The sequence below is a fragment of the Coregonus clupeaformis genome, chromosome 5 (genome assembly GCF_020615455.1).
Source record: "Coregonus clupeaformis isolate EN_2021a chromosome 5, ASM2061545v1, whole genome shotgun sequence".
Classification (NCBI taxonomy): domain Eukaryota; kingdom Metazoa; phylum Chordata; class Actinopteri; order Salmoniformes; family Salmonidae; genus Coregonus; species Coregonus clupeaformis.
Window position 1 is genome coordinate 34,756,887 of NC_059196.1, and position 144,179 is coordinate 34,901,065.

The 144,179-nt window shown below is 44.9% G+C and overlaps 1 protein-coding gene across 1 annotated transcript; it reads left to right on the forward strand.

Annotated features, from left to right (window-relative positions):
- The first annotated feature begins 35,065 nt into the window (after positions 1–35,065).
- Positions 35,066–86,969, forward strand: LOC121566913 (melatonin receptor type 1B-B-like). Its single transcript, XM_041876829.1, has 3 exons — positions 35,066–35,934; positions 85,204–85,322; positions 86,155–86,969. Exons 1-3 carry the CDS (start codon positions 35,706–35,708, stop codon positions 86,908–86,910), a joined length of 1,104 nt encoding a protein of 367 aa, XP_041732763.1. The 5' UTR covers positions 35,066–35,705; the 3' UTR covers positions 86,911–86,969.
- The last annotated feature ends 57,210 nt before the right edge of the window (positions 86,970–144,179 follow it).

Consider the following 144,179-nt stretch of genomic DNA (forward strand, 5'->3'; position numbering starts at 1 on the left):
TCTCTCTCTCTCTCTCTCTCTCTCTCCTCTCTCTCTCTCTCTCTCTCTCTCTCCACAGCCCTGCATTCTCTAACACTTCAACAGACTTCCCTGTGTCTTATTGTGATAAAAACAGTTTAATGACAGCTCGGTCCTGTAGCTCCATCCACTTTTTAATGTCAGCCGGTTAGGTCCTGGGGGCCCATTACACCTGTCTGAAAAGCCCAGAAGCATTATCAGGGTCGTCTCATTTAGTCTGACCTCCCGGGGTCAAGTAACACACAAATACACACGCACACACACCAGGCCTTTATGTAACACCCTTCATCTGTTCTTCATTCTATAGCTAGAGGACTCAGGAGTGATAAGTATAATTTTTGTCTTAATCTGTTGTTGCCTAGTACTGTCTTTTTGCTAGCTAGGGCCATCTACTTTAAGTGCCGTCTGTCTTCCCAGTAGCCTACTTGGTGTGTGAACTGCTGACTGCTCATAACTTGCAGATGATTGTTAACACATCAACCATGATTAAAGGTCAGGGCAATTACGCTTGACCTCATCTTTACTAGAGGCTGTTCGCCTACTAATCTCACTGCAACCCCCCTCCAGGTCTCTAATCTGTTTCCTTTTCTGTCTCTCCTCCAACCCTAGCCACTCAGCCCCTACCCAGATGGTCATGCACCGTCGCAATCTTCGCTCTCTCTCTCCCACTACTCTCTCCTCTTCTATCCTATCATCTCCTTTCTGCTAAATCCTTCTCCCTCCTATCTCCTGTTTCTGCCTCTTCGACCCTACTCTCCTCCCTTTCCGCATCCTATGACTCGCACTGCCCCCTTTCCTCCCGGCCGGCTCAGCCCCCCCCTCCTGCTCCGTCGCTGAGTGACTCATTGCGAGCTTACGGAACATAGAAAATAGGGGAAAGCTAAACTTCTTTCACTTCCCCCTCTCCACGTTCTCTTCCTCTGTTTCCGCTGCTAAAGCCACTTTCCTTCACTCTAAATTTCAAGCTTCTGCCTTTACCCTAGGAAACTATTTTCCACCTTCTCCTCCCTCCTTAATCCTCCAACATTGACAACCACTTTGAAAAGAAGGTTGACGACATTCGCTCCTATTGAGTCTGCTAGTCCCACTCACACAGAACTACCCTATGCCTTGGCCTCTTTCTCCCCTCTGTCTCCAGATGAAATCCTGCGACTAGTGAGGTCCGGCCACCCGACAACTTGCCCGCTTGCCCCCATCCCGTCCTTCCTTCTCCAGACCATTTCTTGAGACCTTCTCCCATGCCTCACTTCTCTCATCAACTCATCCTTGACCACTGGCTGCTTCCCCTCGGACTTCAAAATGGCCTGAGTCGCTCCCCTCCTCAAGAAACCAACACTCGACTCCTATGACGTCAAAAACTATAGATCAGTATCCCTTCTTTCTTTTCTTTCCAAAACACTTGAGTGTGCCGTCTCTGACCAACTCTCACGGTTTCTCTCTCAGAACGATCTTCTTGACCCTAACCAGTCGGCCTTCAAGATGGGTCACTCAACCGCTCTTCTCTGTGTCGCGGTGGCTCTCCACACTGCCAAAGCTGACTCTCTCTTCTGTTCTAATCCTCCTAGATCTATCCGCTGCCTTCAACATTGTGAACCATCAGATCCTCCTCTCCACCCTTTCAGGGCTGGGCATCTCAGGCTCTGCTCACTCTTGGATTGCATCCTACCTGGCAGGCCGCTCCTACAAGGTGATGTGGAGAGGATCTGTGTCTGCACCACGTACTCTCACTACTGGTGTCCCCCAGGGCTCGGTTCTAGGCCCTCTCCTCTTGTCTCTATACACCAAGTCACTCGGCTCCATCATTCCTCACATGGTCTCTGCTATCGTTGTAATGAGGATGACACTCAACTACTTTTGTTCTTCTCCTCTTTTGACACCCAGGTGCTGACACGCAACTCTGCATGCCTGGCAGATATCTCAGCTTGGATGTCGGCCCACCACCTCAAGCTCAACCTTGACAAGACGGAGCTGCTCTTCCTGCCGGGAAATGCCTGCCCACTTCAAGACCTCTCCATCACAGTTGACAACTCCACGGTGTTCCCCTCCCAAAGTGCAAAGAACCTTGGCGTGACCCTAGACACCACCCTGTCGTTCTCCGCAAACATCAAAGCAGTGAATAGCTTCTGCAGGTTCATGCTCTAAAATATCCATAGAGTACGACCCTACCTCACACAGGAAGCGACGCAGGTCCTTATCCAGGCACTTGTCATCTCCCATCTGGACTACTGCAATTTGTTTTTGGCTGGGCTCCCCGCTTGTGCCATCAAACCCCTGCAACTTATCCAGAATGCTGCAACCCGCCTGGTATTCAACCTTCCCAAATTCTCCCATGTCACCCCGCACTTCCGCACACTCCACTGGCTTCCAGTCGAAGCTCGCATCCACTACAAGTCTATGGTACTTGCCTACGGAGCAGCAAGAGGAACTGCCTCCCTACCTTCAGGCTATGCTCAAACCCTACACCCCAATCCGAGCACTCCGTTCTGCCACCTCTGGTCTCTTGGCCCTCCCACCCATACGGGAGGGCAGCTCCCGCTCAGCCCAAGCTCTTCTCTATCCTGGCAACCCAATGGTGGAACCAGCTTCTCCCTGAATCAAGGAGAGTAGAGTCCCTGCACCTCTTCCGAAAATATCTTAAACCCTACCTCTTCAAAGAGTATCTTAAATAATCCCACAGCACACCCCCAACCCCATCCCCCACCGCACCCCGACCCCGGTGACCTCACACTCTCACGACTCCCCCCCCCCTTAGTAGCTCTGACTTTGCTGATTGCTACTTTATTGAGGAAAAATGTACTTACTATGACTGATATGTGGTTGTCTCACCTAGCTATCTTCAGATGAATGCACCAACTCTAAGTCGCTCTGAATAAGAGTGTCTACTAAATTACTCAAATGTAAATGTGAGGAAAGTGAGCCACAGTGATTTCACACCTCTGGGGTCAACCCAGGGCAGAGCAGCTGCTCTCAACACAGGAGTCGATGGGAGGCCAAGGACTTTGGCCCTGAACGCTTTGGCCTTGGCCTACTGTAATTATCACTGAGCTGGGAGGGGGGGAAGGAGGGATGGAGGGAGGAGCTGGAGGTTAAAAGTAATGTAAGAGGAGATAGAAGTACTCTGTTGAGATGCTACTGCAGTTAATTTTTTTAACCTTTTAATCTTTATTTTATCAGGGAGTCATACTGAGACCAAGGTCGCTCTTTACAGACGAACTGTGAATTACAGAAATTACAGAAAATAAAAACATTAAAATATATAAACAAAAAGCAGAAAGAAAAAAACAGTCATTCATCAGTAATAGCTGTAGATAGCACGCCTAACAAGGGCTTGACATTGGCCAAACCGTTGCTACATGGAAACTTTGGCCATGTCTTAACAGTGCACGGGTATTCTCCTGTCTACTATTTGGTATACCCTGCATCTGTTATATCTGTTGTCTGTACTACAGCAACCGCAACTGTGAAACAGAATCAGTCAAGAGTGAAGGTCAGAGTGATCTAAAGGGGTTTCAGACTCCTAGGAGTGAGGGAGTGGAGGAGAGTGATAGTGTCCTTTTGTCCCAGACAAAGTTAGAGATAAAAAGAGTGAGTGATGAGGCACAAGTGAAGGAGCGGTAGAAAGAGATGGATAAAGACAGATCGAGAGATAGTGAGTGACTTACAATGTGCTTTCACAGCATATATGTTTGTGCCTGTGTGTGTGTGTGTGTGTGTGTGTGTGTGTCTTATTGCAAGTCCAAAAGTGTGTGTATGTAAGGTAAACATGACCCAAATGTATTGGTACTGGAGTGGGATCTATCCTTACAGTGACAAAAGGAGTATTATAATCCATCGTATTTCCAGTTAATCTAGACACACAGACTCATAACTGTATCTATGAAGTGTCCCTCTCACCCTACCACCCCTCCCTGCTCCTCCTTTCCTCCTCATCCCTCACTCCTCCTCTTCCCCATCCTTCCCTCACATTAGAACGAGCTCTGCGTTATCCTCTGCTCTCCATGAGTCATGACATTAATTGAAATATATTTACATTGCAGGCATGCACATATTATAATGGTATTTTTCATTGCCAGGTTCCACAGAGAATAGAAAGCATAACAACTTGTCTCGCTTACAGTGAAATTGGTGTATGCTGATAATACTACCACACGTCTGTGCTTTGTAGCACCTGCACAAAAGAGAATACATTCTGAAATAAACCGCTCATGGTCATGAAAGCATATCAGTTCTGCTCTTGAAAACAAGACGTTTATACATACAGTATTCATAGATTATCACTTTGAGAAGTGGCTCTGGATAAGAGCGTCTGCTAAATGACTAAAATGTAAATGTGTAATGCTTCTACTCTTCTTCCACAAAGGCTAGTTTGAAGTTAGTTGCAGAAAATCAGACATTGGGAAAGATCACAGTTAGTCCAGCCAAAGGCCTTACAGGGACTCGCCTTCCAATAACCACAGAGCCAATCAATATTTCAATTACTCTTCTGTTAATGGTAGTTTGTGGGAGAAAACTGCCATCTTAAACAGTATTGAGTGGTTCCCTAACGGTGGATATGCGAACAGTGGAATGACGGCTCTAATTGAATTCTTCCACAGAAAGAGGAACAGTTAAATAGACACATAGTTAGACAGGCAGAGTTGTTAAAAGCAGGGTGAGCAAGGTAAAGGAAACCAATCAAACCACAACAAAAGAAATCAACTGACCGAAGCAAGTGACAAAATAGGATAATTGGATATTATATAAGAAAATCAAGGCTTGCACCTAAAATAGGATAATTATGTATAGAAAAGCAAGGCTTGTACCCAAATTAGTGGAGGATCAAAGAAACTCTGATTGAGAAACTGCCAGGTGGTGAAAAACAGAGCATCCCTTGCTGGCATACTAAATCATAACGATTCAGAAGTTTGAGAGGAATGTATGACTCAATGTACTGTAATGCTGCATTCAGCCTTTCTGGCTGTGCTTGTGATGTACTACCAGCCCTAGGTGACTCTGTGTCCCTATAAGCCACCCCAAAGTTTGGGTTAGCCAGACTACATTTGACTTGCCTTAATTCCTGCATGCTCTAGAGTATGTAATTGAATAGTTCTCTCCTAAAATCAGAAACCCTAACAACTATGCTATCTCTCTTTTTGAAGGCAGGTGGTAGAGATGATATCATATCCCCAGACTTATTCGGACTGACAGGGCAGATAAAACTTTGAGTCTGAGGCGATATGTGTAGTTCAGCCCTTTCACATTGTTGGTTAGTCATTGTCCTGCTGGTGAAGTGGGTTGTGTTGTCTTGGTGATATTCTACTGTGGTGGGCTGTGTGTGTGTTGTCTTGGTGATATTCTACTGTGGTGGGCTGTGTTTGTGTTGTCTTGGTGATATTATACTGTGGTGGGCTGTGTGTGTGTTGTCTTGGTGATATTCTACTGTGGTGGGCTGTGTGTGTGTTGTCTTGGTGATATTCTACTGTGGTGGGCTGTGTGTGTGTTGTCTTGGTGATATGCTACTGTGGTGGGCTGTGTATGTGTTGTCTTGGTGATATTCTACTGTGGTGGGCTGTGTGTGTGTTGTCTTGGTGATATTTTACTGTGGTGGGCTGTGTGTGTGTTGTCTTGGTGATATTCTACTGTTGTGGGCTGTGTGTGTGTTGTCTTGGTGATATTCTACTGTTGTGGGCTGTGTGTGTGTTAAATTGGTGATATTATACTGTGGTGGGCTGTGTGTGTTGTCTTGGTGATATTCCACTGTTGTGGGCTGTGTGTGTGTTAAATTGGTGATATTATACTGTGGTGGGCTGTGTGTGTTGTCTTGGTGATATTCTACTGTTGTGGGCTGTGTGTGTGTTAAATTGGTGATATTATACTGTGGTGGGCTGTGTGTGTTGTCTTGGTGATATTCCACTGTTGTGGGCTGTGTGTGTGTTAAATTGGTGATATTCTACTGTGGTGGGCTGTGTGTGTTGTCTTGGTGATATTATACTGTGGTGGGATGTGTGTGTGTTGTCTTGGTGATATTATACTGTGGTGGGCTGTGTGTGTGTTGTCTTTGTGATATTATACTGTGGTGGTATAACGACCCAGATGCAGAGGGAAAAAAACTCTAGACCACCTTTACTCCACACACAGAGACACGTACAAAGCTCTCCCTCGCCCTCCATAACTCTATCCTCCTGATTACTGCTTACAAGCAAAAACTAAAGCAGGAAGTACCAGTGAATCGCTCAATACGGAAGTGGTCAGATGACGCAGATGCTAAGCTACAGGACTGTTTTGCTAGCACAGACTGGAATATGTTCCGGGACTCATTCGATGGCATTGAGGAGTACACCACATCAGCCACTGGCTTCATCAATAAGTGCATTGATGACGTCGCCCCCACAGTGACCGTACGTACATACCCCAACCAGAAGCCATGGATTACAGGCAACTGAGCTAAAGGGTATAAATGCCGCTTTCTAGGAGCGGGACTCTAACCCGGATGCTTATAAGAAATCCTGCTATGCCCTCAATCGAACCATCAAACAGGCAAAGCGTCAATACAGGACTAAGATTGAATCCTACTACACCGGCTCTGACGCTCGTCGGATGTGGCAGGGCTTGCAAACTATTACGGACTACAAAAGGGAAGCACAGCCGCGAGCTGCCCAGTGACACGAGCCTACCAGACGAACTAAATGACTTAATGCGTGCTTCGAGGCAAGCAACACTGAAGCATGCATGAGAGCACCAATTGTTCCGGACGACTGTGTGATCACGCTCTCCGTAGCCGATGTGAGTAAGACCTTTAAACAGGTCAACATTCACAAGGCCACAGGGCCAGTCGGTTTACCAGGACGTGTACTCGGAGCATGCGCTGACCAACTGGCAAGTGTCCACCATAGTCCCTGTGCCCAAGAACACCAAGGTAACCTGCCTAAATGACTACCGACCCGTAGCGCTCACATCTGTAACACAAAGGAGATGATCGTGGACTTCAGGAAACAGCAGATGGTGCACCCCCTATCCACATCGAAGGGACCGCAGTGGAGAAGGTGGAAAGCTTCAAGTTCCTTGCCGTACACATCACGACAAACGGAAATGGTCCACCCACGCAGACAGTGTGGTGAAGAAGGTGCAACAGAGCCTCTTCAACCTCAGGAGGCTGAAGAAATTCAGCTTGGCACCGAAAACCCTCACAAACTTTTACAGATGCACAATTGAGAGCATCCTGTCGGGCTGTATCACCACCTGGTACGGCAACTGCACCGACCGCAACTGCAGGGCTCTCCAGAGGGTGGTGCGGTCTGCCGAACGCATTATCGGGGGCAAACTACCCGCCCTCCAAGACACATACAGCACCCGATGTCACAAGAAGGACAAAAAAATCATCAAGGACATCAACCACTGCCTGTTCACCCCGCTATCATCCAGAAGGCGAGATCAGTACAGGTGCATCAAAGCTGGGACCGAGTGAAAAACAGCTTCTATCTCAAGGCCATCAGACTGTTAAATAGCCATCACTAGCACATTAGAGGCTGCTGCTGCCTATTGAAATCACTATTCACTTTAATAATGTTTACATATCTTGCACTACTCATCTCATATGTATATACTGCATTCTATTCTATAATATTCTACTTTATCTTAGTCCATGCCACTCTGTCATTGCTTGTCCATATATGTATATTGTCTTAAATTCCATTCCTTACTAGTTTTGTGTGTATTGGGTATATGTTCTGAATTGTTTTTTGTTTATATTTTTTAGTCATTTAGCAGACACTCTTATCCAGAGCGACTTACAGGAGCAATTAGGTTTAAGTGCCTTGCTCAAGGGCACATCGACAGATTTTTCACCTAGTCGGCTCGGGGATTAGAACCAGCGACCTTTCGGTTACTGGCACAACGCTCTTAACCACTAAGCTACCTGCCGCCCTGATATTACTTGTTAGATATTACTGCACTGTTTGAGCTAGAAGCACAAGCATTTCGCTACACCCACTATAACATCTGCTAAACACGTGTATGTGACAAATAACATTTTGTTTTCTTTTATTTGTAGCCATGAAGTGCGTTGAAAGGCTGGTCATGGCTCACTTCAACACCATTATCCCAGAAACCCTAGACCCACTCCAATTTGCATACCGCCCCAACAGATCCACAGATGACGCCATCTCTATTGCATTCCACACTGCCCTTTCCCACCTGGACAAAAGGAACACCTACGTGAGAACGCTATTCATTGACTACAGCTAAGCGTTCAACACCATAGTGCCCTCAAAGCTCATCACTAAGCTAAGGACCCTGGGACTAAACACCTCCCTCTGCAACCTGATCCTGGACTTCCTGACGGGCCGTCCCCAGGTGGTAAGGGTAAGCAACAACACATCCGCCACGCTGATCCTCAACATTTACATTTACATTTTAGTCATTTAGCAGACGCTCTTATCCAGAGCGACTTACAGGAGCAATTAGGGTTAAGTGCCTTGCTCAAGGGCACATTTACGTCATTTAGCAGACGCTCTTATCCAGAGCGACTCACCAATTGGTGCGTTCACCCTATAGCCAGTGGGATCACCACTTTACAATTTTTTTTTTTTGGGGGGTAGAAGGATTACTTTATCCTATCCCAGGTATTCCTTAAAGAGGTGGGGTTTCAAATGTCTCCGGAAGGTGGTGAGTGACTCTGCTGTCCTGGCGTCGTGAGGGAGCTTGTTCCACCATTGGGGTGCCAGAGCAGCGAACAGTTTTGACTGGGCTGAGCGGGAACTATGCTTCCGCAGAGGAAGGGGAGCCAGCAGGCCAGAGGTGGATGAACGCAATGCCCTCGTTTGGGTGTAGGGACTGATCAGAGCCCGAAGGTACAGAGGTGCCGTTCCCCTCACTGCTCCATAGGCAAGCACCATGGTCTTGTAGCGGATGCGAGCTTCAACTGGAAGCCAGTGGAGTGTGCGGAGGAGGGGGGTGACGTGAGAGAACTTGGGAAGGTTGAACACCAGACGGGCTGCGGCATTCTGGATGAGTTGTAGGGGTTTAATGGCACAGGCAGGGAGGCCAGCCAACAGCGAGTTGCAGTAGTCCAGACGGGAGATGACAAGTGCCTGGATTAGGACCTGTGCCGCTTCCTGTGTAAGGCAGGGTCCTACTCTCCGAATGTTGTAGAGCATGAACCTGCAGGAGCGGGTCACCGCCTTGATGTTGGCGGAGAACGACAGGGTGTTGTCCAGGGTCACGCCTAGGCTCTTCGCACTCTGGGAGGAGGACACAGCGGAGTTGTCAACCGTGATGGCGAGATCATGGAACGGGCAGTCCTTCCCCGGGAGGAAGAGCAGCTCCGTCTTGCCAGGGTTCAGCTTGAGGTGGTGATCCGTCATCCATACTGATATGTCTGCCAGACATGCAGAGATGCGATTCGCCACCTGGTTATCAGAAGGGGGAAAGGAGAAGATTAGTTGTGTATCGTCAGCGTAGCAGTGATAGGAGAGGCCATGTGAGGATATGACAGAGCCAAGTGACTTGGTGTATAGGGAGAAAAGGAGAGGGCCTAGAACTGAGCCCTGGGGGACACCAGTGGTGAGAGCACGTGGTGCGGAGACAGCTTCTCGCCACGCCACTTGGTAGGAGCGACCGGTCAGGTAGGACGCAATCCAGGAGTGAGCAGCGCCGGAGATGCCCAGCTCGGAGAGGGTGGAGAGGAGGATCTGATGGTTCACAGTATCAACACAGGGGCCCCTCGGGGGTATGTGCTCAGTCCCCTCCTGTACTCCCTGTTCACCCATGACTGCTTGGCCAAGCACGACTCCAACACCATCATTAAGTTTGCCGACGACACAACAGTGGTAGGCCTGATCACCGACAACGATGAGACAGCCTACAAGGAGGAAGTCAGAGACCTGGCAGTGTGGTGCCAGGATAACAACCTCTCCCTCGTTGTGATCAAGACAAAGGAGATGATCGTGGACTACAGGAAAAAGAAGGCCGAGCACGCCCCCATTTTTATCGATGGGGCTGTAGTGGAGCAGGTTGAGAGCTTCAAATTCCTTGGTGTCCACATCACCAACGAACTGTCATGGTCCAAACACACCAAGACAGTCGTGAAGAGAGCACGACAACGTCCATTCCCCCTCTGAAAAGATTTGGCATGGGTCCTGAGATCCTCAAAAGGTTCTACAGCTGGACCATCGAGAGCATCCTGACTGGTTGCATAACTGCCTGGTATGGCAACTGCTCAGCCTCCGACCGCAAGGCACTACGGAGGGTAGTGCGTACGGCCCAGTACATCACTGGGGCCAAGCTTCCTGCCTTCCAGGACCTCTATAACAGGCGGTGTCAAAGGAAGACCATAAAAATTTACAAAGACTCCAGCCACCATAGTCATAGACTGTTCTCTCTGCTACCGCACGGCAAGTGGTACTGGAGCGCCAAGTCTAGGTCCAAAAGGCTTCTTAACAGCTTCTACCCCCAAGCCATAAGACTCCTGAACAGCTAACCAAATGGCTACCTGGATTATTTGCATTGACCTCCCCCCATTTTTACACTGCTGCTACTCTCTGTTTATTATCTATGCATAGTCACTTTACCTCTACCTACATGTACATATTACCTCAATTACCTCGACTAACCTGTGCCCTCGCACACTGACTCTGTACTGGTACCCCCAGTATATAGCCTCGTTACTGTTATTTTATTGTTGCTCTTTGATTATTTAATTGTTTTAATGTTTACTTCAGTTTATTTAGTAAATACTTTCTTAACACTTATTTTTTCTGAAAACTGCATGTTGGTTTTTTTAGGGGGTGGATCAGCTTTAATATTGCAAATAGATTGTAGCTTCCATCAATGTAATTGTCTGCATCACTTCCAATCCCCCATATATTTTCTTGCAAATACACATATACATATATACATATATACATACATACTGTGAGGGAAAAAAGTATTTGATCCCCTGCTACTTTTGTACGTTTGCCCACTGACAAAGACATGATCAGTCTATAATTTTAATGGTAGGTTTATTTGAACAGTGAGAGACAGAATAACAACAAAAAAATCCAGAAAAACGCATGTCAAAAATGTTAGAAATTGATTTGCATTTTAATGAGGGAATTAAGCATTTGATCCCTCTGCAAAACATGACTTAGTGCTTGGTGGCAAAACCCTTGTTGGCAATCACAGAGGTCAGACATTTCTTGTAGTTGGCCACCAGGTTTGCACACATCTCAGGAGGGATTTTGTCCCACTCCTCTTTGCAGATCTTCTCCAAGTCATTAAGGTTTCGAGGCTGACGTTTGGCAACTCGAACCTTCAGCTCCCTCCACAGATTTTCTATGGGATTAAGGTCTGGAGACTGGCTAGGCCACTCCAGGACCTTAATGTGCTTCTTCTTGAGCCACTCCTTTGTTGCCTTGGCCGTGTGTTTTGGGTCATTGTCATGCCGGAATACCCATCCACGACCCATTTTCAATGCCCTGGCTGAGGGAAGGAGGTTCTCACCCAAAATTTGACGGTACATGGCCCCGTCCATCGTCCCTTTGATGCGGTGAAGTTGTCCTGTCCCCTTAAAAGAAAAACATAATGCAAAATTTTTCCACCTCCATGTTTGCCAGTGGGGATGGTGTTCTTGGGGTCATAGGTAGCATTCCTCCTCCTCCAAACACGGCGAGTTGAGGTGATGGCAAAGAGCTCGATTTTGGTCTCATCTGACCACAACACTTTCACCCAGTTCTCCTCTGAATCATTCAGATGTTCATTGGCAAACTTCAGACAGGCCTGTATATGTGCTTTCTTGAGCAGGGGGACCTTGCGGGCGCTGCAGGATTTCAGTCCTTCACGGCGTAGTGTGTTACCAATTGTTTTCTTGGTGACTATGGTCCCATCTGCCTTGAGATGATTGACAAGATCCTCCTGTGTAGTTCTGGGCTGATTCCTCACCGTTCTCATGATCATTGTAACTCCACGAGGTGAGATCTTGCATGGAGCCCCAGGCCGAGGGACATTGACAGTTATTTTGTGTTTCTTCATTTTACATTTTACATTTTAGTCATTTAGCAGACGCTCTTATCCAGAGCGACTTACAGGAGCAATTAGGGTTAAGTGCCTTGCTCAAGGGCACATTTACGTCATTTAGCAGACGCTCTTTTCCAGAGCGACTACAAATTGGTGCATTCACCCTATAGCCAGTGGCATAACCACTTTACAATTATACTTTTTTTTTTTTTTCTTTTTTTTTTTTGGGGGGGTAGAAGGATTACTTTATCCTATCCCAGGTGTTCCTTAAAGAGGTGGGGTTTCAAATGTCTCCGGAAGGTGGTGAGTGACTCCGCTGTCCTGGCGTCGTGAGGGAGCTTGTTCCACCATTGGGGTGCCAGAGCAGCGAACAGTTTTGACTGGGCTGAGCGGGAACTATGCTTCCGCAAAGGAAGGGGAGCCAGCAGGCCAGAGGTGGATGAACGCAATGCCCTCGTTTGGGTGTAGGGACTGATCAGAGCCTGAAGGTACGGAGGTGCCGTTCCCCTCACTGCTCCATAGGCAAGCACCATGGTCTTGTAACGGATGCGAGCTTCAACTGGAAACCAGTGGAGTGTGCGGAGGAGGGGGGTGACGTGAGAGAACTTGGGAAGGTTGAACACCAGACGGGCTGCGGCATTCTGGATGAGTTGTAGGGGTTTAATGGCACAGGCAGGGAGCCCTGTCGTTCTCCGCTAACATCAAGGCGGTGACCCGATCCTGCAGGTTCATGCTCTACAACATTCGGAGAGTACGACCCTGCCTTACACAGGAAGCGGCCCAGTCAACAGCGAGTTGCAGTAATCCAGACGGGAGATGACAAGTGCCTGGATTAGGACCTGTGCCGCTTCCTGTGTAAGGCAGGGTCGTACTCTCCGAATGTTGTAGAGCATGAACCTGCAGGATCGGGTCACCGCCTTGATGTTAGCGGAGAACGACAGGGTGTTGTCCAGGGTCACGCCAAGGCTCTTCGCACTCTGGGAAGAGCCTTGCGAATAATCGCACCAACTGTTGCCACCTTCTCACCAAGCTGCTTGGCGATGGTCTTGTAGCCCATTCCAGCCTTGTGTAGGTCTACAATCTTGTTCCTGACATCCTTGGAGAGCTCTTTGGTCTTGGTCATGGTGGAGAGTTTGGAATCTGATTGATTGATTGCTTCTGTGGAGCTCGTTACCTGTATAAAAGACACCTGGGAGCCAGAAATCTTTCTGATTGAGAGGGGGTCAAATACTTATTTCCCTCATTAAAATGCAAATCAATTTATAAAAAATTTTACATGCGTTTTTCTGGATTTTTTTGTTGTTATTCTGTCTCTCACTGTTCAAATAAACCTACCATTAGAATTATAGACTGATCATGTCTTTGTCAGTGGGCAAACATACAAAATCAGCAGGGGATCAAATGCTTTTTTCCCCTCACTGTACATACATACATACATACATTTGAAGTCGGAAGTTTACATACTCTTAGGTTGGAGTCCTTAAAACTAGTTTTTCAACCACTCCATACATTTCTTGTTAACAAACTATAGTTTTGGCAAGTCCGTTAGGACATCTACTTTGTGCATGACACAAGTAATTTTTCCAACAATTGTTTACACGGACACAAATTATCTGTTTAGTGTGTTAACACACTATTGGTAGTTTGTTGTAACCAAGTATTGGTGCTAAACCGTGTGTTATTGGATGCTAGCATGCTAGTTAGCTATGGCGTCATAGGATACGGTGCCCTGGGCGGTTTTCATGGAAGAATACTGTACCAAGTTAGCTAGCTGAATAAAGTAAGTTAGAGTCTATTCCTAGAAACATTGAACCGCTGTAGTTTACAACAATTATAATTTCTAAAGTGGAAGTTGGGAGAGTTATATTCGGGTGTTTCAGTGAAACAATTATTTTTTCTGAGGTGGAAGTTGGGAGAGTTATATTTGGGAGTTGTGGTGAGGGAGGCCCCGCTCTCTCCTTTCCCAGATGTTTAGTTCATTTCATTCCGATCTCCTCTGCATTATTGTAGCCATTTGCTGCAGCCTGTCAACTATGCCTCTGCCTATCCCTGTTCTCTCCTCTCCGCACAGGCTACACAAACGCCTCACACCGCGTGGCTGCTGCCTCTCTAACCTGGTGGTCCCTGCACGCACCACCCACCTGGAGTTCCAGGTCTCAGGCAGCCTCTGGAACTGCCGTTCTGCTGCCAACAAGGCAGAGTTCATCCCAGCCTATGCTACCCTCCAGTCCCTCGACTTCTTGGCGCTGACGGAAACATGGATTACCACTGAAAACACTGCTACTCCTACTGCTCTCTCCTCGTCTGACCATGTGTTCTCGCATACCCCGAGAGCATCTGGTCAGCGGGGTGGTGGCACAGGAATCCTCATCTCTCCCAAGTGGACATTCTCAATTTTTCCCCTAACCCATCTGTCTATCTCCTCATTTGAATTTCATGCTGTCACAGTCACTAGCCCATTTAAGCTTAATATCCTTGTCATCTATCGCCCTCCAGGTTCCCTTGGAGAGTTCATCAATGAGCTTGACGCCTTGATAAGTTCCTTTCCTGAGGATGGCTCACCCCTCACAGTTCTGGGGGATTTCAACCTCCCTACGTCTACATTTGACTCATTTCTCTCTGCCTCCTTCTTTCCACTCCTCTCCTCTTTTGACCTCACCCTCTCACCGTCCCCCCCTACTCACAAGGCAGGCAATACGCTTGACCTCATCTTTACTAGATGCTGTTCTTCTACTAATCTCACTGCAACTCCCCTCCATGTCTCCGACCACTACTTTGTATCCTTTTCTCTCTCGCTCTCTCTCTCCCGCTACTCTCTCCTCTTCCATCCTATCATCTCTTCCCTCTGCTCAATCCTTCTCCCTCCAATCTCCTGATTCTGCCTCCTCAACCCTCCTCTCCTCCCTTTCTGCATCCTTTGACTCTCTATGTCCCCTATCCTCCCGGCCGGCTCGGTCCTCCCCTCCAGCTCCGTGGCTTGATGACTCATTGCGAGCTCACAGAACAGAGCTCCGGGCAGCTGAGCGGAAATGGAAGAAAACTAGACTCCCTGCGGACCTGGCATCTTTTCACTCCCTCCTCTCTACATTTTCTTCATCTGTTTCTGCTGCTAAGGCCACTTTCTACCACTCTAAATTCCAAGCATCTGCCTCTAACCCTAGGAAGCTCTTTGCCACATTCTCCTCCCTGCTGAATCCCCCCTCCTCCCTCTCTGTGGATGACTTCGTCAACCACTTTGAAAAGAAGGTTGACGACATCCGCTCCTCGTTTGTTAAGTCAAATGACACTGCTGGTCCTGCTCACACTGCCCTACCCTATGCTTTGACTTCTTTCTCCCCTCTCTCTCCAGATAAAATCTTGCGACTTGTGACTGCAGGCCGCCCAACAACCTGCCCGCTTGACCCTATTTTCTCCTCTCTTCTCCAGACCATCTCCGGTGACCTTCTCCCCTACCTCACCTCACTGATCAACTCATCCTTGACCGCTGGCTATGTCCCTTCCGTCTTCAAGAGAGCGAGAGTTGCACCCCTTCTCAAAAAACCAACACTCGATCCCTCTGATGTCAACAACTACAGACCAGTATCCCTTCTTTCTTTTCTTTCCAAAACGATTGAGCGTGCCGTCTTTAGCCAACTCTCTTGCTATCTCTCTCAGAATGACCTTCTTGATCCAAACCAGTCAGGTTTCAAGACTGGTCATTCAACTGAGACTGCTCTTCTCTGTGTCACGGAGGCTCTCCGCACTGCTAAAGCTAACTCTCTCTCCTCTGCTCTTGTCCTTCTAGACCTGTCTGCTGCCTTTGATACTGTGAACCATCAGATCCTCCTCTCCACCCTCTCCGAGCTGGACATCTCCGGCGCGGCTCACTCTTGGATTGCGTCCTACCTGACCGGTCGCTCCTACCAAGTGGCGTGGCGAGAAGCTGTCGCCGCACCACGTGCTCTCACCACTGGTGTCCCCCAGAGCTCAGTTCTAGGCCCTCTCCTATTCTCGCTATACACCAAGTCACTTGGCTCTGTCATATCCTCACATGGCCTCTCCTATCATTGCTACGCTGACGATACACAACTAATCTTCTCCTTTCCCCCTTCTGATAACCAGGTGGCGAATCGCATCTCTGCATGTCTGGCAGACATATCAGTATGGATGACGGATCACCACCTCAAGCTGAACCTTGGCAAGACGGAGCTGCTCTTCCTCCCGGGGAAGGACTGCCCGTTCCATGATCTCGCCATCACGGTTGACAACTCCGTTGTGTCCTCCTCCCAGAGTGCGAAGAGCCTTGGCGTGACCCTGGACAACACCCTGTCGTTCTCCGCTAACATCAAGGCGGTGACCAGATCCTGTAGGTTCATGCTCTACAACATTCGGAGAGTACGACCCTGCCTTACACAGGAAGCGGCACAGGTCCTAATCCAGGCACTTGTCATCTCCCGTCTGGATTACTGCAACTCGCTGTTGGCTGGGCTCCCTGCCTGTGCCATTAAACCCCTACAACTCATCCAGAATGCCGCAGCCCGTCTGGTGTTCAACCTTCCCAAGTTCTCTCACGTCACCCCGCTCCTCCGCACACTCCACTGGCTTCCAGTTGAAGCTTGCATCTGTTACAAGACCATGGTGCTTGCCTATGGAGCTGTGAGGGGAACGGCACCTCCGTACCTTCAGGCTCTGATCAGTCCCTACACCCAAACGAGGGCATTGCGTTCATCCACCTCTGGCCTGCTGGCTCCCTTCCTCTGCGGAAGCATAGTTCCCGCTCAGCCCAGTCAAAACTGTTCGCTGCTCTGGCACCCCAATGGTGGAACAAGCTCCCTCACGACGCCAGGACAGCGGAGTCACTCACCACCTTCCGGAGACATTTGAAACCCCACCTCTTTAAGGGATACCTGGGATAGGATAAAGTAATCCTTCTACCCCCCAATTTTTTTTTTTATAAATAAATAAATAAATAAGCAAAAATAAATAAAAAATATATATTGTAAAGTGGTGATCCCACTGCCTATAAGGTGAATGCACCAATTTGTAAGTGGCTCTGGATAAGAGAGTCTGCTAAATGACATAAATGTAAAATGTAAATGTTTACAGACAGATTATTTAACTTATAATTCACTGTATCACAATTCCAGTGGGTAAGAAGTTTACATACACTAAGTTGACTGTGCCTTTAAACAGCTTGGAAAATTCCAGAAAATGAAGTCATGGCTTTAGAAGATTCTGATAGGCTAATTTACATAATTTGAGTCAATTGGAGGTGTACCTGTAGATGTATTTCAAGGCCTACCTTCAAACTCAGTGCCTATTTGTTTGACATCATGTGAAAATCAAAATAAATCAGCCAAAACCTGGTTCATCCTTGGGAGCAATTTCCAAATGCCTGAAGGTACCATGTTCATCTGTACAAACAATAGTATGGAAGTATAAACACCATGGGACCACGCAACCATCATACCGCTCAGGAAGGAGACGCGTTCTGTCTCCTAGAGATTAACGTATTTTGGTGCGAAAAGTGCAAATCAATCCCAGAACAACAGCAAAGTACCTTGTGAAGATGCTGGAGGAAACAGGTACAAAAGTATCTATATCCACAGTAAAACGAGTCCTATATCGACATTACCTGAAAGGCCGCTCAGCAAGGAAGAAGGCACTGCTCCAAAACCGCCATAAAAAAGCCAGACTATTGCTTGAAACTGCACACGCGGACAAAGATCGTACTTTTTGGAGAAATGTCCTCTGGTCTGATGAAACAAAACCAGAACTGTTTGGCCATAATGACCACCGTTATGTTTGGAGGAAAAAGGGGGGGGTCTTGCAAGCCGAAAAACACCATCCCAACCGTGAAGCACGGGGGTGGCAGCATCATGCTGTGGGGGTGCTTTGCTGCAGGAGGGACTGGTGCACTTCACAAAATAGATTGCATCATGAGGAAGGAAAATGATGTGGATATATTGAAGTAACATCTCAAGACATCAGTCAGGAAGTTAAAGCTTGGTCGCAAATGGGTCTTCCAAATGGACAATGACCCTAAGCATCCTTCCAAAGTTGTGGCAAAATGGCTTAAGGACAACAAAGTCAAGGTATTGGAGTGGCCATCATTTCTAATCCCTTTATATTATTGTTGGATCTGATTTTAATAGCTAACATTTCGATGGCCATAATAAATAGATATGCCGATATTGGACAACCTTGTTTTATTCCTCGACAGTTTAAAACTTTCTGAGAAGTAGACATTATTTACTATTTTACACCTAAGGTTACTATACATGATTTTAACCCATCTTATAAGAGATTCTCCAAAATTGAAATGTTCTAGGCATTTATATGTAAACTCCAGTCGTACTTTATCAAAAGCCTTTTCAAAGTCAACTATGAATAGCAGGCCTGGTTTCCAGTACTTGCCTTATATTATCTCCAATGTATCGTCCATGTAAAAAACCTGTCTATTTAGAATTAATAATGTCCGACAATACGTTTTTATTTCTATGCGCTGTACATTTTGCTTGTTGCATCACAACACTGAGGTGCAAGGGGCCTCCAATTTTTTTAATGGACTGGATCTTTATATTTTCCACTTTTCCACTACTGTTTCAGTAATAATTAAAATCAGACCTTCTTGTTGCGTGTTTGATAATCTACCATTTACATTGGAGTGGTTAAAACATGCTAATAACGGTCCTCTGAGTATATAAGTATAAGTTTGGTATACCTCAACTGGTATGCCATCCAGCCCTGGAGTTTTCCCGGACTTAAAGGCTTTAATTGCATCAAGAAGTTCCTCCTCTGTAATTTCGCCTTCACATGTGTCTTTCTGTACGGCTTAAAATACTTTGCTTCCTCTTTCAAAATATAATTTGGTGAATCATGGGTGACTCCGTCATTTGTAACCAGTTTCAATAAATTATTTTTTGTAGCCTTTCTATGTTGAAGATTAAAAAATACACTGCTCAAAAAATAAAGGGAACACTTAAACAACACAATGTAACTCCAAGTCAATCACACTTCTGTGAAATCAAACTGTCCACTTAGGAAGCAACACTGATTGACAATAAATGTCACATGCTGTTGTGCAAATGGAATAGACAACAGGTGGAAATTATAGGCAATTAGCAAGACACCCCCAATAAAGGACTGGTTTTGCAGGTGGTGACCACAGACCACTTCTCAGTTCCTATGCTTCCTGGCTGATGTTTTGGTCACTTTTGAATGCTGGCGGTGCTTTCACTCTAGTGGTAGCATGAGACGGAGTCTACAACCCACACAAGTGGCTCAGGTAGTGCAGCTCATCCAGGATGGCACATCAATGCGAGCTGTGGCAAGAAGGTTTGCTGTGTCTGTCAGCGTAGTGTCCAGAGCATGGAGGCGCTACCAGGAGACAGGCCAGTACATCAGGAGACGTGGAGAAGGCCGTAAGAGGGCAACAACCCAGCAGCAGGACTGCTACCTCCGCCTTTGTGCAAGGAGGAGCAGGAGGAGCACTGCCAGAGCCCTGCAAAATGACCTCCAGCAGGCCACAAATGTGCATGTGTCTGCTCAAACGGTCAGAAACAGACTCCATGAGGGTGGTATGAGGGCCCGACGTCCACAGGTGCGGGTTGTGCTTACAGCCCAACACCGTGCAGGACGTTTGGCATTTGCCAGAGAACACCAAGATTGGCAAATTCGCCACTGGCGCCCTGTGCTCTTCACAGATGAAAGCAGGTTCACACTGAGCACATGTGACAGACGTGACAGAGTCTGGAGACGCCGTGGAGAACGTTCTGCTGCCTGCAACATCCTCCAGCATGACCGGTATGGCGGTGGGTCAGTCATGGTGTGGGGTGGCATTTCTTTGGGGGGCCGCACAGCCCTCCATGTGCTCGCCAGAGGTAGCCTGACTGCCATTAGGTACCGAGATGAGATCCTCAGACCCCTTGTGAGACCATATGCTGGTGCGGTTGGCCCTGGGTTCCTCCTAATGCAAGACAATGCTAGACCTCATGTGGCTGGAGTGTCAGCAGTTCCTGCAAGAGGAAGGCATTGATGCTATGGACTGGCCCGCCCGTTCCCCAGACCTGAATCCAATTGAGCACATCTGGGACATCATGTCTCGCTCCATCCACCAACGCTACGTTGCACCACAGACTGTCCAGGAGTTGGCGGATGCTTTAGTCCAGGTCTGGGAGGAGATCCCTCAGGAGACCATCCGCCACCTCATCAGGAGCATGCCCAGGCATTGTAGGGAGGTCATACAGGCACGTGGAGGCCACACACACTACTGAGCCTAATTTTGACTTGTTTTAAGGACATTACATCAAAGTTGGATCAGCCTGTAGTGTGGTTTTCCACTTTAATTTTGAGGGTGACTCCAATTCCAGACCTCCATGGGTTGACAAATTTGATTTCCATTGATACTTTTTGTGTGATTTTGTTGTCAGCACATTCAACTATGTAAAGAAAAAAGTATTTAATAAGATTATTTCATTCATTCAGATCTAGGATGTGTTATTTTAGTGTTCCCTTAATTTTTTTGAGCAGTGTAATTTGGTTCATTTTTCCCCATATTGCATCCAGTTTGCATTATTTTTTATAATATATTACACTTGATCTTTCTTGAATAAGTTCGTCCATTTCTTTTGGTTTTTCCTTTGTCATGTTAGACCTTCTATTTCCTTTGTTAGTTTGGACTCTTTTGACCTAAATTGCTTTTGTTTTAGAGATGAGTACTGAATTGCATGGCCTCTAAAGGCACATTTAAGTGTCCCATACAATAACTGGATTTACTGTACCTATGTTATGTTGGAAAAATTCAATTATAAATTCCCCTGTCCTAGCTAAAAACAAGTTATCATCCAATAGGCTTTGATAAAATTTCCAAAATCCTCGCCCACGTGGAAATCCAGTAAGAGTAATGTATATGCCAATTATCTGATGGTCCGACCGCATTCTGTCCCCATCAACACTTTAACCTTTGGTGCCAACGAGAATGACATAAGAAAGAAGTAAAGACGACTAGCTTGATTGAGTCTCCGCCATGTATATCTCACTAGGTCAGGATATTTAAGCCTCCACATACAGTGGGGAGAACAAGTATTTGATACACTGCCGATTTTGCAGGTTTTCCTACTTACAAAGCATGTAGAGGTCTGTAATTTTTATCATAGGTACACTTCAACTGTGAGAGACGGAATCTATAACAAAAATCCAGAAAATCACATTGTATGATTTTAAAGTAATTAATTTGCATTTTATTGCATGACATAAGTATTTGATACATCAGAAAAGCAGAACTTAATATTTGGTACAGAAACCTTTGTTTGCAATTACAGAGATCATACGTTTCCTGTAGGTCTTGACCAGGTTTGCACACACTGCAGCAGGGATTTTGGCCCACTCCTCCATATAGACCTTCTCCAGATCCTTCAGGTTTCGGGGCTGTCGCTGGGCAATACGGACTTTCAGCTCGCTCCAAAGATTTTCTATTGGGTTCAGGTCTGGAGACTGGCAAGGCCAGTCCAGGACCTTGAGATGCTTCTTACGGAGCCACTCCTTAGTTGCCTTGGCTGTGTGTTTCGGGTCATTGTCATGCTGGAAGACCCAGCCACGACTTTCTGTCACTGGTGGGTGCCAGAAAGTATGCGTGCCAAGATAGCTGGGGGGGCCACTTGTGTTAATCTTAGAATGAGTCCATGATGGAATATCCTTATTAGGGTGCAAGCTGACTGGGTTGCAAGATGATACTATTGTTGTTGGGAGTGACACTCAATAATGGTTGGCAACTGTTGGATGGAATTAGCTTGCAAAGCCGTATATAAACAGAGATTTTGTATGCCTATCATTCAGATGACAATAGGCTACCCCCGTACTGCTTGTCATGTGAATCCGGTACTGTAAATATTAAATACTTTGAACCAACTCTCCATCTAAGTGTGTTTTTGTCAAGCAATTATTATTTTAGCAAACAATTATTGTGATTCCTCCTATATTGTCCCTAACATCCTTACCCCCTTGCAACAGATGTGGGATACATACACACACACTCTTACACACTCAACCCCTTTCCCCCACAATCAACCATAAGCTCAGATGCTCAACGGTTTTTACAGAGCCCAACTCAAGAAAGGACCTGATTTACGAATGCATATCCAGTTACAGCTGTTTGAGAAAGCATGCAAGACTGAGCAAAAATTGACAAAAATGTGAGATTTGATTAACCAATGTCACGTCCTAGGTGATGGAGATCAGATCCACCCCTTTCCACTGAAACACACACACGCTGGTCCCCCGTTGTGACCATTTTCCCCAGCATCTCTGTGCAGTCAGACCTTTGATTATTTTGTACCACAAGGGCCACAATAATATGCCCCATCTCTGATTGTCCGAGTGTGACCCCCTCCCCATGGGTTACTCCAGCCAGTGTTGCCAGCACTGCCACTACCTGGGTGGGGGCACCCCTCCGGAATCCCCACCGGCTAGGTACAAGGTCGTCAAGGTTCTCATTAGCAGCTTTGAGAATTTCCTTGTATATTATGCTCTCCCATCAGGGGGCTCTGGCTTTGTAGGACCAACCCTCATGTAACACAGGAGACATACACACAGGGATGTCCAGGTTTGTATAAAACATGTATGTTCTACACACACACACACACACACACACACACACACACGTTCTACAAACACCCAACAGGGCCATCAAGACACTTGAAGTGCTTTCCCAATACTCCTTGTGTTGCTAATTGGACAGAGGGGGTTGTTTGTTTCTCATCCATCGACAGTGTGTGCATGTGTGTAGTAAAATGGAGGTACTCCTCAATGTGTTATAATGGCTTACAGTACTGGGTGGAAGAGGTAAGGGAAAGAAAAGGTTTGTAGACTAGGGCTTGTACAGTTAACAGTTGGCTGGGGAAAGACCTCTCCCAAGGAGGGAGGACCATAAGCTGTATAGAACACAACAGAGGATGATATTAATGCCATAGACTATTATATTAGCATTACAGTATATTACCCAATTTGTTTTTAACTGGTAACACTCCTCGCCCACTGCTTCTTCCTCATCATGTTCCTCTCCCTCCTCTTCCTTCTCCTCTCCCTCCACGCTCCTCTCCTTCACTCTCCTTTTCCTCTCTCCCTCTACTCTCCCTCCTCCACTCTCCTCTTCCTCTACTCTCCCTCCTCTTCCTCTCTCCCTCCACTCTCCTCTCACTCCACATCTCTATCCCTCCAATCATCTCTAACTCCTTTTCCTCCCTTCCTTCTGCTGCTCAGCCCTGACTCTCCACATCACTTCCCTCACTTTCACTGACCTAGAGGAACAGAGTAACAGAGGGAGAGGAAAGGAGCAACAAATAGGATACAATTGTGGTCAGGAACATAATCTCTCTCTCTCACTGTCTCTCTCTTCCTTTTTCTCAGCCATACACACTCTCTTCCTAATAAGGGGTTTCCATAATAAAGTGTGTGATACAGTTACACGCCTCCCATTCCACACACACACACACTCTCTCTCTCTCTCCTCCAATCAACTCTTACTTTCTTGCCTGACAGACTAACTACAGAGTTTGCCAATGTTAGCTGATTAGTTACGAAGCTGGGACAGTTTCCAAATGAATTGCATCGGTAGAAACAGGACAAAACAAGTAAATTGTTAGCTGGTGTGAGAGATTTATTATTTTTTATAATTGATGGGATGACTAACTTAGAAAGAATGCATTCTTGACTGGGCTAATGTAGGTTGTGACACCTGGCAAGCTGTGATTGATGTGAAGAGCTGTTTTAGGGGGTAAAATGAGATAAGGATTTGTGTCTCCAAATACTAGACTATACTGGTTCTTTGTGATCTGTGAACCATCCTTGGACGTAGGAATGGTGTCTAAGGGAGCTGGCTCTTCTCACTATGACAGGTTGTTATGATAAACGTATGCCTGGAAACAGGGATGCGCTAAGAGGCGGGGGACTAGCCTGTGCGCCAACGGATAGGCTGAGTAAGTCTAAACCACGCTCAAGTCTCTACTCTGATTGGCCAGCAGAGAGGTGGGAAACTCTCTCTGTCAGAGTATTTGAGCAAGAACCTGGAACAATGGATTAGTTCTCTGAAGTGCCCTGCGAGGTATTTCAAAGAGCCCGTATATACGAAACATCATATTTACCATTGAAGGTTTTATATTAATTAAAATACTAGTATATCTTAGAAGTCGTGTTGACCTCTTTTGTTCCTAATGCCAGATTTGAATTGACGCAACTTTGACACTGGCTATGTAAACAAATATCCAACTCATCATATGAGCTCCACTGCGTGGGCATCTACCCTAACATGACAGCTGAGTTGTTAAATAATAGGGAAACGAGGCAATGCATAGCCTATGAATATCTGCACCTAGCAAACATGACAAACAAATTACTGTAGCCTTCATTTCGGTGGCTAGTTAGCTGGTTTTCTGTATGGCTGGCTAGTGAAAGTGACTGCTGAGGTTGACGCTTTGTGAGCGCAGCTCAAATGTACAGCTACACACAACTTTTCTTGCCTGACAGACTAACTAACTTGCTAGCCAGCTATCGCAAGCAGCTTGGGCCGTTTCCATATGAATTACATAGAAACAATACAAAACAACCAACTAGTTAGCTGACTATATACAGCTAAACACTGCAACTATTTCCATGAGACAGAGAGCAATCATTCGAGCTCCACCGCTGATGTGCTCGCCTGTACCAACCAAGTTATCATGACAGGACATGCTAATCTGAGAGCTATTCCCCAAATTTAACAGCATCAAACATAGTCAACACCAAACATAAATCTGCTGTTTACTTATTTCACTCACCTCGACATCATCGCTTTTCAAAGTGCAAGGACGTGTCCGAATTCGTATCACCAACCAACATAGAGATACAGCCTCTTTCACAGTGAAAAGTCGTGTCCCCTTCAGCGCTGTCATTTTGAGAAATGATGTGCAAAAAACGTTGAAAAGTCTGGTTGATGACAACAGCCACGCGAATAAGACAACAGTTTGTTAGCAAGTTCACTTTGCGATATTGACACAGATATTATTGTTAGAAAAACAAGGCTATTCGTGGCCGCTATAGTAATTTAAAGAAAGGCCTTCGACGGCCGCTATGGGTTCTAAAGAGTTAATCAGCATGGACCCAGATTTCTCCATCAGATGCTGCTGAAGTTGTTTAACGCAGCAAAAGAGACAAACACTGACACTTCACTGACAGTCTGACAACCTTGGTCTTGTCAGCTTTCCACCTCCTCCTTATTAGAGCCCCTTTTAACCACCTCCAGTGTAGTTACATTTCCCTCAGGCTCATCTTTTCCCGAACAATTTATAGTCATTTAGAGACTATTTTGTTTATATATGGTTGTTACTGTTTGAAAACTCTGAATCACTTGGCCAATAGACGTAGCTGCCCCTTTGTACTGTTAGCTGAGTCTGACTTTGAGTTGGTAAGGCAGAGGGTCCTGAGCTAGGACAGGCTTGTCTGCTATGCTCCGATTTGGTCTGCTAAACATGGTCTATTTTTTACAGACGATTGTGTCTGGGGCTTTTGCAGTGCTGAAAAGGGGATAGGGAGAGAGCAGAGCCTATGCCAGAAGAGGAGAGAGTAGTCAGGGAAAACGATACCTCTCCATCTGACATTTACACAAGTGACAGCTGCACTGAGCACATATGCATTGGGAAGATGACCATTTGGAGGTCAAGGAGAGAGCATGTGCATACATACAACAAACACACTGTGTGACACACACAAACACACAGATAAACACACACACATAATGTATACAACAAACATACTACAGTTGAAGTCGGAAGTTTACATACACTTAGGTTGGAGTCATTAAAACTCGTTTTTCAACCACTCCACAAATGTCTTGTTAACAAACTATAGTTTTGGCAAGTCGGATAGGACATCTACTTTGCGCATGACACAAGTAATTTTTCCAACAATTGTTTACAGACAGATTATTTCACTTATAATTCACTGGATCATAATTCCAGTGGGTCAGAAGTTTACATACACTAAATTGACTGTGCCTTTAAATAGCTTGGACATTTCGAGAAAATGATGTCATGGCTTTAGAAGCTTCTGATGGGCTAATTGACATCATTTGAGTCAATTGGAGGTGTACCTGTGGATGTATTTCAAGGCCTACCTTCAAACTCAGTGCCTCTTTGCTTGACATCATGGGAAAATCAAAAGAAATCAGCCAAGACCTCAGAAAAAAAATTGTAGACTTCCACAAGTCTGGTTCATCCTTGGGAGCAATATACAAATGCCTGAAGGTACCACGTCATTTGTACAAAAAATAGTACACAAGTCTAAACACCATGGGACCACGCAGCCGTCATACCACTCAGGAAGGAGACGCATTCTGTCTCCTAGAGATGAACATACTTTGGTGCGAAAAGTGCAAATCAATCCCAGAACAACAGCAAATGAGTCCTATATCGACATAACCTGAAAGGCTTCTCAGCAAGGAAGATGCCACTGCTCCAAAACCGCCATAAAAAAGCCAGACTACGGTTTGCAACTGCTCATGGGGACAAAGATCATACTTTGTGGAGAAATGTCCTGTGGTCTGATGAAACAAAAATAGAACTGTTTGGCCATAATGACCATCGTTATGTTTGGAGGAAAAAGGGGGTTGCTTGCAAGCCGAAGAACACCATCCCAACCGTGAAGCACGGGGGTGGCAGCAAAGTGCTGTGGGGGTGCTTTGTTGCAGGAGGGACTGGTGCACTTCACAAAATAGATTGCATCATGAGGAAGGAAAATTATGTGGATATATTGAAGCAACATCTCAAGACATCAGTCAGGAAGTTAAAGCTTGGTCGCAAATGGGTCTTCCAAATGGACAATGACCCCAAGCGTACTTCCAAAGTTATGGCAAAATGTCTTAAGGACAACAAAGTCAAGGTGGAGTGGCCATCACAAAGCCCTGACCTCAATCCCATAGAAAATGTGTGGGCAGAACTGAAAAAGCGTGTGTGAGCAAGGAGGCCTACAAACCTGACTCAGTTACACAAGCTCTGTCAGGAGGAATGGGCCAAAATTCACCAAACTTATTGTGGGAAGCTTGTGGAAGGCTACCCAAAACGTTTGACCCAAGTTAAACAATTTAAAGGCAATGCTACCAAATACTAATTGAGTGTATGTAAACTTCTGAGCCACTGCGAATGTGATGAAAGAAATAAAAGCTGAGATAAATAATTCTCTCTACTATTATTCTGACATTTCACATTCTTAAAATAAAGTGGTGATCCTAACTGACCTAAGACAGGGACTTTTTACTAGGATTAAATGTCAGGAATTGTGAAAAACTGAGTTTAAATGTATTTGGCGAAGGTGTATATAAACTTCCGACTTCATCTGTATATGCACAAACACAGACACTCTCACAGACGGGGGTATGGAGGCCCCCAGGTATATTTGGGGGTGGGCCTAATCCCTCTGCCTGTTTCTCTCTCTCTCTCTCACACACACATACACACATGCATACGCAGTCCCTCTACTTTGTAGAGCCCGTGAGGCCGACATCAAAGCACATATGCCTTGGTGTTCACTCAGAGACAGACAGGCAGTTATTAGTATTCAAGCTTCGTCCGGGTTAGGGGAGGGTTTGGCCGGGGGGGCTTTACTTGGCTCATCGCGCTCTAGCGACTCCTTGTGGCGGGCCGGGTGCCTGCAGGCTGACCTCGGTCATCAGTTGAACGGTGTTTCCTCCGACACATTGGTGCGGCTGGCTTCCGGGTTAAGCGGGTGGGTGTTAAGAAGCGCAGTTTGGCGGGTCACATTTCGGAGGACGCATGACTTGACCTTCACCTCCTGAGCCCGTTGGGGAGTTGCAGCGATGAGACAAGATCGAAAATGGGGAGAAAAAGGGGGTAACATTTTTTATAATCATATTTTTTAAATGATCTAGCCTAAAGAATTATAATAGTTTCATTTCTAGAGGTGGAGGTGTTTCCCGCACCACGAGGCTGCTCAAGTCTGGACAGCTGGTTTTGTCACCTCCTTATCAGCTGTCCAACTGTGTGCTGTAGCAAAGCATACATTTTGAAATGTATAATTTACCATAGCTGACTAATGTAACTCTCCAACATCAAGAAGGCATGCTGCATCCACAAAATAATAGTTTTTTTGCTCCTTAAAATGTACAACATTTACATATGATCCATCAAACAGCTCTGTTGATTTAGGCTTACTTAACATTCATGAGAAAAGATAGGCCTACAGAGAATGTAAACATACAGCGCGAGGCTTCGTGCTGCCTCCAGGCTGAAGTAAGGCAGGAAAGTGGGTGGAAGGATGCGCCGGTAAATAACCAAAGAAATGTATACCCTATGTATGACCCGTCTTCCAGCACAGTCAAACTTGTGTCTGTCACACTAGCTCACCTCTTTGTGTCCCTAGACAGCAAACTCACCGATATACCATGTGGTCCTGCTGATAAGTCAGAAGCTCACAGCAGGGCTGCCAGGGCTGCCAGTGCCGAGAGGAGAAACCCTTTGTAGCCTACATATAGGAGAAATGGAAAAGAACCCTCTTGAATTCCACACAGTCCAAGTTTCATATGGAGAGGATAAGCTAGGCTATAACTTGTGGGCAGGCCTTATTTGAAGTTGAAAGGATGTCAAGTAGCCTGGTTCTAAAATCAAGTGTCCTCACGTTGTGAAGGCTGTAGCTTGTAAACAATGGTGTTGGGACTCTCAAACTTTTCTCCAACTTAATTTGTTCCTTTAAAATCATTATAGAACAATAGATAGTCTCGGATATCTTAGACCTTGAAGCAGCGTAAGCTAGGCAACTGCACGAAGTCTGGGGAGGATGTCGTGTCGGACATTTCGAGAAGGGGCAAAAAATTGTTCGGGGAGGGTCTTCTTCAGACAGACACCTCTCCCAACAAATCACAAGTTTGGGTAGGCGGGGCTTAAAATTCCAGCTTGAAATGTCTTCATGTTTAGCTAGCCAATAAGCGGATATGGAAGTGAAGTTACATGTGACATGCTTCCCATTTCTGACTTGTCCTCTCTGTCCCAACCAAGGACCCAGGGTTCCGGTCTGGAAGCAGGCTTTTGACTGTGCCCAGAGGAAGGTATTGCAGTGATTATTTCCGCCTCTACTCCGAGCGTGCACTATGTTGGCTGTGATAGGCCTATACAGGATAGTCGAGGCGCTCCAGCTCCGTTTTCACACCCTGATAACGTTAAATTGATGTTGTGAGAGAAGCTTTAGCTTGGCCCTCATTTGCCTCCTATGGTGTTCAAAACAAGATAACGGAGACTTTAACCTGTGCGTGTGTGACAAATGCTGCTGGCCTGTGAGTCTCTTGGGTGAAAAAGGAAGTTTCATTTTGTGCAGTCTGCAGTTATCCTCGTGCCAATACACTCTCGCTCTCTCTCTCTCTCTCAATTCAATTAAATTCAATTCAATGGCTTTATTGGCATGGGAAACATATGTTTACATTGCCAAATCAAGTGAAATAGATAAAACAAAAGTGGAAATAAACAATAAAATGAACAGTAAACATTACACTCACAAAAGTTTCAAAGGAATAGAGACATTTCAAATGTCATATTATGTATATATACAGTGTTGTAACGATGTGCAAATAGTTAAAGTACAAAAGGGAAATAAATAAACATAAATATGGATTGTATTTACAATGGTGTTTGTTCTTCACTGGTTGCCCTTTTCTTGTGGCAACAGGTCACAAATCTTGCTGCTGTGATTGAACACTGTGGTATTTCACCCAATAGATATGGGAGTTTATCAAAATTGGATTTATTATTTTAAATGTAAAATGTAAATGTTTTCGAATTCTTTGTGGGTCTGTGTAATCTGAGGGAAATATGTGTCCCTAATATGGTCCTCTGTAGCTCAGCTGGTAGAGCACGGTTCTTGTAACGCCAAGGTAGTGGGTTCGATCCAGGGGACCACCCATACACAAAAATGTATGCACGCATGACTGTAAGTCGCTTTGGATAAAAGCGTCTGCTAAATGGTATATTATTATTATACATTTGGCACAAGGTTAGGAAGTGCAGCTCAGTTTCCACCTCATTGTGTGGGCAGTGTGCACATAGTCTGTCTTCTCTTGAGAGCCAGGTCTGCCTACGGCAGCCTTTCTCAATAGCAAGGCTATGCTCACTGAGTCTGTACATAGTCAAAGCTTTCCTAAATTTTGTGTCGTCACAGTGGTCAGGTATTCTGCCACTGTGTACTCTCTGTTTACAGCCAAATAGCATTCTAGTTTGCTCAGTTTTTTTGTTAATTCTTTCCAATGTGTCAAGTGATTATCTTTTTGTTTTCTCATTATTTGGTTGGGTCTAATTGTGTTGCTGTCTTGGAGCTCTGTTTGTGTTTGTGAACAGAGCCCCAGGATCAGCTTGCTTAGGGGACTCTTCTCCAGGTTCATCTCTCTGTAGGTGAGAAAACTGTTCGCTGCTCTGGCACCCCAATGGTGGAACAAGCTCCCTCACGACGCCAGGACAGCGGAGTCACTCACCACCTTCCAGAGACACTTGAAACCCCACCTCTTTAAGGAATACCTGGGATAGGATAAAGTAATCCTTCTACCCCCCCCTTACCCCACCCCAAAGAAAAAAAAATATATATATATTGTAAAGTGGTTGTCCCACTGGCTATCATAAGGTGAATGCACCAATTTGTAAGTCGCTCTGGATAAGAGTGTCTGCTAAATGACGAAAATGTAAATGTGATGGCTTTGTTATGGAAGGTTTGGAAAAGAATTTAACGGCTCTTTTCTGGATTTTGATAATTAACGGGTATCGGCCTAATTCTGCTCTGCATGCATTATTTGATGTTTTCCGTTGTACACAAAGGATATTTTTGCAGAATTCTGCATGCAGTCTCAATTTGGTGTTTGTCCCATTTTGTGAATTGTTGGATCGTGAGCGGACCCCAGACCTCACAACCATAAAAGTACTTTTAGCCAGATCCTAATTGGTATGTCAGAATTGTATGTTCCTTTTGATGGCATAGAAGGACCTTCTTGCCTTGTCTCTCAGATAGTTCACAGCTTTGTGGAAGTCACCTGTGGCGCTGATGTTTAGGCCAAGGTATGTATAGTTTTTTGTGTGCTGTAGGGCAACGGTGTCTAGATGGAATTTGTATTTGTAGACCTGGCAACTGGACCTTTTTTGGAACACCATTATTTTTGTCTTACTGAGATTTACTGTCAGGGCCCAGGTCTGACAGAATCTGTGCAGAAGATCTAGGTGCTGCTGTAGGCCCTCCTTGGTTGGGGACAGATGCACCAGATCATTAGCAAACAGTAGACATTTGACTTCAGATTCTAGTAGGGTGAGGCTGGGTGCCGGGTCTCTCTCTCTCTCCCTTTATGATGATATGGAATCATATAGTAACCCAAAAAGTGTTAAACGAATCAAAATATATTTTATATTTGAGATTCTTCAAATAGCCACCCTATGCCTTGATGACAGCTTTGCACACTCTTGACATTCTCTCAACCAGATTCATGAGGTAGTCACCTGGAATGCATTTCAATTAACAAGTGTGCCTTCTTAAAAGTTAATTTGTGGAATTTCTTTCCTTCGTAATGCGTTTGAGCCAATCAGTTGTGTTGTGACAAGGTAGGGGGGGTATACAGAAGATAGCCCTATTTGGTAAAATGCTTCACAGTTTATAAGTCACAGACACATCTCAACATCAACTGTTCAGAGGGGACTGTGTGAATCAGGCCTTCATGGTCGAATTGCTGCAGAGAAACCACTTGTCACGAGAATTTATATCTCTAATTAATCAAACTTAATGCTCTGAATAATTCCCAGAGGGTGTAAATTCTCTGGTTTAATCATGAATTAAACAAAGGTCCGCAACCAGCAAGAATGATCTGTATTTTTAATCATGGAGAGCTCTGGCGCCAAAAAACATACAGTGGGGAAAAAAAGTATTTAGTCAGCCACCAATTGTGCAAGTTCTCCCACTTAAAAAGATGAGAGAGGCCTGTAATTTTCATCATAGGTACACGTCAACTATGACAGACAAAATGAGAAAAGAAATTCCAGAAAATCACATTGTAGGATTTTTAATGAATTTATTTGCAAATTATGGTGGAAAATAAGTATTTGGTCAATAACAAAAAAAGTTTCTCAATACTTTGTTATATACCCTTTGTTGGCAATGACACAGGTCAAACGTTTTCTGTAAGTCTTCACAAGGTTTTCACACACTGTTGCTGGTATTTTGGCCCATTCCTCCATGCAGATCTCCTCTAGAGCAGTGATGTTTTGGGGCTGTCGCTGGGCAACACGGATTTTCAACTCCCCTCCAAAGATTTTCTATGGTGTTGAGATCTGGAGACTGGCTAGGCCACTCCAGGACCTTGAAATGCTTCTTACAAAGCCACTCCTTCGTTGCCCGGGCGGTGTGTTTGGGATCATTGTCATGCTGAAAGACCAAGCCACGTTTCATCTTCAATGCCCTTGCTGATGGAAGGAGGTTTTCACTCAAAATCTCACGATACATGGCCCCATTCATTCTTTCCTTTACACGGATCAGTCGTCCTGGTCCCTTTGCAGAAAAACAGCCCCAAAGCATGATGTTTCCACCCCCCTGCTTCACAGTAGGTATGGTGTTCTTTGGATGCAACTCAGCATTCTTTGTACTCCAAACACGACAAGTTGAGTTTTTACCAAAAAGTTCTATTTTGGTTTCATCTGACCATATGACATTCTCCCAATCCTCTTCTGGATCATCCAAATGCACTCTAGCAAACTTCAGACGGGCCTGGACATGTACTGGCTTAAGCAGGGGGGACACAGCAGGATTTGAGTCCCTGGCGGCGTAGTGTGTTACTGATGGTAGGCTTTGTTACTTTGGTCCCAGCTCTCTGCAGGTCATTCACTAGGTCCCCCCGTGTGGTTCTGGGATTTTTGCTCACCGTTCTTGTGATCATTTTGACCCCACGGGGTGAGATCTTGCGTGGAGCCCCAGATCGAGGGAGATTATCAGTGGTGTTGTATGTCTTCCATTTCCTAATAATTGCTCCCACAGTTGATTTCTTCAAACCAAGCTGCTTACCTATTGCAGATTCAGTCTTCCCAGCCTGGTGCAGGTCTACAATTTTGTTTCTGGTGTCCTTTGACAGCTCTTTGGTCTTGGCCATAGTGGAGTTTGGAGTGTGACTGTTTGAGGTTGTGGACAGGTGTATTTTATACTGATAACAAGTTCAAACAGGTGCCATTAATAGAGGAAACGAGGGGAGGACAGAGGAGCCTCTTAAAGAAGAAGTTACAGGTCTGTGAGAGCCAGAAATCTTGCTTGTTTGTAGGTGACCAAATACTTATTTTCCACCATAATTTGCAAATAAATTCATAAAAAATCCTACAATGTGATTTTCTGGAAAAAAAATTCTCAATTTGTCTGTCATAGTTAACGTGTACCTATGATGAAAATTACAGGCATCTCTCATCTTTTTAAGTGGGAGAACTTGCACAATTGGTGGCTGACTAAATACTTTTTTTCCCCACTGTACATACAGCATTTATACCCCTTGACACACAAAGGCACTTTGCTCCGCCCACCTTTAAACTGTTTCTGTCCCCTTCATCCTGGAATGTTTAGTCTCAGCAGTTTCTAACTCACCCCCTCTGTTAGTGGGTTTATAATGATAACCTTAACACAGTTCACACAGTCATCATCAGTATTGGGGTTAACACTTTTAGTCATAATCATAATTCCTCCATCACCACTACTAAAGGACACCAATAATAAGAAGAGACCTGCTTGGGCCAAGAAACACGAGCAATGGACATTAGACCGGTGGAAATTTGTCCTTTGGTCTGGAGTCCAAATTGGAGATTTTTGGTTCAAACCGCCGTGTCTTTGTGAGACGCGGTGTGGGTGAACAGATGTTCCCACCGTAAAGCATGGAGGAGGTGGTGTTATGGTGTGGGGGTGCTTTGCTTCTGACACTGTCTGTGATTTATTTAGAATTCAAGGCACACTTAACCAGCATGGCTACCACAGCATTCTGCAGCGATTCGCCATCCCATCTGGTTTGGGCATAGTGGGACTATCATTCATTTTTCAACAGGACAATGACCCAACACACCTCCAGGCTGTGTAAGGGACATTTTACCAAGAAGGAGAGTGATGGAGTGCTGCATCAGATGACCTGGCCTCCACAATCCCCCAACCTCAACCAAATTGAGATGGTTTGGGATGAGTCGGACCGCAGAGTGAAGGAAAAGCAGTCAACAAGTGCTCAGCATATGTGGGAACGCCTTCAAGACTGTTGGAAAAGCATTCCAGGTGAAGCTGGTTGAGAGAATGCCAAGACTGTGCAAAGCTGTCATCAAGGCAAAGGTTGGCTATTTGAAGAATCTCAAATATAAAATATATTTTGATTTGTTTAACACTTTTTTGGTTACTACATTATTCCATATGTGTTATTTCATAGTTTTGATGTCTTCACTATTATTCTACAATGTAGAAAATAGTAAAAATAAAGAAAAACACTTGAATGAGTAGGTGTGTCCTTGACTGGTACTGTATATATAGCATATATAATTGTAGGGGCGATAATATAGCACACTGGGACTGGTTGAGGGAACTCATAGGAGATAGTGCTCCCCAGAAGCCCAGAGAGGAGGTGCACAATACCCTCTGTGCACAGACGTCATTTCAACATCTAGTTTTGATTTACATTTGGTTGAGTTGGCAAATAACGTGAATTCAAGGTGAAATCAACAAAATTCACCATGTCATTGGATTTTGGTTCAAAGTTGCGTGAAAAAATACGAAATTCCCTTACATAGATTACAATTTGCCAATCCAGTCAGTTTTCCACGTTGATTCAACGTCATCACATTAAATGTCTTGGTTGAAAGGACATTGAAACAACATTGATTCAACCAGATTTTGTCCAGTGGGTCTGACACATTCCAGTCCCTCATACCCAATTCGCGCTCCGTGGTGCTAGCCAGTCTGCTCTTCATACTGGCAACTTGACACTTTTTGTTGTGAATTGGTCGGACGCAGCCGGAATCTGTTGTCGAATGATAGTCGATTCGATGTAATACAACATTGTTTCCAGACGGTGCACCGCAGGCAGACAGACATCTTCAAATTAATAAACAAAATCTTTGTCACCGCGCCGGAGCGGAACAATAGATATGAAACAAACGCACGCTTCACTGAGATCGGTTTCCAAGCACGAGTTAATGAATCCGCCTCCCCGATATATCCTCTTTCTGAAAACAAGCCAACGGTCTGGCTCTCGCTCGCTAGTCTGATTGCGCTGTAGATTCGCAATTCCGAGCAGCTTTTAAAACAAATAATTCAGATCGCAGCCAGACTTTGCCAGAGGCAAAACACACGACAGCACAGCAGGCAAGGTTCGGTCCGACCAGCACAGGAGAGAGGAGGATTGAGAGAAAGCGATAGGCGCGTTCACACAGTGATAACAGTTGGACTGGATATGCAAATGAGCTGCCAGGAACGAGGGCATGGAGCACCCACGAGCCTTCTCAAGTATTTGATCGATAGGGGATATTAGGGTCAGCTAGCCAGATCGGACGCAGTTATAAACAACTCGATGACGGCGCGGCTCACTCCGAGCAAGTTGAGAAACTGTGTGCATCACAGACTGTCAAAACCAAAGGCGTGTTTAACATATTCAGCTGTCAAATAGGCTACAAGTCTACTTTCGCAACAACATGTCATTGTTTTGTCAGAAGGACAGGGGGATTTGAATGACTCGGACGGGGAGGACAAAAATTGGTAGCCCTAAGGTTTTCGACATGCCAGAGAATGTTTCGTTCTCCAGGAACCGCACCGAACTGGACGCGCGGCCGGGGGCGCGTCCGGCATGGGCTATCACGGTGCTGGCCAGCGTGCTGATCTTCACCACGGTGGTGGATGTCTTGGGCAACTTGCTGGTTATCATTTCAGTGCTTAGGAACCGGAAACTTAGGAATGCGGGTAAGTGGATAATTATTGTTTGTGTCTCTTTTGTGTATCATTGTGTGTGTGTGTGTGTGTGTGTGTGTGTGTGTGTGTGTGTGTGTGTGTGTGTGTGAGAGAGAGAGAGAGAGAGAGAGAGAGAGAGAGAGAGAGAGAGAGAGAGAGAGAGAATGGCACCCCTGGTTATAGTCTACCTTGATATTGTTGAAATAATTTGGCATAACATTGACTTATCGACCAATGCAATAGATATATTATAAATGCAATGACAAGGAGAGATTCTGAAAATATGATTTCGTTCTCGTGCCTTATCTGAATCACTGAGCGATCTCATTCAAACCAATAAGCCTACATTCAAGACTCCATATGAATGAGACTGCTGACAATAGTGAATGTATTCCTCCTATGCGGAAGGTGTGAACATCATATGCATTTAGTTTACTTTACGCACAGATAAAAATTATATGATTGTATCGAATGTTGATGATTGCGTTTTAATCACGTTTTGTTATGGGAAAATGTTGTCTTATTGTCTGTAAGGTGTTTTAACCTATGTCAATGCTTTGAGAGTCATTCGGGAATCACTTGTTAGGAGCTACAGGGAGTTCTCAGATTTGATGGTGGCACTCGATCCCTACCAAAAAATCTACACTTAAATGATGCATAGATTATGATTATGGTAACAGATTTCAATCTCATGGGATTCTTTCCTTTTAGCTTGCTTTATTGTTGCATTATTCTATTGTTTTATTCAATATTGACCTTAATTGTTATTTAATAGTATTATTATTATTATTAAATAATAAATAAGCAAATATACATGTTTTTTGTGTGTGCATAAATAGAGGCCTACACTTTTTTATTTCCAAATTGGGTTTTGACAACCTTTTGAAACTAGAACTGTTTTCATAGGCCTGCCGAGTCCATAGTGAAAATGCAAAAGAGAACATTGTATAAAAATGATGGATTCCCGCCAGGGGTATCCAAACAGGGCGGGAAAGAGCCGCACGAGCACCAATTATACCAACACACGTCAGCTGTGTTACAGTTGCCAACACATTATGTGCCCATTGGAGTGATTTATAATGGATTTATTTTGTTTGGCTTTTTCTCAGTGGTCTAATAGCTGTCATCTAGGTTACTGATTAATATTGGAATATATGTTTGGAAACAGAAAAACTATTCAGTTGTGATGGCTTGGGGATTTAAAGCAGGGACCGGGGATTAGTTGGAATACCGTCGGTCAATTCCAGTCTGGTGTGCCCAACACTGAGCGCTCAAATCCTGGCTCTTATGCCCTTACGGCACGGTCCAGATGTTGACTGTTGGAGTTGGAGCCAATGTGTGGCTGACCGTCCGTTCCCTCTCTCTCTCTCTCTCTCTCTCTCTCTCTCTCTCTCTCTCTCTCTCTCTCTCTCTCTCTCTCTCTCTCTCTCTCTCTCTCTCTCTCTCTCTCTCTCCCTCTCCCTCTCTCTCTCTCTCTCTCTCTCTCTCTCTCTCTCTCTCTCTCTCTCTCTCTCTCTCTCTCTCTCTCTCTCTCTCTCTCTCTCTCTCTCTCTCTCTCTCTCTCTCTCTCTCTCTCTCTCTCTCTCTCTCTCTCTCTCTCCCCCTCTCTCTCTCTCTCTCTCCCTCTCTCTCTCTCTCTCTCTCTCCCCCCCTCTCTCTCTCTCTCTCTCTCTCTCTCTCTCTCTCTCTCTCTCTCTCTCTCTCTCTCTCTCAATTTGTTCAATGTTCTATTTCAAGGGGCTTTATTGGCATGGGAAACATATGTTTACATTGCCAAAGCAAGTGAAATGGATAAAAGTGAAATAAACAATAAAAAGTGAACAGTAAATACTACACTCACACAAGTTCCAAAAGAATAAAGACATTTCAAATGTCAGTGTTGTAGCGATCTCTCTCTCTGTAGCACTTTAACAGCAGTCACAGTCGTGATTTATCATGCTTGGTTCACTTGCTTTTATTCAGGCATCATCTACCGGGGGCATCATGCACCCTAAAAGTCTGAGGGGACAGCTTATTCCTGCAATCTAGAGCCATAATCATTAGGCTTAATTATATGTATTTTTCTGCATATCTAAACATATCTCTTGAGCTGCACTATGGGTGCGTTCGAAAATTCACTCTGGCTTTCTACTCCGATTTCAGAGCACTCATCTGAGTGTGCCAGATTGCAGAATAACTGATTAATTTAAGTAAGCACAACACCTGTTGAATATGACCGGTGTCAGTAAACGTTGGCATAAAAACGTAATTAAATTGTTGCCAGCAGCACAGTTACAGTCACCAACACTCTAGACAACATGAAAACAGCCTAACCACCTCTGCTAAGGTGAGTAAATTGGTCAGAGTGAGGTGTTCTCTCATTTGTGTCTGGAAGTAGCTCGCAAACTAGCCAACTTTAGCCAGATGTCTTGGGTGCTTGACTGCCGTTGTAAGGGCAGAACGCTCGGATCAACCCTACTCCTAGGCCAGAGCGTCCAGTGTGTGCTCTGAACACTCCGAGAGCGAAACACTCTGAATTTACGAACTGACAATCTGACAATGCTCTGAATTTACGAACGCCAGAGCACACTCTGAACGCACTCTGGCACTCCAGAGTAAATTTACAAGCACACCCTAAATATGCTTCTCTACATATTTGCTAAAATCTGAGTAAACGATTGAAAGGCATGTGAGTCTTATTCAGTACAACTTCATAAACAACATCATAAAATTGCAAGGTGGCTAGGAGTATTACAGAGAAACTACAACAAATAATCATTTAAAAAATAATAGTAATTAAAAAAAAGATATATCTTTTTACATTTTTTTTTTTGTTAATTGTTAGTTGTTTATACAGTGGGGAAAAAAAGTATTTAGTCAGCCACCAATTGTGCAAGTTCTCCCACTTAAAAAGATGAGAGAGGCCTGTAATTTTCATCATAGGTACACGTCAACTATGACAGACAAATTGAGAAAAATAAATCCAGAAAATCACCTTGTAGGATTTTTAATGAATTTATTTGCAAATTATGGTGGAAAATAAGTATTTGGTCACCTACAAACAAGCAAGATTTCTGGCTCTCACAGACCTGTAACTTCTTCTTTAAGAGGCTCCTCTGTCCTCCACTCGTTACCTGTATTAATGGCACCTGTTTGAACTTGTTATCAGTATAAAAGACACCTGTCCACAACCTCAAACAGTCACACTCCAAACTCCACTATGGCCAAGACCAAAGAGCTGTCAAAGGACACCAGAAACAAAATTGTAGACCTGCACCAGGCTGGGAAGACTGAATCTGCAATAGGTAAGCAGCTTGGTTTGAAGAAATCAACTGTGGGAGCAATTATTAGGAAATGGAAGACATACAAGACCACTGATAATCTCCCTCGATCTGGGGCTCCACGCAAGATCTCACCCCGTGGGGTCAAAATGATCACAAGAACGGTGAGTAAAAATCCCAGAACCACACGGGGGGACCTAGTGAATGACCTGCAGAGAGCTGGGACCAAAGTAACAAAGCCTACCATCAGTAACACACTACGCCGCCAGGGACTCATCATGCTTTGGGGCTGTTTTTCTGCAAAGGGACCAGGACGACTGATCCGTGTAAAGGAAAGAATGAATGGGGCCATGTATCGTGAGATTTTGAGTGAAAACCTCCTTCCATCAGCAAGGGCATTGAAGATGAAGTCGGAAGTTTACATACACCTTAGCCAAATACTTTTAAACTCAGTTTTTCACAATTGCTGACAGTTAATCCTAGTAAAAATTCCCTGTCTAAGGTCAGTTAGGATCACCACTTTATTTTAAGAATGTGAAATGTCAGAATAATAGTAGAGAGAATGATTTATTTAAGCTTTTATTTCTTTCATCACATCCCAGTGGGTCAGAAGTTTACATACACTCAATTAGTATTTGGTAGCATTACCTTTAAATTGTTTAACTTGGGTCAAACGTTTCGGGTAGCCTTCCACAAGCTTCCCACAATAAGTTGGGTGAATTTTGGCCCATTCCTCCTGACAGAGCTGGTGTAACTGAGTCAGGTTTGTAGGCCTCCTTGCTCGCACACGCTTTTTCAGTTCTGCACACACATTTTCTATAGGTTTGATGTCAGGGCTTTGTGATGGCCACTCCAATACCTTGACTTTGTTGTCCTTAAGCCATTTTGCCACATCTTTGGAAGTATGCTTGGGGTCATTGTCCATTTAGAAGACCCATTTGCGACCAAGCTTTAACTTCCTGACTGATGTCTTGAGATGTTGCTTCAATATATCCACATAATTGTCCTTCCTCATGATGCCATCTATTTTGTGAAGTGCACCAGTCCCTCCTGCAGCAAAGCACCCCCACAGCATGATGCTGCCACCCCCGTGCTTCATGGTTGGGATGGTGTTCTTCGGCTTGCAAAGCACCCCCTTTTTCCTCCAAACATAACGATGGTCATTATGGCCAAGCAGTTCTGTTTTTGTTTCATCAGACCAGAGGACATTTCTCCAAAAAGTACGATCTTTGTCCCCATGTGCAGATACAAACTGTAGTCTGGCTTTTTTATGGCGGTTTTGGAGCAGTGGCTTCTTCCTTGCTGAGCAGCCTTTCAGGTTATGTCGATATAGGACTCGTTTTACTGTGGATATAGATACTTTTGTACCTGTTTCCTCCAGTATCTTCACAAGGTCCTTTGCTGTTGTTCTGGGATTGATTTGAACTTTTCACACCAAAGTACGTTCATCTCTAGGAGACAGAACGCGTCTCCTTCCTGAGCGGTATGACGGCTGCGTGGTCCCATGGTGTTTATACTTGTATACTATTGTTTGTACAGATTAACGTGGTACCTTCAGGTGTTTGGAAATTGCTCCCAAGGATGAACCAGACTTGTGGAAGTCTACAAAAAATGTTCTGAGGTTTTGGCTGATTTCTTTTGATTTTCCCATGATGTCAAACAAAGAGGCACTGAGTTTGAAGGTAGGCCTTGAAATACATCCACAGGTACACCTCCAATTGACTCAAATGATGTCAATTAGCCTATCAGAAGCTTCTAAAGCCATGACATAATTTTCTGGAATTTTCCAAGCTGTTTAAAGGCACAGTCAACTTAATGTATGTAAACTTCTGACCCACTGGAATTGTGATCCAGTGAATTATAAGTTAAATAATCTGTCTGTAAACAATTGTTGAAAAATTACTTGTGTCATGCACAAAGTAGATGTCCTATCCGACTTGCCAAAACTATAGTTTGTTAACAAGAAATGTGTGGAGTCTGTCACGTTCGTTAGAGTGAGAGGACCAAGGCGCAGCGTGATGAGCGAACATACTTTACTTTATTTAGAGTAACACCAACAAAACAACAAAACGATAACGTGACGTCCAAAGGTGCAAACACAAACCTATACAGGAACAAGATCCCACAAACACTGTGGGAAAACTGGCTGCTTAAGTATGGTTCCCAATCAGAGACAACAAGCAACAGCTGTATCACGTTGCCTCTGATTGAGAACCACACTGGCCAACATAGAAAAACAATACTAGAACGTGAACATAGAACAAAACACATAGACTTTACACACCCTGGCTCAACATATTAGAGTCCCCAGAACCAGGGTGTGATAGAGTGGTTGAAAAACGAGTTTTAATGACTCCAACCTAAGTGTATGTAAACTTCTGACTTCAACTGTGTATATACACTGAGTGTACAAAACATTAGGAAAATATTGAGTTGCACACCCTGTTGCCTTCAGAACAGCCTCAATTCATTGGGCATGGTGTCACGAGTTACACAGCCAGAACCCAGAAGCAGACCAGGACAAGGTAAGTTGAAACGAAGGTGAGGGTTTATTTACAAATTCAAGAGTGATGCTGAATAATCCCGGGAACAGAGCGGGCGGCGTTGATTAGTTGTTGGGGGTGCAGTGGTTGATCCAATCATGGCTCGGCAGCCGCCGACCACCAGGCAGAGGTTGGATGAAGGTTCCGGACGAGTGATGTTCATGGCTAACGATCCGGCAGGGAATGGATGTTAGGCTAGAGCCTAAGAAGGGTGATGATCAGGACCAGGTGTGCAGATTGCTGATGGGATGCAGGTGCGGAAATCAAGAGAGCTCCCCGGAGCGTTCCAGAACCCTCGGGAAACTGGAGATCACGAGCAGAAAAACTAGTCCACAGACAGGACCCGACTCAGACTGCCGGGATCGTTACAGTACCCCCTCCGACGAACGCCACCGGGCGGACTCCCCGGAGCGCCAGGATGGAGGCGGTAGAAGTCACGGATGAGGTCAGCATCTAGGATCTGTCGCCGCGGAATCCAACTCCTCTCTTCAGGACCATACCCCTCCCAGTCCACGAGATACTGGAAACCCCGGCCCCGCCGTCTGGAATCCATGATGCGTCGCACCGTGTAGGCAGGACCACCTCCGATCATCCGAGGAGGAGGAGGAGGAGGCGGAGGAGGCAACAGAGGACTGAGGAAAACAGGCTTGAGGCAGGAGACATGAAAGGTGGGATGGACTCTGAGCGTCCTCGGGAGTTTGAGTCGAACTGCCACCGGATTGATCACCTTCTCCACCACAAACGGACCAATGAACTTCGGTAACAACTTCCTAGACTCAGTCCGTAAAGGAAGATCCCGTGTGGCCAACCAGACCCTATCTCCGATGGTGTAGGTGGGAGCGGGGATCCGCGACGATTCGCCTGGAGCTGATACCGGTCCGAAACTCTAAGGAGTGCCTTTCTGGCCCGATGCCAGGTCCGGTGGCAACGACGAATATGGGCCTGAACAGAAGGCACTGAGAGCTCCTTCTCCTGAGAAGGGAACAAGGGAGGTTGGTAGCCATACAGGCACTGGAAGGGAGACATCCCAGTGGCAGATGTAGGGAGAGTATTGTGGGCATACTCAACCCAAGGCAACTGAGAGACCCAGGAGGTGGGGTTGGAAGAGGCCAGGCAGCGTAGCGTGGATTCCATCTTCTGGTTGGCTCTCTCCGCCTGACCATTAGATTGGGGGTGAAAACCAGATGTGAGACTGACTGTAGCTCCAATGGCCAAACAGAAGGACTTCCAGACAGCAGAGGTAAACTGAGGGCCACGGTCGGAAACGATATCACTGGGCAACCCGTGGACCCTGAAAACCTCCCTAACCAGGATCTCGGACGTCTCCGAGGCAGAGGGAAGCTTGGCAATTGGCACAAAGTGGGCGAACTTGCTGAATCTGTCCACGATAGTCAGAACGACCGTGTTCCCCTCAGAAGCGGGCAACCCAGTGACAAAGTCCAGGGCCAGATGCGACCATGGTCGCCGGGGAATAGGAAGGGGGTGAAGTAGTCCAGAGCTGGGCCGATTGGTACTCTTATTCTGCGCACACACTGGACAGGCAGCAACATAACCCCGAGTATCCTCGGCCATGGCAGGCCACCAAAAACGTCTGCGAAGAAACGCCATCGTCCGAGCCACGCCAGGGTGACAAGCCATCTTGCTGGCGTGGGACCATTTGAGGACCGCAGGACGAACCGACTCAGGCACAAACAACCGACCGGGTGGACCGTTACCGGGACCGGGCTGCGTCCGAAGAGCCGCCATCACCTCCTCCTCAATCTTCCACCTAACAGCTCCCACGACGCAGTTCCGGGGGAGAATTGTCTCGGTCTTGGACCCACTCTCCTCCGTCTTGGAGAACATCCGAGACAAGGCGTCCGCCTTGCCGTTCTTAGATCCAGGTCGGAACGTCAGGGAAAAATTGAATCGTCCGAAAAACAACGACCACCTGGCCTGACGGGAGTTGAGACGTCTAGCCGATTGCACGTAAGCAAGATTCTTGTGGTCAGTCCAGACAATAAACGGCTGCTCCGCCCCCTCCAACCAGTGGCGCCACTCCTCCAAGGCAAGTTTCACCGCGAGAAGCTCCCGGTTACCCACATCGTAATTCCTCTCCGCAGGCGAAAGGCGACGAGAGTAGTAGGCGCAGGGATGGAGTTTACTGTCCGTGGAGCATCGCTGCGACAGGATGGCGCCAACTCCCACATCAGACGCGTCCACTTCAACGACGAACTGACGGGCCGTGTCCGGTTGAGAGAGAATCGGTGCGTTGGTGAATCGCCTCTTCAAATCCAGAAACGCTCGATCCGCCTCCGGATTCCACTTGAAGCTCCTGATACTGGAAGTCAAGGCCGTTAACGGAGCGGCCACACGGCTGTAATCCCGGATGAATCTGCGGTAGAAATTCGCAAACCCCAAAAATCTCTGGAGCTGCAATCTCGTACCGGGCTGGGCCCATTCCAGAACCGCTCTAACCTTCTCCTGGTCCATCCTAATCTCTCCCCTGGAGATGATGTACCCGAGAAAGGATGTCGTGTGGGCGTGAAACTCGCACTTCTCGGCCTTCACGAACAGGCGATTCTCCAACAATCGCTGCAGAACCTGCCGGACATGCTGGACGTGGTCGGAAGGTTCCTTCGAGAAGATCAGAATGTCATCCAGGTAAACAAACACAAAGAGACCGATCATATCTCTCAGGGACGTCGTTCACCATACTCTGGAATACCGCTGGAGCATTGGTCAGTCCAAACGGCATCACCTGATACTCGAAGTGACCCATCGGTGTATTGAAACCCGTCAACCACTCGTCTCCCTCTCTGATCCGGACCATGTGATACGCATTGCGTAGGTCTAGCTTGGTGAACACCGTAGCACCCTGTAAGGAGTCGAAGGCAGAACTCATCAAGGGCAGGGGATACTTGTTCTTGACCGTGATGTCATTCAACCCCCGATAATCAATACACGGTCGAAGAGAGCCATCCTTCTTACCCACAAAGAAGAATCCTGCCCCCAGGGGGTGATGACGAGGGACGAACGAGACCAGCAGCTAGGGACTCCTTGATGTAGGTCTCCAAAGCCTCACGTTCAGGGCGGGAGATACTGTATAACCTTCCCTTGGGGTAGACAGCTCCAGGGAACAGGTTGATGGCACAATCATATGGTCGGTGGGGAGGGAGTGACAGAGCCTTCTGCTTACTGAACACTTCCCCAAATCGTGATATGTCTCGGGAACCAGGGACAAATCTGGGGGTTTAGCCTCAATCACCTGACTGGGAACCGAATGGGGACAGGCAGTCTTGAGACAGTTAGCATGACAATCAAGGCTCCAACTCGTTACCTTGCCCGTCACCCAATCGAACGTGGGATTGTGTTCCTTCAGCCAGGGGTATCCAAGGACCAGAGGAACATGGGAAGACGGCAGAATGAAGAATGAAATCATCTCCGAATGATTCCCCGACAACAGCATCTTAACCGGTTCAGTCCTCATCGTGATACGTGCCAGACTACTGCCGTTCAGAGTGGTCGCTTCAATGGCTTCCGGCAATTGCTCCTTGGAAAGCCCCAGCTGTTCCACCAACTCGGCATCAAGAAAGCTTCCATCGGCACCTGAATCGATAAAAGCGTTAATCGCTAAGCTCTGATTCCTGTTCACAAGGGTAGCCGGGAAACGGGGTCTGACAGAGGTACTGAGAGGTTGAAACTGGCTCGCTAAAAAGTCCTCCCAACTTTAGCGAGCCGGGCAGTTTGACGACCGCCGGGAACAAGTGGAGATGTAATGTCCCGAGCTACCACAGTAGAGGCAGCAGTTGGTCTTACGTCTATGTTGACGCTCCTCCTTGGTTAACCCGTGCCGCCCCACTTGCATGGGTTCAGAATCGGGAGAGAGGACCTCTCCACTAATCCTTTGTGGTGGAGAATGATCGACGTGTTCTGGTCCACCACCCGACCCGACTGGGAACTGAGAAGCTGATCGATTGGACGGACCCCATTGCTTCTCCCTCCTTCGCTCTCGGACTCGATTATCCACCCGAATAGACAAGGCTACCAAGCTGTCCAGGTCACTAGGCTCCGGATAGGAGATCAACTCATCCTTGAGCTGCTCCGACAGACCCTGGTAAAAGGCCGCTTGCAGAGACTCCTCATTCCACCCACTCTCCACAGCCAACGTCTTGAACTCGATCACGAAGTCGGCCACGCTGCGAGTTCCTTGGTGAAGCGAAAACAGGCGCCTAGCTGCGTCCCTCCCTCGGACGGAATGGTCGAAGAGCTTCCTCATCTCGGCCGTGAACCCCTGGTATGAAGCCATGCAGGGGTCTTGTCGTTCCCAAACGGCTGAAGCCCACTCCAGCGCTCGACCACGCAGCAACTCAATCACAAAGGCTATCCTAGCCTTGTCTGTGGCATAAGAGTAGGGCTGTAGATCGAACACTAACCCACACTGCATAAGGAAAGAACGGCATCTTCCCAGCTCCCCCTCATATTTATCCGGCGTCGGAACCTTGGGCTCACGGAAGGACACAGCTCCAGACGCGGCAGGCGAGATGGGTGAAACCGGTAGTGGATCCTCCACCGGAAACTTGCGCTGGTTCTGGACCTCCGTCAGACCGGTAGAAAGGTTCCGAACTGACAACGCTATCTCCTGTAGTGCCGTGCTATGTTGTCCCAACATCTTCTCCTGATGGGAAATGGCATGGCGAACAGAGTCCAGGTCCGCTGGGTTCATTACTGGCCGGATCGTTCTGTCACGAGTTACACAGCCAGAACCCAGAAGCAGACCAGGACAAGGTAAGTTGAAACGAAGGTGAGGGTTTATTTACAAATTCAAGAGTGATGCTGAATAATCCCGGGAACAGAGCGGGCGGCGTTGATTAGTTGTTGGGGGTGCAGTGGTTGATCCAATCATGGCTCGGCAGCCGCCGACCACCAGGCAGAGGTTGGATGAAGGTTCCGGACGAGTGATGTTCATGGCTAACGATCCGGCAGGGAATGGATGTTAGGCCAGAGCCTAAGAAGGGTGATGATCAGGACCAGGTGTGCAGATTGCTGATGGGATGCAGGTGCGGAAATCAAGAGAGCTCCCCGGAGCGTTCCAGAACCCTCGGGAAACTGGAGATCACGAGCAGAAAAACTAGTCCACAGACAGGACCCGACTCAGACTGCCGGGATCGTTACACATGGACTACAACGTGTCAAAAGTGTTCCACAGGGATGCTGGTCCGTGTTGTCTCCAATACTTCCCACACAGTTATTTCCAATTGGCTGGATGTCCTTTGGGTGGTGGACCATTCTTGATACATATGGGAAACTGTTGAGTGTGAAAAACCCAGCAGCGTTGCAGTTCTTGACACAAAACCGGTGCGCCTGGCACCTACTATCATACCCCGTTCAAAGGCACTTAAATATTTTGTCTTGCCCATTCACCCTCTGAATGGCACACATACACAATCCATGTCTCATTTGTCTCAAGGCTTAAACATCCTTCTTTAACCTGTCTCATCCCCTTCATCTACACTGATTGAAGTGGATTTAACAGGTGCCATCAGTAAGGGATCTTATGCCTCTGTGCCCCCTATGGGCATGACATCTCTGCCCTGATCTAACACATGTTCATTGTGCACTGTATTGTATTGTGTTGTGTAACACAGAGCGAGAGAAGGGTCAGCCTCACTGCACGCACACACACACACACACACACACACACACACACACACTACGTGATCCTAAAGCTCTTAAATCAGAGGAAGACTACTGTAAGTACCACTGTGCGAGCAAATATTGGCACTTTGCCTTGGGAACGTTCATTTTCAGTTTGATCAAACAGCACACATACATGTAACTGCCAGAATAAAGGAAACATTTGAGTAAATGAGGAATACAAAGTATTTTGAAAGCAGGTGCTTCCACACAGATTTGGTTCCTGAGTTAATTAAGTAATTAACATCCCATCATGCCCATTCGCCCATAGAGTTTGCCAGCTTGTAATCCTAAAAAATGAAATGAGTTACATCTGGTTCGTTCAGCCATTCCTATGGCGAACATGAATGGGGCCGAACATGAATGGGGGCGAACATGAATGGGGAAGGGTTTTAGGATAAACACAGAAAATAAGGTCTGAGGTTAAGGCAGGCTTTGGAGATCTTATATGTTTTGTTCTATGAGATAATGTCAGTCAATTAACATGAATTATGAAGCCTTTATAAGCTTTTATGTGCCTTATGTGCTTTTTTTAATTACATAAATGCTTCAACATTTTCAAAAAGTGAAGTTAGCTTATGAAGATGATCTCATAGAAAAAAACGTAAAATATCTCCTAATCCTGTCATTACAACATACCTTATTTTCAGCGTTTATCCAAAAACCCTACAAAAACTCAGTTCATTTCCTCATAGGCTTTGGCCAACGAGCTATGGTGGAGTTAGTGCCTACAAAAAGACACCATTACTATTGCTCTATATTATTTTGGCTACCATGGCTAGAAGAAGTGACCTCAGTGACTTTGAATGAGGGGTCTCAAAGGAGCATAGGGGTTTAAAGGGTGTGTGTGTGTGTGTGTGTTTGTGTGTGTGTGTGTGTCTCAGTCACCAGATCTCAAACTAATTGAATACTTTGGGAGATTCTGGAGCAGCGCCTGAGACAGCGTTCTCCACCACCATCAACAAAACATAAAATGAAGGAATTTATTGTGGAAGAATGGTGTCGCATCCCTCTGATAGAGTTCCAGACACTTGTAGAAACTATGCCAAGGCGCATTGAAGCTGTTCTGGCAGCTTGTGGTGCAGCCAGGTCGTTCAAGATTGACGTCGAAATTGGATGTCTATCCATGTCCTGAGGACGTCGGGAAATGCCTTCAAAACCGTTCACTAGGGACGAGAGTGAGCGCTATTACCATCAAGAAGGGTTGGGTTTTACTAGGGGGTTGTGGATGGGGGTGGAGGATGGGCGTAATCCCATGACTCTGGATCAGAAAGTTGCGTATTTGATATCTGTAGTGGAGGCTGTTTATTTTGTGGAGGGAATCAGCTCTCGTCGCCTGAGTATGTGTGTGTGTGTGTGTGCATGTATTGACCTATAGGAGAATACATGTTTTATTCCCACATACACCGGATAGGTGCAGTGAAATGTGCTGTTTTACTGATCAGCCATAGTACACTAAAAATTAGCGGTTCAACAAGGGTTCTTCTAAGATCCTCAAAGTTCTTCAAAGAACCTTAGGGTTCTTGGCACTGAAAATGGCCCCCAAAAGGTTCATCCAAGAACCCCATAGAAGGTCGGGTTCATCGAGGAACCTCCTTAGTTGGTGGGGGTTCTTGCAGGAACTGCCCAACTGAAACATTTTGATTTGCATTTGAAAGGACAGCAGGCGCAGGCACTTAACAAAAAAATCAGATCACATTTACCTTCTTCCTCCCTTACCTCTTCAATTAATATCCCTTAGGCCTCTACATAATGGACAAGGTATGTGTATGAAAACCATTATCAAAACAGTTTTTTAAATTCACATTCACCACAAAAACCAAGGTATTAATTATGTCGTGTGCATGTTTTGTTAAACACCTGTATAATTACTATTTTGGGGATTCATAGACTTCACCCTCCCTACACCTCTGATGAATATAACAGGAAACCTGTTCGATCACCATGCACTGAAAAATCATTCTGGCTATGGATACGGAGAACAACAACGCATTAACATCAACATGCCAGAGGATACAGTATATCCATTAGACTTGGGGCTCTGCTGGGAGTTTACCTCATATTTGGATTTTTTTATTCTGCTTTGCCACTAAAATCATAATAAACACTGAGACCTAAAATATAGTGTTATTGTTGTCATTGTTATGCGTATTATTATAATTATTAATAATAATAATAGGGGAGGGGGGGGTAGTTCAAAAATTAACCCCAAAAGTTTCTTCAAAAGGTTATTTGAGGATCCATTAAAAGGGGTTCTTCAAAGAACTTATAGGGGTTCCCGCACAGTTTCAATTTGAAGAACCCCTAAAGGATACTGCAGGAACCTTTTCTTTCTAGATTGTAGTACAGCGCCCCTGGAGCAAATTAGGGTTAAGTTCCTTGCTCAAGGGCACATAAACAGATTTCTCAGCTTGTCGTCTTGGGTATTCTACTGTTGTGTCGTCTGCAAACTTGATGATTGAGTTGGAGGCCAAGCACGCCTCCAACTCAATCATCAAGTTTGCAGACGACACAACAGTAGGGGGCTTCATTACCAACAATGACGAGACCGCCTACAGGGAGGAGGTGAGGGCTCTGGGAGTGTGGTGCCAAGAAAATAACCTCTCATTCAACGTCAACAAAACAAAGGAGATGATCGTGGACTTCAGGAAACAGCAGGGGGTGCACCCCCCTATCCACATAGATGGGACCGCAGTGGAGAAGGTGGAAAGCTTCAAGTTCCTTGGCGTACACATCACTGACAAACTGAAATGGTCCACCCACGCAGACAGTGTGGTGAAGAAGGCGCAACATAGCCTCTTCAACCTCAGGAGGCTGAAGACATTTGGCTTGGCACCTAAACCCTCACAAACTTTTACAGATGCACAATTGAGAGCATCCTGTCGGGCTGTATCACTGCCTGGTACGGCAACTGCACCGCCCGCAACCGCAGGGCTCTCCAGAGGGTGGTGCGGTCTGCCGAACGCATTACCGGGGGCAAACTACCCGCCCTCCAAGACACCTACAGCACCCAATGTCACAGGAAGGCCAAAAAGATAATCAAGGACATCAACCACCCGAGCCACTGCCTGTTCACCCCGCTATCATTCAGAAGGCGAGGTCAGTACAGGTGCATCAAAGCTGGGACAGAGAGAATGAAAAACAGCTTCTATCTCAAGGCCATCACTGTTAAATAGCGATCACTAGCACAATAGAGGCTGCTGCTGCCTATTGAAATCACGGGCCACTTTAAGAAATGGAACACTAGTCACTTTAATAATGTTTACATATCTGCACTACTCATCTCATATGTATATACTGTATTCTATTCTATAATATTCTACAGTATTTTAGTCCATGCCGCTCTGTCATTGCTTGTCCATATATGTATATATTCTTAAATTCCATTCCTTACTAGATTTGTGTGTATTGGGTATATGTTGTGAAGTTGTTAGATATTACTTGTTAGAAATTACTGCGCTGTCGGAGGTAGAAGCACAAGCATTTTGCTACACCCGCAATAACATCTGCTAAACACGTGTATGTGACAAATACGATTTGATTTGATTATTAGAACCAGCGACCTTTCGGTTACTGAACCAATGCTCTAACTGCTAGGCTACCTGAGACCCCATAGTCAGTGTGGCCGAGGGGGGATCTGAGGGTGAATATCTCATTGACCCTCCCATTAATATGCCTAGCTTGTTAACAGGTCCCAGAGCTCTCCTCTCCCCCACTCTTAATGAGCAGGAGCCAATTAAAGGCAGGCACAGAGGTACTCTTCCTGAGTGTGCCAGGGGGGAGACCTTCTTAGAGCCAGACCTCGTCCCAGACACAGGGCCCATTGACAGCACGCTGCCGGACATGGCCTTTGAAGCGTACATGGCACTCTATCTTACCCCGGATTCTTTCTCTCTCTCTCTCTCTCTCTCTCTCTCTCTCTCTCTCTCTCTCTCTCTCTCTCTCTCTCTCTCTCTCTCTCTCTCTCTCTCTCTCTCTCTCTCTCTCTCTCTCTCTCTCTCTCTCTCTCTCTCTCTCTCTCTCTCTCTCTCTCTCTCTCTCTCTCTCTCTCTCTCTCTCTCTCTCTCTCTCTCTCTCTCTCTCTCTCTCTCTCTCTCTCTCTCTCTCTCTCTCTCTCTCTCTCTCTCTCTCTCTCTCTCTGTCTCTCTCTCTCTCCCTCTCTCTCTCTCAACTGTCCCATTCCTCTCTCTTTCCCCCACTCCTCTGTCTATTCCCCTCGCTCTATCTCCCTTGTGGAGTGTGCCAGAGCTGGGGAGTTGGTAGTATGTGTGTGTGTGTGTGTGTGTGTGTGTGTGTGTGTGTGTGTGTGTGTGTGTGCAGCGCTCTGCCTCTGCAGCTCCTCTTTTCTCCCAAATGTGCTGTGTCATAATAGCCTTTTTGAACGTCTGTTCTATGTGCTGTGTCATAATAGCCTTTTTGAACGTCTGTTCTATGTGCTGTGTCATAATAAATAGTCTTCCCCTGTGTGTTGTTCACAGGCACTAAAGGTTAGAGGCTAAGATGACTGATAGATGTGTCACCATGCTGAAATGCAACAAGTTTATAAGCATGACAGTCTTACATCCTATTTTCTGACCTGCCAGCCACCCATGCCCTGTAAAACCTTCCCCCTAAATACCTAGCCATTTATAGCTCCCACCATCTAACTCTAACCCTCTTCTACGATAACCACGACCAGATGGAATCAGCAGAAAATCTGTCTATTAATATATTTTGCTGTCTGAATATTTAATTGTGAGAGCTATTCAAACTATCTTGGTTTGGAAAAAGTTCAGTTAGAATTGATTCCATTAAAAAGTATTTATCAGGGTTACCGATATAATGCCTCAGGTTATTATCAGTCTTCCCAGATAATCACATTCTCTCTCTGTTACACCTTCCTCTTTCTCCCCTTCTCTACCTCCCTCCCTCTCTGTTCCATTCCTCCTTCTCTACCTCCCTCCCTCTCTGTTCCATTCCTCCTTCTCTACCTCCCTCTCTGTTCCATTCCTCCTTCTCTACCTCCCTCTCTGTTCCATTCCTCCTTCTCTACCTCCCTCCCTCTCTGTTCCATTCCTCCTTCTCTACCTCCCTCCCTCTCTGTTCCATTCCTCCTTCTCTACCTCCCTCTCTGTTCCATTCCTCCTTCTCTACCTCCCTCCCTCTCTGTTCCACTCCTCCTTCTCTACCTCCCTCCCTCTCTGTTCCATTCCTCCTTCTCTACCTCCCTCCCTCTCTGTTCCACTCCTCCTTCTCTACCTCCCTCCCTCTTGGTTTCTCTCCTCCTTCCCTCTGTTCCACGCCTCCCTCTCTACCTCACACACTCTCTGTTCCTCTCCTTTCCTCCCTCTCTGTGCCTCCCCTCCATCTCTCCCTCTCTCTCTCTCCCTCTATCCCTCTCAGTGTCTTTCCTCCCTCCACCACATCTTTCTGTCCATCCAGTGGAAGTGATTAGCTGCTTAACAGGGTCTCTGTATGGTGTTTCTGCTGCTAGAGTGTTGTGTGTGTGTGACCCCCTGGATCCTCTCCTATCCTATAGGAGGTCCTCTGTAGCTCAATTGGTAGAGCATGGCGCTTGTAACGCCAGGGTAGTGGGTTCGATCCCCGGGACCACCCATACGTAAAAATGTATGCACACATGACTGTAAGTCGCTTTGGATAAAAGCGTCTGCTAAATGGCATATTATTATTATATGTGTGGCCTTAGAACTTCAAGAGATGGCCATAGTCCAACCCAGAGCCCAATGTGTTCAGATCACTGTTTGGAGATTAGTTTTATGCCAGTTGGTTAGGGAGGGAGGGAGTGGGAGAGAGGGAGAGAGGGAGAGAGAGAGGGAGAGGGAGAGGGAGAGAGAGAGAGAGAGAGAGAGAGAGAGAGAGAGAGAGAGAGAGAGGGAGAGGGGGCAGGGAGTTAGACAGAGATAGTGAAAGAGGGAGTGAGTGTGCGTGTTTATGTTAAATGTTGGACAATATTTCTCCCTGAGTGCAAATGTGTGTGTACACACTTGTGTGTCAGTGTGTGTCTGTGTTTCTGCGTATTACAGTGTGTGGTTTGAGTGTGGCCAGCGGTGCTAAGCTGGTTGACAATTCCCAGAAAACCATGGGGGACAGGCTTTGATCTGTACTTGCTCCTCTCCTCTGCCCCCCGAAGCACAGCTGGTTTTCTGACTGGTATCTGAGTGCACTACTACAATTTTCTGATTGGTTTCTGACTGCACTACTACAATTTTCTGATTGGTTTCTGACTGCACTACTACTATTTTCTGAGTATACTTAGGCACTGGTTCTCTGAATGCATTAAAGCAAAGACTGGTCTCATCAAAGGGTCTGTTTCATGGTCATAGAGTAAAAGATGCACACCCTGTCACGTACAGCAGCCTACACACCATCTTTATCATGGGTTTGAGTTCAGAAAATACGGCACCTTTTCATAAATTCATTGTGTGTGTGTGTGTGTGTGTGTGTGTGTGTGTGTGTGTGTGTGTGTGTGTGTGTGTGTGTGTGTGTGTGTGTGTGTGTGTGTGTGTGTGTGTGTGTGTGTGTGTGTGTGTGTGCGTGTGAGAGAGAATATCTGAGTGGGATTCAGAAAAAGACGATAGTTTGTCTTTGTAAAAAGACAGAACTGCAGACAGAGAGTGCAGACAAATAGCTTCAGCGGGAGAGAGTGACACAAAGATGCAGACAGCAGGTTCAAGTGCTGTATCACCAATAGTCACTCAAAGCAGGCTTTCAGCTTTCAGCTCACTGTGTCTCCTAATGAGTGAGTGGACGTGTATGTTCAATTGTGTGTGGGGATTTTTTATCTATAGAGTGTGTGTGTTTGACCTTGTATGTCTCTATAGAATCTCTTCTCTGATAATGGATCCTTTCTGCGCTGCAACTGTGACTGATGTATGGCTTGTATGTTATTAAGTGTAGGTCTCCATTTTGCCCGCTATGCTGAGTGCATGATGTTGTGTGTGTGTGTGTGTGTGTGTGTGTGTGTGTGTGTGTGTGGACGTGTTTAACTATACTTGTGGGGACTAGAAGTCCAACTGGGGACATTTTGACCAACTGGGGACATTTTGTTAGTCCCCACAAGGTCAAATTCTATTTCTAGGGGGTTTAGGGTTAAGGTTAGAATTAGGTTTAGGGTTAGGGTTAGGAGCTAGGTTTAGTTTTAGGATTAGGGTTAGGAGCTAGGTTCAGGTTTTCGGGTTAAGGTTAGGGTTAGGGTTAGGTTTAGGGTTAGGGGTAAGGGAAAATAGGATTTTGAATGGGACTGAATTGTGTGTCCCCACAAGGTTAGTTATACAAGACTGTGTGTGTGTTTTGACTCATCATATAAGTGTCTTCTTGTGTACGGAGAGCGAGAGTGTGATGAAACAGAAACAGAGCCAGTGCTGGTGTATCTCTCTCTCTCGCTCTCTCTCTCTCTCTCTCTCTCTCTCTCTCTCTCTCTTTCGCTCTTTCTCCCCTCTCTCTCCCCTCTCTCTCTCTCTCTCTCTCTCCCCTCTCTCTAGCTCTTTCCCCCCCTCTCTCTCTCTCTCTCTCTCTCTCTCTCTCTCTCTCTCGGCTCTCTCTCTCTCTCTCTCTCTCTCTCTCGCTCTCCCCCCCATCTCTCTCTCTCTCGCTCTCTCTCTCTCTCTCTCTCTCTCTCTCTCTCTCTCTCTCTCTCTCTCTCTCTCTCTCTCTCTCTCTCTCTGCTGCGCTCTTCACTAATGTAACGTGATTTGGTGGATTCCTATGACATTTACTTATCTGAAAGAGTGCAGGCTCCATCACCTCAGAGGCGCGTGCGGCTCTGCTCTGCCAAAAGCCTCCTCCTCCTGCTCGTCCTTGCCCGCCAAACCAGAGAGAGACGCCAGGGCGGCTAAGACTTCTGGCTTCTCCACTCCACAGACCCCATTTACATTATTATATTCATGAAGTATACCCAATGGAACCTATCCAGAGCTCACTACAGAGAGCCAGAGAAAGTAGGCATGACACGGCCGTGAAGATGACTGCAACGTCCCCCATCCTTCCCATTCTAGAACTATGTGAAAGAGAGAAATTAGAGAGTATTAGAGAGTAACTGTAATGGGACTAGTGCCTGTAATGGGACTAGTTGCTGTAATGGGACTAGTGCCTGTAATGGGACTAGTTGCTGTAATGGGACTAGTGGCTGTAATGGGACTAGTTGCTGTAATGGGACTAGTGGCTGTAATGGGACTAGTTGCTGTAATGGGACTAGTTGCTGTAATGGGACTAGTTGCTGTAATGGGACTAGTGACTGTAATGGGACTAGTGCCTGTAATGGGACTAGTTGCTGTAATGGGACTAGTGGCTGTAATGGGACTAGTTGCTGTAATGGGACTAGTGGCTGTAATGGGACTAGTGGCTGTAATGGGACTAGTGGCTGTAATGGGACTAGTGACTGTAATGGGACTAGTTGCTGTAATGGGACTAGTGGTTGTAATGGGACGAGTGGCTGTAATGGGACTAGTGGCTGTAATGGGACTAGTGACTGTAATGGGACTAGTGACTGTAATGGGACTAGTGGCTGTAATGGGACTAGTGGTTGTAATGGGACTAGTGGCTGTAATGGGATGAGTGGCTGTAATGGGACTAGTGGCTGTAATGGGACTAGTGGCTGTAATGGGACTAGTGGCTGTAATGGGACTAGGGACTGTAATGGGACTAGTGACTGTAACGGGACTAGTGGCTGTAATGGGACTAGTGGTTGTAATGGGACTAGTGGCTGTAATGGGATGAGTGGCTGTAATGGGATGAGTGGCTGTAATGGGACTAGTGGCTGTAATGGGACTAGTGGCTGTAATGGGACTAGTGGCTGTAATGGGACTAGTTGCTGTAATGGGACTAGTGGCTGTAATGGGACTAGTGGCTGTAATGGGACTAGTTGCTGTAATGGGATGAGTGGCTGTAATGGGACTAGTGGCTGTAATGGGACTAGTGGCTGTAATGGGACTAGTGGCTGTAATGGGACTAGTGGCTGTAATGGGACTAGTGGCTGTAATGGGATGAGTGGCTGTAATGGGACTAGTGGCTGTAATGGGACTAGTGGCTGTAATGGGACTAGTGGCTGTAATGGGACTAGTGGCTGTAATGGGACTAGTTGCTGTAATGGGACTAGTGGCTGTAATGGGACTAGTGGCTGTAATGGGACTAGTGGCTGTAATGGGACTAGTGGCTGTAATGGGACTAGTGCCTGTAATGGGACTAGTTGCTGTAATGGGACTAGTGGCTGTAATGGGACTAGTGGCTGTAATGGGACTAGTTGCTGTAATGGGACTAGTGGCTATAATGGGACTAGTGGCTGTAATGGGACTAGTGGCTGTAATGTACTAGTGGCTGTAATGGGATGAGTGGCTGTAATGGGACTAGTGGCTGTAATGGGACTAGTGGCTGTAATGGGACTAGTGGCTGTAATGGGACTAGTGGCTGTAATGGGATGAGAGGCTGTAATGGGACTAGTGGCTGTAATGGGATGAGTGGCTGTAATGGGACTAGTGGCTGTAATGGGACTAGTGGCTGTAATGGGACTAGTGGCTGTAATGGGACTAGTGGCTGTAATGGGATGAGTGGCTGTAATGGGACTAGTGGCTGTAATGGGACTAGTGGCTGTAATGGGACTAGTGGCTGTAATGGGACTAGTGGCTGTAATGGGATGAGTGGCTGTAATGGGATGAGTGGCTGTAATGGGACTAGTGGCTGTAATGGGACTAGTTGCTGTAGTGGAACGATTGACTGTAATGGGACTAGTGGCTGTAATGGGACTAGTGGCTGTAATGGGACTAGTGGCTGTAATGGGATGAGTGGCTGTAATGGGACTAGTGGCTGTAATGGGACTAGTGGCTGTAATGGGACTAGTGGCTGTAATGGGATGAGAGGCTGTAATGGGACTAGTGGCTGTAATGGGATGAGTGGCTGTAATGGGACTAGTGGCTGTAATGGGACTAGTGGCTGTAATGGGACTAGTGGCTGTAATGGGACTAGTGGCTGTAATGGGACTAGTGGCTGTAATGGGACTAGTGGCTGTAATGGGACTAGTTGCTGTAATGGGACTAGTGGCTGTAATGGGACTAGTGGCTGTAATGGGACTAGTTGCTGTAATGGGACTAGTTGCTGTAATGGGACTAGTAGCTGTAATGGGACTAGTGACTCTAATGGGACTAGTGGCTGTAATGGGACTAGTGGCTGTAATGGGACTAGTGACTGTAATGGGACTAGTTGCTGTAATGGGACTAGTGGCTGTAATGGGACGAGTGGCTGTAATGCTACAATTCGGTATAACATCATGTGAACGTTAGTCAGAATGAGTCTTGATCTGAGAATGAATGTGAAGGATGTTCTTTTTCAGGTTTTAGGGAGGATGAGATCTGAGAATGTGGCCATAAAAGCCTTTAAAAGATTTGCCCTGGCCGTGCTTGAACCATATCAACATCAGTCTTGTCATTTGTTGTGATTTGCTGTCGGGACCTAGCACTGGCTATCCTTACCTGATGGTATATCAACCCGCACATCTACCCCCTACACTAACTCAGTGTGTGTGTGTGTGTGTGTTGGGGATTGCTTCCTTTGGAAGGTCACCTTGTATCATACTGTCATTCCCACTGTCATTCTATGAGGCCGTTGAAGAGGGGCTCTAGAGGAGTTGAGGGGAGTTGTCTTGTGACTTCTAATACAACTGATGAGGGTGGAAGGGAATTCAGAGAGGGTATTGTCGGTGGCCATCATGCTAAGAGCTACACACACACGGAGCAGACCAATGCTCTGTCGGCTCTGCTAGCACTTCCCTCCGTTTTCCGTGCTGTCAGCAAACAGCTTACACACACACTATACTCGCGTGCCATGGGCCACACACACAAATCCTGTGAGGGGTGCATGGTGACTTTGAAATGTCAGCTTCATTTTCATTACATGATGAATACGGAGGGCTGACTCTGGTTTCAGACAATGTGAAGCGTAACCCAACACGAAGCCCCTCATCCCTCCAACCCCTCTCTCGCCTCCACGTAATTGGGCTGATAGAGCTGAACGTGGCTGGCCCAGTGAGGCCCAAGTAACAAGTTGAACAGAAACTCAAAATGCTCAACTCTTGTTATGCCTGAGAGTCCATTTATTATAGTTAAGAGCTTGCTTTGTGTGAAAATAATTAGTTTGGTGGATTTTGTCGCTACTGAAAGAGGGGTTCTGTCTGCTGTAACCTCTCCATACTACTCACGCTTACCCATTAGGAAACTGTGACAGGGAAACCTGTGCTCCGGTGGCCATTGCGGCACCACAGTGGTCATCGCATGAGAATGGAACATAGCTTATGTAACCCGCGAGGAATCAGGCACAGGGGAGGAGTGTGTGTGTGTTTGTGTGTGTGTCAGGGTGGGTGGTTGGAGGTTATATAGGCTTTGATGTGGACCCAACGTTTCCATGAGCCTTTAAAAAGAACGGCATTCATTAGTGCACATTACACCAGCCATGGCACGCACGCACGCACGCACACACACACACACACACACACACACACACACACACACACACACACACACACACACACACACACACACACACACACACACACACACACACACACACACACACACACACACACACACACACACACACGTACTCTCCCTCAACCGTCATCTTAATTCAACAGCGAGCTTTGTCACAGCTAAACCTCCCTGATGGCATGGTATAAATCTGAAGGAGCGGCTCTCCCAGACAATTGGCTCCCATTTCAAAGAGATGATCCCTCTGTACCCATGCACTCCAGATGGGGAGGGGAGAAGGGCTAAGAAAGGTAGAGGGGGAAGAAGGGAGAGGAGAGGGAATGGGGCTCATTATGAATAGACAAGAGAGGATGAGAAAGTAAAGGAGAGATCAGGGGAGAAGAAGAGAGGAGAGGGGATGAAGGGAGACAACAGAGAGAAGAAGAAGAGGAGGGAGGAAGGGGAAGTATAGGACACCAAGAGAGGAGGAGAAGGGAAGGAGGAGGGGAGGAGAGTGGATGAAAGTGGAGGAGTGGAGAGAAGAGAAGGAGAAGGGGGATAGAGGAGAGGAAAGGACATCGGAGTAGAGAAAAGAGCAGAGCGCGTACTGACACCAAGTGACTCTAGGGGGTATAGTAAGCTGATAGTAACCCAGTTCACGTTCCTGTGTGTACCTCCAAATCCCCTGTGTGTTATTTTGGTAGGGAGCCTGGAGCATATGCTAGCATGCGCTAAAATCGTGTTTGCTTCCAGTGATGTATGATTCATTTTAATGACTTTGGCACCTTGGCCGTCCTCTCTAATAAATGGTTTCAATTAAACCTGCTGGGACTATGCTTAATGCAGTAAAACACACACTAAAACACACACGAGGTGCTAATGATAACTCTAACCATTAAAACACACTCTAAAACACACACTTTGCTAATGCTAACTCTAACCGTTAAATTACACACTAAAATACATGCAACGCTAATGGTAACTTTAGCAATTAAAACACATTCTAAACAAACTCCCTGTAACTATCTCCAGCTCCAACCCTAGTGGAGCTGCTCATATGTTTTTTTCTCCAAAATACCATTTCACCTGGGGTTTTTCTATCCCTCTAAATAGTAGGTGTTTTCTTTACAGTGCCTCGCTGCACTGAGGGGCAGTTACATGCAGACATAGCGGCTCTAAAATGTATATTGATTAACTCCATGGAACCTTGAAATGTACTTTACATTGTGGCATGTGGAGAAGGCATCTGCAGGCACGTATTGCATATAGGTTGTCCCAGTCAAAACTGTTCGCTGCTCTGGCACCCCAATGGTGGAACAACCTCCCTCACGACGCCAGGACAGCGGAGTCACTCACCACCTTCCGGAGACATTTGAAACCCCACCTCTTTAAGGAATACCTGGGATAGGATAAAGTAATCCTTCTAACCCCCCAATTGTAAAGTGGTTATCCCACTGGCTATAGGGTGAACGCACCAATTTGTGAGTCGCTCTGGCTAAGAGCGTCTGCTAAATGACGTTAATGTGCCCTTGAGCAAGGCACTTAACCCTAATTGCTCCTGTAAGTCGCTCTGGATAAGAGCGTCTGCTAAATGACTAAAATGTAAATGTAATGTAAATGTCCACGGTATACCATGCCCTAGGAGATGAGCTTGATTGTGCCGTGTTTGCAGTCTTTGTAAGAAGTAATGTATGTCTCTTTCACTCTCTGTCACTTGGGCACATAGCAACCGGCTCTGTCTCACTCTGCTATAGAGCAGCAGTGTGTGTGTGTGACTTACTCCTGGATGAAGCGTCTCACTGTTTCTCATGAAGATAGAGAAGCGTTTATGTCCCACTAGAGCCACCTTTCTCTCTCTCTCTCTCTCTCTCTCTCTCTCTCTCTCTCTCTCTCTCTCTCTCTCTCTCTCTCTCTCTCTCTCTCTCTCTCTCTCTCTCTCTCTCTCTCTCTCTCTCTCTCTCTCTCTCTCTCTCTCTCTCTCTCTCTCTCTCTCTCTCTCTCTCTCTCTCTCTCTCTCTCTCTCTGTGACAGTGGTGTAGCTTAGTCACTGATGGGCAACGGTCCTTCAGATAATGCTGTTCACCTCCTCTCCGGGAGCGTACCGCCTCTTTTCCTCTATACACAGTTTCATAGAGAACCTGAGTCCGCCAGGTTGGTTTTGATGTAATTATCAGGATCACCCTTGCGACTGACGAGCTCGTTAACTCACATCAGTGATGCCACCCTTAACGCTGTGCTGACGTCAACGCTGGAAATTTACATAAATACTATGTTATGTAATGTAAATGAAAATGTAATAACTGCCATAGGTTTGTGTTCTCACACCACAGCATGTACACTGAGTGTACAAAACATTAGGAACACTGTATCTTTCCATGGCATAGACTGACCAGCTGACCATATTGATGTCATCTGTTAAATCCACTTATGTCAGAGTAGATGAAGGTGAGGACACAGGTTACAGAAGGATTTTTAAGCCTTGAGACAATTGAGACATGGATTGTGAATGTGTGCCATTCAGAAGGTGAATAGGCAAGACAAAATATTTAACAGGGTATGGTAGTAGGTGCCAGTAGGTGCCAGGCTACTGCAATGGTGCTGGGTTGTTCACGCTCAACAGTTTCCCGTGGGTATCAAGAATGGCCCACCACCCAAAGGACATCCAGCAAACTTGACACAACCATGGGAAGTATTGGAATCAACATGGGCCAGCATTCCTGTGGAACGCTTTCGACACCTTGTAGAGTCCATGCTCTGACGAATTGAGGCTGTTCTGAGGGCAAAAGGGGGTGCAACTCAATGTTAGGAATGTGTTCCTAATATTCTGTACACTCATTGTATATACTGTATATACAGCGAAAAGAAAATGTATCTAAAAAATGTTGCCACAAATTTGTTTACATCCCTGTTAGTGAGCATTTCTCATTTTCCAAGATAATCCATCCACCTGACATGTGTGGCATATCAAGAAGCTGAATGAATAGCATGATCGTTGCACAGGTGCACCTTGTGCTGGGAACAATAAAAGGCCATTCTAAAATGTGCAGTTTTGTCACACAACACAATGCCACAGATGTCTCAAGTTTTGAGGGGAGCGTGCAATTGGCATGCTGACTGCAGGAATGTCCACCAGAGCTGTTGCCAGATAATTTTATGTTAATTTATCTACCATAAGCTGCCTCCAACGTAGTTTTAGAGAATTTGGCAGTGCGTCCAATCGGCATCACAATCGCAGACCACGTGTATGGCGTTGTGTGGGTGAGCGGTTTGCTGATGTCAGCGTTGTGAACAGAGTGCCCCATGGTGGCGGTAGGGTTATGGTATGGGCAGGCATAAGCTACTGACAACGAACACAATTGCATTTTATGGATGGCAATTTGAATACACAGAGGTACCGTGACAAGATCCTGAGGCCCATTGTTGTGCCATTCATCCGCCGCCATCACCTCCTGTTTCAGCATGATAATGTACGGCACCATGTCGCAAGGATCTACACACAATTCCTAGAAGCTGAAAATGTCTCAGTTCTTCCATGGCCTGCATACTCACCCGACATGTCACCCATTGAGCATGTTTGGGATGCTCTGGATTGACATGTACGACAGCATATTTCAGTTCCACATCCATTGAAGAGGAGTGGGATAACATTCCACAGGCCACAATCAACATCCTGATCAACTACAGTTGAAGTCGGAAGTTTACACACACTTAGGTTGGAGTCATTAAAACTTGTTTTTCAACCACTCCACAAATGTCTTGTTAACAAACTATAGTTTTGGCAAGTCAGTTAGGACATCTACTTTGTGCATGACATATGTAATTTTTCCAACAATTGTTTACAGACAGATTATTTCACTTATAATTCACTGTATCGCAATTCCAGTGGGTCAGAAGTTTACATACACTAAGTTGACTGTGCCTTTAAACAGCTTGGAAAATTCCAGAAAATTATGTCATGGCTTTAGAAGCTTCTGATAGGCTAATTGACATCATTTGAGTCAATTGGAAGTGTACCTGTGTATGTATTTCAAGGCCTACCTTCAAACAGTGCCTCTTTGCTTGACATAATGGGAAAATCAAAAGAAATCAGCCAAGACCTCAGAAAATTTTTTGTAGACATCCATAAGTCAGGTTCATCCTTGGGAGCAATTTCCAAACGCCTGAAGGTACCACGTTAATCTGTACAAACAATAGTTGTCTCCTAGAGATTAACGTACTTTGGTGCGAGAAATGCAAATCAATCCCAGAACAACAGCAAAGTATCTTGTGAAGATGCTGGAGGAAACAGGTACAAAAGTATCTATATCCACAGTAAAATTAGTCCTATATCGACATAACCTGAAAGGCCGCTCAGCAAGGAAGAAGCAACTGCTCCAAAACCGCCATAAAAAAGCCAGACTACGGTTTGCAACTGCACATGGGGACAAAGATCGTACTTTTTGGAGAAATGTCCTCTGGTCTGATGAAACAAAAATAGAACTGCTCCAAAACCGCCATAAAAAAGCCAGACTACGGTTTGCAACTGCACATGGGGACAAAGATTGTACTTTTTGGAGAAATGTCCTCTGGTCTGATGAAACAAAAATAGAACTGTTTGGCCATAATGACCATTGTTATGTTTGGAGGAAAAAGGGGGTTGCTTGCAAGCCGAAGAACACCATCCCAACCGTGAAGCACGTGGGTGGCAGCATCATGCTGTGGGGGTGCTTTGCTGCAGGAGAGACTGGTGCACTTCACAAAATAGATGGCATCATGAGGAAGTAAAATTATGTGGATATATTGAAGCAACATCTGAAGACATCAGTCAGGAAGTTTGGTCACAAATGGGTCTTCCAAATGGACAATGACCCCAAGCATACTTCCAAAGTTGTGGCAAAATGGCTTAAGGTATTGTAGTGGCCATCACAAAGCCCTGACCTCAATCCTATAGAAAATTTGTGGCCAGAACTGAAAAAGCGTGTATGAGCAAGGAGGCCTACAAACCTGACTCAGTTACACCAGCTCTGTCAGGAGGAATGGGCTAAAATTCATCCAACTTATTGTGGGATGCTTGTGGAAGGCTAGCCGAAATGTTTGACCCAAGTTAAACAATTTAAAGGCAATGCTACCAAATACTAATTGAGTCTATATAAACTTCTGACCCACTGGGAATGTGATGAAAGAAATAAAAGCTGAAATAAATCCATTCTCTCTACTATTATTCTGACATTTCACATTCTTAAAATAAAGTGGTGATCCTAACTGACCTAAGACAGGCAATTTGTACTAGGATTAAAAGTCAGGAATTGTGAAAAACTGAGTTTAAATGTATTCGGCAAAGGTGTATGTACATTTCCGACTTCAACTGTATATGCGAAGGAGATATGTCGCACTGCATGAGGCAAATGGTGACTGGTTTTCTGATCCACGCACCTACTTTTTTATTTTTTTGGTATCTGTGACCAACAGATGTTATATCTCTATTCCCAGTCATGTGAAATCCATAGATTTAAGGCCTAATTTATTTATTTAAATTGACAGATTTCCTTATATGAACTGTAACTCAGTATAATCTTTGAAATTGTTGCATGTTTCGTTTATAGTTTTGTTCAGTATATATATTTATATTCCGGACTCTGACATTGCTCGTTCTAATATTCCGTATATATATTTTTTTTACTTTTTGGATTATGTGTATATTATTGTGTATTGTTAGGTATTATTTCTGCACTGTTGGCGCAAGAAACACAAGCATTTTGGTGCACCTGCGATAACATCTGCAAATCTGTGTACACGACCAATAAACTTTGATTTGATTTGATATCCTATCAATCCCAAGTCATTATTATCATTATCCCTGACTGACTGTCACACTGCGTTAGCCACTCCATGCCATGATATCCTGTAGAGTCATCATCCATCCACAAGTGCTACTCCCCCCCCTCTAAACAAAATGACTAAATACTGTACATTTCCTCAGTTACCATAACACAAAAATCCCCATAACATCAATCTGCCAAAGAGAGGAAATCTCCCACGGTGAGGAGTAAAACCGGGATCCATTACGGCTCTTAAACCCTGACAGTGGGAAGCTCTGGGAAGCTCTGGCCCGAGGTAGGACCATTGAAGAGGGGGAAGACTACATACAGTGAGGGGAAAAAAGTATTTGATCCCCTGCTGATTTTGTGCGTTTGCCCACTGACAAATAAATGATTAGTCTATAAATTTAATGGTAGGTTTATTTGAACAGTGAGAGACAGAATAACAACAAAAAAATCCAGAAAAAACGCATGTCAAAAATGTTATAAATTGATTTGCATTTTAATGAGGGAAATAAGTATTTGACCCCCTCTCAATCAGAAAGATTTCTGGCTCCCAGGTGTCTTTTATACAGGTAACGAGCTGAGATTAGGAGCACACTCTTAAAGGGAGTGCTCCTAATCTCAGTTTGTTACCTGTATAAAAGACACCTGTCCACAGAAGCAATCAATCAATCAGATTCCAAACTCTCCACCATGGCCAAGACCAAAGAGCTCTCCAAGGATGTCAGGGACAATATTGTAGACCTACACAAGGCTGGAATGGGCTACAAGACCATCGCCAAGCAGCTTGGTGAGAAGGTGACAACAGTTGGTACGATTATTCGCAAATGGAAGAAACACAAAAGCACTGTTAATCTCCCTCTGCCTGGGGCTCCATGCAAGATCTCACCTCGTGGAGTTGCAATGATTATGAGAACGGTGAGGAATCAGCCCAGAACTATACGGGAAGATCTTGTCAATGATCTCAAGGCAGCTGGGACCATAGTCACCAAGAAAACAATTGGTAACACACTACGCCGTGAGGGACTGAAATCCTGCAGCGCCCACAAGGTCCCCCTGCTCAAGAAAGCACAAATACATGCCCGTCTGAAGTTTGCCAATGAACATCTGAATGATTCAGAGGAGAACTGTGTGAAAGTGTTGTGGTCAGATGAGACCAAAATGGAGCTCTTTGGCATCAACTCAACTCGCCGTGTTTGGAGGAGGAGGAATGCTGCCTGAAGGTGGAATCATTATGCTTTGGGGGTGTTTTTCTGCTAAGGGGACAGGACAACTTCACCGCATCAAAGGGACGATGGACGGGGCCATGTACCGTCAAATCTTGGGTGAGAACCTCCTTCCCTCAGCCAGGGTATTGAAAATGGGTCGTGGATGGGTATTCCAGCATGACAATGACCCAAAACACACGGCCAAGGCAACAAAGGAGTGACTCAAGAAGAAGCACATTAAGGTCCTGGAGTGGCCTAGCCAGTCTCCAGACCTTAATCCCATAGAAAATCTGTGGAGGGAGCTGAAGGTTCGAGTTGCCAAACGTCAGCCTCGAAACCTTAATGACTAGGAGAAGATCTGCAAAGACGAGTGGGACAAAATCCCTCCTGAGATGTGTGCAAACCTGGTGGCCAACTACAAGAAACGTCTGACCTCTGTGATTGCCAACAAGGGTTTTGCCACCAAGTACTAAGTCATGTTTTGCAGAGGGGTCAAATACTTATTTCCCTCAATAAAATGGAAATCAATTTATAACATTTTTGACATGCGTTTTTATGGATTTTGTTGTTGTTATTCTGTCTCTCACTGTTCAAATAAACCTACCATTAAAATTATAGACTGATAATTTCTTTGTCAGTGGGCAAACGTACAAAATCAGCAGGGGATCAAATACTTTTTTCCCTCACTGTAACATCACAGGCAGTGGGCGAGCGGTATCTCAACCTGTTATAAAAGGAACACTCCTCTCCTCTTCTCCTCTCTTCTCCTCTCCTTTGCTTCTCTTGTCCCTGCCTGTCTGCCCACCTGAAGTGACCCCGAGCCGACCCTAAGCCTCTTTCCTCCTCTCTGCTCTACTATATAAGCCTGTTTTTATCTTTAAGCTTGATATATTTCCAGTTTTATATATTTTCTTCCACCTGTTCCAACTCCTCTACGGTTTTCTCTCCTACTCCCATTCCACTCCCAGTGCTGTACTGTGTTCATTAGAACAGCTATGCTATAAATTTAGTACACATTAAAACTAATTAGTGCGCCATAATACGTTTTGATGTGTACTAAAGTTACAGCTATGCAGATGTCGGCTAAAGCTGATTGAAAAGAGCCCATAATCTATAAATAATCTGTCTGTAAGAATGACCCACCGTTCCAATGAATGAAGGCCATTCCATGGGATGAGATTAATTTAGAGACGTCTCTGTAAAAAGTCAAAAGTTGAGGGATTTTAGTGCGATGCCAGGGCTTGGCCCCAGGGGTAAGGCTTTTGATTGGCTATCTGGAACTAAAGGGATGAAAGGCAGAGCGAGGGTATCTTTTTGCTGTCGATTGTTCATGAAGGGAAAATTGCCGGGTTGCCCTGCACAGTGGTTTTGTTATTCAGTGTTTGTGTCTATCTGTCTGTCTGTCTGTTTATCTGTCTCTGTCTGTCTGTCTGTCTGTCTGTCTGTCTGTCTGTCTGTCTGTCTGTCTGTCTGTCTGTCTGTCTGTCTGTCTGTGTTTCTGTCTCCCTCTCTCTCTCCCCATCTCTCTCTCTATCTCTCTCTCTCCTCCCCCTCTCTCCTCCCCCTCTCTCCCTCTCTCGCTCTATCTATCTATCTATCTATCTATCTATCTATCTATCTATCTATCTATCTATCTATCTATCTATCTATCTATCTATCTATCTATCTATCTATCTATCTATCTATCTATCTATCTATCTATCTATCTATCTATCTATCTATCTATCTATCTATCTATCTATCTATCTATCTACCTACCTACCTACAGTGGGGAGAACAAGTATTTGATACACTGCCGATTTTGCAGGTTTTCCTACTTACAAAGCATGTAGAGGTCTGTAATTTTTATTATAGGTACACTTCAACTGTGAGAGGTGATCAAATACTTATGTCATGCAATAAAATGCAAATGAATTACTTAAAAATCATACAATGTGATTTTCTGGATTTTTGTTTTAGATTCAGTCTCTCACAGTTGAAGTGTACCTATGATAAAAATGATCTATCTATCTCTCTCTCTCTCTCTCTCTCACTCTCTCCCCCTCTCTCTCTCTCTCTCTCTCTCTCTCTCTCTCTCTCTCTCTCTCTCTCTCTCTCTCTCTCTCTCTCTCTCTCTCTCTCTCTCTCTCTCTCTCTCTCTCTCTCTCTCTCTCCCCTCTGTCTCTCTCCATCTCTCTCCCCCCTCTCTCCCTCCCCCTCTCTCTCCCTCTCTCCCCCCTCTCTCTCTCCTCTCTCTCTCTCTCCTCCCGCTCCCCCCCCTCTCTCTCTCCCTCCCTCTCTGACTGAACCTGGTAAACAGACAGACAGGTGAATGGAATTACTGGCAGAGCTGTTTTCACACCTATCACTGGGTTTCAGGACGATTTGTCCAAGTTGGGCGCCACCTGAATACTAATATGACCGGGGGGACTGTGGGAGCTAGCTGAGATGGTTGTAAATGTATACATGTTCTATATATCTCTGTGTTACATAGTTATATGATTGGTTTGAGGAAGAGGAACCGTCAGATGTCTTTGTTACTTGTCAGGATGGGTGTCGGACGTTAAAGAGCACATCTGGTACAACTAATGAGATGCCAGGTTAATGAATGCAGGTATAACAGGAGCAGAGTAGGTTTCTGCTGAACGTTTGTACTGCCATGTCTTCTCTGAAGTGTGTCTGTATAGTCAGAGGGTGAGGAACTCACTTTAGAGTGCTCAACAGACAGTCAACACAGGGCTCATGTGATGGAGAATAGAGAGACGGTGAGGCTGTGTCGCTAGCTAGTGCAGCAGACTGGAGTGGAGAATGCATGACCTATGGCTCTCTCTATTCATCAATGTGTAATATGCAGCTATATATATCTTGATACTCAGATCTGCCTTGGAGAGAAATGTTATTATTTATCCCCCAGACTGGTGCCAGGATAACAGGATAACAGGATAACAACCTCTTCCTCAACGTGACAAGACAAGGGAGATGATTGTGGACTACAGGGAAAAAAAGAGGACTGAGCACGCCCCCATTCTCATCGACGGGGCTGTAGTGGAACAGGTTGAGAGCTTCAAGTTCCTTGGTGTCCACATCACCAACGAACTATCAAGGTCCAAACACACCAAGACAGTCGTGAAGAGGGCACGACAAAGCCTATTCCCCCTCAGGAGATTGAAAAGATTTGGCATGGGTCCTCAGATCCTCAAAAAATGCTACAGCTGCACCATCGAGAGCATCCTGACTGGTTACATTACTGCCTGGTATGGCAACTGCTTGGCCTCCGACCACAAGGCACTACAGAGGGTAGTGCGTACGGCCCAGTACATCACTGGGGCCAAGCTTCCTGCCATCCAGGACCTCTATACCAGGCGGTGTCAGAGGAAGGCCCTCAAAATTGTCAAAGACTCCAGCCACCCTAGTCATAGACTGTTCTCTCTGCTACCGCACGGCAAGCGGTACCGGAGTGCCAAGTCTAGGTCCAAAAGACTTCTCAACAGCTTCTACCCCCAAGCCATAAGACTCCTGAACAGCTAATCATGGCTACCCAGACTATTTGCACTGCCCCCCCACCCCAAATAAATGCACTGTTGGTTAAGGGCTGTAAGTAAGCATTTCATTGTAATGTCTGCACCTGTTGTATTCGGCGCATGTGGCCAATAAAATGTGATTTGATTTGCTTTGATTCTGTCAGAAGTCAGGCAGAGCGGACTAAAGATCCCTTTACAGACAGAGTGCACTGAACCGTGATCATTTGGCACTTTGATCAAAAGTGCATCTTCAGTTTAGACCAGGGTTCCCCATCTGGCGCCCCGCGGCTCATTTTCTTTGTTTTCTGAGCAAATAAATACACTTTAAAAATATATATATATTGTTGGACGTAAAAGACTATAAAAACTCCAGCAAATCAGCTCCAAATGATTTTAATTTTGGAAATCTGTTCCAAAATATTCCCACGCATAATAGAGAGGTAGCCTACTGTATTTATGATCATATACAAATGTAAGCAAGGTTTGATTATGATTTAGTCACATATTATATCTTCTTGCAGTCAATTTGCAATCTACAAATTATTTGTATTTATGTTCCAGCCCCCTGACCATCCACTCAAGAAATCTCAAGACCATCTGCGGCTAAATCTGGTTTAGACCATTTCATAGTGAAACCTACCGCACTGTCGTTGTGGTTTTGCCACTCTCTCTCTCTCTCTCTCTCTCTCTCTCTCTCTCTCTCTCTCTCTCTCTCTCTCTCTCTCGCTCTCTCTCTCGCGCTCTCTCTCTCTCTCTCTGGTTTCAGATCGTCCGCCGGCACACTGATGTAAAAAGAAAATGTGTGTGTAGCGACGTGTACCACATTTTGCATAGTAGTCAGCATCCTCATCACCCTGATGTTCATCACCATGATGTAATTGCAGTCAGATGTGGCAGGCTTTTAAAAGGAGATGTCTTTATACTTCCTTAATGGTTGTGTCTCATTTAGTGCTTCTTCAGTACCTGGATTATGCAGGGCAATAGAGAGAGGGAAAAAATAGCATTAACAGCACAAGAGATTAGATTATAGTTCATTAAGATTCCAGGGCTATGTGGAATCACCTTCTGATGTGTTCATACTAGGATGCTATGCAGTGTAGCTTTTACCACAGGAGGTTGGTTGCACCTTAATTGGGGAGGACGGGCTCGTGGTAATTGCTGAAGCGGAATCAGTGGAGCGGTATCAAATACATCAAACACATGGTTTCCATGTGTTTGATGCCATTCCATTACTCCATTCCGGACATTATTATGAGCCATCCTCCCCTATCTGTTTGTGTGGAGGAGCACATTAGCGTGTCCACCAACACCCCCATCCATCAATTATTCACCAATTAGAGAGCTCCAAGGGTGTAATTGGCTCATTAGCTAATTGGAAATGTATGAATGGAGGAAATTGGTCAAATGGCCAAACGAGCACTAATGACATATCCTGCCTCATTTAGAATGCAAAAACCTTTTCCCTCCTCCCTCCGTCTTTCTTCTTTCCCTCTCATTATCCTCGAGCCCTATTATGTCATTTCCAGTGGTGTAAAGTACTTAAGTAAAAATACTTTAAAGTACTACTTAAGTAGTTTTTTGGGGGTATCTGTACTTTACTATTTATATTTTTGACAACTTTTACTTTTACTCCACTGCATTCCTAAAGAAAATAATGTACTTTTTACTCCATACATTTTCCTTGACACCCAAACGTACTCGCTACATTTCAAATGATCAGGCAGGACAGCAATATGGTCCTATTCATGCACCTATCAATATAAAGCATTGTCATCCCTACTGCCTCTGATCTGGCGGACTCACTAAACACAAATACTGTGTTTGTAAATGATGTCTGAGTGTTGGAGTGTGCCCCTGTCTGTCCATATATTTTTTTTTTTACAAACATAATGCGGCGTCTGATTTGCTTAATATAAGGAATTTGATGTATAGGATTTACTTTTACTTTGTACTTTTACTCAAGTATGACAATTGAGTACTTTTTCCACCACTGTACATAACTACATTTAAAACCAGATATTTTTTTACTTTTACTTAAGTAGTATTTTACTGGGTGACTTTTACTTGAGTCATTTTCTATTAAGGTATCTTTGCTTTTACTCAAGTATGACAATTTAGTACTTTTTCCACCATTGGTCATTTCCTTCATTACGGCGGAACGGTGAGATCATTTCTTCTGTTCTTCTTGTTATCTATTTACCTACTTAGGTTTCTGTTGTTTAGCAGCAAATTGGCTTGTTGATTGCGTCTGCACAGTTCAGAAAGAGAGAGAGCTGGTACTAGAATGAGACATCTCTAACATCGCTTATAACCGTCAATGAAAAGTGGTACCTGATGGAGTCTCTTTCTTTTTCTAGACTAGCTTTATTTCCCTCTTACTGTTCTTGTATTGCTTCACTTGCCCTGACATCATCTGCCTCAGCGTGTGTCTGCCAAACCAGCCTTAGTTTTATTCTTTGTTTCCCCTCAGTGTTGGTATCTGGACTAGTGGTGTTGTCTCCTCCCCTCCAACCTGTAATTGTAAACCACAGTTAGGGCTCTATTCAATCTGTATCGCTAACTCACAGGAAGCTAAGAGATTAAAAAGCTGTTTGTCTAATTAGGAAAGAGGGGATAAAAGCATTCATCGTTCGCAACAGAGGTTTTCTTCACAGTTGCTTATTTATATTTACTGGGAACAGGAGCAGAATGTGATACGGAATTTGAATATAAATATAGGAAGCTATGAACAACTCATTTTTACATAACAACAGAGAAAATAGAAAAAGTACAAGATATATCCTGAAAATCTCAACAATTTGGGATTAGCACAAAAAGCTCAACCAAGATTGCCTTCGGTAGGTTAGATGTTGCTTCTGTAATGGTAGTGTTTTCTCTCCATAGCTAGGTCCATCTTGGGGAATTATACACAGGAGTGTAGTGCTAAGCCTGATAAGACCTTGAGGCTCTGCACTGCCCTAGGGACTTACTTATTGATGTAAGCAATTACAAAACTGTGTTCTAAATGTGGTCAATAAAATATACATGTTTTTTGTGTAGGGGTTACTATTTAGGTTAAGGTCTGATACTGTAGTTCAGACTGTCTGTTTCTCTCGCTGTCTGTCTGTCTGTCTGTCTCTCTCACTCTCTATCTCTTTCTCTATCTCTCTCAATTCAATTCCAATTCAATTCAAGGGGCTTTATTGGCATGGGGAACATATATTTACATTGCCAAAGCAAGTGAAATAGATAAGAAACAAAAGTGAAATAAACAATTAAAAATGAACAGTAAACATTGTATGTCATATTATGTCTGTATACAGTGTTGTAACGATGTGCAAATAGTTAAACTACAAAAGGGAAAATAAATAAATATGGGTTGTATTTACAATGGTGTTTGTTCTTCACTGGTTGCCCTTTTCTTGTGGCAACAGGTCACAAATCTTGCTGCTGTGATGGCACACTGTGGTATTTCACCTAATAGATATGGGAGTTCAAAATTGGATTTGTTTTCGAATCCTTTGTGGGTCTGTGTAATATTTCTCTATCTCTCTCTATTGCTCTCTCTCTCTCTTTGTCTCTCCCTGTCTCTGTCTCCCTGTCTCTGTCTCCCTGTCTCTGTCTCCCTGTCTCTGTCTCTCTGTCTCTGTCTCTCTGTCTCTTTCTCTCTGTCTCTCTGTTTCTCTCTCTCTACGTCTCTGTCCGTCTGTCTCATTCTCGCGCTCTCTCTCTTGCGCTCTCTCTCTCGCTCTCTCTCTCTCTCTCTCTCTCTCTCTCTCTCTCTCTCTCTCTCTCTCTCTCTCTCTCTCTCTCTCTCTCTCTCTCTCAATTCAATTCAATAATGACATGGCAAGTGAAATTACTTACATTGTCAAAGTATACATATAACAAAAATGGTGGGACCAACAGCAATAATAATAGTAGTAGTGGAAATGGGATTACCATTAATAGCAACTACAACAACAATATTAATGAGAATAACAATACAATAAAGCAATAGTAGGAGACCAGTCTCAACATGACTGAGAAGAGACATGACATGGTATGAAAGCCAAAACAAAACTAAATGGGAAATATTATTGACATTACATTGCACTTTTCAATGGCTGTCCCTCCGGTTGTGGCAGGAGGACACATTTGGCTGGCAAAACTGCACATTTTGGCTTTTCACCCAATAAATATTTTATAGTTTCAAATTCTTTGTACTGAATGATAATTTTAGGTCTGAGTATTTGTCACAGTGTAATAGGAAATGCAGCTCTGTCTCTACCTCTCCCCTGGAGCAGAGTGAGCACAGCCTGTCCTCTCTGGGCAGCCAGGTTTGCCTGTGACGACCGGTCTCTATAGCCAGACTGTGCTCACTGTACCTAGTCAGTGTTTTCCTCAGTTTTCTATCAGTCACAGTGGTCAGATAGTCTGCCACCATGTACTGTCTGTTTAGAGCCAAATAGCATTGAAGTTTACTTAGATTTTTTGTGGTGTCTTTCCAATAGGTGATATATTTTTCTTTTTTCTTTGTGATGATTTGGTTAGGACAGATTTTCTGAGTGCTGTCCTGAGGCTCTATGGCATAGGTCACTAACAGGCGGACCGCGGTCCGGATCCGGACCCAGAAGCCGTCCCATACGGACCCGGACCAAAACAAAAGATTATGAATTAAAACCTGACGGGGCGCTTCTATAGGCCCTTTTCACGTGACGTCAGACAACTTCCGTTCTGCCGCGATGCAGGTTATGTTTACATCCGGTGTCGCTTAGGAACGCTTAGCTAGTAGCACATCATTATGGAGTTCACCCAGTCCCTTTCACATCTGCCACCAATACGACTTAACGACGTAGAACGACTTGCTGACAAGTGGTCCCTTACTTCAAGATCGAAGCTTGATAAAGCTATCCTCAGGGGGAAAGTGCTGACTGCAAACAAAGGTGCTCCCACGAAGAATCTTAAAACTTGGTCCCTCATCTCTCCTGATCGCCCTCACCCAACGGGCACGTATTTCTCCATCAACAGGGAAATCGTGAAAACTCAGATACGGGAATTTCTGTTTGTTGTTTGAACAAAATGGTACACTGCAATAGCATCTTCTCGAAGATTGTGCCATGCTTCGGTGTTGGATGGGATACTGTTGCGATACAGACACCGAGAGAAAAAGAAACAGCTAAATTAACATTCAGCTTTGACCAGGAATCAATATTTATCTAGCTATCATGCACAACAGTATTTGAATAGGTGAGTTACTATACATTCATGAATAAACTAACTGCCTAACAAAGGGTTAGATAGCTAGCTAAGTAAACTTGTTACATTACAGCCAGGCAGCAATGTAACGCTACCTTTTAACGTTATCGGTATCTGGTACTAAGTTGTTGTTAGCTAACGTTAGCCCACTTTTAAGTAACTAAGGCAGTGAACAATTATGAATTAACAATAACGTTAGCAAGTTACAAACCATTGCATATACGTAAACATTATTACTCTTAACTTTACTAATTTAACTTAAACTTACCTTTTGGAATTTCTTCAAGTAGCTAGCTTGCTAGTTAGTGGTCAACAGTTGTATTTTCGTTGAGAAGTCTCAGGTTACGGGCGAACGGAAGTGAAGTTAACCTGCTACGCGGAAAGGCGGAAGTTAGATGACGTCATCGTGAAAAGGGCCTATTTTAATATGCACAGCTTTTGTAGTCTTTACGGTACTCGTTTTGTGAATGAGGAAACTCACCGACCAATTGCATGTGAGTTAAGCGATCCCACGTGATACCACTCAGCCAATGAAGTCTTTGCATTCCTGGCGGTAAACATTGGGACTCTACAGTGCAGACAGATGAGAGTTTTAGAGGCAAGTTACCAAGGAAAAGAAAGTCGGATTAAAAAGATAGCGATATATGTAGAAAACAAAGGGAGCGAAAACAGACGAATGAGACGGAGAAAGGGAGAGATACAGACGAGTGTGCCGGAGAAAGCTGAGGAAAATACGAGTGAGACGGAGAAAGTTGACGAAAATATGAGTGAGACGGAGAAAGGGAGCGAAACAGACGAGTGAGGCAGAAAAAGGGTAACAGTTAGAGAAAATAAGGAACAAATGGCACTCTCCAAAAAAAGAAAAGTGGACAATGAAAACAGAGCATTTAATCCAGAATGGACAGACTCCACCAGGATCCTGAGCAACACATTCACTGCCCAACAACGTGCTCTTGAGTGTTCCCTCAGAGTTTCTTGGATTTTGGGTAAACACAAAAAGCCATTTACAGATGGAGGGGTTGTCAAAGAATGCATGAGTGCAGTAGCTGAAACACTACTTGAGGGAAAACAAAAAAATGAGCTTTGTGATAAAATAAAGCAAATTCCCATGTCAGCATCATCTGCCACAAAGAAAAGTGAAATATTAACTCAGGATGTGCTAACCCAGCTAGATGAAGCCATGCATAAGGCACCATGTGTAGGCTTAGCTGTGGATGAGTCCACTGACATATGTGACAATGCTCAGCTGTTAGTGTTTGCCAGGTTTTTCAACACAGCCCAGAAAACATTCTGTGAAGACATGTTAGGTGTCACTCCCCTTCAGACCAGTACAAGAGGAGAGGATATCTACCTGGCCATTAAGGAGATGTTAACAAAAAGAGGAATAGAGCCAAAACAAGTGGTTTCAATAACCACAGATGGAGCCCCTTCTATGATAGGGAAAGAAAAAGGAGCTGTAGCAAGACTGAAAGGGGACAATCCTGAGCTTTTATCTTACCATTGCATCATTCATCAATCTGTCCTCTGTGCCTCCCTGTCAGATGAGCATGTTGAGGTGATGAATACAATGATGAAAATGATAAATTTTCTCAGGGCATCCTCTTCCTACCAGCATCGCATGCTTAGGGGAATTCCTCAGAGAAGTTGATGCCAATGCTGATGATCTTTTGCTGCACAACAATGTGAGATGGCTCAGCAAAGGCAGGGTGCTAGAGCGCTTTTGGTCCATCAGGAGGGAATTAGCATCTTTTTTGGCAGAGCTAAGCAGTCAGAAGGCAACACAGTTTTCTCTCTTTTTAGAAAATGAGAAATGGATGGATAATGTGGCCTTTTTGGTTGACATCACGTCACATCTGAATGAACTGAATTTGAGGCTACAGGGCAAGGACAATTCAATTTGTGAACTGATGACAGCTGTTCGCTCCTTTCAGAGGAAACTTGAAGTGTTCAAGGAAGACCTGCAGGGAGACTGTGTACACTTCCCAGCAGTGCAGGAACAGGTTCAGGGACAGAGAGATTTGTCTTCTTTTGTTGATTTTATTGATAAGCTGATTGTAAACTTCAGCAACCGTTTTGACAGCTTCAGCTTTGGAGAGCAGCTCACCATGTTCATTCAGAACCCATTTCTGATCACAGATGTCAGGGGGTTCTCAAAGGAAGTCACACAGCACTTTAAATGGGTAAATGCTGGGTCTCTCCAGATGCAATTGGTTGATCTCCAAGCAGATGTGGCCCTGAAAGAGCAGTTTGTAAGAACTGACCCTTCCACTTTCTGGTTCCAAATGGTCCCTGAGACTGCTTTCCCGGGTCTGAGGAAAGTAGCCCTATACATCTTGACCATGTTTGGCTCCACATACAACTGCGAGGCAGCTTTCTCCACAATGAACATAATTAAAACTAAATATCGTTCCAGGCTCACCAATGAGCACCTTCACATGTGTATGAGAATGGCCCTGACTCCATTCAAGCCCAGGTTTAAAATTCTGGCAAGACAGGCTAAAGCTCAATTCTCTCACTGAGCAAAAACATGGTGGAGTGGGATATGAGGGGAAGAAAGTGATACTCTAAAACTGTTCAATTGTTAAGATCTGTTGAGATTTATTATTTGTAAAATTGGTTGAGACTGTTGAGTCAAGATGTGAAACAGAAAAAGGGGAAATTCAAACTTTTCCTCCCTTTATATTATTTTTCTGAAGTTAAGCACTTTTTTTGAAAATGCACAATTTTCACATTTTATTTATTTTCTCTTATTTTGACATGCAGCCCTAGTTTTATTTAGTTAATTAATGAGAGCACATTGTACATATCTACAGTCATACATATATGTTCAGTAGGGCTGCCTCTTAGTCGATTAGTCGACTAATCGGTCGTTTGGTCTTAGTCGACTAAGATTTCTTTAGTCGATAAGTCATTTTTTATGCTTATTCATGCTTAATTACTCATTTCCAAGTAACTTATGAGAACATTTCTGGTGAACACGAGATTTAAAGTGGTGCTTTTGCAGGATTAATTTAGGAGAAACTCAGTTTTACAGATGGTTAATTAACTACATTTATATTGCGCTTTTCTAGTCTTGCACAGCTCTGTCGATTAAATCAACTAATCGATTAGTCGACAAACTCATATAAGTGTTAGTCGACTAAGAATTTCTTTAGTCGAGGACAACCCTAATGTTCAGTTCTATGTTTCGTGATAATAAATATTGTCAACAAGTTTTTGAATTGTACTGAATTAATTTGATTAGACGGTCAGTTATTGATTACATTCAGAACTACTAGGCTACTTAAATATATATACCACTAAATTGTTAGACATTATGATCTTCTGGACCTTTGCTTCAAAACATTTTCTCTAACTGGACCTTTTTTAAATTTTGTTGAATACCCCTGCTCTATGGGGTTGGTTTGGGTTAGTGAACTGAGCCTCAGAACCAGCTGGCTGAGTGGACTCTTCTCTTGTTTCATCTCTTGACATTGTAGAGCTGTGTGATGGAATGTTTTGGGGTCACTTGTTTTTAGATGGTTACCAAAAATTTGATGGCTCTTTTTTCTATCCGAATAAGGAGGGGGTATTGGCACAATTCTGCTCTACATGCGCTTTTTTGAGTTTTTCTTTGCACTTGCAATACAGTCTTGCAAAACACTGCATGCAGTATTTCGATTAGATGTTTGTCCCATTTGGTAAATTCATTATTAGAGCGCGGACCCCATACTTCACTGCCATATAGAGCAATTGGTTCTCTCTCTCTCTCTCTCTCTCTCTCTCTCTCTCTCTCTCTCTCTTTTCTCTGATTGCGTCCATTGTGTGTGGCTATGTCTGTGTGTAGAGACCAACATGAACATAGTTAGTATACAAGTGATACACCACATTGTGGTAGTTATAACGATGAAACACTCTGAAGTGTCAATAAAGACTAAATGTATGTCAGAAATGACACCCTATTCCCTATATAGTGAACCAATAGGGCTCTGATCAAAAGTAGGGCACTACTATATACACTCTTAGAAAAAATTGTTCCAAAAGGGTTCTTCAGCTGTCCCCATAGGAAAACAATTTCTGGTTCCAGGTAGAACCCTTTTTGGTTTCAGGTAGAACCCTTTTGGGTTCCATGTAGAACCTTCTGTGGAAAGGGTTCAACATGGAACTCAAAAGGGATCTACCTGGAACCAATAAGGGTTCTTCAAACGGTTCTCCTATGGGGACAGCCGAAGAACCCATTTAGGTTCTAGACATCACCTTTTTTCTAAGAGTGTAGTCAATAGGGTTCCATTTCAGACACACCCTGTGGGTTTCTCTAGGCAGAGTCCGGTGGATGGTAAACTTTTAGGTGTCTCATGAAAAGTGAGGTTGGAGGTGAAAATGTAAAGTTCAGGTGTCTGATGATGCCATTAGAGAAGATGCGTAAGGTGACACCGAGTCAAACTTATCACACCACTGGGCTGCAAGGGAAAAGATTAACCATGACCCAGATGTCATAATTTAGCTGTGTGTGTGTGTGTGTGTGTGTGTGTGTGTGTGTGTGTGTGTGTGTGTGTGTGTGTGTGTGTGTGTGTGTGTGTGTGTGTGTGCGTGCGTGCGTGCGTGCGTGCGTGCGTGCGTGCGTGCGTGCGTGCGTGCGTGCGTGCATGTGTGTGATTAAACTAGGAATCAAGTAAAATTGTGTGGATGAGCTCTTGTGTTTGATGTAAAATGTTCAGTAGCCCCAGAACACTCAAGGCTGTCAGTTAAAATACAAAGCCAATCTATTCAGCAGCACTTAACAGCACAATTATGAAAAAGGCCAACAGTGAAGAACCAACAGCGGTAACTATTTCCCCTCTGTGTGTCTTTTATCTAATACACATGAGTGTTAAATGCAGCAGGGCAGGGGAAGATGGCCATTCTCCTCTTGACTGAAGGGCTGACAGAGTGGTGTTGACCTCACGGCAGGCACAGGATGGACACTGGATGACACTCAGCGCTCCAGCTGGGTAGAGATGATCAGGCACAGTTATGGCCAGCCGAGGACCCTGCCATGCCAGTGGAGGAGAGTGGGACGGAAGCTGCTGGAGGGTGGCAGTTGGGGCTGTCCTGCATGGGCATTGCCCAACTTCAAATGAAGGAGAGATGGATAAGGGAATTAGTATAGGAATGGACACGTCTACGGCCATCTTTTCCCCATTAAAAACCACTCGGCCAGTGAGAATTGGAGAATTGGAAACTGTAGCGGGGGCAATTAGGGTGCTAGATTGGTTTGGTCTGGCCTTCACTAACCACACAACAAGGTGTGATGAATGACAGGATCAGCTGGATATCGATAAATGGATATCGATTGCCACTCGCCTTAAAAATGTATAGATGAGTTATGTGGCTGAGATACTGGTTTAGAGGCTCTAGCAGAGCAGTTGGGATGTGTAGCTTGTGGGTATTAGACATCAATACAGGATATATAGAGAGAGACTTATAAAGCAAAGCGTGTGAGAGGCAGAAAAGTGCCAGAGGGACCACAGAGTGCCAATGTGGTTGGGGAATGCCAAAGGGTGTGGTAGGATGAAATTGCATTGGCAGAGAAGGGTGTATTAAATCATGTTAAATCAATAACAAAGCACAGTTTTCCTCATCAGTTAATGCAAATGTTGAATTAACATTGCATTCTAAGTGGGTTATGCCAACTGAGACAACGAGTGTTTTTGTGTGTGTGTGCCTAGCAAATGGATTGTATAATTGCTGTTTGATAGAACACTCCAAAGACGCGCGTGTTTTTTTTTTGTGTGTGTGTTTGTGTGTGTGTGTGTGTGTGTGTGTGTGTGTGTGTGTGTGTGTGTGTATCTCTCCCAGAGGAAGGGTTCTCAGATCGCGCGTAGCCTTGGCCCCGTTTGTGCTTGCGTGGAGAGGGACATGAAAGAAGGCCAACAGCAGCCCTCTTCTCTCTGTCTCTGTCTGTTTCTCTCTCTCTCTCTCTCTCTCTCTCTCTCTCTCTCTCTCTCTCTCTCTCTCTCTCTCTCTCTCTCTCTCTCTCTCTCTCTCTCTCTCTCTCTCTCTCTCTCTCTCTCTCTCTCTCTCTCTCTCTCTCTATCAGTATGTAACTGGATAATCTCTTATATTCCCTCTCTCCCGCCCCAAGGATCTGAATGTTTACTCTCCAAAGAGTCTGTTGGTGGGTTTTTACACCTCCCAAACTCCAGTAGACTGTATTGGTGCCAAGTACTGTAACTACCGAGAGATAACATGCCCACATTGGCATCAGGGGGCTGTTGTAATGAATACTCAGGGAGAAAAAGGTGTAGATTCACGCGCAGAGCGCAGCAGGTGTTTATTACGCCTTCACAGAAGGCAGGAATTGTGGTAACAGGCAGGCAATGGTCATTCACAGGTAGGCAAACAGGCAGGTGAAACAAAACTAGGACTGAAGGCTAAAACCGGTTCTCACAAACGAGCTAGGAAAAGGCTTAGTAGAGTCAAAACGAACAATACCTCACAAGGCACAAACAGAAAGAACTGAACTAAATAAGGAGCTGATAAGACCAGGTGAGTAACTAAAACAGGTGAAATCAATGAACAAAAATGAAAGACAGGGCTACATTCAAGAACACAAAGAAACAGGGCTACGTACAAGAACACAAGGTGAACTAAGAAAACAAATACAGAACCTTACAGCTGTAACCAGGATTTGAGTTTTAGTGAGGTCCATCCGGGAGGGGTGGGGGGCTACAAATAGATACAGTATCTATGTAAAGAGAGCTACTGTGTGATATGTTCATATTGACAGATATCTTATTTTTTTTAAAGTTCCTAACTTGTTTGATAAGATTAGTACAGATTTTCTCAGGAACCCCACATGGGGGCCCGACCCCAAGTTTGGGAACCACTGTACTAACCTCTCTTTCTGATTGCTTCCTCTCTCTCTTTTTCTCTCTCGCTCTCACTCTCTCTCTCCTCTGCTTCTCCTGCATGCATTGCAGCCTGACTCACCACTGAGTGCCACATCACTGTCTGTCTCAGTAGCCTACTCTCTGTAAAGCAAAGTTATTATAAGAACTTAGCAGCCAATGTTCTGCTCTTGCTGAGGTAGGCTCCGTTTTAACATTAGCCTCATCCTTCATCCTTCCAGCTGGCTAAGTAATACTAGCCAGAGCCCTTCTACGTTACTGCAATTGAAGTCTCTGCCGGCATCTGGCCACCTGACTGACTGACATACACTGAGTATGTCAAACATTAGAAACACCTTCCTAATATTGAGTTGCACCCCCCCTTTTGCCCTCAGAACAGCGTCAATTATTCGGGCATGGACTCTACAAGGTACCGAAAGCATTCCACAGGGATGCTGGCCCATGTTGACTCCAATGCTTCCCACAGTTGTGTCAAGTTGGCTGGATGTCCTTTGGGTGGTGGACCATTCTTGATACACACAGGAAACTGTTGAGCATGACAAACCCATCAGCATTGCAGTTCTTGACACAAACCGGCACCTACTACCATACCCCGTTCAAAGGCACTTAAATATTTTGTCTTGCCATTCACCCTCTGAATGGCATAAATAGACGATCCATGTCTCAATTGTCTCAAGGCTTAAAAATCATTCTTGAACCTATCTCCTCCCTTTCATCTACACTGATTGAAGTGGATTTAACAAGTGACATCAATAAGGGATCATAGCTTTCACCTGATCAGTTTATGTCATGGAAAGAGCAGGTGTTCTTAATGTTTTGTATACTCAGTGGATCTATAAGCGGCTACCAGTTGTGCACTCATTCTCCGAGAGTCGGATTTTGTTTGTTTGAGGGATGTTTGTAGACACTGCAGGAGTCTTCGGGACGTTTTGAAAATGGCCTTTTGTTCGGCATCTCGCAAACACACTGTCAGCAGCGTCTCTAGTTTTGCGTACTTCGCTAGTGAGCCAACTCCGAGCTGGGGAAGTTCGTTTCACGTCTCAGGCCCTCAGCGTGTCCCGCGAGAGGTTAGAGTTAGCCGTTTGAGAGAGTGGTGAATGTGTTGCTAAAGGCGAATCAGGAGGAGGCAGGCGAATGTAACAAACCACTGTTCATGATTCCGCTCGTTCAGAGAGGCAGGTGTGATTAGAACTCAGTCAGATCAAGAATATAAGTGTTCTGAGCTTTGATCAACGCTGGGAGCAATATTTTGATGTTGACCCATAATTGATTTTCTTTATTGTAAATTTTTTACATTTTAGCAGACGCTCTTATCCAGAGCGACTTACAGTTAGTGAGTGCATACATTTTCATACTGGCCCCCCGTGGGAATCGAACTCACAACCCTGGCGTTGCAAACACCATGCTCTACCAACTGAGCTACACGGGACTACGTGTACTTTATATATACACTACCAGTCTAAAGTTTGGACACATCTACTCATTCAAGGGTTTTTCTTTATTTTGACTATTTTTTACATTGTAGAATAATAGTGAAGACATCAAAACTATGAAATAACACAAATGGAATCATGTAGTAAACAAAAAAGTGTAAAACAAGTCAAAATATATTTTATATTTGAGATTCTTCAAATAGCCACCCTTTGCCTTGATGACAGCTTTGCACACTCTTGACTGTTACTGTATATTAGAAAAAAATAACCGAGGTCCGGACCTCGGTGTCCTCATATGTAGTTACGGCCATGATTGGCATGATGTGGGCCCAGGGCTAAAATGATGTCCCCATGTAGGCAGACCACATTGGGCTGATGCGCCTTTGCACATTGGCTTCACATGGGGCCACCTGCCTTGGGGCCAAAGGGCAGCCCTCACTTTGCCTGAGATATCTCCACCCTTTGGATCGACTGCCCTTATTGGGCCCATTTGGGTGCCAATATGAGCTCATGGTATTGTCCCTATGTGTTTTGCCCACCATGTACCAATTTATCCATACATCCATAGCTCTGTCTATGAATTTCATTTTTCCAGCCTCATCCCTCAGCTTTTTGCCAAAACAGTGATGGGGTGTCGGCTTTGTTATTGTTTGAACTGCAGATTGCCTCTTCAAGGTATGTTGTTTAGCACCTATTATAACTTCACAACTGTAGTTTTAATAGGTGTAGAAAGTGTAGCGATAGAGATGAGGAAGTAGAAATGACAGAGAGTGATAGAGATGGGGAAAAGGACAAGCAGATGGGAATAGTGAACAGAGTAGAGATGGAAGTAGAGTGGAAAAGCCTAAAGGAAAGAAATGTCTTTGTATGCCTTCCGTAGTCATTGGATCGGAGGGGCAGTATCAATAAATGTAATACCTGTAATATTAACTGGAGGAGACAGTAATGGACAATTCCACGGCAACGAAATTACGCTGCGACTTAACATGTATGCCAAACAAAAACTTTTGTTTTAAAAGTTTAACAAACCATACAACTCCATGCACAAAGACTACTTTTAACAGTTTACACTGAAAATGTTACAAAAACACAAAAATTGATCATTAGGTTATACACTAACTTTCACACATCTAGATGGCCGGTGGGGTGGGTGTGAAGCCAGAGACAGCAGGGGTTCAAACTGTAGAACCCAGTTCCTACATTTGAATATAAAAATAGATAAAAAATAAAATAAAATGTATGATCTTTGAAATGCAAGAGAAAGGCCACAATTATAATATTGCAGTTTAGGCAGTGTGTGTGCAAAGTTTCAGATTGATCCAATGAAGCATTGCAATACTGGACTATTTTGTATCAAGTCTGCCCAAATGTGCCGAATTGGTCAATTGATAAATTTTCAAGTACACAACTATAGAGAACATACAAAAATGATATGGTAATACAAAATGTAAGTGTACACACTCTCAGGAATGTCGTACATGATGGATCATTAGCTTATACACTAAGCGGGGTGGGTGTGGAGCCAGAGACAGCAGGGGTTCAAACTGTAGAACCCAGTTCCTACATTTGAATATAAAAATTGATTTGATCAAACAAAACTATGCTACAGTTTATCTCTGGGACCCTCAGGATGAATATAAGTACATTATTAACCTAACATTATTAACCATTATTAAACGTTTTTTGTTGTTGTGCACTCTCCTCAAACAATAGCATGGTATTTTTTTCACTGTAATAGCTACTGTAAATTGGACAGTGCAGTTAGATTAACAAGAATGTAATCTTTCTGCCAATATAAGACATGTCTATCTCCTGGAAAGTTTGCTGTTACTTACAACAGTCATGCTAATAACATTAGCACACGTTAGCTCAACCGTGCCGTATACGGGACACCGATCCCGTAGAGGTTAATAGTGTGTAGCGAATTCTACTAGATGCGAAGCTGAAATTAATATGACATCCTGGCATTTAAAGCATACAACACTTTCTAAATTTCACATACTATAAAACTTAAAATTTTCACATACCCAAAATGTCTACTATTTAGAACACAAGTATGGGTATTGAGACACGGCCAAGCACTTTCTAACCATAAATACAATTTTAAACACTAACCCTAACCTTTACCTTCACACTAACCCTAGCTTCATGTGCACACCCCGGTTCAACCCTAACCCCAAACCTATCCCTAGCCTCGAACCTAACCCTACCCCTAGCCTCAAGCCTAAGCCTAACCCTCAATCCTAACCCTTAGCTGTAACCCAAACCATTTCCCTTGATAATGGAACAATAAGCTAATGTGTAGTTGTCTCTCTCCTCTGTAGGGAACGTGTTTGTGGTGAGCCTGGCCTTTGCTGACCTGGTGGTGGCCTTCTACCCCTACCCCCTGGTGCTCTACGCCATCTTCCATGACGGCTGGTCGCTGGGAGAGACACAGTGCAAAGTGACTAAGACCTATCTGTCTGTGTGCCTGTCTGTCTCTCTGTCTCTCTGTCTCTCTAGCCCTGTTTATACCTGGTTCTAACATGTGTCATTAGTCCTGATCTTGTCCACATTCTGATTGTGCCCACATTTTTAGACAGGTGTAGACGATTAAAATACAGATTGTGATCTGACTGTGATCAGATCTTCCTGACCACCTCTGGAGGTAGTCAGACACGCATTGTGTCTTGATATCTTACAGGTATAGACGAATCTGGACATCGAAACCATTAAATTCATAATTATCCCGCCTTCTAAAATCATTGACAGGTGGCATAATTGACTTATGGCATCCATATGTGTCTTAAAATAAATAAATATTATTTTGGAAATATGGTCACAATGCGGAGACATATTTCTGAAAATGTGGGCACAATCAGAATGTGGACAAGATCAGGACAAGGGACGCATATTAGCGTCAGGTATAAACAAGGCTTCTGTATGCTTCTTTATTTATTTATTTTCTTCTGTCTTTCCTTTTTTCTTTCTCAATGTATCTATGCTCACTGCCTATCTCTCTAGCCCTGTTTATACCTGCCCTTAACATGCATCCTTCGTTCTGATCTTGACCTGATCTTGTCTGTTTACACTTATAAGATCTGATCACAATCAGATCACAATGCGTATTTTAATCGTCTACACATGTTAGAACCAGGTATAAACAGGGCTTCTGTTTTTTTTTCTCTCTCTCTCTCTCTCTCTCTCTCTCTCTCTCTCTCTCTCTCTCTCTCTCTCTCTCTCTCTCTCTCTCTCTCTCTCTCTCTCTCTCTATCTCTATCTATCTATCTATCTAGGTCAGTGGTTTCCTGATGGGCCTGAGTGTCATCGGCTCCATCTTCAACATCACCGGCATCGCCATTAACCGCTACTGCTACATTTGCCACAGCTTTGCCTATGACAAGCTCTACAGCTACCGCAACACCCTCTTACTGGTGGGGCTCATCTGGCTCCTCACCATCCTGGCCATCATACCCAACTTCTTCGTAGGGTCGCTCCAGTACGACCCCAGGGTGTATTCGTGTACCTTTGCTCAGGCCGTCAGTACATCGTACACCATCACTGTGGTGGTGATTCATTTCTTCGTGCCCATCGCCGTGGTTACCTTCTGCTACCTGAGGATCTGGATCCTGGTCATCCAGGTGAGGAGGAAGGTGAAGTCAGAGGCGAAGCCCCGCCTCAAACCCAGCGACATGCGCAACTTCATCACCATGTTCGTGGTGTTCGTGCTCTTCGCCATCTGCTGGGCGCCGCTCAACTTCATCGGCCTGGCCGTGGCCATCGACCCGGAGACGGTGGCGCCACGGATCCCCGAGTGGCTTTTCGTGGTCAGCTACTTCATGGCGTATTTCAACAGTTGCCTTAACGCCATCATCTACGGCCTGCTCAACCAGAACTTCCGTAAGGAATACAAACGGATTATCATGTCCGTGTGGATGCCTGGTCTGTTCTTCCAGGAGGCGTCACAGGGGGGCACAGAAGGTATGAGGAGCAAGCCCTCGCCCAGACTGGGACTCAACAACAACGATCACGTCAAGGGAGAGGCTTTATGACGCTGAAGCCAAGGTCCTCTCATCCTCTCCTCTCCTCTCCTCTCCTCTCCTCTCCTCTCCTCTCCTCTCCTCTCCTCTCCTCTCCTCTCCTCTCCTCTCCTCTCCTCTCCTCTCCTCCTCCCCTCCCCTCCCCTCCCCTCCTCTCCTCTCCTCTCCCCCCTCTCCTCCTCTCCTCTCCTCTCCTCCCTTCTCTCCTCTTCTCCTCCTCCCCTCCTCTCCTCCTCTCCTCCTTTCCTCTCCTCCTCTACTCTCCTCCTATCCTCCTCCCCTCTCCTCCTCTCCTCCTCTCCCCTCCTCTCCTCCTCTCCTCTTCTCCTCTCCTCTCCCCTCCTCCTCTCCTCTCCTCTCCTCTCCTCTCCTCTCCTCTCCTCTCCTCTCCTCTCCTCTGGTGTTGTTAGATTTGTTTCTTTTTTCTTCTATCTCTCTTTTTTCAGTCGTTCCATTTCTCTGCTGCATCTCACTGACTGCACAGTTGTGCTGTTACCGAAGCCTCAATTAACTCTCTGTTACCAAAGACTCAATGAACTCTCTGTTACTGAAGCTTCAATGAACTCTCGGTTACCGAAGCCTCAATGAACTATCTGTTACCGAAGACTCAATGAACTCTCTGTTACTGAAGCTTCAATGAACTCTCGGTTACCGAAGCCTCAATGAACTATCTGTTACCGAAGCCTCAATGAACTCTCGGAAGGGTGCATATTAAAGAGAGAGAGAGAGAGACATACACACAAAAAAAGAGAGAAAGAGAGAGGAGGTGTTGACTGATGCTAACTGACTGTGTTATTCACAATTCGAAGAGTGCCATTCATGAAGCATATATGTTCTAACTTATTATGTATCATGTCCTTAAGTATACACCTCAGGCTGCCTGCCTCCTCTCTGCTGCTGTAGCAATATGCATTATGACAATTTCTTTTACACCATTATGTCCATGACATTTTTGTGTAAGACAGTGTATTTAAAGACATATTTGTTATCTTCACAGTTTCCTCTGTAAGAAAGTATTTATCACACAGTTTATTTTATTTTCTATATTGATATATTGTTATCATTATGACAATCATTATGGCCAGTGTACATTAGCGTAGATTACAATTTGTAAAAACCCTATTGGTTGTAAATAACAAATAAGCGATGGAGCATGCCAATGGTAGGAGCTCCCAAGGTCCTACTACTAACCAGGAAATTGGATTGTTAACAGGTGCCTGATTTTATGCTCATGGTCTCAAACAGGAGATTTGCCAAAAACAACCCCTTTACGATTCAACCCAGTTAGTATGGGTTAACTCGATAGGGTTAGAGTCAGCATTAGGCTTAGAGTTACACAAGGATATAAGACTGAGTAGACAACTACATTAGATACATCAGCAGATTTAGTCATTTCTGTTGACACAGGAATGGGGTGCTGTGATGCCCCTCGACGGAGTGTCCTGAAAAACCCTCGCTGGTACGTTATAAGCACAATAAAGCTGTTTTAACTCGGATGACATTGTACTCATGCAGTTTACAGGTTTCAACTGTACTCTTAGTAATGCATGAAGACTTATGAACTATTCTATGCATTTTACACTTCATGTCATTACCTTAAAACACTACAGTAAACCAACTTACTCAATACTCTATGTGAATAAGGACAATACTGTTTTTATGAAGAAGTTAATCTTAGTACAAATCAAGTGAATTAATTCAGGCCGTAATGACGCTGAATACCAATGTTGTGATACTGTGTTCCATGATGATGATGAATGTGCATGATAAACTTTGATGCTTTGTATATTGTTTTGGTTGTTTGTTAGTTTTTTGTTTTGTTTTGAAGAGACTAGGGGCTCTATTCAATCCGTTCAGCGTTATTGAAATTTAAAGGCAATGTTCCCGCGTTAGCGGAGACTGCATTCACTGTAAACACTGCATATGTCGGCTCAATCTGAAATTACCTTTACATTTATATTGCGTAATCTGTAACGCTTCAGCGATCCTGACTGAATAGAGCCCTAGCTTGGTTTCTGATGATCTTGTGAAAACTGCTGCTGAAGATATCGATGATGTGGACAAAGATTATATGATGATGATGATGGTAAGAGGAAGATGCTTCTTAATTGGCATTTATGCATATGGATGCACAGGGAGAAGGAGTGTAGTGGTCAAGCTACAAGATTTGTCCTTTTTTAATTAAGCGAAATACATTGTATTTATTGCTGTGATTTACATATAAAACTGATGAAGAACATGATTTTGAAGGGTTGTCGATGTAAAAGTTTAGATGTTAATAAAAACCTTTACTTTTAATAACTTTTCTCAGTTAGTTATTACTGCTTTTCAGACAAATTGGTAATACTGTAAAAGCTAAGACAATTAATTTAGAAGATGCAGATGCACATTTGGAAATTGCTGGGTGATGCAGTGATGTGAAAACTCTCTTCCTCTCCCTCTCTCTCCCCCCCCGTCTCTCCCTCTTTCTCCTTGCTCTCTCTTTCTCACTCTGTCCTTTAAGAACTGTTTTTTTTATCGCCTCACACCGTCTCCTCCTCTCTCTTCCTCCCTCTCTTTCGCTCATTATTTCCTGTCTGCGCTTAGCTATTCCTTCTCCGTTCACTCCACTGTTTGCCCCATGCTTCTGCACGTGCAAAGTACTTGAGGCCGCCCTCTGTGAGCACTGCTTAGGGGTGGAGGGGAGATTAATGCATACAAATTGCCTCTGTCAGCCCAAACATTGCTGAAGTTCCAGAGCACCCATTATCTCCCTGCTTATTTATTTATTTGTTTATTTGCATCCCTATTAGCTTTTGCAGAAGCAGCAGCTACTCTTCCTGGGGTCCAGTGTGTGTGCAGTGCTTAACTTGTAAGTTGGGAGGTCCCGGAACACATAATGATCACCAGAGAGAGAGGGGGGATTATCCCGAGGGGCTCTGAGGTACCGGAACACATTGACAAAAAAAGTGTCAAACACAACGTTGCAGCCAAGTAGCCTACTATCTATGGTGGTGAAACGGACAGCACTCTCCAAGGTGCTGATTCATTCAAAGCATTTTAGACATCACTGCAGTATGCCCACATACCTGAGTATAGCTGTGGGGCTTACACAAGTCCACATTTCTTATAGCCTAATTTTCTAGACATCAATGTACAGCAACATTTTTTGAGGACACTGCAGAACACCCGCCATATGCACACATACTCAGCTGTGGGGCTTACAAGACTCGAATTTCATATAATTTTCAAGACAATGTAGTAGTAGAATAAATATGACAATATCGGAATATAACTTCAAATAAAATAAATCAATGTAGGCTACAGTAGAACACACATTTGAGAATATATAGGCCTCCTGCCTATGGGATCATATGAAGCACATATTCAGATTACAAACTTGTTCTGTGCTGTGAAGGTAAAGGGAAAAAAACATGTTTTCAAAACTTCCTACAATGACTCTCCCCATGTCAAGTCCATTTAACTCCTGAGAGTCAACTTCTTGCTCAAAGCCATGAGCGGGCATGTGGCTGTGATGTTCCTGTTCTGAAAACTCTGGCTGTAGTGTCAATTTCTTTTTTTCATTTTGAGTGTTAACCTGGGTGTCCTCTTTAGCCTTGTCTACAAGGCTTGTTGCCACCAAATGTGCCTTGGTTCAGACATGTTCAAAAACCGTTTTTCGGAGGGTTCTTTGTTGTTGTTTTTTTACGTCTGATGCGTAGGATGTTAATTTACTGTACATTCCACCCACTCTTTTGCTAGTTTAATCCCTCCAGTCGTTTCTAGACCCAAGCTCCCTACCTTTTTGCATGTTGTACAGCCCAACTTTAAATTCTGCCAGGGGTTTTACGTTTGCTTGTTCTTGAACTGCAAATTGCACCTGCTCCGATCACTTTGTCGGTGGACGCACAAACCCCCTTCCCCCCAGCTCCCCATCTCCCTCTCCTGCTGAGTCTGACTCGCTAGTAAGCCTACTAGCTAGTGGAGGTGCCGGTGGTGATGCTGAACTGGTGGGATTAGCATCGCCACCCGGAACAGTTTGCCCCTCACTCCTCTCCTCCGGCACTGACAGTTCTCTGGCTCGTTCTGGGTTCGATTCACCATCTTTCTCTGGATTTTTGGACTTGAGAAATGTCAAACTCGATTGCCTTTTCTTATACATTATTTATTTGGCTTTCCCATGATTCAAATTCAGCAGTGATGTGATCACGTAGGGACCTCTTCACTAGCTGACCACCACTAACAAGACCTGTGTCAAGATCAGTTACTTACCCCACTGGCCCTCCCCATAACCTCTATGTATAAATAAGAGAGCAGGTCTGGAATCAGTGTGGCAGGATAGGATGATTACATAGAAGGATCACCGTGCTTTTACATGATGGTCTTTCTGGGGGGCGGGAGAAATAACGAGGAGGTAACTTGATTTAATGCTGATCGGTTTTATTAGAATGTCTACAGTGCGAACAGTGAATAATTAATAAATCATGCTGCGAGAGGTACCAGAGCTGGGCAAATAGGTGCCGGAACAAACAAAGTCAAATCTGAGAGGTGCCGGATGCTGTTCCGGCAGGATCCGGCTCAAATTAAGCACTGTGTGTGTGTGTGTGTGTGTGTGTGTGTGTGTGTGTGTGTGTGTGTGTGTGTGTGTGTGTGAGAAACCTGTTCATTTTGCCATAACCAGGTCAGCTCTGCACTTTCTCCTGGAGCATCTCACAGTGGTGGAGACAGTTCTGACAGTACTGCTACACTGGCCCAGATAGTGTGGATATTCTGCTACACTGGCCCAGATAGTGTGGATATTCTGCTACACTGGCCCAGATAGTGTGGATATTCTGCTACACTGGCCCAGATAGTGTGGATATTCTGCTACACTGGCCCAGATAGTGTGGATATTCTGCTACACTGGCCCAGATGGATATTTTAGGGTGTGTTCCAAGGTGCACACCTGTCACCTTTATTTGGTTTGTTCACATATGACATCATGTTAACCATTTTAACACACATTTCTCCAGGCGAAGCCTCTTCCCTCTTAGTTACCCACACACACACACACACACACACACACACCATTTTCACAGAGGGTGGTGCACAACGGAGGTGTTTAATTGATCTCTCAGCGAGAGCCTGGCAGATTGCCATCGCTGAAAGGCAAATGACAAAGTCATGGCGGCGGTGAGATAAATCGTCTGAACGGCCCGGTAAAAAAGCTAGTCCGAGTGGTGATTGTCGTCGCTCAGCCCCCCTCCTCCCCTCTCCCTCCCTGGGCGGATGTATGTGTGTGTGTGTGTCTCTGAGTAACGAGGAGAGATGAGGGCCTGCCTGCATGACAGCAGCCTGAGATTTATGTCCTGACGCATCAGAACAGGAACAGACTTAACAGGAGGATTGCATTTCTCTGACAGTTACGTCACACCTGGCATGGACCATGGAAGGGTGGATAGGTGGATGGGTGGGTGGTGAGGTAGTTAGGGGAAAAGGAGAATGTGAGGAAGGTAGGACAGCATAGAGTAAGCCATTGGACTATCACATTTTTGTGTACACAGTTTAGCATGTGTTATGGCAGGTGTAGCGAAATTCTTATGTTCCTAGTTCCTATCAATCAATGCAGTAAATGTCAACAAGAACACAATAATCCAAAATCTTACAAATAATCCAAAATGTTGTACAGCAGTAGATATATAAATAGTATGTAAACATTATTAAAGTGACCAGTGTTCAATGACTGTGTACATAGGGCAGCGGCCCCTAAGGTGCAGGGGAAAGTACCCCCGGCTAGTGACAGTGACTGAAGGGCAGAGTAGGGTACTGGGCAGAGGGCAGGGTACAGGCGGAGGCTGTCTATTGGTGGCTGTTTAACAGTCTGATGGCCTGGGGAAAGAAGCTGTTTAACAGTCTGATGGCCTGGGGAAAGAAGCTGTTTAACAGTCTGATGGCCTGGGGAAAGAAGCTGTTTAACAGTCTGATGGCCTGGGGAAAGAAGCTGTTTAACAGTCTGATGGCCTGGGGAAAGAAGCTGTTTAACAGTCTGATGGCCTGGGGAAAGAAGCTGTTTAACAGTCTGATGGCCTGAGGAAAGAAGCTGTTTAACAGTCTGATGGCCTGAGGAAAGAAGCTGTTTAACAGTCTGATGGCCTGAGGAAAGAAGCTGTTTATCAGTCTCTCGGTCCCTGTACCGTCTCCACCTTCTAGACGGTAGTGGGGTGAACAGGCCATGGCTCAGGTGGCTGAGGTCCTTGACAACACAGAGATGCTAGTTATAGGTCCCAAGAAACAAAGAGATATGCTGTCGGATCTGACAATGAATATCGATGGTTGCACAGTCGTCTCAAATAAAACTGTGAAGGACCTTCACAGTAAAATGTTACTCTGGACCCTGATCTCTCTTATGAGCAGAACTTTTTGTCCAAAAATGCGTTTGTTACTTCAAAATTAGACTACTGCAATGCTCTATTCTCCGGCTACCTAGATAAGGCACTAAATAAACTTCAGTTAGTGCTAAATATGTATGCTAGAATCTTGATCAGAACCAAACAATTTGATCATATTTCTCCAATGCTAGCCTCTCTTGACTGGCTCCTGTTAAGGCTAGGGCTGATTTCAAGGGTTTACTGCTAACCTACAAACTTTTACATGGACTTGCTCCTACTTATCTTTCCAATTTGGTCCTGCCGTACATACCTACACGTACGCTACGGTCACAAGAAGCAGGCCTCCTTATTGTTCCTAGAATTTATAAGCAAACAGCTGGAGGCAGAGCTTTCTCCTATAGAGACCCATTTGTAGGGAAAGGTCTGCCAATCTATGTGAGAGATGCAGACTCGGTCTCAACATTTAAGTCTTTATTGGAGACTCATCTTTTCAATAGGTCTAAGTGTAGTTTGGCCCAGAGGTGCGAATGTGAACCGCAAGGCACTGGAGTGACAAAACACCCTTGCTGCCTGGCTGGCTCCCCTCTCTCTACTGGGATTCTCTGCCGCTGACCCTATTAGTCACTGGCTTGCTCGCGCTCTCCCATGCTGTCCCTAGGAAGGGTGCATCATGCTATACTCGACCTGAGTGGGTTGAGTCACTGACGTGATCTTCCTTCCTGTCCTCGGGCTCGTGCGGTGGGGGAGATATTCGTGGGCTAAACTCGGCCTTGTCTCAGGGTAGTAAGTTAGTGTTGATATCCCTATGGTGGTGTGGGGGCTGTGCTTTGGTAAAGTGGGTGGGGTTATATCCTGCCTGGTTGGCCCTGTCTGGGGGTAACTTTGGACGGGGCCATAGTGTCCCCTGACCCGCCCCCCCATCTCAGTCTCCAGTATCTATGCTGCAATAGTCTATGTGCCGGGAGTCTAGGGTCAGTCTAGCATACTGTATCTGGTGTAATTCTCCTGTTTTATCTGGTGTCCTGTGTGATCTTAGGTATACTCTATCTAATTCTTCAATTTCTCTCTCTCTCCCCCTCCCGGAGGACCTGAGCCCTAGGACCATGCCTCAGGATTACCTGGCCTGAGGACTCCTGGCTTTCCCCGTCCCCAGTCCACCTGGTCGTGCTGCTGATCCAGTTTCTGCTGTTCTGCCTGCGGCCATGGAACCCTGACCTGTTCACCGGTCGTGCTACCTTGTCCCGGACCTTCTGTTTCGACCTTCCCGCTCCCTCTCTCTCCTTCTCTCTGTCTCTCACACATGCTGTTTCGACCTCTGAATACTCAGCTATGAAAAGCCAACTGACATTTACTCCTGAGGTGCTGACCTGTTGCACCCTCTATAACCACTGTGATTATTATTTGAACCTGCTGAACATCTATGAACGTTTGAATATCTTGAAGAATGATCTGGCCTTCATGGCCATGTAATCTACATCTGCATTGCTTGCTCTCTGGGGTTTTAGGCTCGGTTTCAGTATAAGCACTTTGTGACAACTGCTGATGTAAAAAGGGCTTTATGAATACATTTTGATTTATTGATGATCTTCTTGGCCTTCCTGTGACACCAGGTGCTGTAGATGTTCTGGAAGGCAGGCAGTGTGCTCCCGATGGTGCGTTGGGCTGACCGCATCACCCTCTGGAGAGCCCTGCGGTTGCGGACAGTGCAATTTCCGTACCAGGCTATGATACAGCCCAACAGAATGCTTTCAATGGTGCATCTGTAATAGTTTGTGAGGGACTTAGGGGCCAAGCTGAATTTCTTCAGTCTCCTGATGTTGAAGAGGCGCTCTTGCGCCTTCTTCACCACACTGTCTGTGTGATAGGACCATTTCAGGTCCTCAGTGATGTGCATGCCGCTTTAGACCCTCTCCACTGCGGCCCCGTCAATGTGGATGGGGGCGTGATCTCTCTGTTGTCTCCTGTAATCCACGATCAGCTCCTTTGTTTTGTTGACGTTGAGGGAGAGGTTATTTTCCTGGCACCATTCCGCCAATGCACTCACCTCCTCCCTGTGGGCTGTCTCGTCATTGTTGGTAATCAGGCCAGCAAACTTGATGATTGAGTTGGAGACGTGTGCAGCCATACAGTCATGGGTGAACACGGAGAACAGGAGGGGGCTGAGCACGCACCCCTGTGGGGCCCCATGTTGTGGATCCGCGTGGCAGAGGCGTTATTGCCTACCTTCACCACCTGTGGTCAGCCCATCAGGAAGTCCAGGACCCATTTGCACAGGGAGGGGTACAGACCCAGGTTCCTGAGCTTAGTGATGAGCTTGGAGGGCACTATGGTGTTGAATGCTGAGCTTTAGTCGAAGAACAGCGAACCGCATTCTTAGATAGAGTTGAAGTCGGAAGTTTACATACACCTTAGCCAAATACATTTAAACTCTGTTTTTCACAATTCCTGACATTTAATCCTAGTACAAATTCCCTGTCTTAGGTCAGTTAGGATCACCACTTTATTTTAAGAATGTGCAGTGGGTCAGAAGTTTACACTCAATTAGTATTTGGTAGCATTGCCTTTAAATTGTTTAACTTGGGTCAAACATTTTGGGTAGCCTTCCACAAGCTTCCCACAATAAGTTGGGTGAATTTTTGCCCATTCCTCCTGACAGAGCTGGTGTAACTGAGTCAGGTTTGTAGGCCTCCTTGCTCACACACGCTTTTTCAGTTCTGGCCACAAATGTTCTATAGGATTGAGGTCAGGGCTTTGTGATGGCCACTCCAATACCTTGACTTTGTTGTCCTTAAGCCATTTTGCCACAACTTTGGAAGTAAGCTTGGGGTCATTGTCCATTTGGAAGACCCATTTGTGACCAAGCTTTAACTTCCTGACTGATGTCTTGAGATGTTGCTTCAATATATCCACATAATTTTCCTTCCTCATGATGCCATTTATTGTGTGAAGTGTACCAGTCCCTCCTGCAGCAAAGCACCCCCACAGTATGATGGTGCCACCCCTGTGCTTCATGATTGGGATGGTGTTCTTCGGCTTGCAAGCAGCCCCCTTTTTTCTCCAAACATAACAATGGTCATTTTGGCCAAACAGTTCTATTTTTGTTTCATCAGACCAGAGGACATTTCTCCAAAAATTACGATCTTTGTCCCCATGTGCAGTTGCAAACTGTTGTCTGTCTTTTTTTATGGCGGTTTTGGAGCAGTGGTTTCTTCCTTGCTGAGTGGCCTTTCAGGTTATGTCGATATAGGATGTTTTACTGTGGATATAGATACTTTTGTACCTGTTTCCTCCAGCATCTTCACAAGGTCCTTTGCTGTTGTTCTGGGATTGATTTGCACCAAAGTACGTTCATCAGACAGAATGCGTCTCCTTCCTGAGCGGTGTGACGGCTGCGTGGTCCCATGTTGTTTATACTTGCGTACTATTGTTTGTACAGATGAACGTGGTACCTTCAAGCGTTTGGAAATTGCTCCCAGGTCTGGCTGATTTCTTTTGATTTTCCCATGATGTCAAGCAAAGAGGCACTGAGTTTGAAGGTAGGCCTTGAAATACATCCACAGGTACACCTCCAATTGACTCAAATGATGTCAATTAGCCCATCAGAAGCTTCTAAAGCCATGAAATCATCTTCTGGAATTTTCCAAGCTGTTTAAAGGCACAGTCAACTTAGTGTATGTAATCTTCTGACCCACTGGAATTGTGATACAGTGAATTATAAGTGAAATAATCTGTCTGTAAACAATTGTTGGAAAAATTCCTTGTGTCATGCAAACTATAGTTTGTTAACAAGAAATTTGTGGAGTGGTTGAAAAATGAGTTTTAGTGACTCCAACCTAAGTGTATGTAAACTTCCGACTTCAACTGTAGGTATTCCTCTTGTACAGGTGGGTTAGGGCAGTGTGCAGTGCAATATGTGTAGTCCGTGGATCTGTTGGGGCGATATGCAAATTGTAGTGGGTCAAGGGTGTCAGGTAAGGTGGAGGTGATATGGTCTTTAACTAGCCTCTCAAAACACTTAATGATTACAGAAGCGAGTGCTACAGGGCGATAGTAATTTAGCTAAGTTACCTTCGCTTTCTTGGGTTCAGGAACAATGGTGGACATCTTGAAGCAAGTGGGGACAACAGACTGGGATAGTGAGAGATTGAATATGTCCATAAACACTCCAGCCAGCTGGTCTGCGCATGCTCTGAGGATGCGGCTTGAGATGTCGTCTAGGCCGGCAGCCTTGCGAGGGTTAACACGCTTAAATGTCTTACTCACGTCGGCCACGGAGATCGGGAGCACACAGTCCTCGTGAGCGGCGGCATTTGATGCGGTAGACATTTGATGGTGAGGTATTCAAGATTGGGAGAACCCCGCTGGTTGTATGGACGGGGACAATATATCCGGAGAGAGCCAATATTCCGTAAAACAGAGTATGTTATGGTCCCTTATGTCTCTCTGGAAGGAGATCCTTAACCTGAGCTGAGGGTTGAACCGGGATGTGGACATGAAGCTAGGGTTAGGGTTGTGGTTGAGGGTAAGGGTTAGAGTTGAACCAGGATGTGGACCTGAAGCTAGGGTTAGGTTTGTGGTTGAGGGTTATGGTTGTGGTTGAGGGTTAAAGTTGAACCGGGTTGTGGACATGAAGCTAGGATTAGGGTTGTGGTTGAGGGTAAGGGTTAGAGTTGAACCAGGATGTGGACCTGAAGCTAGGGTTAGGTTTGTGGTTGAGGGTTAAAGTTGAACCGGGTTGTGGACATGAAGCTAGGATTAGGGTTGTGGTTGAGGGTAAGAGTTGAACCAGGATGTGGACCTGAAGCTAGGGTTAGGTTTGTGGTTGAGGGTTAGAGTTGAACCGGGTTGTGGACATGAAGCTAGGATTAGGGTTAGGGCATAGACATAGTTAGAGGACTCAACTTGGCTATAACCTGTTTTTGCATGGACATTGCCATTGAGGGCTAGATATAACCCATTCTGCATGGACATTGCCATTGAGGGCTAGATATAACCCATTCTGCATGGACATTGCCATTGAGGGCTAGATATAACCCATTCTGCATGGACATTGCCATTGAGGGCTAGATATAACCCATTTTGCATGGACATTGCCATTGAGGGCTAGATATAACCCATTTTAACATGGACATTGCCATTGAGGGCTAGATATAACCCATTCTGCATGGACATTGCCATTGAGTGCTTCCACCATTTTAAAGTAGTCTACTGGATGGGGATTCCTATTGGTTGAGAGCAATCAGTCAATGATCAGAGCATTGTCTTTGCCTTTAAGCTATATCACCGCCATCTAGTGGCCACAATCAATGAATGATACTCAAGATTTGGACTCCAGCACTGCTGTTGGCGGTAAATCACCAATACACTTTTTTTTAAACACAACAGAAGAAGAAAATTGACTCATTTAAAATTGAGATATAGCCTCAATGGCGCTGATCTTGCTTTCACAGCCATAATGGCACAGATACAAAGTTGATACCTCTTTCCATCTCTATGGGTTATGACTTTACTTTCTATTGTGTTTGTGATGTGACTGCTCACTTCCTGTTTTCTCTATGCCACTAACCAGTCTAATTGGGGCGTCCAGCCCCAGTGATGCCTCCTCTCACAGTTCAGTGATGAATAATTGAGCCGCAAGCACTGTTCTGTCTGGTGCTGCTTTGGCTTTCCCTTCTGTTTTCACCCTGTTTCTCTAGCAGAGGCACAGTACGTTCGCAGTCCTCTGGTACGTTTCCAGTCCATAATTAAGACCTTACATGTCCTCCCTGCCAACCACTTATCTCAGTTACCATAGAAATGGTCAGGCAGACACAGATGCCACACACACACACACTCTAAAACTATGAGCAGCAGAGAATAATGTTGTCTTCAAGTTTTCTGAGATATTGAATATATACAGGTTTCTGTTTGGTGTGGTAAATATTCACTGTATGTTTACAGTAGTGCCCTATGCTATTGAGATTTGTCTAGGCTTCATTCTACCCTCTTCTTTGATGATGCTCTTGAATAGAACATCTGATGTATAATCCGCAGCTAGCTAGTTTATGTTTCTGGGACAGCAGTGGCAACAGATATAATCATTCAGTATTTAACAGAGCTGGGGATAACTGCAGAGCAGAACAAAGAACCCTACACATGACTTTCCTACGCACTTATCAGCATTTGGTATTCAGACTTACAGTGTCATGCAAAAGTATTCATCCCCCTTGGCGTTTTTCCTATTTTGTTGCATTACAACCTGTAATTTAAATTAATTTTTATTTGGATATCATGTAATGGACATACACAAAATAGTCCAAATTGGTGAAGTGAAAAATAAAAAATAAACTTGTTTCAAAAAATTCTAACAAATAAATAACGGAAAAGTGGTGCGTGCACATGTTTTCACCCCCTTTGCTATGAAGCCTCTAAATAAGATCTGGTGCAACCAATTACCTTCAGAAGTCACATAATTAGTTAAATAAATTCCACCTGTGTGCAATCTAAGTGTCACATGATCTCTCACATGATATCAGTATATATACACCTGTTCTGAAAGGCCCCAGAGTCTGCAACACCACCAAGCAAGGGGCACCACCAAGCAAGCGGCACCATGAAGACCAAGGAGCTCTCCAAACAGGTCAGGGACAAAGTTGAGGAGAAGTACAGATCAGGGTTGGGTTATAAAAAAATATCAGAAACTTTGAACATCCCACGGAGCACCATTAAATCCATTATTAAAAAATTGAAAGAATATGGCACCACAACAAACCTTTCAAGAGAGGGCCGCCCATCAAAACTCACGGACCAGGCAAGGAGGGCATTAATCAGAGAGGCAACAAAGAGACCAAAGATAACCCTGAAGGAGCTGCAAAGCTCCACAGCGGAGATTGGAGTATCTGTCCATAGGACCACTTTAAGCCGTACACTCCACAGAGCTGGGCTTTACGGAAAAGTGGCCAGAAAAAAGCCATTGCTTAAAGACAAAAAGAAGCAAACCCGTTTAGTGTTTGCCAAAAGGCATGTGGGAGACTCCCCAAACATATGGAAGAAGGTACTCTGGTCAGATGAGACTAAAATTGAGTTTTTTGGCCATCAAGGAAAACGCTATGTCAGGCGCAAACCCAACACCTCTCATCACCCCGAAAACACCTTTCCCACAGTGAAGCATGGTGGTGGCAGCATCATGCTGTGGGGATGTTGTTCATTGGCAGGGACTGGGAAACTGATCAGAATTGAAGGAATGATGCATGGCGCTAAATACAGGGAAATTCTTGAGGGAAACCTGTTTCAGTCTTCCTGAGATTTGAGACTGGGACGGAGGTTCACCTTCCAGCAGGACAATGACCCTAAGCATACTGCTAAAGCAACACTTGAGTGGTTTAAGGGGAAACATTTAAATGCCTAGTCAAAGCCCAGACCTCAATCCAATTGAGAATCTGTGGTATGACTTAAAGATTGCTGTACACCAGCGGAACCCATCCAATTTGAAGGAGCTGGAGCAGTTTTGCCTTGAAGAATGGGCAAAAATCCCAGTAGTTAGATGTGCCAAGCTTATAGAGACATACCCCAAGAGACTTTCAGATGTAATTGCTGCAAAAGGTGGCTCTACAAAGTATTGACTTTGGGGGTGTGAATAGTTATGCAAGCTCAAGTTTTCTGTTTTTTTTGTCTTATTTCTTGTTAGTTTCACATGTAAAAATATTTTGCATCTTCAAAGTGGTAGGCATGTTGTGTAAATCAAATAAAACAAACCCCCCAAAAATCAATTTTAATTCCAGGTTGTAAGGCAACAAAATAGGATAAATGCCCAGGGGGGTGAATACTTTCGCAAGCCACTTTAACTTATTCAGTTGCATAACACACTCTGCAGGTGTGGCTACCTTGCGCGCTCTGAATAAATGTAATTAAACGGCTGAAAACCCTCTCACTTGTTGACCAACAGACTTTCTCGTGGAGTTTTCATTCAATAGGGTTTTCAGTACATTTATCTTAAGCCATCCCTTTAAATACACTGTACCTTGTAGTTAGAATTTTGTCGACAGACTCACTAGAATATATCAAAATATTATGGATCAGAAAGACATCTAAATATATGCATATAGTCGAATCCGTTTCAGCACCAATTGGTAGATTTAAAAATACTCTGATCTTGTAGATTATTTAGGTTTAGGAAAGTATTCATGAATCATTTTTAAAAAAGGTTAGGATAGTCTTTACGCACAAAAGAAAACGGTGGTTTGATTCATTAGTAACACTTTACTTGACACCCAGCATCATAACACATTATGACATGGTCATAACCATGTCATAATATGTCATAACAGCTGACATAAGTTGTCATCACCTGTCATAATATGGTCATAACACTCTCATGACCCATATATTTACACCAGTTGTGACATACAATGCATTCGGAAAGTGTTTAAACCCCCTTGATTTTTCCCACATTCTGTTACGTTACAGCCTTATTCTAAAATGGATTAAATAAATAAAAATCCTCATCAATCTACACACAATACCCCATAATGACAATGCAAAAAAAGGTTTTTAGAAATTGTTGCAAATACAAAAACATTTATGATTAATAAGTAAAAAATAAAAACCTTTGAGCATGGTGAAGTTATTAATTACACTCTGGAGGGTGTATCACCCAGTCACTACAAAGATACAGGAGTCCTTCTAACCCAGTTGGCAGAAAGTAAGGAAACCGCTCAGGGATTTCACCATGAGGCCAATGGTGATTTTAAAACAGTTAGAGTGTAATGGCTGTGATATGAGAACTGTGGATGGATCAACAACATTGTAGTTACGCCACAATACTAACCTAAATAACAGTGAAAAGAAGGAAGCCTGTACAGAATACAAATATTCTAAAACGTGCATCCTGTTTGCAACCAGGCACTTAAGTAATACTGCAAAGAATGTGGCAAAGAAATTATATTTTTTTCTGAATACAAAGTGTTATAATAATAATAATAATAATATGCCATTTAGCAGACGCTTTTATCCAAAGCGACTTACAGTCATGTGTGCATACATTTTTACGTATGGGTGGTCCCGGGGATCGAACCCACTACCCTGGCGTTACAAGCGCCGTGCTCTACCAATTGAGCTACAGAGGACCACTGTTATGTTTGGGGCAAATCCAACACAACACATCACTGAGTACCACTCTTCATATTTTCAAGCATGGTGGTGCTGCATCATGTTATGGGTATGCTTGTCATCGGCAAGGACTAGGCAGTTTTTTAGGATAAAAATAAACAGAATACAGATATAAGCACAGGCAAAGTCCTAGAGGAAAACCTGTTTCAGTCTGCTTTCCAACAGACACTGGGAGACTAATTCACCTTTCAGCAGGACAATAACCTAAAACACAAGGCTAAACCTACACTGGAGTTGCTTATCAAGACGACATTGAATGTTCCTGAGTAGCCTAGTTACAGTTTTGACTTAAATCGGCTTGAAAATACATGGCAAGACTTGAAAATGGCTGTCTAGCAATGATCAACAATCAACTTGACAGCGCTAGAATATTTTTTTTAATAATAATCGGCAAATATTGTACAATCCATGTGTGCAATGCTCTTAGAGACTCACCCAAAAAGACCCAGCTGTAGTCGCCGCCAAAGGTGCTTCTATAAAATGTTGATTTAGGGGTGTGAATACTTATGTAAATTAGATATTTTTGTATTTCATGTTCAATTCATTTGCAAAAAAATCTAAAAACATGTTTTCACTTTGTCCTTTCATGGTATTGTGTGTAGATGGGTGAGGAAAAAATATATATTTAATCCAATTCAGGCTGTAACATAACAAAATGTGGAAAAGGTCAAGGGCTATGAATACTTTCTGAAGGCATTCGGAAAGTATTCAGACCCCTTGACTTTTTCCACATTTTGTTACGTTACAGCCTTATTCTAAAATGGATTAAATAAAATCATTTCCTCATCAATCTACACACAGTACCCCATAATGACAAAGTGAAAACAGGTTTTTACAATTTTTTGCAAATGTATTAAAAATAAAAAACAGAAATATCTTATTTATATAAATAGTCAGACCCTTTGCTATGAGACTCGAAATTGAGCTCAGGTGCATCCTGTTTCCATTGATCATCCTTGATATGTTTCTACAACTTGATTGGAGTCCACCTGTGGTAAATTTAATTGATTGGACATGATTTGGAAAGGCACACACCTGTCTATATAAGGTCCCACAGTTGACAGTGCATGTCAGAGCAAAAACCAAGCCATGAGGTGGAATGAATTGTCCGTAGAGCTCCGAGACAGGATTGTGTCAAGGCACAGATCTGGGGAAGGGTACCAAAAAAATTCTACAGCATTGAAGGTCCCCAAGAACACAGTGGCCTCCATCATTCTTAAATGAAAGAAGTTTGGAACCACCAAGACTCTTCCTAGAGCTGGCCGCCCGGTCGAACATCGCGGAGAGACCTGAAAATAGCTGTGCAGCGACGTTCCCCAGCCAACCTGACAGAGCTTGAGAGGATCTGCAGAGAAGAATGGGAGATACTCCCCAAATACAGGTGTGCCAAGCTTGTAGCGTCATACACAAGAAGACTCAATGCTGTAATCGCTGCCAAAGGTGCTTCAACAAAGTACTGAGTTAAGGTTCTGAATACTTATGTAAATGTGATGTTTCAGTTTTTTATTTTTAATACATTTGCAAAAAGTTATTAAAACCTGATTTTGCTTTGTTATTATGGGGTATTGTGTGTAGATTGATGAGGGGGAAAAACAATTTAATCAATTTTAGAATAAGGCTGTAACGTAACAAAATGTGGAAACAGTCAAGGGGTCTGAATACTTTCCGAATGCACTGTATATTGCGTTATTCTATGGCTGGTTATGACAGCTACATAAGAGTGTCAAAACCCACTTTTTTTTTTTTTTATGTTTCCCTGCCAAGAAGTTTCCTTTAGTTTGACAGTTTGTTTCTTAAGTCCTTTTTTGTTGTTGTAATGAATTCTTTACAGTCATGTTTTTTTTCATCATATTTTAAATAACTTTATGCACTTTATGGCACTGTCATGAAGCATTATGACCAGGCTGTGTCATTTTACTTGGACTAAGAAAATACACTTTATGACACTGTCAAGAAGCATTATGACCATCATAGTCATATAAGCCAATAAAGCCAGATAGGCCTATCATGTACATGCCCTTATGTCAATCATCAGCTAAAAAGAGGGTGTCTTGTCCTGCTCCTGAAATCTGCTCCTGCATTCATCCCAGGCATCAGCAACAGAGCATTGGGTTAGGTGTATGACTGACATCAATGTGTGTGCAATTACAATGAGGCGCACAGTATTACATAGAGCCATGACTACATGGAACTCTATTCCACATCAAGTAACTCATGCAAGCAGTACAATCAAATAAAATAAAAAAGATAAAAATACACCTTATGGAACAGCGGGGACTGTGAAGAGACACACACAGGCACGACACATGCATACACACACGATAAAATACGCACCATACACACACGTACACATGGATTTTGTGTTGTAGATATGTGGTAGTAGAGTAGTGGCCTGAGGGCACACACTTAATGTGTTGTGAAATCAGTTATGGAATGTATTTTAATGTTTTTAAAATTGTATAACTGCCTTAATTTTGCTGGACCCCAGGAAGAGTAGCTGCTGCCTTGGCAGTAACTAATGGGAATCCATAATGAATACAAATGATCCTAAGCAACACCGACGTGACAATGTTTAGACAGGAAGCAAATTAAGGTAAACGAAACAATGTAATTAAATGGAACGATAATGAAGGCTATACCAACTGAAAGGAACTAACAGTAAATTGGCAGTTGAATATGTGTTGTTATACAATGACTGGGTCTAATCCTGGATGCTGATTGGTTAAAACCGCATTCCAGCCAGTGTCTATTCCACAAATCACCACCGGCTAAATCTATGACGTTAAAATGCCTATTTACTCTGTTCCATCTGACTGCGCAATCCACTGTCTCATCAACCCAGCAATTTATAAACTTGATCTCCACTATAAAAAGCATCTAGACATGATCTCATATTTCTTTTAGACTAACTTTTAGTTTTCAACTTGCTGTCTGTCTCTCTGACATTTGCAACATTGTTTAAATATTCAAATTCAATCTCCATTTGTCCCATAGTAATGAACTTTTCGGGAATCGGAACAAGACAGACGGGCAGGCAGCGTTTCTCAGCCTGTCTAAATCATGAATCAGCTGGCATCATTTTTATGGATATATACAACAAATGTCAATTGAAAAAAGGTAAAACGAAACGATGTGCAGCTAGTGTAGTGTATTAGGATTATGCCTTTGTTAAATGTTTTTCATGATGGAATGTTGTTTATGTTAGTTCAAAAGTAGCAGTTGTAGGGTGACGCCCCAGTGGAGACGGGTGATTGGACCGCAGAGGGAGCCACCCATATTTTCACATTGTTTATAAGTATATGCTGTGGGCATAGGGGGTTAGAGCAGCCATTAGAATTCGAGGACACTGCTCTCCAGACCCTGCAAGTCTGTAACTCATGCTGAAAGCTTGTGATATGAATAAATCTTATGATCCAGGTTCAGTATGAGCGGACTCCTTTGTTCATCAGCAATAATTGCCAGCATTTACTCGATACGACAAATGGCGCCCAACGTGGGGCTGGTCTGCATCTCTCCTTTGCTCCATTCAGCCGCCAAGCTAACTCGTTCTGAAGTCATGGCCAGAAAAGGGTGAGTTTTTTCTCACAAGCTTTGGGAGGTTGTTAGTTTGGATACTGCTTGTGTACACTGGAGGGATGTACCATTACGACCGAAATGTGCCTCGTGTGGCGTTATTGCTGAAGAACTGGGGGTCTGGCTAATCATTATCAATTGTTGCACTGGTAGACAGGGCAAAAGGGGGGAGAGTAGGCTTGGAATTTTAGAGCAATCGATGGTAGGGATTAAGGCAGATATTGGCAGATGTACAAGGCAGAGGAATACGTATGCATTAGGGCACTGTACCATTTAAGACCCCGGAATGGGCCATCTAGGGATGGGCCGAAAATCCGTTTGCGCGTTAGAATGTGCAAGTCGGTGTGTTTTAAAGAAAAACTCGGGTTGATGGAATTTATCTGATTGTGATTATTGCTCGACTTTCATCCGACGGGGTGTCCGCTTTGGGGGAATCTCTCAGTAGATGGTCATTAAACTCACGGCATCAAACGGTAGGAGAAATAGACAAAAAGGAATAAGGGCAGTGAAAGGTTACTTAGGGCGTGGTGCAAGCCACAGGTTAGCTAAAGGCTAATGCTAATGCTGATGCTAAATGTTGGTTGGGTTTCATGCCACATTGTACATAAAGGCTAAATGCTAAATGCTAATTGTGTTGCGTGCTACATGCTAACGGGTGTCCTTGGAGGTGCCATTGCGATGGAATAAGCCTCTTAAAATATGTGTGTGTGTGTAGAATTCAGAGTTCTACGCAAATGTGAGCTCTGTTACGTGTAATTGTTCGATTATAAGGTATAAAATAGTGAGGTTGTAGCGGAATGCTAGCGTTCTATTGTCTGGGAATCGTATCGTTGAATGTATTTGCGCATGCGTTTAATTTTACGACACTACACTACAAAACGTGGGAGTTGGAGTTTATTGCACGAGATTATGAGACATTGGTTTACGGTACTAAACTACAACACGGTGGGTACTAAAACTACAACAGGGGGATTGTGGGTAAAGTGTCATATTTCTGTGGGGCTGTGCTGCAGGGGGAGACAGAGAAATAGCCACAGACAAGAGAGATTTGGACACGAATCTTCTAATCGTTAAAGTGACTGTTGTTTGAAAATGAAACTATTTGTTGGGATGTAGTGAATTTATAAATTAGATATATGTTGATGGATTATAATAAATTAAATGACGGATTAAAATAAAATAAAAATGTTTTTGAGCGATCTATTTAGTCCTGAGTTTAGTCTTAGAGCGAACGTGAACGGGGGAATATTGAATATGGTTGAAATAACTCAGTGATTGCATTAACTACAAAAATCTTTTTGTGTCTCTGTTCTTTTGTCATATGAGAGGAACAATGGAGAGAGAAAGAGAGGGGGTGCTGACGTACACGTCACGTGACGCGACAGAGGATCGAGTCAAAAAGGTTTTGGTACTGGTCTGGTTACAAAATCTTCCCCTACAGGATATTTGATGTTATGACAATTTCACATAGGCTTGGCAAATACTGATTCATAAAAAATTGCATTTTGGAGGCTATGTGCATCACTTGGGTTTGATTGGAATTGTGTTGGGAATCAAGGACTGACATTATTCTGTAAAATTAAGATAATTAGGTGCTTATAGAGCAAGGGGGTTTATGGGAATTGTAGTGTTGTAAGGTTAGAAGGCTTTGTTTTTGGGATTGCTTTGAAGTTGACTAATTATTCATAATTTTTAATTGATTTTTTAATTGATTTTTTATTTTAATTAGAAATGGTTTTTGAATAGAAATTTAATTGAATTTTTTTATATTCATATTTTAAGTGATTGATTTGGGTAGGGGAGATTTGGGTTGTTTGGTTTATATTAATAATTAAAGGGGGGAAGCCATAGGCTATATAGTCTAAAATAAAATAATTCACTAGTCTAAAATAAAATAAGTCACAATAAAGGAATATAAAAGAGTAGTTATAATGGGGAGAAAGGACAGCAAGGCTATGAAAGTGATTACACCGGTTGGTATAGTACAAAATAGTAATCCTTTAACTAAAGTATTGTTAGGTTATCCGGCAAATGAAACAAAAGTTGCCCTTCATTCTCAAACAAAAACTGATAAAAGATTCCAACGATAACAGAAACAAAGGTATAGAGAAAAAGCTAAGGGAAGGAAAGGCGATAGAAAAACTAATGGCAGAAGTTAGTACACCTTTCTCACATACGGATTCAGCAAAAAGATACCCACCTTACGAGAAGGAAGTAGAGCTTAGGGATGTTTATCCTCAGCTTCCAGGGATCATCCAGGAGGGTGATTATTGCATCAGAGATGAAGATGAACGAATAATAGATAGAGGACAAGCAGAAACGACAATGAAGATGAATCCAAAACTCCAGAAGTAAGAAAAACCGAGATGTCTGGAAACTAAGAGAAGAATGAGGTTCGGAAAGATGAGGATGAAGATACAGAAGAGAAGAAAAACTGCTGAGAAAAGTATCCCAAGAATTGGAGGAGAAGAATACATTGAGGCCAAGAAGCTGAAGAAAAGTAAGAAGATGATGGAAGATGATATTTCGAGGACAGAACTTAGAATATAAGCTTTTGAAGAATACTGATATGTCAACAACAGGAAGAACAGGATAAAGAAACTCTCAAAAACCTCAATCATACAACTGGTGGAGAAGAGACGCTTTGGTTATGAAGAATCAGAGTGAACCAAATCAACAATCACTGTTACAGCTTCAACTGAACAATATCAAATGCAATTGTACCAGCCAAGGGGGGTACCAGGTTATTCATATCCACAGCCAGTTTCTGGACAGACACAGAATTGGAGAGGAAGAGGACGAGAAGGCTTAGAAGGAGGAGGAAGATTTCAGCTACACTTCCAGCAACTTTCAGAAGAATGTTATAATTGTGGACAGGTTGGTCACTTTACCTGTGAGTGCAATGGGCCAGGAGGAAACAACAGAGAACATTTTTAAGGAAGATACAGGGGCCAGTCAAGATCACCTGTTCTCCAGGTGAACCCTAAAGATTCTAGAGTGCCTAGAAGATACGAAGGGGGGTGTCAGCTGATAGCACCGATTAGAGAAGAAGATAAAATATCTAACAATTGAAGTAAAAACAAAGGACTATGAGAAGTGATGGTGAATAGTGGAAAACTTTTATCTGTGTTCAGCCTAAAGAGGTTAAACATCTCACTATGTAAAATTAACTAATTAGGATAGGGATTTGAGGTAGTAAAACAGCTAATTACTCTTAAGGAACCGATTGAGCTCTGCTATAAAAATCAAAGAGAAATTAAAATAGACATACTAATATTAGAACATATACCTATTGCATTGTTGGAAAGAGATGCATGGTGTAAATTGGACTGTACAATAAGATGTACACTAGACGGCTGTCTGGTAGAAGATTTTAAAAAGTAGGGTTTTTGGGAATCATATTTGCTTAAAAAGATAATATCTTAGGAAGGATGATAATCTATTAGACTGCCTATTAGACAATCTGTCTGAAAAATAAAGTTAAAAGGGGTGACTGTTATTCTGGGTTACATTCTTACACCAAGAGATTTTAGGCTAGGCTAAAAGGTGTTTAGTCGTTTGCCAAGTCATCACATATTCTAAAAAGTGGTGGTAAAGGATTTTGTGAATAAATCAGTGGAAAAGGTTTTTAAAGGTTAGGAGAAAAGATTAGATTAAAATAAGTTAGGAGAACTAGGTTGAAGGGACTCTAAGACAGTAAGCTAAGTTTCAAAGTTAGTAGTAAGAGAGAGAACAGTGGTGAAGGACACTTTAGAGTAGGAAGATCAAGGTAATTGTAGGTGTATTTTTATAATCAAAAGGTTGAAAGTTAGGGTTTAGAGTAGGAAGAGAGAGTGAATGTAAGTTACATTTACGTCATTTGACACTAGTGGTAATAGATGGAAGTACAAGCAAAGAGTTCAAAGCTTTGGGGAAACTAGATGAAGTAACAATAATGACCTCAACACTTCAGTCTATTATAACAACAGTGAGAAGCAATTTAACTCTTTCAACATTGATAGTTATTAAAGCCATAAATATATCGCATTTGATTATAAGGGAACCAATAGCTCCAGCACCAATTTTAGAGGAAAATACTTATTAGGGTTAGGATGGGGACGTTCCTCCCACATGGAGAGATAATTATGGAGAAGAAGTATTGTTATCAGGACCAGGAGTAGAAGCTGTTGCACCTAGTCAAATGAGGTATAGTTTGTAAAACAATATGAAGTGGAAGACGGTTATGAGTGATTGTTCATTTATTTTGCGTAATGTTACAGAGAAAGATCAGGGAGAATATATGTGTACTTATCTAGTGCAAGCATTAAAATTTGTTCCGGTTAAGAATTATTGGTTAAAGGGCTATGTAATTCGTAAAGTGACGCTTATAATGGAAGATTTGAAATCTGTTGAAGCTTCCACAGTCACCGAAGGAGTTCAGGAGGAGTAGATTACAGTAGTCACTCCAACAGTAGATAATACACAGAGGATATCGGTAACTTTCCCACTAGAAATAATTAAGGTTAATACATCAACTAAATCAACTACTTTAATGGTAACTTTGGAAAGGGATTAATGATGCGACGGCAATAGCAAATGTAGGAAGTATGACACCGACACCGACAACAACTTTTCTGAAATTAAAGGGGGTAGCAAGAAGGACTCAGGGGTTTATGATACGGATAGAGAGTCAATATAGATTCATCTGAAATAGTGAAGGATACTATCATGGAGGTACAGGATGAGGTCTTTGATTTTAATGACAGACAAGGAGAGGTATCTGATCAGTACCGCTCGTTAGGGAAGAGAGAAACTAAATGGATGGGTTTGATTCTTCTGTTGTGAAAATTAGAGATAGGTGGGCAGGTAGGAATCTTTGGTTCCAGCAGCTCATTCTGTAAGATCAGTGAGGAATCTTGAGGGTCCATGTCTGTTGAGAATTCCAGTCAAACATTTTAGAGACGGTCGTTCGACCTCTATCAAGTATGTGTCAATCTTATGCTTTGTCATGACTGTTGTATCAGCAACAACAATCAGTAACAGATAAAATAATGTCGTTGTCAAAACATTTGTTTAAGACTAGGTTTAAGTGTTCTTGGTTAAATGAATTACCCTCTGGGAATTTGTTAGATGGGAAGAAAAATCAGTTAACAGCAAACCCTGAAGCATTGGAGGTGAAACCATTGAGGGCTAAAAGTTGTTTTTGTTCTAATAAAACATATGATGTAAGGGGTATGTTTATGGGAATATCAGATTGTGATGATTATATGATAACTTTGGGTAAGCATGACCTTAAGGGTAGTAATGAGAAATATAATGTTACTTTTTATGTTCCAGTTAGTAAGAAGAGCAGGACTTTGATGGTTAAAAGATTAGCTTTTGCCTGACAATGTGACTATGGGGAATTTTAGAGACATTTTGAGGGTTTGTGGTGATAAAGCATATATATTCTTACCCTATGGATGGATAGGATGTTGTTACATGTCAACGTTGAAGCTTCCATATGAGGTTTCTACCATTAAAAGAGGGGTAGCACCGGACACAGATAAATCTAGGTTTGGAAATAGGGTGAAAAGAGACATGGCGACATGTCATAGTCTTCAAGCCTATCATTGAAGGATAAATCTAAGGGAGAAGGGGGGACTTTTTCCATGGTATGGTGTAACATTTGGGAAGATCATATTGATAATATTAGTTATACTTTGAGTCCAGATAGTTCAGATATTATCACTAGGGTTATATATGCATTGAAGAATATAAGGGATGCGTTTGGTAGATCTGAAGGAGCTGGATGGTCAGCGAAGACTTGGTTGCAAGATCAGTTAGGCCCAGTAGGAGCAGTGATGGTTCAGATTTTAATAGCAGGTTTGATAGCACTGTGTGTGATGTTTGTAATTTGTTACTGACCTTTGAGAAAGCTATGATATTGAGATAGGTTGGAGAGTGATGCCTGGAGACAACACTCAGATGCCGTTGTTGACTGTTCCTGATCTGGATGAAGATGGACAAGGGGGTCTGGATGGAGTATTAATGGATAAATATCCTTTTTGAATATTTGATCATTTTTCAATTTTTTTTTTCAATATTAGGGTGTTTTTAGTATGATTTTATGAATCAAAGGGGGGATAGGATAATGTGATTCATACATCATTTATATATAATTTTTATATTCTTAGTTGATATTGATGTTTAATTTGAAAGTGTTGTTTTGCAAAAGATACTGTTTGGTCTTTTCTTTTCTTGCAGAAGCATTTGGGGGAATATGTGGAGATTGAAATACTCAAACAAGGACAATATGAAAGGGCAATGACTGGAGGAGATGAAACAAGGAGGGTGTGGAAAGATTCCGATTCCATCATCAACAATACATTGGAAGAGGAGACTACGGAGGAGATGAAGTGTAGTGGACTACATTCCAGTGTCTGCAATGAAATATAGACATATTTGCATGTGTAATACATAATTTGTGTCATATTCTTAGGTATTAATTTTTGTAGAATGATATTTGATGTTATTGGATACATGTGGGGATCTTAGATGTTTTTGTTTATTTCGTTGATGCTTAGGGAGTCTAGGCAGGGAGAGGTCCACTGTAGGGTCCAATGGGTTGACCAGCCTTAGAGTGGCCATTTTTTGGATAGTATTTTGTTTGCAGGGCCTTACATGTGTATTTAATTGCATCATAGTTTCAAATGCATTTATAAAGAGTTATGAATTCATTGGGAGTACCGAGGTGGTTGCCTGGGGCAGAGGGACCGTGAGAGAATTTTACTGTCTTGATTGATGGATGGATTTGGAACGAAGGTTGCCAGACAGTTTTTCGCTCTCACACTCCATAAAGATTTGTTCATATTTCATAGAAAGGTATTTACACTCTAGAGGAGAATGTTTTTGGTTTAATTTTAAAGATACTCAATAAGATAAATTGTTACTGGTCATAATCCTATTCTGTTTGTTTTCGAGACTTTTAGTTAGTCTCGAAGGGGGGAAATGTATTGTATTAGGATTATGCCTTTGTTAAATGTTTTTCATGATGGAATGTTGTTTATGTTAGTTCAAAAGTAGCAGTTGTAGGGTGACGCCCCAGGGGAGACGGGTGATTGGACCGCAGAGGGAGCCACCCATATTTTCACATTGTTTATAAGTATATGCTGTGGGCATAGGGGGTTAGAGCAGCCATTAGAATTCGAGGACACTGCTCTCCAGACCCTGCAAGTCTGTAACTCATGCTGAAAGCTTGTGATATGAATAAATCTTATGATCCAGGTTCAGTATGAGCGGACTCCTTTGTTCATCAGCAATAATTGCCAGCATTTACTCGATACGACACTAGTTTTCAGTCTTTCCAGCTTCAGTTTGAAGTGATTGTGTTAGCTGTGTTGTTGGCTAGCTCCTCTGAACAACAGTGTCCTGACGAGAGAGCACATTTTCTATGCCAGGCGAAATTGCGCCTCATTAGCTCATTGTTATGGATGTATCCAAATAAATGTCACGTGACTGTAAGTTAGCCGTAGTTGGCTAGCCAGTATGGCAATGGAACATTTAGAACGAACGACTGGGTCGGTCAATAGAAACAGAACAAAAAGACTGAACGACTGGGTCGCGTCTCTGGCAACCGAACCGATAGAACAGACGACCAGCCGGCTTGGGTAGAAACCCTAGATTTGTGTCGGGACTATAGCTTGTGGGAGGATGAAATAGTATGAATACATTCATCAAAATAATGTTTTTAATTAAAATATGTCAACAATTATTTGAATATGAATATGGCCCATGTCACTACATTCTCTAAACACCGGCTTCGAAGGCATTAGCGCTTAATTATTAGGCCTACTGATGGCCCATACTGATAGTGGCTAATATTTAACATTTCATATTTAATAGAAATAGGAAACAGAGAAAGTTGGGGTAGACTATAACCTTTTACTGCAGTAGGCTAAATCAAAAGTATACACCTCACACACATGGTTATTGGCTTAAAAAAAGAAGACATCTGTACCAAGTCAGATATAGAGTTGAAATATATTCAATTTTGAGTTTTCATCCCAATATTACACTTTATATACATCACAAAATAATGAAATATAACAAAACCGTTTGACATACACTACCGGTCAAAAGTTTTAGAACACCTACTCATTCAAGGGTTTTTCTTTATTTTTACTATTTTCAACATTGTAGAATAATAGTGAAGACATCAAAACTATGAAATAACACATATGGAATCATGTAGTAAGCAAAAAGGTGTTAAACAAATCAAAATATATTTTATATTTGAGATTCTTCAAATAGCCACCCTTTGCCTTTGCATAGTTTTGATGTCTTCACTATTATTCTACAATGTAGAAAATAGTAAAAATAAAGAAAAACCCTTGAATGAGTAGGTGTTCTAAAACTTTTGACCGGTAGTGTAGAAACACAATATCTTTGTTTAATAATTATGAAATTATGAAAAATATTATTAACATTCCACCCATGAGGCCACTAGAGGAGGATTTGGGCATTTGACTGCAGAAAAGGGCCGGAATTCCCCCCTATGCTAACAGGCCAACAGGCAGTAAATACAGAGAGGAGAGGCAGACAGGGAAATCATCATTGGACGATTTAAAGTCTCAGGAGCCATTTACCTTCAGGTACAAATGTCCACTGCAAAGTTAAAAAGAAACAGGAAAGTTATTTATTTGGAAGAAGTCCCAGACTTAATGGAAATGTGAGAATACGCAGCCAAGTCACTATTCAACATTGACTGAGAACACATTCTCATTTCCAGCAACAACCTGGGGAATAGTTACATGGGAGAGGAATAAGCCAATTGGAAGCTGGGGATGATTAGGTGGCCATGATGGTATGAGGGCCAGATTGGGAATTTAACCAGGACACCGGGGTTAACACCCTACTCTTACAATAAGTGTCATGGGATCTTTAGTGACCACGGAGAGTCAGGACACCCGTTTAACATCCCATCCGAAACCCTACACAGGGCAATGTCCCCAATCACTGCCCTGGGATATTTATTTTTAGACCAGAGGGAAGAGTGCCTCCTACTGGCCCTCCAACACCACTTCCAGCAGTGTGCGTCGTCTCATGGGTCTCCCGGTCGCGGCCGGCTGTGACACAGCCCGGGTTCGAACCCTTATCTGTAGTGACGCCTCGTGTTTCGGAGGACCGCTGCACCACTCGGGAGGCCCCAAAGGTTGCATGTTTGATTCCAGCGATATATCATTTATTTTATTTTTTTGTTTTAAGCCTATCCCAAACCTTAATCCTTACTTTAACCATTCAGAGTTAATGCTTAACCTTAAGATTGCGGAGTCAATGCCTAAACTTAACCCTAACCTAAAACATTCTGAGTTAATGCCTAAATTTAACTTTAAACAGTTCAAAATGTGACGTTTGGAACAACTTCGAAATTTGACATCTGAGAAACATGGATGAATGAATGTCTAATTCTGACGTGAGACTGAGACCTTGTTGCAATACATACTGTTACTGTACAAGCCAGAATCTTTATTCATTGTCTTCTGTTCTTACGTTCAACATACATTTTAATTTGTATTTCTAAATGAAAATGATTCATCTCTACAGCTGATTTGTGTTTCTAACAGAGAAGGAAAGGAAAAAGTTAATGAAGGACTAAAGTAGACATACTCTATTACCTTTTCAACAACAGCCACTGGACTGACATTAGGACATTGAGCCTAGTCCATGTCATGATGTCATTCAATAACACATTGACCAAAGATTTCAGTTCTTTTGAGCAATGTTTAAGGGAGTTGTTAGACTTCCAATCTTTCATTAAAATGTGATTAAGTAAAAGGATTAAATCAAAATGTCAGTATCAGTCTGGAGGGATGACTTCCTCCCAATAGGATAAAGACGGGAAGATTTCAGGAATTAAGGGCTCTATTTAATCCGTATCGTGGAAGTTCAGTGTTACTGTGTGATTTAAATTTAAAGGCAACGTTCCTGGGTTAACAGAGACTGAATTCACGGTAAACAATGCATATGTCGGATCAAACTAAAATGTACTTAAAATGTATATGGCGCAATCCGTAGTGCAGGATCTGGCACCTCTCCTTTTTGGACTGTTTCCTTCTGGGACCTATTTGGCCGGATCCGGTACCTCTCATGGCATGATTTAAAAAATACATATTTTGCAATGTAAAAATTCGAATAAAAGCAATCAAAGTTAATTTGAGTTGCCTCTTCGTTAGTTATCCTGCCGCCGTCTGTACAGAAAGAAATGAAATAATTCAGAATAGCCTACTACACCATGAGAAAGCATATAATTTAGCCACAAAGGATCAGCTTCTTTAAAAAAACGTTTGCCTATAGCTGTGGAGTGTAGCCCAATAACAAGGCAAAGCCTGCAGTCGGGAACGCGCAGCAAATCTGTCAGTGATCAAACAACATGCAGACAAAATGGCCTTTGGCAATACTTCAAATACAATTGCTGGAAAAAACAGATTGGAAAGCAAATGGCTCCTGCTGAAAAGAGAATACTCTAATTTGTCTGCTGTAGGCTACCAAAATATTTGATCAACTTTCAAATAGGCCTATTGTTTTACAAAGTAAAACAAGAGCGAGAGAGGCTTTTGGCACGAGCACATCTGCTATCACCAGCGAGTCAGCTGTGCATCATTGGGTGAGTCAGTGAAGCTAGAAAGCATTTTTAGGACTGTAATTTCCTCCTTATATTGTAGCCTACAATATGTGTCTGCACACACTTAGGCCTAGGCTCTTACAATAAGTGCCATGGGATCTTTAGTGACCACAGAGGGTCAGGACACCTGTTTAACATCCCATCAGAAAGACAGCACCCTACACAGGGCAACGTCCCCAATCACTGCCCTGAGATATTTTGTTTAGACCAGAGGAAAGAGTGCCTCCTACTGGCCCTCCAAAACCCCTTCCAACAGCATATGGTCTCCAATCTAGGGACCAAGCCTGCTTAGCTTCAGAGGCAAGCTAGCAGTGGGATGCAGGGTGGTATGCTGCTGGCTTCTGAAGATGTGATCTAAAGACGACTATGTGTATGTTTGTGAGTGAATGTCTTACGATGGCGACCGTGTGTGTTTTAACGACAACGGTGTGTGTGTGCGTGCATCTGTGTGTGTGCCCTAGGGTCTCAGTTATGAGAAGGGACGCCTATCAGTCAAGCAGGCATTGGGGAGGACAGGCCTGGGGTCATAGCTGGCTATCAGCACCTCTCTCCTCTCTTTCCAGAGAGAGTTTGGTGCACAAGTTCCCAGGGCAAGGTGAAACTACACTAAAGTACTGTCTGTAGTTCCCAGGGCAAGGTGAAACTACTCCTACTATCTGTAGCTCCTAAGTCAATGTGAAACTACTCCTACTATCTGTAGCTCCTAAGTCAATGTGAAACTACTCCTACTATCTGTAGCTTCCAGGTCAAGGTGAAACTACTCCTACTATCTGTAGCTTCCAGGTCAATGTGAAACTACTCCTACTATCTGTAGCTTCCAGGTCAAGGTGAAACTACTCCTACTATCTGTAGCTTCCAGGTCAGGTGAAACCCTAACTGAGCTTCCAGGTCAAGGTGAAACTACTCCTACTATCTGTAGCTTCCAGGTCAAGGTGAAACAACTATCTGTAGCTTCCAGGTCAAGGTGAAACTACTCCTACTATCTGTAGCTTCCAGGTCAAGGTGAAACTACTCCTACTATCTGTAGCTTCCAGGTCAAGGTGAAACTACTCCTACTATCTGTAGCTTCCAGGTCAAGGTGAAACTACTCCTACTATCTGTAGCTTCCAGGTCAAGGTGAAACTACTCCTACTATCTGTAGCTTCCAGGTCAAGGTGAAACTACTCCTACTATCTGTAGCTTCCAGGGCAAGGTGAAACTACTCCTACTATCTGTAGCTTCCAGGTCAAGGTGGCAGGTTATCTTCAGCTGTAGATGAGGGGTTAGGTTCAAATAGAGTTGCAGATGTCTTACCTCTCTCCCAAAAAATGGAAATAAATTGGAGGACGTTTGTTAATATCTCTCAATGTATCAGTCAGTTGATATGCTGTGGGAAATGACAAACAGGAGAGGAGGCACACAGAGCATTATAAGGGCAGCCTGCCTGTCATGCCAGCGGCTCATTTTAACCAGGTGGCAAATCGCATCTCTGCATGTCTGGCAGACATATCAGTGTGGAGGTCGGATCACCACCTCAAGCTGAACCTCGGCAAGACGGAGCTGCTCTTCCTCCTGGGGAAGGACTGCCCGCTCCATGATCTCGCCATCACGGTTGACAACTCCATTGTGTCCTCCTCCCAGAGTGCAAAGAACCTTGGCGTGACCCTGGACAACACCCTGTCGTTCTCCGCTAACATCAAAGCGGTGACCCGATCCTGCAGGTTCATGCTCTACAACATTCACAGAGTACAACCCTACCTTACACAGAAAGCGCAACAGGTCCTGATCCAGGCACTTGTCATATCCCGTCTGGATTACTGCAACTCGCTGTTGGCTGGGCTCCCTGCCTGTGCCATTAAACCCCTACAACTTATCCAGAACGCTGCAGCCCGTCTGGTGTTCAACCTTCCCAAGTTCTCTCATGTCATGCCGCTCCTCCGCACACTCCACTGGCTTCCAGTTGAAGCTCGCATCTACTACAAAATCATGGTGCTTGCCTATGGAGCTGTGAGGGGAACAGCACCTCCTTACCTTCAGGCTCTGATCAGACCCTACACCCAAACGAGGGCACTACGTTCATCCACCTCTGGCCTGCTAGCCCCCCTACCTCTACGGAAGCACAGTTCCCGCTCAGCCCAGTCAAAGCTATTCGCTGCTCTGGCATCCCAATGGTGGAACAAGCTCTCCCACGACGCCAGGACAGTGGAGGATGAACGTAGTGCCCTCGTTTGGGTGTAGGGTCTGATCAGAGCCTGAAGGTAAGGAGGTGCTGTTCCCCTCACAGCACTGGAAGCCAGTGGAGTGTGCGGAGGAGCGGCCACCTGACCACCTTCCGGAGACACTTGAAACCCTACCTCTTTAAGGAATACCTGGAATAGTCTAACAGTAATCCTTGTCCCACTGGCTATCCTAAATTCAATGCACCAATTTGTAAGTCGCTCTGGATAAGAGCGTCTGCTAAATGACTTAAATGTAAATGTAAATTCCTCTCCACAAGTTCATGTGTGGAAAATCCAGTTTATAGCCTCTATATACACTGCTCAAAAAAATAAAGGGAACACTTAAACAACACAATGTAACTCCAAGTCAATCACACTTCTGTGAAATCAAACTGTCCACTTAGGAAGCAACACTGATTGACATTACATTTCATATGCTGTTGTGCAAATGGAATAGACAACAGGTGGAAATTATAGGCAATTAGCAAGACACCCCCAATAAAGAAGTGGTTCTGCAGGTGGTGACCACAGACCACTTCTCAGTTCCTATGCTTCCTGGCTGATGTTTTGGTCACTTTTGAATGCTGGCAGTGCTTTCACTCTAGTGGTAGCATGAGACAGAGTCTACAACCCACACAAGTGGCTCAGGTAGTGCAGCTCATCCAGGATGGCACATCAATGCGAGCTGTGGCAAGAAGGTTTGCTGTGTCTGTCAGCGTAGTGTCCAGAGCATGGAGGCGCTACCAGGAGAAAGGCCAGTACATCAGGAGACGTGGAGGAGGCCGTAGGAGGGCAACAACCCAGCAGCAGGACCGCTACCTCCGCCTTTGTGCAAGGAGGAGCAGGAGGAGCATTGCCAGAGCCCTGCAAAATGACCTCCAGCAGGCCACAAATGTGCATGTGTCTGCTCAAATGGTCAGAAACAGACTCCATGAGGGTGGTATGAGGGCCCAACGTCCACAGGTGGGGGTTGTGCTTACAGCCCAACACCGTGCAGGACGTTTGGCATTTGCCAGAGAACACCAAGATTGGCAAATTCGCCACTGGCGCCCTGTGCTCTTCACAGATGAAAGCAGGTTCACACTGAGCACGTGACAGACGTGACAGAGTCTGGAGACGCCGTGGAGAACGTTCTGCTGCCTGCAACATCCTCCAGCATGACCGGTTTGGCGGTGGGTCAGTCATGGTGTGGGGTGGCATTTCTTTGGGGGCCGCACAGCCCTCCATGTGCTCGCCAGAGGTAGCCTGACTGCCATTAGGTACCGAGATGAGATCCTCAGACCCCTTGTGAGACCATATGCTGGTGCGGTTGGCCCTGGGTTCCTCCTAATGCAAGACAATGCTAGACCTCATGTGGCTGGAGTGTGTCAGCATTTCCTGCAAGAGGAAGGCATTGATGCTATGGACTGGCCCGCCCGTTCCCCAGACCTGAATCCAATTGAGCACATCTGGGACATCATGTCTCGCTCCATCCACCAACGCCACGTTGCACCACAGACTGTCCAGGAGTTGGCGGATGCTTTAGTCCAGGTCTGGGAGGAGATCCCTCAGGAGACCATCCGCCACCTCATCAGGAGCATGCCAAGGCGTTGTAGGGAGGTCATACAGGCACGTGGAGGCCACACACACTACTGAGCCTCATTTTGACTTGTTTTAAGGACATTTCATCAAAGTTGGATCAGCCTGTAGTGTGGTTTTCCACTTTAATTTTGAGGGTGACTCCAAATCCAGACCTCCATGGGTTGATAAATTTGATTTCCATTTTTGTGTGATTTTGTTGTCAGCATATTCAACTATGTAAAGAAAAAAGTTTATTTCATTAATTCAGATCTAGGTTGTGTTGTTTAAGTGTTCCCTTTATTTTTTTTAGCAGTGTATATATAGTCTCTCTACTCCCTATTCCTTGCTCCAATGCTCCACCGCTTCCTCTCTCTCTCTCTCTCTCTCTCTCTCTCTCTCTCTCTCTCTCCTCCTCTCTCTCTCTCTCTCTCTCTCTCTCTCTCTCTCTCTCTCTCTCTCTCTCTCTCTCTCTCTATACACCTGGAGCCAGGCTGACAGGCATGGAACGCAACACTCTCTATGGCTGCACGTGGCGTGTGTTAATGCAACGTGAGAAGATTAAAATGTTGTTTCCTTATGAACATGTAATCCGGGCCTGTCATATTGATATAGACAGATCAGACAGGAAGCCAATGTCTGAGCTCTCAAGTAATGGTGAAAATGTCAATTATCTCCAGCATGGGGATACAGTGTTGCATGAAGTAAAGTTTACAGTATAGATTAGAGGAGATGTAAGTTAGAGGGAGATTCTCAATGGAATGAAGATATGAACCCATCTACTGCTAATGATTATCACCCCTTGATCAGGTCTAACAAGCCCCATACCGTGTTGATACAAAGGTCACCAAAAGGTCAAGGTAGCACCACAACTGTCAGTCCCAACCAGCCATGGAACCCAACCCCTTAATTTAGCAGACGCTTTTATCCAAAGCGACTTAGTCATGCGTGCATACATTTTCAATTTGGATGGCCCTGGGAATCGAGCTCACAATCCTGGCGTCCTCTCATGTCCCTCTCATGTGCCCTCTATGTTACTGCCACCCTCGACAAAAATGCCACGAGGACTTTGCAATTTCCACCATTGTTTTGAGAAGCTGTTCCAGGTAATGAAAACATAATTGCCCTGATTGAAATGACACCAGCTGTGTGAGCACGGTGCGGTGCAGCGCATGCCTGGTGTGATCACAGAGAGTCATTTGGAGGCTGAAACAGCCTGCTATCCCTCTGTCACTGTGGCAAAGCCCCCTGGAGGCATCTCAGTACCACTACTCTGTCTGTCTAGCCCTCCTTCTAGGCTCCAGCCAGCTGCTGTATATTGAAAACCTGTTATTTCAGCTTTCTATTTATGCCCCAGGAAAGCGAAGAAAGCTGGAAAGTATATACAGTGGGGAGAACAAGTATTTGATACACTGCCGATTTTGCAGGTTTTCCTACTTACAAAGCATGTAGAGGTTTGTAATTTTTATCATAGGTACACTTCAACTGTGAGAGACAGAATCTAAAACACATTGTATGATTTTTAAGTAATTAATTTGCATTTGATTGCATGACATAAGTATTTGATCAGCTACCAACCAGTAAGAATTCCGGCCCTCAAAGACCTGTTAGTTTTTCTTTAAGAAGCCCTCCTGTTCTTCACTCATTACCTGTATTAACTGCACCTGTTTGAACTCGTTACCTGTATAAAAGACACCTGTCCACACACTCAATCAAACAGACTCCAACCTCTCCACAATGGCCAAGACCAGAGAGCTGTGTAAGGACATCAGGGATAAAATTGTAGACCTGCACAAGGCTGGGATGGGCTACAGGACAATAGGCAAGCAGCTTGGTGAGAAGGCAACAACTGTTGGCGCAATAATTAAAAAATGGAAGAAGTTCAAGATGACGGTCAATCACCCTCGGTCTGGGGCTCCATGCAAGATCTCACCTCGTGGGGCATCAATGATCATGAGGAAGGTGAGGGATCAGCCCAGAACTACACGGCAGGACCTGGTCAATGACCTGAAGAGAGCTGGGACCACAGTCTCAAAGAAAACCATTAGTAACACACTATGCCGTCATGGATTAAAATCCTGCAGCGCACGCAAGGTCCCCTGTCTCCCGAGTGGCACAGTGGTCTAAGGCACTGCATCGCAGTGCTAGCTGTGCCACTAGAGATCCTGGTTCGAATCCAGGCTCTGTCGTAGCCGGCCGCGACCGGGAGACCCATGGGGCGGCGCACAATTGGCCCAGCGTCGTGTAGGGGAGGGAATGGCCGGTAGGGATGTAGCTCAGTTGGTAGAGCATGGTGTTTGCAGCGCCAGGGTTGTGGGTTCGATTCCCATGGGGGGCCAGTATGGAAGAAAAAAAAAATGTATGCACTAACTGTAAGTCGCTCTGGATAAGAGCGTCTGCTAAATGACTAAAATGTAAATGTCCCCCTGCTCAAGCCAGCGCATGTCCAGGCCCGTCTGAAGTTTGCCAATGACCATCTGGATGATCCAGAGGAGGAATGGGAGAAGGTCATGTGGTCTGATGAGACAAAAATAGAGCTTTTTGGTCTAAACTCCACTCGCCGTGTTTGGAGGAAGAAGAAGGATGAGTACAACCCCAAGAACACCATCCCAACTGTGAAGCATGGAGGTGGAAACATCATTCTTTGGGGATGCTTTTCTGCAAAGGGGACAGGACGACTGCACCGTATTGAGGGGAGGATGGATGGGACCATGTATCGCGAGATCTTGGCCAACAACCTCCTTCCCTCAGTAAGAGCATTGAAGCTCCGTAAGAAGCATCTCAAGGTCCTGGAGTGGCCTAGCCAGTCTCCAGACCTGAACCCAATAGAAAATCTTTGGAGGGAGCTGAAAGTCCGTATTGCCCAGCGACAGCCCCGAAACCTGAAGGATCTGGAGAAGGTCTGTATGGAGGAGTGGGCCAAAATCCCTGCTGCAGTGTGTGCAAACCTGGTCAAGACCTACAGGAAACGTATGATCTCTGTAATTGCAAACAAAAGTTTCTGTACCAAATATTAAGTTCTGCTTTTCTGATGTATCAAATACTTGTGTCATGCAATAAAATGCTAATTAATTACTTAAAAATCATACAATGTGATTTTCTGGATTTTCTGTCTCTCACAGTTGAAGTGTACCTATGATAAACATTACAGACCTCTACATGCTTTGTAAGTAGGAAAACCTGCAAATTGGCAGTGTATCAATACTTGTTCTCCCCACTGTAGATGGATCTCTAAACACACAGTGCAGCCTCTATCTGATGTATAGTCTCTCTAGACAGATGGGTTGCCTCCCACAATGTACCAATGTTCCTGCATACACATCTGTGGAAGTTCCGTAGTTAGTTGAGACAGAGAGAAGGAGTCGGAAATGGGCAGCGGGTTAGCTTGTTGTCCTAGTGTAAACATCCCTGCCAGACACAAAGTAGTAGCTAGCTAGCAAGATGGAGAACACAGAGGTTAATTTCAATGAGTGCATTTCGCAAGTGGCTAGTTTGCATCCTCTACCTTCATTAAAACCACTGCAAAGGTTTTGCCTGCAAAACTTTCATTTTGAAATGCGACGTTCTGGCATGTCTGCCTACAGGCTACCGAAAGAGTTAGATTTTTCAGGCGTGTTTGTTGGAAGAGTTGCCTGTCTGAAGAGAACCTTCCCCCCAAATTTTTTTTTTCCCCTTTCGAAATGTCCAAGAGAATCCGACATCCTCCCCAGACTTAGTACCGCTGCCTGGTTCTGGGATTTCTGAGACTATCCCACTGGGCACAGACGTCAATTCAACGTCTATTCCACGTTGGTTCAGCGTAATTTCATTGAAATGACGTGGAAACAGCACTGATTCAACCAGTGTGTGCCCAGTGGGATGTGATGCGTGGTACTGTACCAGTGAGAGCTTTCTTTAGTATCTAAAGTGTTCCAGTGTGGTCACTTGTTTATGGGCTGGGGGGAGTCCATGATGGGGGGAGTCCAGGATGACAGCTTATGGCTGGAAATTACAGTGCCAGGAGTAACTGCTCTGACCAGAAGACCTCATAGTGTTGCTGCTGTCGCTCCCTGGCCAGGAGTTTTTACTCTGACTGTTTGTGTGTGTCTGTGCGTGTGTGCGTGCGCACGTGCTTGTGCACACATATGTATATACAGTGCATTCGGAAAGTATTCAGACCCCTTGACTTTTTCCACATTTTGTTACATTACAGCCTTATTCTAAAATGGAGTAAATAAATACAAATCCTCATCAATCTACACACAATACACCATAATGACAAAGCAAAAACAGGTTTTAAGATTTTTTTGCAAAAAAATAAGTATTCTGACCCTTTGCTATGAGACTCGAAATTGAGCTCATGTGCATCCTGTTTCCATTGATCATCCTTGAGATGTTTCTACAACTTGATTGTAGTCCACCTAGGGCTGTTGCGGTGACCATATTACTGCCACACCGGCGGTCACAAGTCATGAAGTAGTCAAATTCCACGTGACCATTTAGTCACGGCAATTAGGCTTCGCCAAGCTCTGATGCTGCTGCTGGTCATTATTAGCCTACCAAACTTGCTAACTGCCTGGTAATCAGCACTCTATTGGCCCTCTAATCACACTGACATCAATGAGAATGTGTTCGAAAAGGTTGAATCAAACACTTTATGAGACCCCCATGAGCTCATGTTGCGCAATATTTCTATTGGCAATTGTCATGCCCTGACCTAGAGAACTCTTGTTGGTTGGGTCAGGGTGTGAGTTCAGTTTGAGATCTATGTTATTGTATTTCTATGTTGGATTCTAGTATTTGTATTTCTATGTTTGGCCAGGTGTGATTCCCAATGAGAGGCAGCTGTCGCTCGTTGTCTCTGATTGGGAATCATACTTAGGTAGCCTGGTTGCCTAACTTAGTTGTGGGATCTTGACACGCATTTGGCTTGTTGTGTTGTAGCCACTGTTTGAGCTTCACATTTCGTTGTTTTGTTATTTTGTCAAGTGTTTATTCGTATTAATAAACATGTACGCATACCACGCTGCACCTTGGTCTGACCCGTCTCTCAACGATCGTGACAGCAATGCAATTGCGCTAGAAAACAGAGTGATGGCCTCTGCCAAAAAGAGGAGGATCCCATCAGCTTTCTATAGGCTAGGCCTACTATATTTATTTCTCATCTTTCCTAATACTAAGCACCTTGTTTATCTCTACAACAGGAGCATAGCCTACCTGGCTGGCATGAAAATGAACCACAGGAAAAGTATCCTCCATTCGGTATTTAAGTGCATAGATGACATGTATTTTTTTCCCGCTGCCCGTTTCAAGACAGGTGCATGATAATGGTACATTCTAAATCAAAAAAATGTTCACACATACACTACCAGTCAAACGTTTCGACACACCTACTAATTCAAAGGTTTTTCTTTATTTTTAAATTGTTTTCCATTGTACAATAGTAGTAAAGACATCAAAACTATGAAATAACACATGGAATCATGTAGTAACCAAAAAGTTTAAAAAATCAAAATATATTTTATATTTGCGATTCTTCAAATATAGTGGCTTGCGAAAGTATTCACCCCCTTTGGCATTTTTCCTATTTTGTTGCCTTACAACCTGGAATTAAAATGGATTTTTGGGGGGTTTGTATCATTTGATATACACAACATGCCTACCACTTTGAAGATGCAAAATATTTTTTATTGTGAAACAAACAAGAACTAAGACAAAAAAACAGAACTTGAGCGTGCATAACTATTCACCCCCCCCCCAAAGTCAATACTTTGTAGAGCCACCTTCTGCAGCAATTACAGCTGCAAGTCTCTTGTGGTATGTCTCTATAAGCTTGGCACATCAAGCCACTGGGATTTTTGCCCAGTCTTCAAGGCAAAACTGCTCCAGCTCCTTCAAGTCTCTGATTGGGGATCATACTTAGGTAGCCTGGTTGCCTACCTTAGTTGTGGGATCTTGACTCGCGTTTGGCTTATTGTGTTGTAGCCACTGTTTGAACTTCACGTTTCGTTGTTTTGTTATTTTGTCAAGTGTTTATTCGTATTAATAAACATGTACGCATACCACACTGCACCTTGGTCTGACCCGTCTCTCAACGATCGTGACAGAAGATCCCACCAAACAAGGACCAAGCAGCGTGCCCAGAAGGAGCAAACGCCTGGGTCTCAACAGGAGGTAACCCTAGTAGATGTCCTCCTCGGTTGGGGGAGAATTACTGAGGAGGAGGCCGTCCGTTATCGGGAGGCGATGAAGGAGAGTGTAGCCGATAAAGGATCCTGGGCGAAGGAGGAAGCCCGGGTAGGAGAGGAGAAACGGCGACTTAAAAGGACTCGGTCACGAAGAAAGCCCGAGAAGCAGCCCCAATAAAAAAAAATTGGGGGGGGGCACACGGGGTGGACGACGAGGCAGCAGGAGGCCGGTAAAGGGCTGACTGTAGAGGAGGAGGCCGCTATTTTAGAGGTCCTCCAAGACCTGCGGATCGACAGTTTAAGAGAGGAGGCCACCACATTACGGGGGCTGATAGGGAGAATAGAGCAGGAGAGCTCCCTTAAAGAGGAGGCGCTGCAGGAGGCCCGTAGGGAGAAGGAAGTAGTGGAGGCACGGAGAGAGGAGCTGGTCAGGCAACAAAAGGAGCGTGTGTTCATTGAGGAACCTAGGTATGCGGAGATACGCACTGTGTCGTCAGTGCGCATTCACAGCCCAGTGCGCCCTGTGCCAGCGCCCCGCACGTGTCGTGTGAAAGTGGGCATCCAGCCAGGACGGGTTGTGCCGGATCAACGCTCCCGGTCTCCAGTGCGCCTCCACTGTCCAGTATATCCTGCACCAGTCCTACGCACTGTGTCGCCAGTGCGCGTTCACAGCCCAGTGTGTCATGTGCCAGCACCCGTACGTGTCGTGCGAAAGTGGGCATCCAGCCAGGACGGGTTGTGCCAGCTCTAAGCTCCAGACCTCCAGTGCGCCTCCACAGCCCGGTACGGCCTGTGCATGCTCCTCGCACCAAACCAGTGATGCCTGTCGCCAGCCTGGTACGCCTCGTACCTGCTTCCTGCACCAAACCAGTGGTGCGTGTATCCAGTCTGGCACGGCCCGTGCCTACTCTTCGCACCAAACCAGTGGTGCATGTCTCCAGCCTGGTACAGCCCGTACCTGCTCCCCGCACCAAACCAGTGGTGCGCGTATCCAGTCCGGTACGGCCTGTACCTGTTCCCCGCACCAAACCAGTGGTGCGTGTCGCCAGCCCGGTACGCACCGTACCTGCTCCCCACACCAAACCAGTGGTGCGTGTCGCCAGCCCGGTACGCCCCGTACCTGCTGCCCGCACCAAACCAGTGGTGCGTGTATCCAGTCCGGCATGACCCGTGCCTGCTCCTCGCACCAGACCAGTGGTGCGTGTTCCCAGTCCAGCTCCGGTCAGCTGCTCCACTCTGGAGCCAGAGCAGTCCGCTCCACCGGTGCCTAGTCCAGCTCCGGTCAGCAGATCCACTCCAGAGCCAGAGCAGTCCGCTCCACCGGTGCCCAGTCCAGCTCCGCTCAGCGGTTCCACTCCGGAGCCAGAGCAGTCCGCTCCACCGGGGTCCAGTTCAGCTCTGGTCAGCGGCTCCACTTCAGACCCAGAAGTCAGCCCCTCTCCAGGGTCGTGGCCTCCCACACCAGGGTCCAGACAGGGCTTGGTGCATCGCAGGAGGATTGCCGATCCAGGCCCAGACGTCAGTCCCTCTCCAGGTTCGGGGTCTCACACACCAGGGTCCAGACAGGGCTAGGTGCATCATGGGAGGAAAGAGAGGGGAAGCATCGCGCCGAGGTCCAGACCAGACCAGGGGCGCAACGGGGACGCAGAGAGGGAGAGGTCGTCACGCCCGGAGCCGCCTCCGAGGCTGAATGCCCACCCGGACCCTCCCCTAATGAATCAGGTTGGTGCGGCCGGAGTATGCACCTTTGGGGGGGTACTGTCACGCCCTGACCTAGAGAACTCTTGTTGGTTGGGTCAGGGTGTGACTTCAGTTTGAGATCTATGTTATTGTATTTCTATGTTGGATTCTAGTATTTGTATTTCTATGTTTGACCAGGTGTGATTCCCAATGAGAGGCAGCTGTCGCTCGTTGTCTCTGATTGGGGATCATACTTAGGTAGCCTGGTTGCCTACCTTAATTGTAGGATCTTGACACGCATTTGGCTTGTTGTGTTGTAGCCACTGTTTGAGCTTCACGTTTCTTTGTTTTGTCAAGTGTTTATTCGTATTAATAAACATGTACGCATACCACGCTGCACCTTGGTCTGACCCGTCTCTCAACGATCGTGACAGCAATGCAATTGCGCTAGAAAACAGAGTGATGGCCTCTGCCAAAAAGAGGAGGATCCCATCAGCTTTCTATAGGCTAGGCCTACTATATTTATTTCTCATCTTTCCTAATACTAAGCTTGTTTATCTCTACAACAGGAGCATAGCCTACCTGGCTGGCATGAAAATGAACCACAGGAAAAGTATCCTCCATTCGGTATTTAAGTGCATAGATGACATGTATTTTTTTCCCGCTGCCCGTTTCAAGACAGGTGCATGATAATGGTACATTCTAAATCAAAACAAATTTCACACATACACTACCAGTCAAACGTTTCGACACACCTACTAAATATTTATTTATTTTTTTACATTGTACAATAGTAGTAAAGACATCAAAACTATGAAATAACACATGGAATCATGTAGTAACCAAAAAGTTTAAAAAATCAATATATATTTTATATTTGTGATTCTTCAAATACAGTGGCTTGCGAAAGTATTCACCCCCTTTGGCATTTTTCCTATTTTGTTGCCTTACAACCTGGAATTAAAATTGATTTTTTCATTTGATTTACACAACATGCCTACCACTTTGAAGATGCAAAATATTTTTTATTGTGAAACAAACAAGAAATAAGACAAAAAAACTGAACTTGAGCGTGCATAACTATTCGAATCATAGTCGCACACCTCATGCAGCCTAGTCCATAGGCCTATATGTTTTGATAAGGTTTGTATAACAACTAAGGTGGCCAAATAACTTCTTAAAATTAAGCACATTAATCGGCTTTACAAGGGGTTTAGAGCCTCACTGGCATACATAAGCAGCGTGTGAGTTTCAAGTTTGGGGAAGATAATTTTCACCATAAAAATGCACCTTTATAATAAAAGCATTACATGCATAATCACATTTGCGGTCACTTTTGATAATGGTGTTTTCACGCTAATGGAACATTCGTGCTTAAGCCTACTGCCATGTGCGCATTGCTGTGCTTATAATGTGAAGAAATAGCCTAATAGTTTATCAACATTTTAAGCTAAATGTTCTGATCTGTTACGTCAGCCATATTGCGTAAAAAAGGTTTTTTGATGCTAGTGGTTGTATTAATTTGGGATCTCTTGCATACCACAACTGTCCCAACTGTTTGGAATATTTATTTATTGCACAGAATAGAACAGGTTGACTTTTGTACTATGGGGGATAGTAGATTGACATAGGCTAGTGCTTTTGCTGTTCGTTAGGCCTACTCATCTTGTTGGCTGACGAAAATAAAATGTGGACAGTTCTTCCAATATCTTCAATATGCACCTCGGAATTGGATAAGGACGTGCGCAGTTGCGTCCCCGATATGTCTGTCTTCACTTGTAGCCTGTGAGAAAGACCCGATCACATGATGGAGAGCCATGTGAGTGAGAGGTGCTTAGGAGCACACAGCACTCAGGAAGAAGGGCACAACGTAGCACTCCGGGCCAATGGCCAATGACTGCAAAAGGCATGATGGATTTTTTTCGGGTGCATTACGGCCACAAAGGGGATGCCAGTGTGAAATTCAAGGCATTATCAAGTGCTTGTCAAACTGTGAATGAGAGACTAATGAAGTGTGTACAGCCTGCGCAGAAAACAAAGCAGAGTTAATGCCTTTCAAGCAACTTTTTTCAAATCATCATTAGAGTCGCATCATGCAGCCTTACAATGTATTAAAAATCAAAACATGTAGAACAACTAAAGTTACATTAATAACTCTAAATTAAGCATATAGGAGTACCTATTTCTTTGTTAACCGCTCAACACAGAATAGCTTAATGTCCACACTCCCTATTTCATTCAGCTTTGTTCAATTGTATTCTTCATACTATAAAACAATATAAAATAATGCCACGGAATTCTAAGCAAATCTTGTCTGCTAAATGAACTAGTGTAGCCCACAGCCATTTGGCATAGCCAGATCAGGACCTAACATAAGGACAACTCAGAATATGCTATTTGTGGTCCCCAGGAAGAGTAGCTGCTGCTTTTGCGACAGCTAACGGGGATCCTAATAAAATACCAAATACCAAAATTATATTATTCTGAAATAGACTATATTGTCTTCATATCATGCTTCTTTAGAACTGTCTAAAATAAATTATGGATTTATTGTGAAGGTGTAGGCTATATAACATGGAATTATTAGACTTTTAAAATTTAGACGTTCCAAAGGTCTGCATCAGTGGCTTGTAGACTATGTGTGGAAGCCAGGAGATGCTAAATGTGTTTATGTTAATTAAGGTCAATTACCGGCTGACTAAATTTCGTGACCGCCACAGCCCAAAGTCCACCTGTGTCACACCCTGATCTGCTTCACCTGTCTTTGTGATTGTCTTCACCCCCCTCCAGGTGTCGCCCATCTTCCCCATTATCCCCACTGTATTTATACCTGTGTTCTCTGTTTGTCTGTTGCCAGTTCGTTTTGTTTCGTCAAGCCTACCAGCGTTTTTCCCCTTGGTCATGTCTTTTTCAAGTTTTCTAGTTTTCCTGGTTTTGACCATTCTGCCTGCCCTGACCCTGAGCCTGCCTGCCGTTCTGCACCTTGTCACACCACCCTGGATTATTGACCTTTACTTGCCCTGACCCTGAGACTGCCTGCCATTCTGTACCTTTAGGACTCTGACCTCTGCCTGCCCTTGACCTGTCGTTTGCCTGCCCCCTGTTTTTGTTTTAAACTTTTGTTACTTCGACACTGTCTGCATCTGGGTCTTCTCCTGAAATGTGATAGCTGAACTGGCCATGACTGACCCAGCAGACTCGGACCAGCTCCGCAACGCCGTCTCCTCCCAAGGAGCCACCATTGGAAGGCACAAGGAGTTTCTACGTGGTCTCATGGAAGGGTTCCAGACCTTGGCCGAACGCCATGACCGAGCATTTAACACATTGCTGGAGCAATTCCGTGGGTTGTCTGTTAGGCAGCCTACCACAACGGTAACCCCCCAGCTCCTCAGTAACCCAGCTGTTAGCAGCGCGGCCTTCCCGGCCACCCTGGTTTCCCGAGAACCCTGCTTACCTCCGCCAGAACGCTTCGCTGGAGAGTCGGGAACCTGTCTGGCATTTCTCGCTCAGTGTTCGCTCATCATCGAGCTGCAGCCCTCCTCCTTCCCCTCGGATCGCTTTAAGATAGCGTACCTCATCACGCTGATGTCCGGGAGAGCTCTCGCCTGGGCAAGGGGAGTGTGGGAACAACAGTCTGGAGTATGCTTCAGTCTGGAGGAGTTCATGCAGGAGGTAAAGAAGGTTTCGATGCTCCATTGTCCGGGAGTGAGGCTGCCCGGAAGTTACTCCAGCTTCGGCAAGAATCCCGCAGTGTGGCAGACTATGCAGTGGATTTCCACACGTTGGCAGCTGACTGTGTCTGGAACTCGGAAGCGCTGTTCGACATGTACCTGCACAGAGTATCGGAGGAAGTAAAGGACGAGCTTGGAGCCCGGGAACTACCGACGGATCTCGACTCGCTCATCGCCTTGACCATTCGGATCGATGGGCAACTACGGGTACGAAGGAAGGAGAGGAAGGATTCCACCTCGCCTCTGAGGCATCCCGGAAGTCCCTGACTGCTTTGTTGCCAAGAGAACCCGAGGCTACCCGAGTTCCCCCGAGAGTCTCCGAAGTCTGCCGATTCACCTCTTCCCGAGCCGATGCATCTAGGCAGAGCTAGGCTGTCTCCATCCGAATGGCAATACAGGCTTCACACGAAGAGTTGCCTGTATTGCGGGACTACTGGTCATTTTGTGTCCACCTGTCCACTAAAATAACAGGCTCACCGGTAGGAGCGAGTACTCTGGTGGGCCATACGGATAACTGTTCCTCTCCCCTTACTCGCACCCCCTTTGTTGCCATCTTGCTGTGGGGGAACCAGTCAAAATCTCTCCGGGTACTCATCGACTCTGGGGCCGATGAGAGCTTTATGGACGCTACCCTGGCATCCGAGCTGGGCATCCCCACTCAGCCCCTCTCCATTCCCATGGATGTTAGAGTGCTGGAAGGGCGCTCTATAGTCCGGGTCACCCACAATACCACTCCCATCAACCTACGAGTATTAGGGAACCACAGCGAGATGATCCAATTCCTGCTAATTAAGTCTCCTCAGGTTCCCGTGGTATTGGGTTTCTCTTGGCTCCAGTGACACAACCCCTTTATTGACTGGTATACTGGTGCCATCATGGGCTGGAGCCCGTTCTGCCACGCTCATTGCCTGAAGTCAGAGCAGCCTGCCCCGGGACATCTTCCTGGGGGCTCAGAAGTTGCCTTGGACCTCTCCGCCATTCCCGCGGAGTATCAGGACCTCCGGGAGGTGTTCAGTAAGGCCCGGGCCATTTCGCTTCCGATGCACCGACCCTACGACTGCGCAGTCGACCTTCTCCCAGGCACCACTCCACCCCTGGGACGACTGTACTCGCTGTCGGGTCCGCAGACAAAGGCTATGGAGACCTACATTGAGGACTCCCTAGCTGCCGGATTCATCCGTCCTTCTGCCTCCCCCGCCGGCGCAGGGTTCTTCTTTGCGGAGAAGAAGGACAAAACCCTGCGCCCGTGCATTGACTACTGGGGCCTCAACGACATCACGGTGAAGAACCGCTACCCGCTACCACTCATCTCCTCGGCCTTCGAGCCGATCCAGGGGGCCAACGTGTTTTCCAAGCTGGACTTAAGGAACACCTACCACCTGGTGTGGATACGGGAGGGGGACGAGTGGAAGACTGCCTTCAACACGGCCAGCGGTCACTACAAGTATCTGGTCATGCCATTTGGCCTTACCAATGCTCCAGCTGTGTTCCAGGCCCTGGTTAATGATGTTCTCCGCAACATGTTGAACCGGTTCGTCTTCGTCTACCTCGACGACATCCTCATCCTTCCCACCTCGTGCTTGGCGGCGGCACTCAGTTGGGGAATAGGGAAGCAGGTCTGGGAGGCGCAGCATTCCCAGCCGAACCCCAGAGGGGGGCCCAGATAACCGGATATTTGTTTCTGACGCTGTCCGCTCCTCGGATCTGGAGTGGGCCCATTCCTCCAGGCTTGCCTGCCACCCGGGCTCCCGTCAGACCCTGGCCTTTGTGCGACAACGCTTTTGGTGGCCTACCATGGTTCCTGACGTCTCCGCGTTCGTCGCCGCCTGCATGATCTGTGCGCAGAACAAGACTAATTTGCAAGCTCCGGCTGGTCTCCTCCAACCTCTGCCTGTTCCTCACCGTCCTTGATCTCACATATCCCTGGACTTTGTCACGGGTCTTCCCCCGTCTGATGGCAACACCACCATCCTGACAGTTGTGGACCGGTTTTCCAAAGCCGCCCACTTCATTCCTCTCCCCAAGCCTTGTCTCCGTCAACCCCACCACCTGGAGCCAGTAACTAGAGTGGGTTGAATACGCCTGCAACACCCTTCCCTGCTCTGCCACGGGTCTTTCACCCTTTGAGTGTTCCCTGGGTTATCAGTCCCACTCTTGCCGGAGCAAGAGGAAGAGGTCGGCATACCCTCGGCCCAGATGTTTGTCCGCCGCTGTCGTCGTACCTGGAGGAGAGCCTCGTCGGCTCTTCTCAAGACCACCTCCAGGTATCGACGACAAGCAGACCGCCACCGCACCCCGTAACCCCGATATCATCTCGGGCAGAATGTATGGCTGTCCACCCGAGATCAGCCCCTCCGGGTGGAGTCCCGCAAACTTTTCCCCCGGTTTATCGACTCTTTCCCCATCTTCAAGATCATTAGCCCCTCTGCTGTTCATCTTCTGTTGCCCCGTACCCTCCGTATACGTCCCACTTTTCATGTGTCTAGGATCAAACCCATGTCTCACAGCCCTTTGTCTCCTGTTTCCAGGCCCTGACCCTGAGACTGCCTGCCGTTCTGTACCTTTTGGACTCTGATCTGGATTACTGACCTCTGTCTGCCCTTGACCTGTCGTTTGCCTACCACCTGTTTTTGTAATACACTTTTGTTACTGCGACACTTTCTGCAACTGGGTCTTCTCCTGAAACGTGATAACCTGTGGTAAATTCAATTGATTGGACATGATTTGGAAAGGCACACACCTGTCTATATAAGGTCCCACCATTGACAGTACATGTCAGAGCAAAATCCAAGCCATGAGGTCGAAGGAATTGTCCGTAGAGCTCAGAGGATTGTGTCGAGGCACAGATCTGGGGAAGGGTACAATACTCTCTGGTCTGATGGAACCAAGATTGAACTATTTGGCCTGAATGCCAAGCGTCACGTCTGGAGGAAACCTGGCACCATCCCTATGGTGAAGTATGGTGGTGGCAGCATCATGCTGTGGGGAAGTTTTTCAGTGGCAGGGACTGGGAGACTAGTCAGGATCGAGGGAAAGATGAACTGAGCAAAGTACAGAGAGATCCTTGATGAAAACCTGCTGCACAGCGGTCAGGACCTCAGACTGGGGGCGAAGGTTCACCTTCCAACAGGACAACGACCCTAAGCACACAGCCAAGACAACGCAGGAGTTGCTTCAGGACAAGTCTCTTAATGTCCTTGATTGGCCCAGCCAGAGCCCGGACTTGAACCCGATCGAACATCTCTGGAGAGACCTAAAAATAGCTGTGCAGCGACGCTCCCCATCCAACCTGACAGAGCTTGAGAGGATCTGCAGAGAAGAATGGGACAAACTCCCCAAATGCAGGTGTGCCAAGCTTGTAGCGTCATACCCAAGAAGACTCGAGGCTTTAATCGCTGCCAAAGGTGCTTCAACAAAGTATTGAGTAAAGGTTCTGAATACTTATGTAAATGTGATATTTCCGGGGGGGTTTTTGTTTGTTTTTTATACCTGTTTTTGCTTTGTCATTATGGGGTATTGTGTGTAGATTGGTGAGGGGAAAAAACTATTTAATCTATATCAGAATAAGGCTGTAACGTAACAAAATTTGGAAAAAGTAAATGGGTCTGAATACTTTCCGAATCCACTGCATGTGTGTGCATGTGCCTGTATGTGTGTACTGTGTGTGTGCACGTGTGTATGTAAATACTGAAACGTCTGCGTCAGAAATCCAATAGAGTGTGAAATTGACTTTGCATTAACATTTTCGTATCTTGGTACGCTATTTTCCAGGCAAGGCATCACTTTGATGTCACTGCCCTCTGCATCTAAAGAGGGAGGTAATTGAGTTTGGTGCATAATCTGCATGCCTTGCCCTGCCTTGGCTTGTGTTTGAGGGTCAGAGAGAAAGCATGTCAGTCACACCTCACGATGTATTCATCACCTGATCTAGCAGAACACCCTTCCTTCTCTGCTAGATAATGTAATTAAATTCACTCCCGTTCTGTTTCCGAGGAGCCTGGCATGACATTCTACCCACAGGGGTAATTACTTTGCTGTGATGAATCGAGCCTGAGCCGAGACGCCTGCCGTCCTTTTTGTGATCTTTTCCGAAGAACCTCTGATCCATGGTAAAGGAGGCCACACGTAAAATAAAGGCATTGAACTCTGAAATCACTCAAGTATTCAGAGGCATGCAGAGAGAGAGAAATTAGGAGAAGTGTGTGTGTGAGAGAGAGAGGAGAGAGAGAAAGTAAAGGAGTGAGAGAGGGGGAGATTGAGAGAAGGAGAGAGAGAAAGAGAGCGAGAGGGGAGGAAAGAGAGAGAGAGAGAAGGAGAGAGAGAGGGGGAGAGAGAGAGGGGGGGAGAGAGAGAGAGAGAGAGAGAGAGAGAGAGAGAGAGAGAGAGAGAGAGAGAGAAGGAGAGAGAGAAAGGTAGCAGGAAAGAGGGAAGTAGAAAGCAATGGAGCGATGGTGAGAGATTTACACCAACACTAAAGCACTGCCCACTACTCATTTGAATTGACTTGTAAAATTAATTCATCAGGAGTGTTAAATAGCAAGTATATTGCTCTGAATGCAACATTTGTTTCTAGAAAATAGATCATTTTCACACATAGGCATCTTGTCTCTTTAATAGGTTTTGGCTGTTTAATATTGACCTTGTATCTTCCGGGGACCCAAAGGAGTTTTGATCCAACTCACCTGAATTGCAATGAAAGTAGCCATTCATAATTCAGTGGTTTGCATCTAGCAGCATTATAATAATAATAATATAATAAATAATAATAATAATAATAAAGCATTAGGTGTGTATCAGTTCACTGGATCGAACCAGTTAACGTTCCATACCATCACCAGCCATAGAGCAGCACATTATCTTGTGCCAATTATTCGCAATAACCCATAACCTCATATATATTGAATAAATGAATTGTGCTTCAATAAACTATAGCCTTGCTGCTCTAGAATCATGGTCACTAAACTAGAGCTGATGAATAAACTTTGATTGATTTGATAACTTGAATGCAATACATTGTAATGGTTGGCTTCCACCAATTGGGACTGCTGGTTTCATCTGGATGGATAGACCTTGCTCTTTGGTTTGATTGAGAACGGCTTGGGTTTAGTGGAGCCCAACTTCAGTTAGATATCAGCCAAGGGTGGAGTTGATTTGGTTAAGGCCCAGTACAGCTGTCAGGTGGCCTGGTGTCTGTCAGGTGGCCAAGTGTCTGTCAGGTGGCCATGTGTCTGTCAGGTGGCCATGTGTCTGTCAGGTGGCCAGGTATCTGTCAGGTGGCCAGGTGTCTGTCAGGTGGCCAGGTGTCTGTCAGGTGGCCAGGTGTCTGTCAGGTGGCCATGTGTCTGTCAGGTGGCCAGGTGTCTGTCAGGTGGCCAGGTGTCTGTCAGGTGGCCAGGTGTCTGTCAGGTGGCCAGGTGTCTGTCAGGTGGCCAGGTGTCTGTCAGGTGGCCATGTGTCTGTCAGGTGGCCATGTGTCTGTCAGGTGGCCATGTGTCTGTCAGGTGGCCAGGTGTCTGTCAGGTGGCCAGGTGTCTGTCAGGTGGCCATGTGTCTGTCAGGTGGCCATGTGTCTGTCAGGTGGCCAGGTGTCTGTCAGGTGGCCAGGTGTCTGTCAGGTGGCCAGGTGTCTGTCAGGTGGCCAGGTGTCTGTCAGGTGGCCAGGTGTCTGCTTGGGCATCTTGTCTTCAAGCTGTCTGCTTTCGCCTGACTGTTGTCTCTCATGGAGCGCTGCAGGTCCTTGGTTTGATGGTCACACACATTCCTGATGGACGCTGTTGGGGACATTTTGATGGAGATCTAACAGTGTGTGTGTGTGTGTGTGTGTGTGTGTGTGTGTGTGTGTGTGTGTGTGTGTGTGTGTGTGTGTGTGTGCGTGCGTGCGAAGGTCAACATAAATACGTCCGTCTGTCGAGCTGGGAGTCTGACACTGACACACACACACACACACACACACACACAAACACACACACCGTCCCTGACTTTGCAGGAGCAGACTTGTTGCCTAGTTTTAATTAGGCTTGGCTAATTGCATTTTAGCGCTCGTAATGAAGCATCATGGAGAAGAGCAGTTTCACATGAACAATAAATACATCACTATCACAAGATGTCAGATGATTCCAAGTAGATTCACACACAGAAGCCTCGTTTATACCTGGCTCTAACATGCGTCCTTCGTCCTGATCTTGTCAACATTCTGATTGTGCCCACATTTTCAGAAATATGTCTACACATGGTATTAAAATGTGTCTCGTATCCTTCCACTGTGTCCACATTGTGACCAGATTTCCTCGTCTCTCCCGGTATGCAAATTATTTGACAGCTATTCTTTCAAAATAATATGTATTTATTTATTTTAAGACACATATGGATGCCATAAGTCAATTGTGCCACCTGTCAATGATTTTAGAAGGCGGGATAATTATGACTTAAATGGTTTCGATGTCCAGATTCGTCTATACCTGTAAGATATCAAGACACAATGCGTGTCTGACTACCTCCAGAGGTGGTCAGGAAGATCTGATCACAATCAGATCACAATGTGCCTTTTAATCATCTTCACCTGTCTAAAAATGTGGGCACAATCAGAATGTGGACAGGATCAGGACACTTGTTAGAACCAGGTATAAACGGGGCTAGAGACACACATACACAACACACACACATACATAACACACACATACGAGTACTCAATATTTTCATATACACACCCACATTTCCACTCATACATACGCAAATTGACACTACATCACCAGTGTAGCCTGTATATACACACACACACACACACCCAAACCCTACATACATACATACAGTACCAGTCAAAAGTTTGGACACACCTACTCATTCTTTATTTTTTCTTTATTTTTGCTATATTCTACACTGTAGAATAATAGTGAAGACATCAAAACTATGAAATAACACATACAGAATCAACCAAAAAAGTGTTAAACAAATATATTTTATATTTGAGATTCTTCAAAGTAGCTACCCTTTGCCTTGATGACAGCTTTGCACACTCTTGGCATTCTCTCAACCAGCTTCATGACATAGTCACCTGGAATGCATTTCAATAAACAGGTGTTCCTTGTTAAAAGTTAATTTGTGGAATTTCTTTCCTTCTTAATGTGTGTGAGTTGTGTTGTGACAAGGTAGGGGGGTATACAGAAGATAGCCCTACTTGGTAAAAGACCAAGTCCATATTATGGCAAGAACAGCTCAAATAAGCAAAGAGAAACGATAGTCCATCATTACTTTAAGACATGAAGATCAGTCAATCCGGAACATTAAGAACTTTGAAAGTTTCTTCAAGTGCAGTCGTAAAAACCATCAAGTTCTATGATGAAACTGGCTCTCATGAGGACCGCCACAGGAAAGGAAGACTCAGAGTTACCTCTGCTGCAGAGGATAAAATCATTAGAGTTACAGTAACTGCACCTCAGATTGCAGCCCAAATAAATGCTTCACAGAGTTCAAGTTACAGACACATCTCAACATCAACTGTTCAGAAGAGACTGCGTGAATCAGGCCTTCATGGTCTAATTGCTGCAAAGAAACCACTGCTAAAGGACACCAATAAGAAGACTTGCTTGTGCCAAAAAACACAAGCAATGGACATTAGACCGGTGGAAATCTGTCCTTTGGTCTGATGAGTCCAAATGTGAGGTTTTTGGTTCCAACTGCCGTGTCTTTGTGAGACGCAGAGTAGGTGAACGGATGATCTCTGCATGTGTGGTTCCCAACGTGAAAGAGGTGTGATGGTGGTTTGCTGTTGACACTCTCTGTGATTTATTTAGAATTCAAGGCACACTTAACCAGCATGGCTACCACAGCATTCTGCAGCGATACGCCATCCCATCTGGTTTGCGCTTAGTGAGACTATCATTTGTTTTTCAACAGGACAATGACCCAAATCACACCTCTAGGCTGTGTAAGGGCTATTTGACCAAGGAGAGTGTTGGAGTGCTGCATCAGATGACCTGGCCTCCAGTCACCCGACCTCAACCCAATTGAGATGGTTTGGGATGAGTCGGACCGCAGAGTGAAGGAAAAGCAGCCAACAAGTGCTCAGCATATGTAGGAAAGCCTTCAAGACTTTTGGAAAAGCATTCCTCATGAAGCTGGTTGAGAGAATGCCAAGTGTGCAAAGCTGTCATCAAGGAAAAGGGTGGCTACTTTGAAGAATCTCAAATATATTTGTTTAACACTTTTTGGGTTGCTACATGATTCCATATGTGTTATTTCATAGTTTTGAGGTCTTCACTATTATTCTACAATGTAGAAAATAGCAAAAATAAAGAAAAACCCTTGAATGAGTAGGTGTGTTCAAACTTTTGACTGGTACTGTACATATCACACACAGACCTATATAACCAACCATGACTGTAGACATTGCCTATCGCCGCCGTCGCTCCATCTCTCCTCGGTGAACCCATCCTATCCCTGACCTGCTGTACATGGGTTCTCCCAGTAATTACCCGTACATCGGTTCTCCCAGTAATTATCTGTCATGTTTGAGGAGAAGACCCAAAAGTTTATTACAAAAATAGGGGGCAGGCAAACAGGTCAAGGGCAGGCAGAGGTCAGTAATCCAGATCAGAGTCCAAAAGGTACAGAACGGCAGGCAGTCTCAGGGTAGGCAGAGGTCAATAATCCAGGGTGGTGTGACAGGGTCAGGGCAGGCAGAATGGTCAAAACGGGAACTTGAGAGACAGGAGAAAGGGGAAAACTGCTGGTAGGCTTGACGAAACAAAACGAACTGGCAACAGACAAACAGAGAACACAGGTATAAATACACTGGGGATAATGGGGAAGCTGGGCGACACCTGGAGACAATCACAAAGACAGGTGAAGCAGATCAGGGTGTGACAGTACCCTCCTCTCTAGGGATGCCACCTGGCGTCCTACCTGGGCGCATACCTGGTTGACCGGGGTGCCGGCGTTGAAACTCAGCGATGAGGCTTGGGTCCAGGATGTCCCTAGCGGGGACCCAGAACCTCTCTTCTGGGCCATAACCCTCCCAGTCAACCAGGTACTGGAATCACCTGCCCCTGAGGTCAAACCTTCAGGAGACGCCTCACCATGTACGCCGGTTGGCCGTCGATGAGATGGGGGAGAGAGGTGGGCCTGGAAACAGGAGACAAAGGGCTGTGAGACACGGGTTTGATCCTAGACACATGAAAAGTGGGATGTATACGGAGGGTACAGGGCAACAGAAGACAAACAGCAGAGGGGCTAATGTTCTTGGTGATGGGGAATGGGCTGATAAACCGGGGGGGGAAACGTTTGCGGGACTCCACCCGGAGGGGCAGATCTCGGGTGGACAGACATACCTTCTGCATGAGACGATACCAGGGAGCCACGGTCGGTCCGCTTGTCGTCGATACCTGGAGGTGGTCTTGAGAAGAGCCGACCGGGCTCTCCTCCAAGTACGATGACAGCGGCGGACAAACATCTGGGCCGAGGGTATGCCGACTTCTTCCTCCGGCAAGAGGTGGAGCGGCAGATTTCGGAAACTCTCGGGGGAACACGAGTAGCCTCGGGTTCTCTCGGCAACAGAGCCGTCGGGGACTTCCGGGATGTCTCGGAGGCGATGTGGAATCGGACTACCTCTCCTTCCTACGTTCCCGTAGTCGCCCATCGATCCAAATCGTCAAGGCAATGAGCAAGTCGAGATCCGTTGGTAGTTCCCGGGCTGCAAGCACATCCTTTACTTCCTCCGATACTCCGTGCGGGTACATGTCGAACAGCGCTTCCGAGTTCCAGACACAGTCAGCTGCCAACGTGCGGAAATCCACAGTATAGTCTGCCACACTGCGGTATTCTTGCCGAAGCAACTTCCAGGCAGCCTCTGTCCCGGACAATGGAGCATCGAAAACTTTTTTTACCTCCTGCATGAACTCCTCCAGACTGAAGCATACGGTCGACTGTTGTTCCCACACTGCCGTAGCCCAGGCGAGAGCCCTCCCGGACATCAGCGTGATGAGGTACGCTATCTTAGAGCGGTCCAAGGGGGAGGAGGAGGGCTGCAGCTCGATGATGAGCGAACACTGAGCAAGAAATGCCCGACAGGTTACCGACTCTCCAGCGAAGTGTTCTGGGGGAGGTAAGCGGGATTCTCGGGAAACCGGGGAGGCCGCGCTGCTAACAGCCGGATTACTGAGGGGCTGGGAGGTTACCGTCATGGTAGGCTGCCTAACAGACAACCTGCGGAATTGCTCCAGCAATGTGTTAAACGCTTGGTCATGGCGTTCGGCCAAGGTCTGGAACCCTTCCATGAGACCACGTAGCAACTCCTCGTGCCTTCCAATGGTGGCTCCTTGGGAGGAGAAGGCGTTGCAGAGCTGGTCCGAGTTTGCTGGGTCAGTCATGGCCAGTTCGTACTATCACGTTTCAGGAGAAGACCCAGATGCAGACAGTGTCGAAGTAACAAAAGTTTTACAAAAACAGGGGGCAGGTAAACAGGTCAAGGGCAGGCAGAGGTCAGTAATCCAGATCAGAGTCCAAAAGGTACAGAATGGCAGGCAGTCTCAGGGTCAGGGCAGGCAGAGGTCACACCACCCTGGATTATTGACAAGGTACAGAACGGCAGGCAGAATGGTCAAAACCGGGAAAACAGGAACTTGAGCGTGACAGGAGCAAGGGGAAACCGCTGGTAGGCTTGACGAACCAAAACGAACTGGCAACAGACAAACAGAGAACACAGGTATAAATACACTGGGGATAATGGGGAAGATGGGCGACACCTGGAGGGGGGTGGAGGCAATCATAAAGACAGGTGAAACAGATCAGGGTGTGACATTACCTGTACATGGGTTCTCTCAGTAATTACCTGTACATGGGTTCTCTCAGCTCAAGGACAGAACTACATACATTTTAAAATGGCACACATAGCCTCCATATCAATACATACACACAATGTAAAGAGGTTTCATAATGTGTAAGTGCATGTGTGTGTGAGAGTTGTGTGTGTGTGTGTGTGTGTGTGTGTGTGTGTGTGTGTGTGTATATATATAAACAGTGAGGGAAAAAAGTATTTGATCCCCTGCTGATTTTGTACGTTTGCCCACTGACAAAGACATGATCAGTCTATAATTTTAATGGTAGGTTTATTTAAACAGTGAGAGACAGAATAACAACAAAAAAATCCAGAAAAACGCATGTAAAAAATGTTATAAATTGATTTGCATTTTAATGAGGGAAATAAGTATTTGACCCCTCTGCAAAACATGACTTAGTACTTGGTGGCAAAACCCTTGTTGGCAATCACAGAGGTCAGACGTTTCTTGTAGTCGGCCACCAGGTTTGCACACATCTCAGGAGGGATTTTGTTCCACTCCTCTTTACAGATCTTCTCCAAGTCCTTAAGGTTTCCAGGCTGACGTTTGGCAACTCGAACCTTCAGCTCCCTCCACAGATTTTCTATGGGATTAAGGTCTGGAGACTGGCTAGGCCACTCCAGGAGCTTAATGTGCTTCTTCTTGAGCCACTCCTTTGTTGCCTTGGCCGTGTGTTTTGGGTCATTGTCATGCTGGAATACCCATCCACGACCCATTTTCAATGCCCTGGCTGAGGGAAGGAGGTTCTCACCCAAGATTTGACGGTACATGGCTCCGTCCACGTCCCTTTGATGCGGTGAAGTTGTCCTGTCCCCTTAGCAGAAAATCATCCCCAAAGCATAATGTTTCCACCTCCATGTTTGACGGTGGGGATGGTGTTCTTGGGGTTATAGGCAGCATTCCTCCTCCTCCAAACACGGCGAGTTGAGTTGATACCAAAGAGCTCGATTTTGGTCTCATCTGACCACAACACTTTCACCCAGTTCTCCTCTGAATCATTCAGATGTTCATTGGCAAACTTCAGACGGGCCTGTATATGTGCTTTCTTGAGCAGGGGGACCTTGCGGGCGCTGCAGGATTTCAGTCCTTCACGGCGTAGTGTGTTACCAATTGTTTTCTTGGTGACTATGGTCCCAGCTGCCTTGAGATCATTGACAAGATCCTCCCGTGTAGTTCTGGGCTGATTCCTCACCGTTCTCATGATCATTGCAACTCCACGAGGTGAGATCTTGCATGGAGCCCCAGGCCGAGGGAGATTGACAGTTCTTTTGTGTTTCTTCCATTTGCGAATAATCGCACCAACTGTACGTTTGCCCACTGACAAGCTGCTTGGCGATGGTCTTGTAGCCCATTCCAGCCTTGTGTAGGTCTACAATCTTGTCCCTGACATCCGTGGAGAGCTCTTTG

Coding starts and splice junctions, on each gene's coding strand:
- LOC121566913 (XM_041876829.1), top strand. CDS start 35,706: ATGACTCGGACGGGGAGGACAAAAATTGGTAGCCCTAAGGTTTTCGAC. Junction 35,935..85,203: donor CCGGAAACTTAGGAATGCGG/GTAAGTGGATAA, acceptor TCTCCTCTGTAG/GGAACGTGTTTGTGGTGAGC. Junction 85,323..86,154: donor TGGGAGAGACACAGTGCAAA/GTGACTAAGACC, acceptor CTATCTATCTAG/GTCAGTGGTTTCCTGATGGG.